Below are 144,179 nucleotides of genomic sequence, written 5' to 3'. Positions count from 1 at the left end.
CATATATGTTAACTTTGCTTGTTGTTTGTCTAGAACGAGATCTCCATACTACCTGTAACAATGACGTGCTCATTTCTAAATACCAACTCCAGGTATGGGCAAGATCTATGTCTTGTCTATAGCATGTCTTCAATCGTGTTTTATTTTAGGCCAATCAAATTGTTCAGTTTCCGAATCTTCCGTACGATAGCTCCAGTTGGCTGCTTCCTTTTTTCCAGTTATATAACATGATCGAACGCAGCTGATTTTTTATGGGGATTTGAGATGTTCAACTTTGGATGATTATCCGACCTTCGCTCCTAGAACTCTCCATTGAATTCCAGTTCGATCCAGTTTGTTTAGGATCTACGTGTGTTTGAATTATAAGCGCCGTGCTGGCTTTATGCGCGGCGATTTCAGATAAAGTATGCATTTACATTTGTGTCATTATTTTTTTGTGTATAGGCGTCAATAAAAGTTCACAACCCGCACGAAGGCGGTAAGATGTGAATAGCTTTCAGCGATATCCGAAACTTATGTATATGACTATACATGTATTTGATATTCTCTGGAAAAGTTCTGTGGTGAACCATGAAAGGTTCTCCCCTGAGCTTCAGCGCCAAGAACCTTAAATGGTTCCTATAATACTTGTAAATCTCGTTGTAGATAGTGGTATGTCATATACATTTTTCGCATCAAATAGAGTAAATATCAGCAATAAACATCACGCAACAGAAACAAAATAGTGATCAAGAATTGCAAGTTACTTTAATACCAACTCCAAAAAAAAAATACAAAAACTACAAATGTTCTACAGGTATTTTTGACTGGGGATGGTCATCATGTAAAAAACTCATAAATATAATAAAGGCTATGTAAACTAGAGACGATCGTGTGCAGTGGTTTGCTTGAGCGTGTAAACTGGCCAAGCAATCCTGAACAGCTGTGTTTTGCTTAAAACGGTATATCACAAACTCGAATCTTTGGTCATATTCAGATGTTACTTCATGAGATGTTTCATGCAGGCCAACAAGCGATTCCTTCTGTTTTGATTTCTGTCCCATAATCTGCTGGTTTTGGTTACTTTTTGGTGCGGCTAAACTGTCGTGTATTTCGAACAAGCCATCTCTTTATAATACAGACAGTTTGGGTCGTAACATTATCAACAGTTTTGGGGAGGAAGGGTTATCAATGGTGTAATGTTATTTGATTGGTGTTTTACGTCGTATACTCAAGAGTATTTCACGTACGCGACATTGGCCAGCAATATAGCTGGAGAAAACCGGGCAGAGCCCGGGGGAAAACTACGAGCATCCGAAGTATACGTACAGCCGGAGAGGAAGCCAGCATGAGCTGGACTTGAACTCACAGCCACAGCACTGGTGAGAGGCTTCGGGGTCATTGCACAGCGCTGGCACGTTAAGCACCTCAGTCACAAAGGCCCTATCAGAATAATGGCCTTTTAAATGTATTACTGTTTGGTGTAGATATACACAAAAAACTAATCTGTTAATTTTGACAGAAAGTCTGCTGTCTGAGTGATGCTAGAATGTCTTCTGGTATTTCAACATATTATTCTGCTAAATATAACACACATATTATATTAATTCAACATAAATGTTCAATTTGATTAACAGCATATTATGTTGACACATTATTTTGTTATAATAATAGAATACATTGTAGCATCACAGAGACAACAGAATTTCAGTTAATTTAACAGATTAATTCTTGGAGTGTACCAGAAGATGCTGTATAACCCGTTTTACAAATACACGCCCCAAAAACGTCTTTTGCCAATGTACTGGCGCTTTCAACACAAACTGCATGAGAAAATCTTATGTGAAAGAGATCTGATTTGTTGTTTATACTTATCCGGTTGAAGATTACCTGGCATAAGTGAGCTCCAAGAACCGCACTGCATGGAATATTAATTTGTAATACTGCACTTTTACAAGTATCCCTAACTAGCGGTATCTCCTCAGCAAAATTCAGTTTCTTCAGAGAAACTTCAACGGTGACACACATCGTCAATATGGTCCGGAAAACCCACTTTAAAATCCAAACATTTAACTACATTTAATTCAGTAAATTTTAAATACAGTTTTTGATAAGTTTTCTAATGTTGCTTATAAAATGTAATATCTACTCTTTTTTTTCAGTTCAACAGTTAAGTATATTTCTTGAGCGTATTGAGTGTGGCGTCCAGCGACAAAATAGTGTGTCAACCGAAGAAAAGAATACAGTGTCAAAATCTCAAAGGTAAGGCTCAGTAATAGGTTTACGATTACACTCTCCCAGTCAGCACTGTTGTTTAAGCTACATTGTAATGTTCACTACCTAAAGTGTTGTTTAAGCAAAATGGTAATGTTCACTACAATGAGCATTGATGCTCATCGGCCTGATACGGCTATCATACCTGTAATCCATTCAGTTTCTTAAACACCTGTATGTTATTTTGAATGTATCTTGGGGTTTTTTTTATGACTTAAGATGTCCATTTTAAGAGTTGGAGATTGAAACACGTATGTCTCCCCAAAAGATCAGTGGTGATTTGTGTGCAAATGTATTTTTAACGACTGATTACACGCAAATACGAATGTGCATAAATCGTCGACATTTTCTTCACAGATGTCCATTTGTTGACCGATGATTGTTGTACATGTACACGTTATGCCCAGTTACCAGTTTACAGCTAGTATGCGAATGCTCTCCTAGCGACTGTGGATTAGCATAACAATGTCCACAGCTGATGACTGATGTACGAGTGCCTATTTAACAGCTGTTGAGTGGTATCGGAATGTATACTTAACAGCTGTTGAGTGGTATTGAAATGTATACTTAAAAGCTGGGGATTAGTATTGGAATGTACACTTAGTAGAATGAATTTGGTCTTTGTGCAAATATAGGACCATATTAGATTAAAATCTTGATGATTATGTATGTCAGATGTACGAGATCTCCCGAAAGGAGAGCACAATTGGTACCCATCGAAATAAATATACACTGTTGGTATGATATCACCTAATTGCACATAGATGTTATTAATGAGAATTAATAGAACTCTTACTTCGTTAAGAGAGTAACTTTGGTGTAAGTTGTGGTGAATAACTACAAGTGGGGTGGTACAGCTTCCAGACCTCGCCATAGATCGAGCTTTGTCTGGGGATTTATGCATTTTTGGAATCTTTGTACAGTTGTGGCATATGTCTGGATATACTCCTCTGTTTGAGAAAGGACCGATATCTTTGTGCAAGAAAAATAACGTATTTTCTTTGAAGCTCATCAAATACCTTTCGCACAGTGAGATCCTTCAGAACATGTTTGGCTGTCCCATGAGCATTGGTATTGGCATGAGGATTGCATACATAACCGTATTCTTTACAAATGTAAGCCAGTTGTAATTGTCTGAGGGTTCTACCTTCTCCCGTTTAGACCAATTTTTTTTGCAAAGATTTCAACCTCCGCAAGGACAATTTGTCATATTATCTATCATATCTGTACGTCACAAGTGGAAATGTTCGTCCGCGGCTTGCCAAATGTCGGTGGTACATCAGGAACGCCGCCTCACTCTATCCATAAAACTGAGCACGATCGTAAGATAGGTAAAATATTCTTTTGTAAACAATAATAAACAAGGATAAATAATTAAACAAATTGTTGTTCCTTTGAGAGATGTGGTTTCAAGTTTCAGACATGCTATACATCATATATAGCTCTATTTCAAAAACATTGAATAAAACAATCAAATCTGTAACTTTTACCGTAAAATGCCAAACGCGACGTGTCTACTAATGTCACTTGTGTGCAGTGAACAAAACACGGAGAACGAGTTTAATCTTGAAAAAGGTTTATTTTCCAGGTTAATGTAATCAACATGACATCGAAAACTGTTACATGGTGGCTCTAGAGAACATTTTAACACAAGAAAGTTTGTTGAAAGTTGATCATCACCTGCATGCAATAAACAAAACACTCCATCTCCTCCGAGTCTTCCAAGCCTTCCGAGTCCACCAGCACCTCCGAGTCCTGCACCACTATCACGTGCACCTTCCTGGTCAGCTCTTGCAGGAACCTGGCGCCCTCCTCTACCAAAGGGACCTACAAACGGGAAACCAGATTGGGAAACAGACATAGTATGAAAGAAGCACTGAGGAATGAGACGCATAAAAATGAACATATTGGTGCGAATTATGTATATGAGCGGCCATCAAAGACTAATCAAGTCATTTACCTGGCAGCTTATTACCTGAAGTCGATGTGCATTCCGAACGAGACGACTGTTCCCTCTGGGAACAGAACTCAAACAGCTGTATCCAAGATTTTCTCCAGATCAGAATATGTTTTAAGAACTGATTTGCTTCGTGATAACATAGTTTAAGTTAAAATAACCTAATGAAACGATGTGTCCGTTTTTGGAAGAGCTGAAGAAGGTTTGCTAGCCTAACACTAACTACCCAAAGCCCTGGAGGCTATACCATGGTGATAAATGTTATCACCTCACTTCAATGGAGCAGTAATAACAAACTGTAGCCATTCCAGGTGATGTAATGTGCATGCTGCGTCTTTTAGCACGAAAATCAGTTGATTTGGTGTTCAGTTTTCAAAAAGGTTGACAACATCTACACCTAAACTGTCTTCTGTCACTGATGTTGGGGCCCAGTCATCGACTCTGCGCTGTTTTATGATGTAATGTGTGCCATAATTGTGGGTTGTAAGCCAATAGAAAGAAAACGACTGAGAAAGTAATCTGTGTGATTGTGTTCTTTGCACAACTGCAGTCAGCTTCTAAATTTAGCTTGCCACTGTTTACATGTGCTAAGTTTAGGGCCTGCTGTCTGCCTCTACCTTAGAATGTTCCAGAATACGTTCAGTTCGGTGCCTGTTTGTTTACATCAAGTGTTCAGGAATTTTCTTATTCTAGACAATTCCGCCAGATCATTCTGTTAAATATGACACATATATTATATTATTTCAACATAAAGGTTGTATTAGATTAACAGGATATTATGTTGTATTATGTTATAATAACACAATACAACAGATTTTCCGTTCAAGTTAACAGATTTATTTTTGAGTACGACGCTTTCAACACAAACCGCATGAGAAAATCTTCTGTGAAAGACATCTGATTTGTAGTTTATACTCAAGCAGTTTAAGATTAACTGGCGTAAGTGGGCTCCAAGAACCATACTGCATGCTTGTAATCCGCAGTAATTTGGAATACTGCACTTTTACATCTATCCCTGGCGATATTTCCTCAGCAATATTCAGTTCGTTCAGAGAAACTTCCACGGTGACACACATTATGGTCCGGAAAACCCACTTCAAAATCCAAACAAATAACTACATTGTATTCAATATATTTTAAATACAGTTTTTCATGGTGTTGCGTATAAAATGTAATATCTGAGCTTTTTGTTTAAATGTGTTGTTGTTCACTACCTAAAGAAGGAACAATGAGCGTTGATGCTCATCGTCCACACTCATCGCCGTATTCCATTCATTTGACACCTGTATGTTATTTTGAATTTATCCTTGGAGTTTTTTATGACTTAAGATGTCCATTTTAACGGTTGGAAATTGAAACACGTATGTCTTCCCAAACGATCAGTGGTGGTTTGTGTGCGAATGTATTGTTAACGTCTGATTACACGCATATACGAATGTGCATAAATCGTTGACATTTTCTTCACAGATGTCCATTTGGTGACCGAGCTTACAGCTGGTATGCGAATGCTCTCCTAGCGACTGTGGATTAGCACAACAATGTCCACAACTATTGACTGAATGCCCATTTAACAGCTGTTGAGTGGTATCGGAATGTATACTTAACAACTGATGATTGGTATTGGAATGTATACTTAACAGCTGGTGATTGGTATTGGAATGTATACTTAACACCTGGTGATTGGTATTGGAATGTACACTTAACAGAATAAATTTGGTCTTTGTACAAATAAAGGACCATATTAGATGTACGAAATCACCCAAAAGGAGAGCACAATTGGTACTCATCGGAATAAATATACACCGTTGATATATATCACCTAATTTCACATAAGTGTTCTTAATGAGAAATTCATTGAACTTTCTGAACAACGAATTACCCTTATGAATGGTGACCCTTGTATATAGTTGAACTGGAGAAAGCTTTGTTGCCTTTCAAGTGACGCAGCGGTGACCGGTTTTATTAAACACCAATACAATTAGTGATAAAATTGTTTCAATTAAATCCGTGTAAGGAATAATATTATAGAGAGTGGAAAAATTCCAAGTAGACATAGGTTGATACGATATATGTATTTGAGCGTCTAGTTCTTCAGTGAGAAGTGTGCAGGTTTTAAGAACGGTTCTGCAGTTGTGTTGGGGATTGATGCATTTTTGGAATTTTTGTACAGTTGTGGCATACGCACAGATATACTCCTCTGTTTGAGAAAGGGCTGATATGTTTGGGCACAAGAAGAATAACGTTATTTGTATGAAAGTCATCCAATACCTTTCGCACAGTAAGCTCCTTCAGAACTTGTTTGACTGTCCCATGACCACTGGTATTGGTAAGAGGAATGCATACACAACTGTATTCTTTACAATTGTAAACCAGTTGTAAGTGTCTGAGGGTTCTACCCTCTCCCGTTCAGACCACTTTTTCCCAAAGTTTTCAAGCTACAAAAGCACAATTTTCTTATTGGTTCTCAAATTATATACCCTATCTATACGTCACAAGTGGGAATGTTCGTCCGTGGCTTACCAAAGGTTTACACCAGAGAACTTCGTCTCACTTTATCCATAAAACTGAGCACGTTCGTAAGACAGGTAAAACATTCTTTCGTAAACAATGAGAAACCAGGAAAAACAATTAAACAAAGTGTTGTTTCTTTGAAAGATGTGGTTTCAAGTTTCAGACTTGCTCTACATCATATATAGCTGTGTTTCAAAAACATTGAATAAATCAATCATACCTGTAGCTTTTTCCGTAACATGCTAAACGTAAAAACGTGCCTACTAAATAAATCATCATCAATAAATCATCACCTGCATGCAGTAAACAAAACAAGGACAATGAATTGGTTCTTGAAACACGTAGTTTATTCCCAGTTTAACATAATCAACATGGCAGCGAAAAACTGCTATATGTCGGTTCATAAGTGTAGTTATGAATCAAAGCGTTGGGCGTGGTAAGATGACCTTGTTAACTTTTATGTCTAGCTACTTTCACAATTTGCATGCACTTTACGGGATTTACGGGAATTACAAACAACACTTTCGATGCATAGACATTATCTACCACTCTTTGAAAGTACGGGAGTAGCCAATAAGTTATACGACAAAGAACATTTACCAATGGGGTGCTGTATAAAAGAGGTGTTTTAATATGATTAAATATGATCAGCATGACTTTGTAAACTGCCAATGGACTGTGTTAAACAACGGATTAAATTTGTTTAATTTCATGAAAATGAATTTGGACGTGAAGGATTTATGTGCTTTAGGACTGTCTTTCTGGGAAGTCAAACAAGAAATATGGTTCAGCGTCTTCCGTAAGGTGCCGGTGTTGCTCGGGAGACTTTTAGATCCGTGAATCTACCCGGTTTAACAAGAGACACGCTAAAGCTACAGAAACCGTTATTCTCACAGCCAATGATGGTTCCTTCACGACCGTTAACACTGAGCTGGTCAAACTGGTCAAGGTAGAGGACGGCGGAGTTGGAGGCCGTGACACAATCACCTTCTGCCTTGGCCGAGTTGACGACTTCTCCGTTCTGGGTCAGATCCACATGGGCCTCCTTGGTGCTGCCTTTCTTGCTTTGTACGTGGTAGTTGATGGAATAGATTCCTGGCACAGGAGCAGTGAAGACGCCATATTCTGTGTTGTACCCGCCATTGATGTTTGTGATGATGTTGTCAAAGCCAACAGGTGCGGGTTTATAGAAGTACTGGTCAGTGGTTCTGACCACAGATGTGGCCACGGCGTCCTGAGGGTTGACGTATACTTCCGGCTGAGGCAGGGGAAGTCGGTCAGAAGGTCTACCTGGTTGGGCACCTCCGACTCCGGCAGCACCTACTCCCATTCCATCACCTCCAGCATCTACAATGCCTCCGGACCCACCAGCACTTCCAATGCCTCCGGGCCCTCCAGCTCCTCCGAATCTTCCAAGGCCTCCGAGTCCGCCAGCACCTCTGACTCTTCCAGCACTTCCGAGTCCTGCACCACCGTCACGTGCACCATCCTGATTAGCTCTTGCAGGACCCTGGCGCCCTCCTCTACCAAAGGGACCTTCAAACGGGTAACCTGATTGGTAAGCAGACATAGTGAGAAACAAACACTGAGAAATGAGACGCATAAAAATTAACATATTGATGCTGAATTATGCACATGAGCGGCTATAAGAGACCACCAAGTCATTTACCTGGCAGCTTGTTACCTACAGTATGTACTCAGTCGCTGTATATTCTAAACGAGAGGACTGTTCCCTCTGGGGCAAGGTAACACATGCAGAGCTCAAATAGCTGTATTGAAGATTTCCTTCAAATCTGAGTATGTTTCAGAACTGATTTGATTAGTGATGAAATAGCTTAAGTTAAAATAACTAAATGAAACGATGTGTCCGTATTTTGAAGACCTGAAGAAGGTTCGCTAGACTAACACTAACTATTCAAAATCCTGGGGCTATACCATGGTGACAAATGTTATCACCTCACTTCAATGGAGGAGTTATAACAAAGTGTGGTTATTCCAAGTTAAAAAGGTATTATATAGCCTAAACATGGTCAAGGGTTTCTGTTGTATATTTCTGTGCTTTCATTTTAACATGGCAGCAAATTAATTCCCACGTAAAGTATCTGTTAAACAGTAAATAGCTGAAACCTGAGTCTAATTTTTACAAAGCACAAAATGTTTTAAAGCTTAAGGAATGAATCTGTATCTTAGATAATTTACATATACGTTCTATCTTACGGTCCGTTATCTAAAGGTGGACCAGATCCATCCGTCTGACCGCTTTCGTTGATTAAAGAGCGTCGATCTCAGGGCATGCAAGCAAGACTGGTTCGCTTGGTGATAAATATAATGTGACTTGGTGGGGTTTGATGTTATGCTGTCTTCCGCATGGTGCTTCAGTGGGGGCAGCACATTGACACTATGGACTCACACTACTACAAGAAGACGCAGTATATATATGCACACGTAATGGCTGTTTATCGTCAAATGATAATAGCAATAAAGTATTGCTAAATACGACGTAAAACCCAAAGCATATATAAACATACCCCCTTTTAAACAACTTTTTAGTTATTGTCTTTGTAATGAAATAATAATCATTGTATAACATTCTCCACGGCATGATATGCCTGACAGGTAAACCTTACCTGGACCATGGTTGTAGTAAGGTGGAGACCAACCACCGAATGCAGGAATGACGAACATACAGACGGCCACCGTGACAAGAGTCAGAGACGTCATGTTTGTAGGCTGATCTGAGGTCTCCCAAGTAGTTCTGTCTCCGAAAAGTCTTGTGTAAAGCTGCTCCCCAAGCGCTGTGTTGTCTCCGGTACACCTGGTCTCTTATATACACGCTGAGTAAGGTGAGAACCACATAAGTTACCTTGAGGAATGTTTTATTTGCAATATGGGCTTCGTTATTAATGAAAAGAAATGAGAAAAGAAACAAGGTTTAGTGTTATATAATATGCAGTTTTTAAATAATGGTTACATTATTGTATCAATCTTATTTTTTCATTTTAGCCGTATGCTACTATATTGATTATACCTGAAAACAGGAGATTACACGTCTTCTGTTTTCATTCTTATATGGAGTGTTTGCTTTTTGATTCTCTTCAAAAAGAAGAATTTCTTGACGTATGAGATGATTTCTTTGTGCAGCCTTCGTATTTCCATATGAGATTTAATAATAATTTCTTATTTGTTGAGTGTGTGTCCCTGTCAGTGTAATTAGGATACATGCTGCTCTTAGCGCCTATTACCATGAAATCAGATGATTTGGTGTTGGGTTTTCAAAACGGTTGACTACATCTGAACCTAACAAGTCTTCTGTCACTGATGTTAGGGCCAAGCCATCGAGTATGAACCGTTTTAGGGTGTAATCTGTGTCATAATTGTGGGTGGTGAGCCAAAACAAATAAACCGACAGAGGAAGTTTACTGTGTGATACGACAAAGACGGACCTTTGAAAGAAGTGCTGATGAAATTAAAATAACCTTATTAACTAATAATAACAAATTCAAGGCATCACCACGCAAATGTAAAAGGTTTCACCAGCTTTCGACCAACATGCCGGGACCATAGTGAAACCCTTTTACATTTACTTGGTAATGCATTGACTTCATTGTTATTACTGAACCCCTTACAATTACGAGCCTTAAGTAATATATGACCTTACACACTCTTTATAAAATCAGACAGTTCATGATCTCAAAGGTTTGTTAACAAAAGGTAGAAAGAAAAATTCCCTCCGTATATAAATTGTGGTAAGAAATTGGTGTCGGAAAATACAAACAAGGTTTTCTTGTAATAGATGTAATGGAGATCAATGTCAGCATCTGTAAAGTATAGTGATCTATAATGTCTGACTCATCACCTGAACTGCTATATTACATTCTGTCAGTCAATGTTTAGTATGAAAAAAACGAGCTCCCGTCTTGCTACTTTTTAACAATTAAGGACTAAATTTTCAAAAATTAAATTAAATGAGAGGAACGCACATAAAGTTAACACCACATCAGGTTTCCCTTATCCTTTTTTACGCTTCTCTCCCTTAAGTTGTTTTTCCTACACTACCGAATGAATTATGAGACCACCAAAAGGAGAGCACAACTGGTACTCATCGGAATAAATGTACACTGTTTATATATGGTATCACCCACTTTTATAGATTAACACCACATCAGGTTTCCCTTATCCTTTTTTACGCTTCTCTCCCTTAAGTTGTTTTTCCTACACTACTGAATGAATTATGAGACCACCAAAAGGAGAGCACAGTTGGTACTCATCGGAATAAATGTACACTGTTTATATATGGTATTACCTAATTTCATAAAGTTAACGTTCGTCTCATTTAATTTAATTTGAAAATTTAGTTCTGATTATTGAAAAGTATCCAAAAGGGAGCTAGTGTTTTTGTACTGAACATTGACTGATACAATATAATACAGCAGTTCAGTTGATGAGCTGCTTAATTCAGATATTATACATCATTATACTTTACAGATGCTGACATTGATCTCCACATTGCTCAACATCTATTACAGGGAAACCTTGTTGTATTTTCCAACAACGATTTCTTACCACAATCTATAAAATCACAGCATATTTCTTTTTACCTTTGCTTAAAAAAACTTTTGAGATCTCGAGCTGTCTGATTTTATAAACAGTTTGTAAGGTCGATGTTTTCTTTTCGTCAACACTTACCCGTCATTGTCGTATCACACAGTATGCTTCCTCAGTCGTTTTATTTCTTTTGGCTTACAACCCACAGTTATAACACAGATTACATCATGAAACATCACAGAGTCGATGACTAGGCTCAGTATCAGTGTAGATATAGTCAACCTTTTTGAAAACTCAACACTAATTCATCTGATATTGTCGTAATATGCGCTAAGAGCAGCATACATGTTAATTACACTGACAGGGACAAACATTCATCAAATAAGAAAGTATTATTAATTCTCATATGGAAGTACGAAGGTTAAACAAAGAAATCATCTCATACGTCCCGAAATTATTATTTATAAAGATCATCAAAAAGCAAACAATCGGTATAATGATGAAACCAGAAGACGTGTAATCTCCTGTTTTTAGGTATAATCAGTATAGTATCATTTAAGCCTCAAGTTAAAAATAAGCACGATCCCATAACGTAATCATTGATTTAAAACTGCATATTAGATAACAGTAAACCTTGCTTCTTTTCTTATCTCTTTTCAATAACATCAAAGCGTATATTGCAAATAAAACATTCCTCAAGGTAACTTATGTGGTCCCCACCCTACTCAGCGTGTATATAAGTGATCAGGTGTACCGGAGACAACACAACGCTTCTGGGACAGTTTTACAGAAGACTTTTTGGAGAATAATTACTTGTGAGTCCTCAGATCAACCTACAAAGATGACGTCTCTGACTCTTGTCACGGTGGCCGTCTGTATGTTCGCCATTCCTGCATTCGGTGGCTGGTCTCCATATTACTACAAGCATGGTCCACGCGGCTCAGGTAAGGTTCAACTGTCTGGCATATCATGGCGTGGAGAATGTTATACAATGATAATTATTTCATTACAAAGATAATAACTGAATAGCTGGTTAAAAGAACGGTATGTATATGTATGCTTGGGTTTTACGTCGTACCTAGCAATACTTTATTGTTATTGTCATTTGACGATGAAGAGTCATTACGTGTGTGTACATATACGGCGTCTTCTGGTGGTAGTGTGAGTCCACGGTGTCAATGTGCTGCCCCCACTGAAGCACTATGTGGAAGACAGCATAACATCAAACCCTACCAAGTCACATATACTAAACACTGCTCCAACCAGTCCTGTTTGCATGCTCTCAAACTGAAGCTCTTTAATCAACGAAGCGGTCAGACTTATGGATGTGGTCCGCCTTTAGATAACAGGCCGTAAGATAGACCATTTATGTAAATTACCTAAGTTACATGCACGTTCCCTCAGTTTAAAACATTTATGTTATGTAATAATTAGATTTAAGTCTAAAATATTTACCGTTTGACAGATACTTTACGTGGGCATTAATCGCACCCAAGGGGTAAGAATTTGCTGCTAAATGAAAATGAAATAATAGAAATATACAACAGAAACCCAAGACCATGTTTAGGCTATATAATACTTTATGACCTGAAATAGCCGCAGTTTGTTATAACTGCTCCACTTTAGTGAGATGATAACATTTATCACCAAGGTATAGACTTCAGGATTTGAGGTAATTAAAGTTAGGCAAGCGAACCTTCTTCAGGTCTTCCAAAAACAGACCCATTGTTTTATTAGGATATTTTAACTTATTTAACTATTTTATCACCAAGCAAATCAGTTCTAAAAGATATTCTATTCAGTTCTGAGGGAAATCTTACGTACAGCTATTTGAGTTCTGCATGTGTTACCTTGCCCCAGAGGGAACAGTCCTCTCGTTAGGAATGCACGTCGACTGAGTACATACTTCAGGTAAGAAGCTGCCAGGTAAATGACTTGATTGGTCTCTTATGGCCGCTCATGTACATAATTCAGCATCAATATGTTAATTTTTATGCGTCTCATTTCCCAGTGTTTGTTTCTCACTATGTCTGCTTCCGAATCAGGTTTCCCATTTGAAGGTCCCTTTGGTAGAGGAGGGCGCCAGGGTCCTGCAAGAGTTGACCAGGATGGTGCACGTGACGGTGGTGCAGGACTCGGAAGTGCTGGAAGAGTCAGAGGTGCTGGCGGACTCGGAGGCCTTGGAAGATTCGGAGGAGCTGGAGTGCCCGGAGGCATTGGAAGTGCTGGTGGGTCCGGAGGCATTGGAGGTGCTGGAGGTAATGGAATGGGAGTAGGTGCTGGCGCAGTTGGAGGTGCCGGACAAGGTAGACCTTCTGACCGACTTCCCCGGAAACTGCCTCAGCCGGAAGTATACATCAACCCTCAGGACGCCGTGGCCACATCTGTGGTCAGAACCACTGACCAGTACTTCTATAAACCCGCACCTGTTGGCTTTGACAACATCATCACAAACATCAATGGCGGGTACAACACAGAATATGGTGTCTTCACTGCTCCTGTGCCAGGAATCTATTCCATCAACTACCACGTACAAAGCAAGAAAGGCAGCACCAAGGAGGCCCATGTGGATCTGACCCAGAACGGAGAAGTCGTCAACTCGGCCAAGGCAGAAGGTGATTGTGTCACGGCCTCCAACTCCGCCGTCCTCTACCTTGACCAGTTTGACCAGCTCAGTGTTAACGGTCGTGAAGGAACCATCATTGGCTGTGAGAATAACGGTTTCTGTAGCTTTAGCGTGTCTCTGGTTAAACCGGGTAGATTCACGGATCTGAAAATCCCCAGAGCTGTACCAATGGACAAATGGTAAATGATCTTTGTCGTATAACTTGTTGATCACTCCCGCAGTTTCAAAGAGATAATGTCTATGCATCGAAAGTGTTGTTTGTAATTTGTATTTCCCGTCAAGTGCAAGAAAATTGTAAAGTTGTTACACACAAAAGTTAAACAAACATCTACCACGCCCAACGCTATGATTCATAGCTACACTTATTTCTCATCAACTTCAACAAACTTTTGTGTGTTAAAATGTTCTCTAGAGCCGTCATGTAACAGTTTTCGATGTCATGTTGACTGTATTAATTTGAAATTAAAATATCCTTTTCAAGACTTAATTCGTTCTCCGTGTTTTGTTTACTGCATGCAGGTGATGATTTACTTATTATTCTGTTAGGTGCGTTACGTGTGTCATTTCACGGTAAAAGCTACAGGTATGATTGATTTATTTAATGTTTTTGAAACAGACTTATATGATGTATAGCATGTCTGAAACTAGAAACCACATCGTTAAAGGAAACAATACTTTGTTTTAATTATTTTTCCTGGTTTTTGTTATTGTTTACTAAAGACTCGTCTACCTATTCTACGACTGCGCTCAATTTTATGCATGAAGTGAAACTGGTGTAAACCCTTTGGCAATTTACTGACGAGCATTCCCACATGTGACATACAGATATGCACAACGTATTGGTGCTAAAGAACTGGTCTTCAATGAACTTTTGACTGCGCAAAACGGCAATACAAGGAACATCCAACGCCAAAGGAATAAAAAAGAGTAAACAATAATTTAAAAAGGTTTCCTGGTGGTGTTTCTTTATGAATGAAAACAAATAAAGCGGCTTTTTTTGGTGTGAATAATTAGAGTGAATCATGAAGATCTCCTAAAACGTTCTAAAGTTGCATCCGATATTCGTATTCCAGTCTACACCCGGTAATGGTAAAATATACCAATCCCACTGATTGTAAAATATACCAGTCCTCACCCACTAATGGTAAAATATACCAATCTTCATCCGATGATGGTAAAATATTCCAGTCCTCATCCGCTGATGGTAAAATATTCCAGTCCTCATCCGCTAATGGTAAAATATTCCAGGTCTCATCGGCTAATGGTAAATAATACCAGTCTACATAGGCCAATGGTAAAATATACCAGTTTTTATCCGTTGATGGTAATATACAGCAGTTTCCGCCAGTTAATGGTAACATATACAAGCTCTCACCCTCTAATGGTAAAATGTACCAGTCCTCAGTGGGTAATGGTGAAAACTAAATCAGTTGTCAAGAATTATAATGGACATTTGTATATATACAAGTTGTCAGCAGTATATTTCTCTGCAGGATGTGACCCGTTGGCAACCTAACATCTAGTCAATAACACGATATTAACACAACACAGCTGTTCAGGAAAGTTGGGAGGAAGTTAAGAAAGTCGATTCACAGCAACATAACTGTGAACTATCCTGTAGGTTTGCCTAAAACAACCATATTGCATACACGCTCCACGCACAGTATTCTATGAACTTCCTCTTAAAATATTGAGTAAAGTGATCACAAAAGTAACGTCCAGTTCTACACTTTCTGTTTCAACATACGAGAGTCCATATAAACATAATTCTTACTAATACACCGAACACATTGCATCCAAGAGATATAATTGCGCGTCTAAGAATACATCTGGGCGATACAGTTGTGACTGTGCATCGTCAGACTTTAGTTTCAATCCCTGGTAACAAAATAATGATGATAGGTAGGAAATATTCAGAGCCGAGAAACATAAATATAAGAGCTAATTAGAAAATTGTCTTAACAAAAAAATTGGTTTAAAGGGGAGAAGGTAGAACCTTCAGACACTGACATTTGGTTCAAGGTTGTAAAGAAAAAGGTTGTGTATCCAATCCTTCATACGAATACTAATGCTCACAGGACAGTCAAACAAGTTCTGAAGGGCTTTACCCCGCGAAACGTACTTGATAACCTTTATACTGATGACTTTCAGATTATTCTCCTTGTGCACAAATCTCCTCTTATTGTTATATTTACTGTAAGAACTATTCCCATCAGGTTCTTGTAGAGGAGCTTAATATCAATACAACAATCGCCACAACATCAACGTATTGTATAACAAACCATACTCTGGAGAAAACATCAGCCCTTTTTCAACCAGAGGGATACATCCGCACATATGCCACAATTCTACAAAAGTAAATCCCAAGACCAAGCTCGATTTACGGCGGAATCTGGAAGCTGTACCACCCAACTTGTAGTTACTCTCTTAACGAAGGTATTGCAAAAGTACAGTCAGAAAAAAACTAGTTCTGTACAACAGTGTTACGACCCAAACTGTCTGTATTATAAAGAGATGGCTTGATCGAAATACACGACAGTTTAGCCGCACAAAAAAGTAACCAAAACAATTTATTTTACAACAATTTGTTAGCTTTAACAAGAACAGATAATAAGACTTATACAAATACTAAAGTACTTAAGTTTAACAAGAAAGGATAGCAGTATCTATATAAATACTAAAGTACTTACGGTATCAAGACGCATATATTCCACAAGATATACCACACAGGCATAAATGCTCAGAGGCAAATTCACAAGAGGGAAAATCCACAGTATAACTGAGTGTATGACGAAATATACACAAAATTCAACGGACAGGGTCCGTGTACTAATAAGCACTGTGTATACAAGAGCACAAATTAAACATACAAGTTCAGACTGAACAAGTGCTCGGTGGAGATAGGATATAACAAAGCCAAAGGCTATAAAGACACCAAAATTCAGCACAAAAGGCCTACTAAAGTAATACACAGCAAAAGTATCCAAACTCTCAATAATTCTCCTTTCTCCTCCCCTTTTGACCTGCTTTCATAGGTCTTATATAGCCTGGTGGAATTGTCTAGAATAAGAAAATTCCTGAATACTTGATGTAAACAAACAGGCACCGAACTGAGCGCATTCTGGAACAGGGCGGGGCCTCCGTGGCTCAGTCGGTTAGCGCGCTAGCACAGCGTAATGACCCAGGAGCCTCTCACCAATGCGGTCGCTGTGAGTTCAAGTCCAGCTGGCTTCCTCTCCGGCCGTAAGTGGGAAGGTCTGCCAGCAACCTGAGGATGGTCGTGGGTTTCCCCCGGGCTCTGCCCGGTTTCCTCCCACCATAATGCTGGTCGCCGTCGTATAAGTGAAATATTCTTGAGTACGGCGTAAAACACCAATCAAAAAAAAAAAAAAAAATCTAAGGCAGAGGCAGAGAGCATGCGCCGAACTCAGCGTATGTAAACAGTGGCAAGCTAAATTTAGAAACTGACGGCAGTCGTGCGCATAACAACAGCAAAAACTTTCTTAAAAACTGCAAACGTCTCATTGAAGAACTAAACAGTCAAATACATATACTGTGTCTTCATATGTCTACTCGGGATTTATCCACTCTTCATACTACAATTCCTTACACAGATTTAAATGACAGAATTCTATCATTAATTGTATCGGCGTTTAAGAAAATCGGTCACCGCTATATCACTTCGAAGACAACACGGCCCTCTTGAGTTCTAACACATCAAGGTCAGTATTCAATAAATCGTTGACATTTTGTTCACAGATGTCCATTTGTTGACAGATGATTGCTATACGTTATTCCGCTGAAGAACAATATCCCACGTGGCTGGTGAGCCTTGATGAATTGGAACTGAAGAGGGCTTTGCTGCCTTCGAAGTGATGTACCGGTTACCGATTTTATTAAACGGCGATACAATTACTGATAGAATTCTGTCATTTAAATCTGTGTAAGGAATTGTAGTACATAGAGTGTAGAAATCCCAAGTAGACATAAGACGATACGGTATATGTATTTGACTGTCTAGTTCTTCAATGAGACGTTTGCAGTTTTTAAGAAAGTTTCTGCTGTTGTACAGAAGTAGTTTTTTCTGACTGTACTTTTGCAACACCTTAGTTAAGAGAGTAAGAGTTAAGAGAGATTTTTTGGGAAAGATTTCAAGCACCGAAAGAACAATTTTCTAATTAGCTCTTATATTTATGTTTCTCGGCGCTAAATGCTTCGGACCAATCATCATTATTTTACAATATTAAGGTTACCAATTTGAGTTGTTTCCAGGCATTGAAGCTGAAGTCTGCCGATGCACAGTCACAACTGTATCGCCCAGATGTATAATTAGAAGTGCAATTATATATCTTGGATGCAATGAATAGGAATTCATTGCAATGCATATTTGGACTCTTGTATGTTGAACAGAAAGTGTATAACTGGACGTTACTTGTGTGATCACTTTACTCAATATTTTAAGAGGAATTGTATACAATACTGTGTTATGTTAATACCGTGTTATTGACTAGATGTTAGGTTGCCAACGAGTGATATTCTGCAGAGAAATTTACTGCTGACAACTTGTATATATACAAATGTCCTTAATAATTCTTGACAACTGATTTAGTTTTTACCATTACCGACTGAGGACTGGTACATTTTACCATTAGAGAACTGCTGTATGTTATCATGCCCTTTTTAGACTGGTATACTTTACCATTAGCGGATGAGGATTGGTATACTTTACCATTAGCGGATGAGGACTGGTATATTTTACCATCAGTGGGTGAGGACTGGTATATTTTACAATCAGTTGGTAAGGATTGGTATATTTTACCATTACCGAGTATAGACTGGAATGTGAATATCGGATGCAACTTTACGACGTTTTAGGAGATCTTCATGATTCACTCTAATTATTCACACCAAAAAATGCCGCTTTATTTGTTGTCATCTTTAAAGAAACTCCAAGAGCAAACCGTTTTAAATTATTGTTTAATTTTTCTAATTCTTTGTTGAAAATAAACGTTGGACCTTGCTTATATTGCCGTTTGCGCTGTCAAACGTTCGTTGAAGACCAGTTGTTTACCACTAATACGTTGTGCATATCTGTATGTCACATGTGGGAATGTTCGTCCGTAACTTGCCAAAGGGTTTACACCAGGAATTTCGTTTCACTTCATGCATAAAATTGAGCGTGGTCGTGGGATAGGTAGACGAGTCTTTAGTATACAATAACAAAAACCAGGAAAAATAATTAAAACAAAGTATTGTTTCCTTTAACGATGTGGTTTCAAGTTTCAGACATGTTATACATCATATAAGTCTGTTTCAAAAACATTAAATAAATCAATCATACCTGTAGCTTTTACCGTGAAATGACACACGTAACGCACCTAACAGAATAATAAGTAAATCATCACCTGCATGCAGTAAACAAAACACGGAGAACGAATTAAGTCTTGAAAAGGATATTTTAATTTCAAATTAATACAGTCAACATGACATCGAAAACTGTTACATGACGGCTCTAGAGAACATTTTAACACACAAAAGTTTGTTGAAGTTGATGAGAAATAAGTGTAGCTATGAATCATAGCGTTGGGCGTGGTAGATGTTTGTTTAACTTTTTCAGACATGTTATACATCATATAAGTCTGTTTGAAAAGCATTGAATAAATCAATCATACCTGTAGCTTTTACCGTGAAATCACAAACGTAACGCACCTAACAGAATAATCAATAAATCATCATCTGCCTGCAATAAACAAAACACGGAGAACGAATTAAGTCTTGAAAAGAATATTTTAATTTCACTTTAATATAGTCAACATGACATCAGAAACTGTTATATGACGGTTCTAGAGTACATTTTAACCGAAAAAAGTTTGTTGAAAGTTGATGAGAAGTAAGTGTAGCTATAAGTTATAGCATTGCGCGATGTAGATCTTTTTTTTTAAATTTTGTGTGTAACTATTTTCACAATTTGCTTGCACTTGACGGGAAATACAAATCACAAACAACACTTCTGATGCAAAGACATTATCTACCATTCTTTGAAAGTACGGGAGTAAGCAATAAGTTATACGACAAAGATCATTTACCATTTGTCCATTGGTACAGTTCTGGGGATTTTCAGATCCGTGAATCTACCCGGTTTAACCAGAGACACGCTAAAGCTACAGAAACCGTTATTCTCACAACCGGTGATGGTTCCTTCACGACCGACAACACTGAGTTCTTCAAAGTGGTCAAGGTAGAAGACGGCGGAGTTGGAGGCCGTGACACAATCACCTTCTGCCTTGGCCGAGTTGACGACTTCTCCGATCTGGGTCAGATCCACATGAGCTTTTTTTGGTGCTGCCTTTCTTTCTTAGTACGTGGTAGTTGATGGAATAGATTGCTGGCAATTTCCAGGGAAGTCGGCCAGACGGTCTACCTGATCTGGCACCTCCGACTCTGCCAGCACCTACTCCCATTCCATCACCTCCAGCACCTCCAACGCCTCCGGGCCCTCCAGCTCCTCCGAGTTTTCCAAGCGCTCCGAGTCCGCCAGCACCTCTGACTCTTCCAGCACTTCCGAGTCCTGCACCACCGTCACGTGCACCATCCTGGTCAGCTCTTGCAGGATCCTGGCGCCCTCCTTTACCAAAGGGACCTTCAAACGGGAAACCTGATTCGGAAAGAGACATAGTGTGAAAGAAACACTGAGAAATGAGACGCATAAAAATTAACATATTGGTGTTGAATTATGTACATGAGCGGCCATAAGAGACCAATCAAGTCATTTACCTGGCAGCTTCTTACCTACAGTATATACTCAGTCGCTGTGTATTCCAAGTGAGACGACTGTTTTCTTTTAGGGCAACGTAACACATGCGAAACTCAAACAGCTGTACGGAAGACTTCCCTCAGAACTGAATATGTTTGAGAACTGATTTACCTGGTGATAAAATAGTTAAATAAGTTAAATTATCCAATGAAAGGATGTGTCTGTTTTTGGAAGACCTGAAGAAGTTTCGCTAGCTTTAATAACCCCAAACCCTGAAGTCTATACCTTAGTGATAAATGTTGTTACCTCAATTCAGTGGAGCAGTCTCTAACTTTTGTTATTCCAGGTTATAAAGGCATTATATAGCCTAAATATGGTCACAGGATTCTGTGCTTTCATTTTCACTTAACGGCAAATTCCTACCCCGTGGGTGCCATTAATTCGCACGAAAAGTCTCTGTCAACGATAAATATTTTAGACCTAAATCTAATTATTAGAAAACATAAATGTTTTAAATCTTAGGGAATGTGCGTGTATTTTAGGTAATTTACACATATGTTCTGTCTTACGGTCCCTTGTCTAATCGCGGACCACATCCCTCTGTCTGACGGTCCGTTATATAAAGGCGGATGACATCTGTCTTACGTTGTTGTTCATTAAAGAGCGTCAGCTTCAGAGCATGCAAACAGGACTAGTTGGACCAGTGTTAGTATAATGTGACGAGGTAGGGTTTAATGTTATGCTGTCTTCGGTATGGTGCTTGAATAGGGACAGCCCATTGACGACATGGACTCACGCTACAACAAGAAGACGCAGTATATTTACACACACGTAAGCATGCGGCTTGTAAAGCTCCAGACATGTACTTAAATACCGATGTATTGATCATAAAATCAACCAATTTACCTAAATAAATATAAGTAAATAAATAAATAAATGAAAAAGAATTATGCATTTCAACACCTTACATGGATTTGAATCGTTATCCACTCGCTAACTGGACATTGGTTTGTTGGATAATAGACGATAAATAAACTATCCCAAACTCAACTGAAGTCGTTCAGCTACTTCTGTACTTTGTGGTTTCTACTTTACATTCCAATGTACAGGAATTTATGCCAAATGTTATTTTTGTCAAGGGTATGACATTATACGGGTAGCACTTACTACACATAATGGATTCATTATTACATTAGATAGTCTTTGTCAAGGGTATGACATTATATGGGTAGCACTTACTACACATAATGGATTCATTATTACATTATAGGTAATCTTTATGGATGGAATTTTGCCCTATATGTAATAACTGTTACACTATGGATAGGCCTGACTCATGCATACATGCCTGAATTGAGTTGGATTTTATTGTCAAATCTGTTTGTTTGCTTTTTTTGCTTTCCTCTGATCTGATAAGGGATAAAGTGTTTAGAAGAAACTTTTCTTTTTATTAAAAACATCTGGCTTTTTCTGTAAAGCTTTGTTTTCATCACCTGATGCTTATAATATAAATGAAAAGCTCTCAAAAATAAATGCTTAACAAAAATAAAGCAGTTCGGACTATGCCATTTATGTTTGAGCAATTTCCAATTTCAAAACCTTATGTACATGTAATAAAAAAACCAGGTATAGGCTACCATATACCTACAGTAAAGTAAATGAATGTTCTATTATCCCTCTGCAAAACATATGGTTAGGGAAACTGTGCAGAGCCCGGACGAAACCATGCCACTTTACTAGTTACGAGGCAAACCAAGCGGACGATGAGTAAAAGCTTGAGCCCTTAAAGGTTAAGAATTTGTGATGCACATCGATATCCAACACCTCAAATGACTGAGCCAGCGAGTGCCCGAGAGAGAATCGCTACACAAATGTCCACTTAATGTATTTATTTATTTGATTGGTGTTTTACGCCGTAGTCAAGAATATTTCACTTATACGACGGCGGCCAGCATTATGGTGGGAGTAAACCGGGTAGTGCCCGGGGGAAACCCACCACCATCCTCAGGTTGCTGGCAGACCTTCCCACTTACGACCGGAGAGGAAGCTAGCATGAGCTAGACTTGACCTTACATCGACCGCATTGGTGAGAGGCTCCTGGGTCATTACGCTGCGCTAGCGCGCTAAAGAACTGAGCCACGGAGGCCCCGTGTCCACTTAAAAACTAATATTAGCATAAGAATTCGTAAAACAGCTGATGATTGGGAGACGAATGTCATTTTAACAGCTGACGACAGGAAAAACCGCTTGTTTATTTTGGTGACTCAACATCATTTCGGTTATACATTTTTAATTACTATAAAAATGTTTGCTTTGAGACAATGATTTAAAATGCAAAAGCTCTGTATCTCTCAGTAGGTGAGATATCGAGGTTCACCTATCTAATCCACTCGTCGAAACAGACATTCGTTCTAGCCGACCACCAAGTTTGACGTTCCAAGTCAATAATGGCAAGGTCAATTCCCAGAACGTCGTTTAACACAAGCTACGAAAGAACTAAAAATGTATATAAAGTATGAAAATAGGACGGAATCAGAGGGAAGCAGCCAGCGGTTTTAAATGATGCCCAAAAGGCGCAAGGCATGTTCTAGGCGAACGAGTGAAATCAGTATTGAAACCGTGTACCTTGCTAGTATATAAGTTATCGATAATAATACATGGACCCCAGTTGCGCTTTGATTGGAACTGTTTATATATCCATTGTGGCGATCTAAATCAACACGATGAAGACACAGCCGGTATCCACAACCCGGGTTAAGCGGAACAATCATGAATCAAAATTTAAAAAAAACCATGTCGTCTTTGGTGGGCTCCGCAATGTTGGATAACTTAATATTCATTAGTTAATACTTGAGTAAATAGTTCATTTTTATTTTGGATGTTTTCGATTATTTCGGATGCAGGCAGTTTCTTGATTTTATCTGATTGGTAGAGATTTAGACTCAAGGAATCTGAAAATACTTATTAAATATCTGATACTCCTCTATCAACAATTATCCCCAGATCTGATGGCGCCCATCTATACACGAGCCTTGTCTGGGTACACGTAGAAAGGCGTGTGATCTCGAATGCCTACTATACTTGTCTCAGGGCGACCGAGCTCTAAGAGCGAGTCTGGTGAGACAGGCCGGCCTCAGACAAGGAGAGTCGATACAAACATCGTGGTATGTCATTTACCTGGCAGCTTGTTACCTACAGTATGTACTCAGTCGCTGTATATTCTAAACGAGAGGACTGTTCCGTCTGGGGCAAGGTAACACATGCAGAACTCAAACAGCTGTATCCAAGATTTCCTTCAGATCTGAATATGTTTCAGAACTGATTTGATTGGTGATAAAATAGCTTAAGTTAAAATAACTAAATGAAACGATGTCTCCGTTTTTTGAAGACCTTAAGAAGGTTCACTCTTCTATCCCACTGTTAGTTGCGGGCCGTGTGCAAATATACATGTTAAACAGAGATTACCTTTTAAACAACATCGAGTGTTTCACGCAACACCCCCGCCGGTACGTTTGCCTCTGGGAGTAATATGATTTCATACTGCTTATGTCTACAAATAAAAGAATTTAAGTTCGTTTACTTGTCAGATTTGCTTTTGTGATTTATATAAAGGTGAACTATCAGAATTTTCCTCAGTGATGAAAGTGTTATTTCGCACACTTTATAGACATCGTTTCTGTTTCTACATCTTTGATAGTTTACACCCAGAAGCCATGACGTGGAAAAAGAAACATTTGTGTCATGACGTTCCAATCTGAGCTGAGCGGCTTATGTCATAATACACGTACAGTGCAATTTTACATCCCTACATCACTCACCAATAATACACCACATACCTACACAGCTTCGAAATATCTAGGTCGGCTGCAATCGAAAAAGCTTGCCCTTTATTGGTCTAAAATGTATGACTTCTGTGGGGGGAGGGAAGTTTTGTATTGTACAGGTATATAAGGACAAATGTTATCAGAGTGTGTCCATGTGAATACCAATTGTGTATTATATATTTATATTAATGTAAAGAATTATTGTATGATTCCATGTTCATAAGAACAAATTGTGGTATCATTTAGGTATTACAAGTATATGTTAAAGTAAAGAATTATTGTATGTTCATATTCGTATCAAGTGGGTATACACATATGAATTAATTGTGTATTTTTATATACCAATATAGTCTTATTTTTAACAATTAAGATGTAGGAGTAAGTGTGTATAATTTTGTCATACTTAATGCGTAAGACTTATTAATATTTATTATTATTAAGTTTGTAGCCCAGCACGAAAATGATAACTATAATTATACCTCTGTGGTATTAGATCTATTGACAAAGACTTCGAGGATGCATGTATTTGTAATTGAACTATATTATATATTTGATTCTGAACGTATTGTATGGAATATATTCTGATTATGTACTTGTAAAGACTCACAAACTGGACTGCCCAATAAAGTGAAGAACTAACAGTCAACACGGTGTTTTCCCTTCAGATTATTACAGGAACACAACAGAAGCCCTTGAAGCTTGTGATGGTGATAAATGTTACCACCGCACTTCAATTTTTGCTTTCATTTTCACTTAGCAGCAAATTCTTACCTCCTGAGTGCGATTAATTCGCACGTAAAGTATCTGTCAAACGGTAAATAATTTAGACCTCAGTCTCACTATTAGAAAGCACAAACGGTTTTAAAGCTTCCATAATGAGCCCGTATCGTTGGTAATTTACATGTACGTTCTATCTTACGGTCCGTTATCTAAAAGCGGACCACATCAATCCTTCTGACCGGTTCGTGGATTAAAGAGCGTCAGCCTTTAAGTCGGGAGATCTGGGATCAAACCCTGATGGGGTCATAGCAAAGACAATAGCAAAAAATGGTATTTGCTTCGGCCTCGCTTGGCGCTCAACACTTAAGGGTTACAGCAAGGAAACAGGAATGGTTGGCCAGGTGATTATTATAATGTGACTTGATGGGGTTTTATGTTATGCTGTCTTCGGCATGGTGCCTCAGTGGGGCAGCAATATGATGTCATGGACTAGCACTACCGTGAGAAGTACACACACGTAAGAGCTCTTTATCGTCAAATGACAATAACAATAAAGTACTATTAGGTACGACGTAAAACCCCAAGCATACATATACATGCCGCCTTAATTAAAATAATTGCCGGAAATACTGATCCTTACTTTCTTCTCTCCAAATTGTTGGCTTGTACCTAAAATTCACGCCTTTGCTGTTGTCTCTAAACATTGTGAGAATCATCTCACATTTCACGTTTGTTCGACACGGGCCATTAAGATATTCACAATATATTATTAATTGAACATCATAGAAAAGACTTATGTTTGTGGGATTCCCCGTCTTATACAAACCAATGTCATACGAGCAGAAAAGTTTGCCTTGAACATCTGTAAACAGAAAGGATCTGGTATGGTAAAGTGGAAAATCTGCCCCAGAGCAAGAAACTGTGGAGCTCTAGTGGTGAAACTGACTATAGCTGTGATGGACAGCTTCTGGCACACTAATAAGGCTACTACTTTCTTCAGTTATGTTTTGCTCGTCCGTTCGTGTTATATGGCAAGTATGCGGCTTATAAAGCTCCAAACATGCACTGAAGCGATGTACAGGTCATAAAATCGAAAAATTGTAGCCGGCTCCAGCCACACGGGAATGTCTTTTTCGCATTACATACTGTAGAGTTATGATTTATTTATTTATTTGATTGGTCTTTACGCCGTTTTCAAGAGCATTTCACTTATACGACGACCGTCAACATTATGCCCGGAAGAAACACACGACCAAACATACACATGTGTGCAAACATACACATTAAACAGCGATGACCTTTCCAACAACATCGTGTAAAAATGAAAAATCATGAAATATCATCAACATTAAATATCCTTTTTTTACCACATTCTCTTCCTTTTGGAGGTAGAATAGACTTTAACACCTTCGTTTTTGTTTTAGTTGTCTAACCCGATACCGTTGAACATTGTTACCTACCTCGTCAAATCCTCGGCGGTCAAAATGTTTCATACTTGGTATAAAACAAGGTTCAGCGGTATCAGTTAACACAACAAACACTGCTACGGCGGTGTTAAATGCTTAAACAATCGCTACGCAAATGTCCACTGGAAAACTAATTGTTAGTATAAGAATTCGTAAAACAGTTGATGATTGGGAGACGAATGTCAGTTTAACAGCTGACGACAGGAATAATCACTTGTATGTTTCTGTCAAGTCTTAGGTCACTCAACATCATTTTGGTCATACATTTTAATTACTATAAAAATGTTTGCTTTGAGACAATGACTTAAAATGCAAAACCTCTGTATTTCTCAGTAGGGGGGATATCGAGGTTCGCCCATCGAATGCATGAGTCGAAACAGACATTCGTATACCAGCCGACAACCAAGTTTGACGTTCCAAGTCAATAACTGCAATTCCCAGAACAAAGAACTAAAAATGTATATAAAATACGAAAATAGGACGGAATTAAAGAGAAGCAGGCAGCAGTTTTCAATGATGCCCGTAAGGCGCAAGGCATGTTCTAGGCGAACGAGTGAAATCAGTATTGAAACCGTGTACCTTGCTAGTATATAAGTTATCGATAATAATACATGGACCCCAGTTGCGCTTTGATTGGAACTGTTTATATATCCATTGTGGCGATCTAAATCAACACGATGGAGACACAGCCCGTATCCTCAGGTTAAGCGGAATTAGACACCATGATGAACCAAAGCGTCAGAGATACTGAACACTGTGTCCATATTTCCATACACGAGAATTATGCCCCAAAAAAAATGACAGTGGAGGTGTTTGGTGGAATAATCTTGACACGCTAATTTTTGCAATAATAACTTGTGGCATTGGTAAAAATAGTCACACAATACACAGGATTTAACAAGTGCTTTAAGGTGAGATATGTGCACGGCATATATGCAGGACCCTTCGGTATAATATTCATAAGTTCATACGTGAGTAAATGTTTCATTTTTGTTTTAGATGTTTTCGATTAATTCATGTACAGGCAGTTGCTTAATTTTTATACCATTTAGACTCAAGGAATTTGAAAATACTTATTAAATATATGATACTCCTTTGTCAACAATTATCTCCAAATTTGGGGGAAAGTCACTCACCTGATGGCGCCCATCTATACAAGAGCCTTGTCTCGGTACCGTAGGATTACGTAGAAAAGCGTGTGATCTCGAATGCAGCCAGAGTTGTCTTCGGGCGACCAACTTCGAAGACGGAGGCTGATGCGACAGGCCGACACCAGGAAAGGAGAGTCGATACAAAATAGTGGAACACGCACTTTTATTATAATCTATTTATCATATGCCTTTTGCGTGCTAAGTGATCAACATGCAAACGGTTTTTCATTAATCAGCAGACCAACTTGATACAACTAAAGTACCTGCGCTGACAAAATGTAGTTCATCTATAAATGAGCACAATTTCTTCAGCTCAAGTATTATTATGTTCTTTAAATTTTCATTGCACTGACACCCGGGCAACAGTGCTTTTTCCTTGCTCTAAACTCTCAGTGCTGAGCGCCAAGTACCCTTTTTAAAGTCTTTGGGATGACGCGACCCGTTTGAATCTGACCAAACAATAAGTAATTCTAAATCAATAAATCGCTCAGTCGGTTAGCGCGCTATCGCCTGGAGCCTCTCACGAATGAGGTCGCTATCATTCTGGCGTTCTTTCCGGCCCATTGACGACAGGGAATCACGCTACCACAAGAAGACGCGGTATATGTACACACACGTAAGAACTCTTCATCGTTAAATGATAATAACAATAAAGTATTGCTAGGTACGACTTAAAACTCCAAGCATACATATACATACCCCAATTTTAACCAGTTATTCAGTTATTATCTTTGTAATGGAATAATTATCATTGTATAACATTCTCCACGGCATGATATGCCAGACAGATAAACCTTACCTGAGCCGTGTGGACTACGCTTGTAGTAATATGGAGACCAACCACCGAATGCAGGAATGACGAACATACAGACGGCCACCGTGACAAGAGTCAGAGACGCCATGTTTGTAGGTTGATCTGAGGACCCACAAGTCCTTCTTTTTCAAAAAGAGTTGTGTAAAACTGTTCCAGAAGCATTGTGTTGTCTCCGGTACACCTGGTCACTTATATTCACGCTGAGTAGGGTGGGGACTACATAATTTACCTTGAGGAATATTTTATTTGCAATATGGGCTTCGTTATTAGTGAAAAGAAATGAGGAAAGAAACACGGTTTAGTGTTATATAATATGCAGTTTCAATTCAATGGTTACGTTATAGGATCGATCTTATTTTTCATTTTAGCCCAAGTCGAATGCTACTATATTGATTATACCTGAAAACAGGAGATTACACGTCTTCTGTTTTCATTCTTATAACGAGTGTTTGCTCTTTGATGCTCTTCATAGAGAAGAATTTCGAAACATATGAGATGGTTTTTTTTGTTCAACCTTCATAGTTTTATATCAGATTTAATGATAATTTCTTATTTGATGAGTGTTCCTGTCAGTGTAATTAACATGCATACTGCTCCCAGCGTCTTTTAGCACGAAATCAGATGATTTGGTGTTCAGTTTTTAAAAAGGCTGACTACATCTAAACCTAAACAGTCTTTTGTTACTGATGTTAGGGCCAAGTCATCGACTATGACACGTTTTATGATGTAATCTGTGTCATAATTGTGGGTGGTGAGCCAAAACAAATAAAATGACCGAGGAAATTTACTGTGATTTTTTCAGATGGTGACTGATTTATAAATGTCTATTTTACAGCTGATGGATGATGTACGAGTGTCCTTTCAACAGCTTGTGATAGATGTACGAATACCCACTTCGCAGCTGGTGATTAATGTACGAGTTCCCACTTCACAGCGAGTGATCGGTGTATGAGAGTAATTGGTATTTGAGTGTCTACTTAACAACTGTGTCTGATCTATAAATGTCCACTTTACTGGAGATTGCTCCATGAATGTAAACTTAACAGTTGGTGATTGATCTAGGGTATTCTCTTAACAAAGGAAATTTTGGTCTTTTGGTCTTACAAATATAGAACCATATTAAATGTATGAGATCACCCAAAAGGAGAGCACAACTGGTACTCATCGGAATAAATATACACTGGTGATATATGATTTCACCTAATTTCACACAGATGTTATTATAGAGAAATTCATGCAACTCGACGAACAAGGAAACATCCCATAAATGGTGACCCTTGTATGTAGTGGAACTGAAGAGGGCTTTGCTGCCTTCGAAGTGATGTACCGGTGACCGGTTTTATTAAACGCCGATACAATTAGTGATAAATCTCTACCAGTTAAATCTGTGTAAGAAATAGTATTATAGAGAGTTCGAAAAATCCCAAGTAGACATAGGCTGATGCCGTATATGTATTTGAGTGTCTAGTTCTTCAGTGAGAGCTGTGCAAGTTTTAAGAAAGTTTTCGCAGTTATACAAAAGCACTTTTTCTGAATATACTTAGTTAAGAGAATAACTACAAGTGTGGCGGTACAGCTTCCAGACCTCGCCATAGATCGAGCTTTGTCTGGGGATTTATGCTGTTTTGAATCTTTGTAGAGTTGTGGCATATGTACGGATATACCTTCTGGTTGAGAAAGGGCTGGTGTTTTCTCCAGAGTATGGGTTGTTATAGAATACGTTGATGTTGGGGCGATTGTTGTAGTTATATTAGGCTCCTCTACAAGAACCTGATAGTAATAATTCTTCCCAGAAATATAATATTAATCATCATTATTTACAATATTAAGGTTGTTAGTCATAAGCAGTTTCCAGGGATTGAAGCTAAAGTTTGACAATGAGCAGTCACAACTGTAGTGCCCACATGTATGTGATGTGTTCAGTAGGAATCAGTAGGAATTACGCATGTTGGAGACTCTCATATGTTGAAACAGAAAGTGTAGAACTGTACGTTACTTGTGTGATCACTTTACTCAATATTTTAAGAGGAATAATGTGTGTAGAGCGTGTATGTTATATGGATGTTTTAGACAAACCTACAAGATAGTACACAGTTACGTCTTCCTTAACTTCCTCCCACCATGGCACTTGAACAGCTGTGTTATGTTAATATCGTGTCATTGACCAGATGTTAGGTTGCCAACGATTCACATTCTGCAGAGAAATATACTGCTGACAACTTGTAAATATATACAAATGTCCTTTATAGTTCTTGACAACTGACTTAGTTTTAACCATTACCCACTGAGGACTGGTACATTTTACCATTAGAGGGTGAGGGGTGGTATATTTTATCAATAACGGGTGAGAACTAGTATATTTTGCCATGAGCAGGTGAAGACTGGTATATTTCACCATTAGCTTTTTTGGACTGGTATATTTTACTATTAGGGAGTGAGGATTGGTATATTTTATCATTAGCGGATGAGGTCTGGTATATTTCACCATTAGAAGGTGAGGACTGGTATATTTCACCATTAACGGATGAGGACTGGTATATTTTATAATCAGCGGATGAGGACTGGTAAATTTTACAATTAATGGGCGCAGACTAAAATACGAATGTCGGATTCAACTTCACAAGGTTTTAGGAGATCTTCATGATTCACTCTAATTATTCACATCAAAAATGCCGCGTTATTAGCTTCCAATCCTAAAGAAATACCACAGGAAACCTGTTTAAATTATCGCTTACTCTTTCTGATTTTTTTTTGACAGTACACGGTGGTCGTTTCTTGTATTGCTGTTTTGCGCCGTCAAAACGTTCGTTGAAGACCACTTGTTTACCACCAATGCGTTCTCCATATCTGAACGTCACATGAGGGAATGTTCGTCCGTAACTTGCCAAACGGCGGTCGTTTACACCGGGAACTTCGTTTCACTTCATGCATAAAATTGAGCGCGGTCGTAGGATAGGTAGGCTAGTCTTCATTAAACAATAACAAAATCAGGAAAAATAATTAAAAGTATTGTTTCCTTGAGAGATGTGGTTTCAAGTTTCAAACATGTTATACCTCATATAGGTCTGTTTAAAAAGCATTGTTTAAATCAATCATACATGTTGCTTTTACCGTGAAATGACAAACGTAACGCACCTAACAAAATAATCAATAAATCATCACCTGCATGCAGTAAACAAAACACGGAGAACGAATTTAATCTTGAAAAGGATATTGTAATTTCACTATAATAAAGTCAACATGACATCGAAAACTGTTATAAGACGATTGTAGAGAACATTTTAACAGCAGAGAGTTGATTGAAAGTTAATAAGGAATAAGTGTACCTATGAATCATAGCGTTGGGCGTGGTAGCGCGTTGTGTGTAACTACCTTCACAATTTGCATGCACTTTACGGAAAATACAAATTACAAACAACACTTCAAATGCGTAGACATTATCTACTATTCTTTGAAAGAACGGGGGTAAGCAATAAGTTATACGACAAAGATCATTTACCATTTGTCGATTGGTACAGCTCTGGGGATTTTCAGATCTGTGAATCTACCCGGTTTAACCAGAGACACGCTAAAGCTACAGAAACCGTTATTCTCACAGCCAATGATGGTTCCTTCACGACCGTTAACACTGAGCTGGTCAAACTGGTCAAGGTAGAGGACGGCGGAGTTGGAGGCCGTGACACAATCACCTTCTGCCTTGGCCGAGTTGACGACTTCTCCGTTCTGGATCAGATCCACATGGGCCTCTTTGGTGCTGCCTTTCTTGCTTTGTACGTGATAGTTGATGGAATAGATTCCTGGCACAGGAGCAGTGAAGACACCATATTCTGTGTTATACCCGCCATTGATGTTTGTGATGATGTTGTCAAAGTCAACAGGTGCGGGTTTATAGAAGTACTGGTCAGTGGTTCTGACCACAGATGTGGCCACGGCGTCCTGAGGGTTGACGAATACTTCCGGCTGAGGCAGTTTCGGGGGAATTCGGTCAAAAGGTCTACCTGGTTGGGCACCTCCGACACCGCCAGCACCAACACCCACTCTATCACCTCCAGCGCCTCCGCGCCCTCCAGCACTTCCAATTCCTCCGGCCCCCCAGCTCCTCCGAGTCTTCCAAGCCCTCCGAGTCCACCAGCACCTCCGAGTCCTGCACCACTATCACGTGCACCATCCTGATTAGCTCTTGCAGGACCCTGGCGCCCTCCTCTACCAAAGGGACTTTCAAGCGGGTAAGCTGATTGGTAAGCAGATATAGTGAGAAACAAACACTGAGAAATTAGACGCATAAAAATGAACATAGTAGTGCTGAATTATGTACATGAGCGGCCATCAGAGACCAATCAAGTCAGTGACCTGGCCGCTTGTTACCTACAGTGTATACTCAGTCCGCTGCATATTCTAAACGGAACGACTGTTCCCCCAGGAAGAAGATAACACAAGCAGAACACCTGTATCGAAGATTTCCTTCAGATCTGAATATGTTTCAGAACTGATTTGATTGGTTATGAAATAACTTAAGTTAAAATAACTAAATAAAACGATGTGTCCGTATTTTGAAGACCTGAGGAAGGTTCGCTAGACTAACACTAACTATTCAAAGCCCCGGGGCTATACCATGGTGACAAATGTTATCACCTCACTTCAGTGAAGCAGTTATAACAAACGGCGGCTATTTTAGGTCATAAAGGTATTATATAGCTTAAACATGGTCATAAATTTCTGTTGTATACTTCTGTGCTTTCATTTTAACATAGCAGCAAATTAATTTTCACGTAAAGTATATGTCAAACAGTAAATAGCTGTGACCTGAGTCTAATTATTACAAAGCACAAAATGTTTTAAAGCATAGGGAATGAATTTGTATCTTAGATAATTTTACATATACGTTCTATCTTACGGTCCGTTATCTAAAGGTGAACCACATCCATCCGTCTGACCGCTTCTTTGATAAAAGAGCGTTGGTCTCAGGGCATGCAAGCAGGACTGGTTCGCCCGGTGATTAATATAATGTGACTTGGTGGGGTTTGATGTTATGCTGTCTTCCGCATGGTGCTTCAGTGGGGGCAGCCCATTGACACCATGCTACCACAAGAAGACGCAGTATATATATACACACGTAATGGCTGTTCATCGTCAAATGATAATAGCAATAAAGTATTGCTAAATACGACGTAAAACCCAAAGCATAAATAAACATACCCCCTTTTAAACAACTATTTAGTTATTGTCTTTGTAATGAAATAATAATCATTGTATAACATTCTCCACGGCATGATATGCCTGACAGGTAAACCTTACCTGGACCATGGTTGTAGTAAGGTGGAGACCAACCACCGAATGCAGGAATGACGAACATACAGACGGCCACCGTGACAAGAGTCAGAGACGCCATGTTTGTAGGTTGATCTGAGGACTCCCAAGTAGTTCTGTCTCCGAAAAGTCTGGTGTAAAGCTGCTCCTCAAGCGCTGTGTTGTCTCCGGTACACCTGATCACTTATATACACGCTGAGTAGGGTGGGAACCACATAAGTTACCTTGAGGAATGTTTTATTTGCAATATGGGCTTCGTTATTAATGAAAAGAAATGAGAAAAGAAACAAGGTTTAGTGTTATATAATATGCAGTTTTTAAATAATGGTTACATTATTGCTTCAATCTTATCTTTTCATTTTATCCGTATGCTACTATATTGATTATACCTGAAAACAGGAGATTACACGTCTTCTGTTTTCACTCTTATATCGAATGTTTGCTTTTTGATTGTCTTCATAAAGAAGAATTTCGGGACGTATGAGATGATTTCTTTGTGCAACCTTCGTATTTCCATATGAGATTAAATGATAATTTCTTATTTGTTGAGTGTTTGTCCCTGTCAGTGTAACTAGGATACATGCTGCTCTTAGCGCCTATTACCATAAAATCAGATGATTTGATGTTGAGTTTTCAAAAAGGTTTACATCTAAACCTAACCAGTCTTCTGTCACTGATGTTAGGGCCAAGTCATCGACTATGAACTGTTTTAGGATGTAATCTGTGTCATAATTGTGGGTGGTGAGCCAAAACAAATAAAACGACCGAGGGAGTTTACTGTGTGATACGATAAAGACGGACCTTTAAAGACAAAGAAGTGCTGATGAAAGGAAAATAACCTTATTAACTTATAATAATGAAGTCAAGGCATCACCACGCAAAAGTAAACGGTTTCATTAGCTTTCGACCAACATGCCGGGATCGTAGTGAAACCCTTTTATATTTACTTGGTAAGGCATTAACTTCATTATTTTTACTGAACCCCGTACAATTACGAGCCTTTAAAAGTATATGACCTAACACACTCTTTATAAAATCAGACAGTTCATAATATCAAAGGTTTGTTAACGAAAGGTAGAAAGAAAGATGCCCTCCTTATATAAATTGTGGTAAGAAATTGGTGTCTCAAAATACAAACAAGGCTTTCCTGTGATAAATGTTGAGCAATGTGGAGATCAATGCCAGCATCTGTAAAGTATAGTGATCTTTAATATCTGACTCATAACCTGAACTGCTATATTACATTCTGTCAGTCAATGTTTAGTACGAAAAAAACGAGCTCACGTCTTAACACTTTTTAACAATTTAGGACTAAATTTTCAAAAATTAAATTAAATGAGAGGAACGCACATAAAGTTAACACCACATCAGGTTTCCCTTATCCTTTCTTACGCTTTTCTCCCTTAAGTTGTTTTTCCTACACTACTGAATGAATAATGAAACCACTAAAAGGAGAGCACAACTGGTACTCATCGGAATAAATGTACACTGTTTATATATGATATCACCCAATTTTATAAAGTTAACACCACATCAGGTTTCCCTTATCCTTTCTTACGCTTCTCTCCCTTAAGTTGTTTTTCCTACACTACTGAATGAATTATGAGACCACCAAAAGGAGAGCACAACTGATACTCATTGGAATAAATGTACACTGTTTATATATAGTATCACCCAATTTTATAAAGTTAACACCTCATCAGGTTTCCCTTATTTTTTTTTACGTGTCTCTCTCTTAAGTTGTTTTTCCTACACTTCTGAATGAATTATGAGATCACCAAAAGGAGAGCACAGTTGGTTCTCATCGGAATAAATGTACACTGTTTATATATGATATCACCCAATTTTATAAAGTTAACACCACATCAGGTTTCTCTGATAATTTTTTACGCTTCTCTCCCTTAAGTTGTTTTTCCTACACTACTGAATGAATTATCAGACCACCAAAAGGAGAGCACAATTGGTACTCATCGGAATAAATATACACTGTTTATATATGGTATCACCCAATTTTATAAAGTTAACACCACATCAGGTTTCCCTTATCCTTTTTTACGCTTCTCTCCCTTAAGCTGTTTTTCCTACACTACTGAATGAATTATGAGATCACCAAAAGGAGAGCACAATTGGTACTCATCGGAATAAATGTACACTGTTTATCTATGGTATCACCCAATTTTATAAAGTTAACACCACATCAGGTTTCAATTATCCCTTTTCACGCTTCTCTCCCTTAAGTTGTTTTTCCTACACTACTGAATGAATTATGAGACCACCAAAAGGAGAGCACAACTGGTACTCATCGGAATAAATGTACACTGTTTATCTATGATATCACCCAATTTTATAAAGTTAACACCACATCAGGTTTCCCTAATCCCTTTTCACGCTTCTCTCCCTTAAGTTGCTTTTCCTACTCTACTGAATGAATTATGAGACCACCAAAAGGAGAGCACAATTGGTACTCATCGGAATAAATGTACACTGTTTATATATAGTATCACCCAATTTTATAAAGTTAACACCACATCAGGTTTCCCTTATCCTTTTTCATGCTTCTCTCCCTTAAGTTGTTTTTCCTACACTACTGAATGAATTATCAGACCACCAAAAGGAGAGCACAATTGGTACTTATCGGAATAAATGCACACTGTTTATATACAGTATCACCCAATTTTATAAAGTTAACACCACATCATGTTTCCCTTATCCTTTTTTACGCTTCTCTCCCTTTAGCTGTTTTTCCTACACTACTGAATGAATTATGAGAGCACAATTGGTACGCATCGGAATAAATGTACACTGTTTATATATGGTATTACCCAATTTTATAAAGTTAACGTTCGTCTCATTTAATTTAATTTGAAAATTTAGTTCTGATTATTGAAACGTATCCAAAAGGAAGCTAGTTTTTTCACACTGAACATACTGATACTGATACAATATAATACAGCAGTTCAGTTGATGAGCTGCTAAATTCATATATTATACACCATTATACTTTACAGATGCTGGCATTAATCTCCACATTGCTCAACATCTATTACAGGGAAACCTTTTTGTATTTTCCAACAACGATTTCTTACCACAGTCTATAAAATCACAGCATGTTTCTTTTTACCTTTGCTTAAAAAACTTTTGAGATCTCGAGCTGTCTAATTTCACAAAAAGTTGGTTAAGGCGATGTTTTTTTTCGTCAACACTTACCCGTCATTGTCGTATCACACAGTATACTTCCTCAGTCGTTTTATTTCTTTTGGCTTACAACCCACAGTTATAACACAGATTACATCCTAAAACAGCACAGAGTCGATGACTAGGCTCAATATCAGTGTAGATATAGTCAACCTTTTTGAAAACTCAACACTGATAAATCTGATTTTGTCGTAATATACGCTAAGAGCAGCATGCATGTTAATTACACTGACAGCGGCAAACAATCATCAAATAAAAAATTATCATTAAATCTCATATGAAAATGCGAAGGTTAAACAAACAGTCATCTCATACGTCCCGAAATTATTATTTATAAAGAGCATCAAAAAGCAAACATTCGGTATAATGATGAAACCAGAAGACGTGTAATCTCCTGTTTTTAGGTATAATCAGTATAGTATCATTTAAGCCTAAAGTTAAAAATAAGCTCGATCCCATAACCATTGATTTGAAATTGCATATTAGATAACAGTAAACCTTGCTTCTTTTCTTATTTCTTTTCAATAACATCAAAGCGTATATTGCAAATAAAACATTCCTCAAGGTAACTTATTTGGTCCCCACCCTACTCAGCGTGTATATAAGTGATTAGGTGTACCGGAGACAACGCAACGCTTCTGGGACAGTTTTACAGAAGATTTTTGGAGAAGAATTACTTGTGAGTCCTCAGATCAACCTACAAACATGGCGTCTCTGACTCTTGTCACGGTGGCCGTCTGTATGTTCGTCATTCCTGCATTCGGTGGTTGGTCTCCACCTTACTACAACCATGGTCCAGGTAAGATATACCTGTCAGGCATATCATGCCGTGGAGAATGTTATAAAATGATAATTATTTCATTACAAAGACAATAATTAAATAGTTGGTTAAAAGGGGGTATGTATATGCATTCTTGGGGTTTCACGTCATATTTAGCAATACTTTATTGCTATTATCATTTGACGATGAAGAGTCATTACGTGTGTATACATATAAGGCGTCTTCTTGTGGTGGCGTGAGTCCATGGTGTCAATGGGCTGCCCCCACTGAAGCACTATGTGGAAGACAGCATAACATCAAACCCTACCAAGTCACATATACTAAACACAGCTCCAACCAGTCCTGTTTGCATGCTCTAAGACTGACGCTCTTTAATAAGGGTCAGACGTATGGATATACTCCGCCTTTAGATAACAGATCGTAAGATAGACCATTTATGTAAATTACCTAAGATACATGGACATTCCCTCAGTTTAAAACATTTATGTTCTGTAATAATTAGATTTAAGTCTAAAATATTTACCGTTTGACAGATACTTTACGTGGGAATTAATCGCACCCAAGGGGTAAGAATTTGCTGCTAAATGAAAATGAAAGAACAGAAATATACAACAGAAACCCTTGACCATGTTTAGTCTATATAATACCTTTATGACCTGAAATAGCCACAGTTTGTTATAACTGCTCCACTAAAGTGAGGTGATAACATTTATTACCAATGTATATACTTCAGGGTTTGGGGTAATTAAAGTTAGGCTAGCAAACCTTCTTCAGATCTTCCAAAAACAGACCCATCGTTTTATTAGGATATTTTAACTTATTTAACTATTTTATCACCAAGCAAATCAGGTCTGAAACATATTCAGGTTTGAAGGAAATCTTCAATTCAGCTATTTGAGTTCCGCATATGTTACCTTGCCCCAGAGGGAACAGTCCTCTCGTTTAGAATATATAGCGACCGAGTACATACTGTAGGTAAGAAGCTGCCAGGTAAATGACTTGATTGGTCTCTGATGGCCGCTCATGTACATAATTATGCACCAATATGTTAATTTTTATGCGTCTCATTTCTCAGTGTTTCTTTCACACTATATCTCTTTCCTAATCAGGTTTCCCGTTTGAAGGTCCCTTTGGTAGAGGAGGGCGCCAGGGTCCTGCAAGAGCTAATCAGGATGGTGCACGTGACAGTGGTGCAGGACTCGGAAGTGCTGGAAGAGTCCGAGGTGCTGGACGGTCCGGAGGCATTGGAGGTGCTGGAGGGCCCGGAGGCATTGGAAGATTCGGAGGAGCTGGAGTGCCCGGAGGCATTGGAGGTGCCGGTGGGCCCGGAGGCATTGGAGGTGCTGGAGGTAATGGAATGGGAGTAGGTGCCGGCGGAGTCGGAGGTGCCCAACCAGGTAGACCTTCTGACCGATTTCCCCGGAAACTGCCTCAGCCGGAAGTATACGTCAACCCTCAGGACGCCGTGGCCACATCTGTGGTCAGAATCACTGACCAGTACTTCTATAAACCCGCACCTGTTGACTTTGACAACATCATCACAAACATCAATGGCGGGTACAACACAGAATACGGCGTCTTCACTGCTCCTGTCCCAGGGATCTATTCCATCAACTATCACGTACAAAGCAAAAAAGGCAGCACCAAGGAGGCCCATGTGGATCTGACCCAGAACGGAGAAGTCGTCAACTCGGCCAAGGCAGAAGGTGATTGTGTCACGGCCTCCAACTCCGCCGTCCTATACCTTGACCAGTTTGACCAGCTCAGTGTTAACGGTCGTGAAGGAACCATCATTGGCTGTGAGAATAACGGTTTCTGTAGCTTTAGCGTGTCTCTGGTTAAACCGGGTAGATTCACAGATCTGAAAATCCCTAGAGCTGTACCAATGGACAAATGGTAAATGATCTTTGTCGTATAACTTATTGGCTACTCCCGCAGTTTCAAAGAGATAATGTCTATGCATCTGAAGTGTTGTTTGTAATTTGTATCTCAAGTCAAGTGCAAGCAAATTGTTAAAATAGTTACACACAAAAGTTAAACAAACATCTACCACGCCCAACGTCATCATTCATAGCTACACTTATTCCTAATCAACTTTTAACAAACTTTCCTCTGTTAAAATGTTCTCTAGAGCCATCATGTAACAGTTTTCGATGTCATGTTGACTATATTAAGGTGGAATTAAAATATCCTCTTCAAGACTTAATTCGTTCTCCGTGTTTTGTTTACTGCATGCAGGTGATGATTTACTGATTATTCTGTTAGGTGCGTTACGTTTGTCATTTTCAAGGTAAAAGCTACAGGTATGATTTGTTCAATATTTTCGAAAAAGACCTATATGATGTATAACATGTCTAAAACTTGAAACCACATCGTTAAAGGAAATAATACTTTGATTTAAATATTTTTACTGGTTTTGTTATGGTTTACTAAAGACTCGTCTACCTATCCCACGACCGCGCTCAGGTTGATGCATGAAGTGAAACGGAATTCCTGGTGTAAACTTTTTGGCAAGTTACGGACGAACATTCCCACATGTGACGTACAGATATGCACAACGTATTGGTGGTAAACAACTGGTCTTCAACGAACGTTTGACAGCGCAAAACGGAGAGACAAAGAACATCCACCGCCCAAAGATTCAGAAAGAGTATACAATAATTTAAAATGGTTTGCTGGTGGTGTTTCTTTAAGAATGAAAACAATTAAAGCGGCATTTTTTGGTGTGAATAATTAGAGTGGATCATGAAGATCTCCTAAAACGTTCTAAAGATGCATCCGAAATTCGTATTCCAGTCTACACTCGGTAATGGTAAAATATACCAATCCTCACCCACTGATTGTAAAATATACCAATCCTCATCCGCTAATGGTAAAATATACCAGTCTACAAAGGCCAACGGTAAAATATACCAGTTCTCACCCGCTGATGGCAATATAAAGCAATTCAAACCCGTTAGTATTAAAATATACCAGCCCTCACCCTCTAATGGTAAAATGTACCAGTCCTGAGTCGGTAACGGTTAAAACTAAACCAGTTGTCAAGAATTATAAAGGACATTTGTATATATACAAGTTGCCAGCAGTATATTTCTCTGCAGAATGTGACCCGTTGGCAACCTAACATCTAGTCAATAACACGACATTAACACAACACAGCTGTTCGAGTGCCATGGTGTGAGGAAGTTAAGGAAGTCGGTTCAGAGCAATATGACTGTGAACTATCCTGTAGGTTTGTCTAAAACAACCATATTGCATACACGCTCTACGCACATTATTCTATGCACTTTCTCTTAAAATATTGAGCAACATCCAGTTCTACACTTTCTGTTTCAACATACGAGAGTCCAAATATACATAATTCCCACTAATACACCGAACACATCGCATCCAAGAGATATAATTGCGCGTCTAAGTATACATCTGGGCGATACATTTGTGACTGTGCATCGTCAGACTTTAGTTTCAATCCCTGGAAACATCTCATGACTAGTAACCTTAATGTTGTAAATAATGGTGATTGGTCCGAAGTATTCACAGCCGGGAAACATAAATATAAGAGCTAACTGGAAAATTGTCCTTTCGGAGCTTGAATTCTTAACAAAAAATTAGTCTAAAGGGGAGAAGGTAGAACCTTCAGGCATTGACATTTGGTCCAAGGTTGTAAAGAAAAAATTCGTGTATCCAATCCTTTATACGAATACCGATGCTCACAAGACAGTCAAACAAGTTCTGAAGGGCTTTACAGCGCGAAAGGCACTTGATAACCTTCATATTGATGGCTTTCAAATTATTCTTCTTGTGCACAAATCTCCTAATAATGTTATATTTACTGGAAGAACTATTCCATCAGGTTCTTGTAGAGGAGCTGAATATCAGTACATCAATCGCCACAACATCAACGTATTGTATAACAAACCATGCTCTGGAGAAAACATCAGCCCTGTCTCAACCAGAGGGATACATCCGTACATATGCCACAATTGTACAAAAATAAATCCCAAGACCAAGCTCGATTTACGGCGGAATCTGGAAGCTGTACCACCAAACTTATAGTTGCTCTCTTAACGAAGGTATTACAAAAGTTGGTCCGAAGTCTTCAGAGACGAAAAACATAAATATAAGAGCTAATTAGAAAATTGTCCTCTCGGAGCTCGAAACCCTTACAAAAAATCTCTCTTAACTCCTACTCTCTTAACGAAGGTACAACAGCAAATACTTTCTTAAAAACTGCAAACGTCTCATTGAAGAACTAGACAGTCAAATACATATACCGTGTCGTCATATGTCTACTCGGGATTTATCCACTCTTCATACTACAATTCCTTACACAGATTTAATTGACAGAATTTTATCACTAATTGTATCGGCGTTTAATAAAATCGGTCACTGCTGCATCACGTCGAAGGCAACACAGCCCTCTTCAGTTTAACTACATACAAGGGTCACCAGCCACGTGGGATATTTCGTTCTTCAGCGGTATAACGTAAAGCAATCATCGGTCACCAAATGGACACCTGTGAACAAAATGTCAACTATTTATACATATTCCTATATGTCTGTAATTAGTCCTTAAAAATACATTCACTTTCAAGTCATCACTGTTCTTTTGGGGAGACATGCGTGTATAAATCTCCAACCGTTAAAATGGGCATCTTATGTCATAAAAAAACCTGTAAGGATAAATTCAAATTAACATACGATTGTAAACTGAATGGAAAACGGCGATGGTACCTTAGCAATATGACTATGCATCAACGCTCATTGTTCCATCTTTAGGTTGTGAACATCACCAGGTAGCTTAAACAACACTTTAGGTAGTGAGCGTTACCATGTAGCTTCAACAACACTTTAGGTAGTGAACGTTACCATGTAGCTTAAACAACGCTGCTAACTGGGAGAGTGTGATCGTAAACCTACTCTGTTGAAAACTACAAATGTTGTATCCGTATTTAAGATTGTCATCATATAGTAAACTAATAATTGTAATAAAGCCGGTGTAAACTAGAGATGGTAGTGATCAGTGGGTTGTTTGAGCGTGTAAACTCTCCAAGCAATCCTGAGCACCTGGCTTTGGCTCAAAACGGTATATCACAGACTCGAGCCTTTGGTCATATTTAGATGTTACTTCTAACATGTTTGATGTAGGCCGACAAACGATTCCTTCTGTTTTGATTTCCGTCCCATATGACTGACAAAGTGACAGTTTTGTGGACTTGGTAGAACCTGTATATCGAATGTCATTTAAATCTGTGTAAGGAATTGTAGTACAAAGAGTGGAGAAATTCCAAGTAGACATATGACGATACGTTAGATGTATTTGACTGTCTAGTTCTTCAGTGAGACATTAGCAGTTTTCAAGAGAGTTTTTGTGTTGTTTTTGCTGAAGTGCTTTTTCTGACTGTACTTTTTGCAATACCTTCGTTAAGAGAGCAACTACAAGTTTGGTGGTACAGCTTCCAGATTACGCCGTAAATCGAGCTTGAACTTGGGACTGATGCCTTTTCGGAATCTTTGTAGAGTTGTGGCATACGTACAGATATATCCCTCTGGTTGAGAAAGGGCTGATGTTTTCTCCAGAGTATGGGTTGTTATAGAATACTTTGATGTTGTGGCGATTGTTGTAGTGATATTAAGTTCCTCTACAAGAACCTAATGGGAACAGTTCTTCCAGTAAATATAACAATAATAGGAGATTTGTGCACAAGTAAAGCTGCAGACATGTACTGAAATACAGATGTATTGATCATAAAATCAACCAATTTACCTAATATACAAATAAATAAATCCACTCGCTAAATGGACATTGGTTTGTTGGATAATAGACGATAAATAAACTATCCCAAACTCAACTGAAGTCGTTCAGCTACTTCTGTACTTTGTGCTTTCTACTTTACATTCCAATGTACAGGAATTTATGCCAAATGTTATTTTTGTCAAGGGTATGACATTATACGGGTAGCACTTACTACACATAATGGATTCATTATTACATTATAGGTAATCTTTATGGATGGAATTTTGCCCTATACGTAATAACTGTTACACTATGGATAGGCCTGACTCATGCATACATGCCTGAACTGAGTTGGATTTTATTGTCAAATCTGTTTGTTTGTTTTTTTTGCTTTCCTCTGATCTGATAAGGGATAAAGTGTTTAGAAGAAACTTTTCTTTTTTATTAAAAACATCTGGCTTTTTCTGTAAAGCTTTATTTTCATCACCTGATGCTTATAATATAAATGAAAAGTTCTCAAAAATAAATGCTTAACAAAAATAAAGCAGTTCGGACTATGCCATTTATGTTTGAGCAATTTCCAATTTCAAGACCTTATGTACATGTAGTAAATAATCTTGGGACAGGCTACCATATACCTACAGTAAAGTAAATGAATGTTCTATTATCCCTCTGCAAAACATATGGTTAGGGAAACTGTGCAGAACCCGGAGGAAACCATAGCACTTTACTAGTTACGAGGCAAACCAAGCGGACGATGAGTAAAAGCTTGAGCCCTTAAAGGTTAAGAATTTGTGATCCACATCGATATCCAACACCTCAAATGACTGAGCCAGCGAGTGCCCGAGCGAGAATCGCTACACAAATGTCCACTTAATGTATTTATTTAATTGATTGGTGTTTTACGCCGTAATCAAGAATATTTCACTTATACGACGGCGGCCAGCATTATGGTGGGAGTAAACCGGGTAGTGCCCGGGGGAAACCCACCACCATCCACAGGTTGCTGACAGACCTTCCCACTTACGGCCGGAGAGGAAGCTAGCATGAGCTGGACTTGACCTCACAGCGACCGCATTGGTGAGAGGCTCCTGGGTCATTACGCTGCGCTAGCGCGCTAAAGAACTGAGCCCGCGGAGGTCCCGTGTCCACTTAAAAACTAATATTAGCATAAGAATTCGTAAAACAGCTGATGATTGGGAGGCGAATGTCATTTTAACAGCTGACGACAGGAAAAATCGCTTGTTTGTTTTGGTGACTCAACATCATTTCGGTTATACATTTTTAATTACTATAAAAATGTTTGCTTTGAGACAATGACTTAAAATGCAAAACCTCTGTATCTCTCAGTAGGTGAGATATCGAGGTTCACCTATCTAATCCACTCGTCGAAACAGACATTCGTTCTAGCCGACCACCAAGTTTGACGTTCCAGGTCAATAATGGCAAGGTCAATTCCCAGAATGTCGTTTAACACAAACTACGAAAGAACTAAAAATGTATATAAAGTACGAAAATAGGACGGAATCAGAGGGATGCAGCCAGCGGTTTTCAATGATGCCCGAAAGGCGCAAGGCATGTTCTAGGCGAACGAGTGAAATCAGTATTGAAACCGTGTACCTTGCTAGTATATAAGTTATCGATAATAATACATGGACCCCAGTTGCGCTTTGATTGGAACTGTTTATATATCCATTGTGGCGATCTAAATCAACACGATGAAGACACAGCCCGTATCCACAACCCGGGTTAAGCGGAACAATCATGAATCAAAATTTAAAAAAAAACATGTCGTCTTTGGTGGGCGCCGCAATGTTGGATAACTTAATATTCATTAGTTAATACTTGAGTAAAAAGTTCATTTTTATTTTGGATGTTTTCGATTATTTCGGATGCAGGCAGTTTCTTGATTTTATCTAATTGGTAGAGATTTAGACTCAAGGAATCTGAAAATACTTATTAAATATCTGATACGCCTCTATCAACAATTATCCCCAGATCTAGGGGGGAATAACTGCGCTGATGGCGCCCATCTATACACGAGTCTTGTCTGGGTACACGTAGAAAGGCGTGTGATCTCGAATGCAGCTATACTTGTCTCAGGGCGACCTAGCTCCAAGAGCGAGTCTGGTGAGACAGGCCGGCCTCAGACAAGGAGAGTCGATACAAACATAGTGGTATCCATGTCATTTACCTGTCAGCTTGTTACGTACAGTATGAACTCAGTCGCTGTATATTCTAAACGAGAGGACTGTTCCCTCTGGGGCAAGTTAACACATGCAGAACTCAAACAGCTGTATCCAAGATTTCCTTCAGATCTGAATATGTTTCAGAACTGATTTGATTGGCGATAAAATGGCTTAAGTTAAAATAACTAAATGAAACGATGCGTCCATTTTTTGAAGAACTTAAGAAGGCTCACTCTTCTATCCCGCTGTTAGTTGCAGGCCGTGTGCAAATATACATGTTAAACAGAGATTACCTTTTAAACAACATCGAGTGTTTCACGCAACACCACCGCCGGTACGTTTGCCTCTGGGAGTAATATGATTTCATACTGCTTATGTCTACAAATAAAAGAATTTGAGTTCGTTTACTTGTCAGATTTGCTTTTGTGATTTATATAAAGGTGAACTATCGGAATTTTCCTCAGTGATGAAAGTGTTATTTCGCACACTTTATAGACATCGTTTCTGTTTCTACATCTTTGATAGTTTACACCCAGATGCCATGACGTGGAAAAAGAAACATTTGTGTCATGACGTTCCAATCTGAGCTGAGCGGCTTATGTCATAATACACGTACAGTGCAATTTTACATCCCTATATCACTCATGTTATGTGGACGACTGCCGTCAGTTTCTAAATTTAGCTTGCCACTGTTTACATACGCTGAGTTCAGCGCCTGCTGTCTGCCTCTACCTTAGAATATTCCAGAATGCGCTCAGTTCGGTGCCTGTTTGTTTACATCAAGTGTTCAGGAATTTTCTTATTCTAGACAATTCCACCAGGCTATATACCTATGAAAGCAGGTCAAGAGGAGAGAACAGAGAACGGAGAGAAAGGAGAATTATTGAGAGCTTGGATACTTTTGCTGTGTATTACTTTAGTAGGCCATTTGTGCTGAATTTTGGTGTCTTTATAGCCTCTGGCTTTGTTATATCCTATCTCCACCGAGCACTTGTTCAGTCTGAACTTGTATGTTTAATTTGTGCTCTTGTATACACAGTGCTTATTAGTACACGGACCCTGTCTGTGGAATTTTATGTATATTTCGTCATACACTCAGTTATACTGTGGATTTTCCCTCTTGTGAATTTGCCTCTGAGCATTTATGCCTGTGTGGTATATATTGTGGAATATATGCGTCCGTTTGGACTTGACATCGTAAGTACCTTAGTATTTGTATAGATACTGCTATCCTTTCTTATTAAACTTAAGTACTTTAGTATTTGTATAAGTCTTATTATCTGTTCTTGTTAAGCTAATAAATAGTTGTAAAATAAAATCTGCTGGTTTTGGTTACTTTTTTGTGCGGCTAAACTGTCGTGTATTTCGACCAAGCCATCTCTTTATAATACAGGCAGTTTGGGTCGTAACAAATTGGGGGCTTGTCCGGGAAGTGAATTTGAATTGGAATTGAAAGGATTTTGAGTAAGTTGTGTCATTTTTCTAGTCTTTGACTTTGTAGTAAATTTTGCCAGCAGATTTTATTCATCATGTCGGATTTTAAGCCCGACGAATTTATGGAAGCGCCAGATCAGGATATTTTTGATGTGTTAAATAAGAATGATTTGTATGCTTTAAGCAAGTACCTGAATCTTAATATCAAAAGATCCTTACGTAAGAAAGATATGCATTTTAGTATTGCTAAGTGTTTGGTAGAATTACAGGAGTTTGATGAAAGTGCATTAGATGCGTACAGGCCTGAGGGCGATGATTCCACTGTAATAAGACTGAAAGAGTTAGGGAAAATGAAAGATTGTTTAAAGAAAAAGAAGATGAAAGATTGTTTAAAGAGAAAGAAAAGGAAAATGAAAAAGAAAGATTGTTTAAAGAAAGTGAAAATGAAAAAGAAAGATTGTTTAAGGAAAGTGAAAATGAAAAAGAAAGGTTGTTTAGAGAAAGGGAAAATGAAAGAGTGTTCGAATTGGAGAAATTGAGACTTCAGAGCGAAATTGAAGCAAGGAAACTAGAAGGAGATAGGTCTGGCTTAAGTGTTTCTGATATGCCTCCAAAATTTGACGTCGCTAGAAACATAAGATTGGTGCCACAATTTCGTGAAACTGATGTAGATAAATATTTTCTACAGTTTGAGAAGATTGCTCAGAATTTAGAGTGGCCTAAAAAGTTTTGGACTACCCTTTTACAGAGTGTGTTAACTGGCAAAGCTATGGACATATACACAGAGATATCAACAGAACAGACTGCAGATTATGATTTTGTGAAAGATGCTATCTTAAAAAGATATGAGCTTGTGCCAGAGGCCTATCGGCAGAAATTTAGAAATTTTGAGAAAAGAGATCAGACTTACATTGAATTTGCTAGGCAGAAGGAACAATTGTTTGAGCGGTGGTGTTATGCTAAAAGCGTAGATAATGATTATGAAAAGTTGAAACAGATCATTCTGATTGAAGACTTTAAAAGGTGTATTAATGATGATGTCAAAACTTTCATTGAGGACAAAGAGGCTGATACATTAGAAGCAGCAGCCACTATGGCCGATACATACACGGTTACACATAAGGTCTCATTACAGAAAAAGCCGTCTACATTTAGAAAGCCTCAACCCTTTTCCAGCGGTTCATTTGACTCAAATTCAGGCCCACCGAAACAGGCTCAAAATTTTGACAAATCAGGTGATCAAAGAAGACCTGTTAATTCGAACACTACTCAACGAAGGTCTGACCATACATTTACTGATAGACAGTTTAGCAGGGCTACATGTAATTTTTGTAGGAAGCCAGGCCATGTCATATGAAATTGTTATGCTTTAAAGAGAAGGCAAGAACAGGAGGGTGGCTCCAAGCCTACTGGTTTGTGTGTTACTGCTAAAAAGTCTGATATAGTGAACAATGTTGATGCATTTGATTATGTTAAGACTCCACCAGTAGATTGTACACAGAATTCACAGGATAATGTTATGAAGGTTTTTGAGCCATTTATTTGTGACGGTAAAGTCTCACTTAAAAGTGACATGTCTTGTGATACAAAGATCAGGGTATTAAGAGATACTGGAGCTTCTCAGTCTTTATTGTTACAAGATGTTTTGCCATTTTCTGATGAGTCATATTCTGGATCAAATGTATTAATTAGAGGTGTAAGCTCTGCTGAATTTGAATCTGTGCCTCTTCACAAAGCTTACTTGTCATCATATATTATTTCGGGTCCTGTTACTGTCGGCATTAGGCCTACTTTGCCTTTTAAAGGAATTCATCTACTACTTGGTAATGATCTTACTGGTGACAAAGTAATGGTTAATCCTATTGTGACTGATAAACCTTGTTTAAATCAAACTGTTGATCCTGTTGAGAAAGAAATTCCAGATTTGTATCCCTCTTGTGCTGTAACGAGGTCTATGTCAAACAAACTTTCTGATAACGGCAAAAACACAGTAACGGACTTACAAGATACATTTCTTACACAAATGTTTACTCAAGGCGACTGCATTGATAATGATGAATCAGACCATTGTACACCTAGTGACATATCGAATGTTTCTAAACATCAGCTTGTAACTGAACAGCATAAAGACCCGGAAATTTCATGTTTGTTTGACAGAGCTCTCGATGATTGTGTTATTTCATCTGAAACTGTGTGTTATTATGTCAAGTCTGATATACTTATGCGTAAATGGAGACCACCTGATGTATCTGTTGATGATGACTGGGCTGTTAAACATCAGATTGTTGTACCTAACGCATAGCGAACTGAAATTTTACGCATGGCACATGAAATGCCATTAGCTGGTCACTTGGGTGTTAACAAGACCTACTACAGGATACTGAACCACTTCCTTTGGTCAGGATTAAAGGGAGATGTAACCCAGTTTTGTAAATCATGTCATACATGCCAGGTACTGGGCAAGCCTAATCAGACTATTCCTAAGGCACCATTAGAGCCTGTACCAGCTTTTCAAGAGCCATTCAGCAGAATATTGATTGATTGTGTAGGCCCTCTACCTAAGACGAAGCCTGGGAATCAGTATGTGTTAACTATTATGTGTAGAGCAACCAGATTTCCCGAAGCTGTTCCTTTAAGGAATATAAACACCAAGTCTGTTCTAAAAGCTTTAACAAAGTTTTTTACTCTGTTTGGTTTACCCAAATCCATACAGTCTAATCAAGGTTCAAACTTTATGTCTGGTATTTTTCAGCAAGTTATGTACCAGTTAGGCATTAAACAATACAAGTCGCCTGCCTACCACCCAGAAAGTCAAGGTGCAATTGAAAGATTTCACCAAACATTAAAGAACATGATTAAGACTTATTGTTATGATACAGAGAAAGACTGGGATGAAGGTATTCCATTTCTTATGTTTGCTGTTCGAGAGTCAGTACAATAATCATTGGGTTTCAGTCCATTTGATTTAGTATTTGGACATACTGTTAGAGGACCTTTGTTAATTTACAAGGAATAGTTTCTCAATGATGACACAAGTAATGTAAATATTTTGGATTATGTATCTGATTTTCGTGCTAAGCTTGTCAGAGCATGTGAATTGGCTAAAGCCAATCTTGAATGTACTCAGAAGAATATGAAACGTAGATATGATGAGAAATCTATTGTTCGGTCATTTCAACCTGGTCAGAAAGTTTTAGTATTGTTACCTGTACCTGGTAAATGCTTTGATGTCAGATATTTTGGTCCATATGTTGTTGACAAAAAGCTGAGTGAGCTTAACTATGTTGTTAAAACACCTGATCGGCGCAAATCAAGTCAGTTATGTCATATTAACATGCTGAAACCCGATGTATACAGAAGTGACACTGACAACACTGCTGTACATACTGTTAATGTTGTTGCTGCTGACATTGACCAGAGTTGCTGTAACACAGATGATATTGGCGAACAGTTGGTTGATTCTAAGCTCAATTCTTCAAAGCTTCAGAATTCAGATGTCTTAAAACAACTTGATTCTAAACTGCAACATCTGGAACCCATTCAGCAACAGCAACTGTCTGAACTTGTTTTTGAGTTTTCACATTTGTTTCCGGATGTACCATCAAGAACTGATGTCATTTTTCACGATGTTGCTATAGGTGCTGTTTTGCTTCTGGAAGACAATCTTGGTGTTGATCATCCAATTTGTTTCTTTTCCCGTAAACTTAACAAGTTTCAGAGAAATTATTCAACTGTTGAAAAAGAATGTTTGTCTGTTATTTTAGCTCTGCAACATTTTGAAGTTTATGTAACAGCTTCGAGACAACCTGTGATTGTAAATACTGATCACAATCCACTTGTGTTCATACAGAAAGTTAAGGGAAAGAATCAGAGATTGTTACGGTGGAGTTTATTGTTGTAGGAATACAATCTTGTAATCAAACATGTAAAGGGAAAAGATTATGTTATTGCAGATTGCTTGTCTCGTGTATAAGTTGTGTATAAATGTTTAATTACATGTGGTTTTACAATGTTGTATATAATATTGTTTAACCTATATTGTAAGTAAAAAAAAGTTAGGAAAACTTTTTCTTGAAGGGTGGGTGTGTTATGTGCACGACTGCCGTCAGTTTCTAAAGTTAGCTTGCCACTGTTTACATATGCTGAGTTGAGCGCCTGCTGTCTGCCTCTACCTTAGAATATTCCAGAATGCGCTCAGTTCGGTGCCTGTTTGTTTACATCAAGTGTTCAGGAATTTTCTTATTCTAGACAATTCCACCAGGCTATATAAGACCTATGACAGCAGGTCAAGAGGAGAGAACAGAGAACGGAGAGAAAGGAGAATTATTGAGAGCTTGGATGCTTTTGCTGTGTATTACTTTAGTAGGCCAATTGTGCTGAATTTTGGTGTCTTTATAGCCTCTGGCTTTGTTATATCCTATCTCCACCGAGCACTTGTTCAGTCTGAACTTGTATGTTTAATTTGTGCTCTTGTATACACAGTGCTTATTAGTACACGGACCCTGTCTGTGGAATTTTATGTATATTTCGTCATACACTCAGTTATACTGTGGATTTTCCCTCTTGTGAATTTGCCTCTGAGCATTTATGCCTGTGTGATATATATTGTGGAATATATGCGTCCGTTTGGACTTGACATCGTAAGTACCTTAGTATTTGTATAGATACTGCTATCCTTTCTTATTAAACTTAAGTACTTTAGTATTTGTATAAGTCTTATTATCTGTTCTTGTTAAGCTAATAAATAGTTGTAAAATAAAATCTGCTGGTTTTGGTTACTTTTTTGTGCGGCTAAACTGTCGTGTATTTCGAACAAGCCATCTCTTTATAATACAGGCAGTTTGGGTCGTAACACTCACCAAGAATACACCACATACCTACACAGCTTCGAAATATCTAGGTCGGCTGCAATCGAAAAAGCTTGCCCTTTATTGGTCTAAAATGTATGACCTCTGTGGGGGGGAGGGAAGTTTTGTATTGTACAGGTATATAAAGGACAATTGTTATCAGAGTGTGTCCATGTGAATACCAATTATGTATTATATATTTATATTAATGTAAAGAATTATTGTATGATTCTACGTTCATAAGAACAAATTGTGGTATCATTTAGGTATTACATGTATATATTAAAGTAAAGAATTATTGTATGTTCATATTCGTATCAATTGGGTATACACACATGAATTAATTGTGTATTTTTATATACCAATATGGTCTTATTTTTAACAATTAAGATGTAGGAGTAAGTGTGTATAATTTTGTCATACTTAATGCGTAAGACTTATTAATATTTATTATTATTAGGTACGTTGTTGAAATCTGGGTTTGTTTAATAATCAGTAGTCCTGTGGTTACCATGTCCAATCAGACGGTGATTAGAGATTAGGTTATCATAGGGAACACAAGACAAGCGTAACCTGAAGGGACACGTCGTTGTTGACAACTGTTCTCTGTGTCTTTATAAGGACAGCCAGCCGTGAACACTTTACTCGCAAACTGGACTGTCCAATAAAGAGAAGAACTAACGGTCAACACGGTGTTTTCCTTCAGGTAAGTTTGTAGCCCAGCACAAAAATGATAACTATAATTATACCTCTGTGGTATTAGATCTATTGACAAAGACTTCGAGGATGCATGTATTTGTAATTGAACTATATTACTTATTTGATTCTGAACGTATTGTATGTAATATATTCTGATTATGTACTTGTTAAGACTCACAAACTGGACTGCCCAATGAAGAGAAGAACTAAAAGTCAACACGGTGTTTTCCCTTCAGATTATTACAGGAACACAACAGAAGCCCTTGAAGCTTGTGATGATGATAAATATTATCACCTCACTTCAATGGACCAGTTATAACAAACTGTAGTCATTCAAGGTGATAAACGTATTATATAGCCCAAACATGATCATAGGTTTCTGGTCTATATTTCTGTGCTTTCATTTTCACTTAGCAGCAAATTCTTACCTCCTGGGTGCGATTAATTCCCACGTAAAGTATCTGTCAAACGGTAAATAATTTAGACCTCAGTCTCACTATTAGAAAGCAGAAACGGTTTTAATGCCCGTATTGTTGGTAATTTACATGTACGTTCTATCTTACGGTCCGTGATCTAAAAGCGGACCACATCAATCCTTCTGACCGGTTTGTGGATTAAAGAGCGTCAGCCTTTAAGTCGGGAGATCTGAGATCAAACCCTGATGGGGTCATAGCAAAGACGATAGCAAAAAATGGTATTTGCTTCTGCCTCGCTTGGCGCTCAACACTTAAGGGTTACAGCAAGGAAACAGGAATGGTTGGCCCGGTGATTATTATAATGTGACTTGGTGAGGTTTTATGTTATGCTGTCTTCCGCATGGTGCCTCAATGGGGCACCAATATGACGCCATGGACTAGCACTACCATGAGAAGTACACACACGTAAGAACTCTTCATCGTCAAATGACAATAACAATAAAGTACTGTTAGGTACGACGTAAAACCCCAAGCATGCATATACATGCCGCCTTTTAAAGGGCTATTCAGTTATTATCTTTGTAATGAAATAATTATCACTGGATAACGTTCTCCGCGGCATGATATGCCAGACAGGCGAACATTACCTGAGCCGTGTGGTCCATGCTGGTTGAAAAAGAGATACCTGACACCGAAAGTAGGAAATGACCAACATACAGACGGCCATCATGAAAAGAGTCAGAGACGTCATGTTTGTAGGTTGATCTGAGAACTCACAAGTAATTCTGTCTCCCAAAATCCTTCTGTAAAGCAGCTCCCCAAGCGCTGTGCTGTCTCCGCTACACCTGGTCTCTTTTATACACGCTAAGTAGGGTGGGGACCACATCAGTTACCTTGAGGAATGTTTCATTTGCAATGTACGCATTGATATTAATGAAAGGAGATGTGAAAAGAAACAAGGTTTAGCTTTATCTAATATGCAGTTTTTAAATAAGTGATTACATTTTTGGATCAATCTTATTTTTTATTCTATGCCTACTTAAATGATACTATACTGATTATACCTAAAAACAGGAGATTACACGTCTTCTGGTTTCATCTTCATACCGAATGTTTGCTTTTTCATGCTCTTCATATATAGGAATTTGAGATGACTTCCTTGTATTTTCATGTGAGATTTAATGATAATTTCTTATTTGTTGATTGTTTGCCCCTGTTAGTGTAATTAGGATGCATGCTGCTATTAACGCCTATAGTCATAAAATCAGATGATTTGGTGTTCAGTTTTCAAAAAGGCTGACTATATCTACACCGAAAGAGTTTTCTGTCACTGATGTTCGGGCCCAGTCATCGACTCTGAACTGTTTTATGATGTAATGTGCATGCTGCGTCTTTTAGCACGAAAATCAGATCATTTGGTGTTCAGTTTTCAAAAAGGTTGACAACATCTACACCTAAACTGTCTTCTGTCACTGATGTTGGGGCCCAGTCATCGACTCTGCGCTGTTTTATGATGTAATGTGTGCCATAATTGTGGGTTGTAAGCCAATAGAAAGAAAACGACTGAGAAAGTATTCTGTGCGATTGTTTTCTGTGCACAACTGCCGTCAGCTTCTAAATTTAGCTTGCCACTGTTTACATGTGCTAAGTTTAGGGCCTGCTGTCTGCCTCTACCTTAGAATGTTCCAGAATACGCTCAGTTCGGTGCTTGTTTGTTTCCATCAAGTGTTCAGGAATTTTCTTATTCTAGACAATTCCACCAGGCTATATAAGACCCTATGACAGCAGGTCAAAGGGAGAGAAAGGAGAATTTTTGAGAGTTTTGGATGCTTTCGCTGTGTATTACTTTAAGTAGGCCTTTTTGTGCTCAATTTTGGTGTCTTTATAGCCTCTGGCTTTGTTATATCTCCACCGAGCACTTGTTCAGTTTGATTTGTGCTCTTGTGTACACAGTGCTTATTAGTACACTGACCCTGTCTGTGGAATTTTGTGTATATTTCGTCATACACTCAGTTATACTGTGGATTTTCCCTCTTGTGAATTTGCCTCTGAGCAATTATGCCTGTGTGGTATATCTTGTGGAATATATGCGTCCGTTTGGACTTGACACCGTTGTACATGTAAGTACTTTAGGATTTGTATAGATATTGCTATCCTTTCTTGTTAAACTTCAGTACTTTAGTATTTGTAAAAGTCTTGTTATCTGTTCTTGTTAAAGCTAATAAATAGTTGTAAAATAAAATCTGCTGGTTTTGGTTACTTTTTTTTTAAACTGTCGTTTAAAACCAGGTTTTCCTGTAATAGATGTTGAGCAATGTGGAGATCTATGTCAGCATCTATAAGGTATAATGATGTATAATATCTGACTCATCAACTGAACTGCTATATTACATTCTATCAGTCAATGTTTAGTAAGAAAAAACTAGCTCCTGTCTTGATACTTTTCAACAATCAGTACTGAATTTTCAGCAGTTAAATTAAATGAAACGATGGTACATAAAGTTAACACCACATTAGGTTTCCTTTATTCTTTTTCTCGCTTCTCTTTCTTAAGTTGTTTTTCCTACACTGCTGAATGATTTTTGAGATCATCAAAAGGAGAGCACAGTTGGTACTCATCGGAATGAATGTACACTGTTTATATGCGGTATCACCTAATTTCATATACGTGTATATAACAATGACACATCTCATGAACTGTGACCCTTATCTGTAGTAGAGCTGAAGAAGGCTTTATTAAACACCGATGCAACAAATGATTAAATTCTATCAATAAAATCTGTGTAAGGATCTGTATAGTATTAGTATTGTACAGATCTGAGAAATGCCAAGTAGACGTAGGCTGATACGGTATATGTATAACCGTGTAAAATAACTGGTACATCATATTCTATCAGTCAGTGTTTAGTATGAAAAAACTCCCGTCTGGATACTTTTCAATAATCAGGACCAAATTTTCAAAACTTAAATTAAATGAGACGAACGTACATAACGTTAATATCACATGAGGTTTCGTTTATCCTCTTTCACGCTTCTCTCCCTTAAGGTGTTTTTCCTCCATTACCGAAAACTACAAATGTTGCACAGGTATTTAATACTGGGGATCGTCATCATGTAGAAAACTCATAAATATAATAAAGGCCATGTAAACTAGAGACGATCGTGTGCAGTGGTTTGCTTGAGCGTGTAAACTGGCCAAGCAATCTGTTCAAGAAGAGCTGTGTTTCGCTTAATACAGTATATCACAGACTCGAATCTTTGGTTATATTTAGACGTTACTTCATGAGACGTTTGATGCAGGCCAACAAACGATTCCTTCTGCTTTGATTTCCGTCTGACATATGACTGACAAATTTACAGTTTTATGGAATTGGTAGAACCTGTCTAAAATGTTTTGGATCTTACCTAAGTGTCAGCAAAGTGTAATTATCAACAGTTATGGAGATCAAGGGTTATCAGTGATGTAATGATTTATTTGTGTTATTTATTTGATTGGTGTTTTACTTGGTATACTCAAGAGTATTCCACTTACCGCAGCGGCCAGCATTATAGATGGAGGAAACCGGGCAGAGCCAGGGAGAAAACCACGATCATCCGCAGGTTACTAGCAGACCTTCCCACGTACGGCTGGAGAGGAAGCCAGCATGAGCTGTACTTTAACTCACAGCGACAATGTTAGTGAGAGACTTCTGGGTCATTGCGCAGCGCTGGCACGTTGAGCACCTCGGCCACGAAGTCCCCAGCAGAATAATGGCCTTTTGAATGTATTACAGTTTGGTGAAGATACAAACTAAAAACTAATCTGTTAATTTTAACAGAAAGTCTGCTGTTTGAGTGATGCTAGAATGCCTTCGGGTATTTCAACAGATCATTCTGTTCAATATGACACATATATTATTTCAACATAAAGGTTGTATTAGATTAACAGGATATTATATTGTATTGTGTTATAATACCATATAGAACCATACTGCATGCTTGTAATCCGCAGTAATTTGGAATACTGCACTTTTACATGTATCCCTGGCGGTATCTCCTCAGCAAAATTCAGTTCGTTCAGAGAAACTTCCACGGTGACACACATTATGGTCCGGAAAACCCACTTCAAAATCCAAACAAATAACTACATTGAATTCAAAAAATTTTAAATACAGTTTTTCTTAAGTTTTCTGGTGTTGCGTATAAAATGTAATATCTGAGCTTTTTGCTTAAATGTGTTGTTGTTCACTACCTAAAGAAGGAACAATGAGCGTTGATGCTCATCGTCAACAATCATCGCCGTATTCCATTCATTTTACACCTGTATGTTATTTTGAATTTATCCTTGGAGTTTTTTTATGACTTAAGATGTCCATTATAACGGTTGGAAATTAAAACACGTATGTCTTCCTAAACGATCAGTGGTGGTTTGTGTGCGAATGTATTTTTAATGTCTGATTACACGCATATACGAATGTGCATAAATCGTTGACATTTTCTTCACAGATGTCCATTTGGTGACCGATGATTGCTATACATGTACGTTATGCCCAGTTACCAGCTTACAGCTGGTATGCGAATGCTTTCCTAGCGACTGTGGATAAGCATAACAATGTCCACAACTAATGACTGAATGCCCATTTAACAGCTGTTGAGTGGTATCGGAATGTATACTTAACAACTAATGATTGGTATTGGAATGTATATTTAACAGCTGGTGATTGGTATTGGAATGTACACTTAACAGAATAAATTTGGTCTTTGTACGAAATCACCCAAAAGGAGAGCACAGTTGGTACTCATCGGAATAAATGTACACCGTTGATATATATCACCTAATTTCACATAAGTGTTATTAATGAGAAATTCATTGAACTTTCTGAACAACGAATTACCCTTATGAATGGTGACCCTTGTATATAGTTGAACTGGAGAAAGCTTTGTTGCCTTTCAAGTGACACAGCGGTGACCGGTTTTATTAAACACGGATACAATTAGTGATAAAATTGTTTCAATTAAATCCGTGTAAGGAATAATATTAAAGAGAGTGGAAAAATTCCAAGTAGACATAGGTTGATACGATATATGTATTTGGGCGTCTAGTTCTTCAGTGAGAAGTGTGCAGGGTTTAAGAACGGTTCTGCAGTTGTGTTGGGGATTGATGCATTTTTGGAATTTTTGTACAGTTGTGGCATACGCACAGATATACTCCTCTGTTTGAGAAAGGGCTGATATGTTTGGGCACAAGAAGAATAACGTTATTTCTATGAAAGTCATCCAATACCTTTCGCACAGTAAGCTCCTCCAGAACTTGTTTGACTGTCCCATGAGCGCTGGTATTGGTAAGAGGAATGCATACACAACTGTATTCTTTACAAATGTAAACCAGTTGTAAGTGTCTGAGGGTTCTACCCTCTCCCGTTCAGACCAATTTTTCCCAAAGTTTTCAAGCTACAAAAGTTTACACAAGAGAACTTCGTCTCACTTTATTCATAAAACTGAGCACCAGGGTAAAACATTCTTTCGTAAACAATGAGAAACCAGGAAAAACAATTAAACAAAGTGTTGTTTCTTTGAAAGATGTGGTTTCAAGTTTCAGACTTGCTCTACATCATATATAGCTGTGTTTCAAAAACATTGAATAAATCAATCATACCTGTAGCTTTTTCCGTAAAATGCTAAACGTAAAAATGTGCCTACTAAATAAATCATCATCAATAAATCATCACCTGCATGCAGTAAACAAAACAAGGACAATGAATTGGTTCTTGAAACACGTAGTTTATTCCCAGTTTAATATAATCAACATGGCAGCGAAAAACTGTTATATGTCGGTTCATAAGTGTAGTTATGAATCAAAGAGTTGGGCGTGGTAAGATGACTTTGTTAACTTTTATGTCTAGGTACTTTCACAATTTGCATGCACTTTACGGGAATACAAATTACAAACAACACTTTCGATGCATAGACATTATCTACCATTCTTTGAAAGTACGGGAGTAGCCAATAAGTTATACGACAAAGAACATTTACCAATGGGGTGCTGTATAAAAGAGGTGTTTTAATATGATTAAATATGATCAGCATGACTTTGTAAACTGTCAATGGGCCGTGTTAAACAACGGATTAAATTTGTTTAATTTCATGAAAATGAATTTGGACGTAAAGGATTTATGTGCTTTAGGACTGTCTTTCTGGGAAGTCAAACAAGAAATATGGTTCAGCGTCCTTCGTAAGGTGCCGGTGTAGCTCGGGAGACTTTTAGATCAGTGAATCTACCCGGTTTAACCAGAGACACGCTGAAGCTACAGAAACCGTTATTCTCACAGCCAATGATGGTTCCTTCACGACCGTTAACACTAAGCCGGTCAAACTGGTCAAGGTAGAGGACGGCGGAGTTGGAGGCCGTGACACAATCACCTTCTGCCTTGGCCGAGTTGACGACTTCTCCGTTCTGGGTCAGATCCACATGGGCCTCTTTGGTACTGCCTTTCTTGCTTTGTACGTGATAGTTGATGGAATAGATTCCTGGCACAGGAGCAGTGAAGACGCCGTATTCTGTGTTGTACCCGCCATTGATGTTTGTGATGATGTTGTCGAAGTCAACCGGTGCGGGTTTGTAGAAGTACTGGTCAGTGGTTCTGACCACAGATGTGGCCACGGCATCCTGAGTGTTGACGTATACTTCCGGCTGAGGCAGTTTCCTGGGAAGTTGTCGGCTAGAAGGTCTACCTTGTCCAACAGCACCTCCTCGTCTCCCAACACCTCCGAGTCGTCCAGCTCCTGCCTGATTGGTTCCTGCAAAATACGAATAACCTTATTCGAAAGCAGACGTAGTGTGTCCTAAAAGTTGAAGAATGAGATATTTCGTTATCGACAACTGATATTCTGGTATGGTGCACGATTTGAATTTAACTCTGAGTATGAGAATTAAAGGCCTTATGTCTTTCCAACATCACTGAAAACTGTTGACGTCTTCTCTTTTCATGATTCCGTCATGTTTTTGTAATTTGTATACTATGTTAGTTTTTGGGTGTTTTGTGTGATATGTCGTTTTGGGGAATTGGCCTTGCGAATATTGACCTGGAACGTCCTTGTTTGTTGATGGCTTGTATACGAATGTCAAGAAAACAGTTGAGTGCAAAAAACCAAATGAAACAAAGTGTCCGTTTTTGGAAGACCTGAAGAAGGTTCGCTAGCCTAACACAAACTACTCAAAGCCCTGGAGGCTATACCATGGTGATAAATGTTATCACCTCACTTCCATGGAGCAGTAATAACAAACTGTAGCCATTCCAGGTTACAAAGGTATTATGTAGCCTAAACATGATGATAAGTTTCTGGTCTATATTTCTGTGCTTTCATTTTTACTCAGCAGAAAATTCTTATCCCTTGTGTGCGATTAATTCCCACATAAAGTATCTGTTAAACGGTAATTAATTTAGACCTAAATCTCATTAGGCTTGTTATCTAAAACCGGACCACATCCATCCGTCTGACCGCTTCGTGGATTAAAGTCGGGAGACCTGGGATCAAACCCTGGTCGGGTCATGCAAAAGGCTCTAAATGGTATTTGCTGCTGTATGGCCTGGCGCTCATCACCTAAAGACTGGAGCAAGGGAACACTACTGGTTGACCCACTGTTTAGTATAATGTGACGAGGTAGGGTTTCATGTTATTGACGACATGGACTCACGCTACCACAAGAAGACGCGGTATATGCATACACATGTAATGACTCTTCATAGTCAAATGACAACAACAATAAAGTATTGCTAGGTACGACGTAAAACCCAAGCATACATATACATACCCTTCTTTTAACCAGCTATTCAGTTATTATCTTTGTAATGAAATAATTATCATTGTATAACATTCTCCACGGCATGATATGCCAGACAGTTGAACCTTACCTGAGCCGTGTGGACCATGCTCGTAGTAATATGGAGACCAGCCACCGAATGCAGGAATGACGAACATACAGACGGCCACCGTGACAAGAGTCAGAGACGTCATCTTTGTAGGTTGATCTGAGGACTCACAAGTAATTCTATCTCCGAAAAGTCTTTGTGTTGTTTCGGTAAACCTGGTCACTTATATACACGCTGAGTAGGGTGGGGACCACATAAGTTACCTTGAGGCGACTTTTTACTTGCAGCGGAAAGTCTATTGGCTTTGTTATGTTTTTGAACAGAAACATTATCCATGAAGACTTCAAAAGAAACAAGGTCTGGAGTTTAATAAGATACAGAATCACGTTATTACATATTTCGCTTTTTCAGGTATACACGAATACCCATTTACTATATATCATTTTTTTCGTACCTTATCAGATACATTGTTATTTACTCTTGTACTAAGTTGCAAGCTGAACGATAACAAATTTGAAAAGAACATTGGGGATGTAGAGCTACACTTTTTGTGTCTTAATTTTATGCCTCTGACATTTAATTGAAGCTGATCATAGTATAGGTATTTCTGGACGTCCTAGATGATTTCTTTGTTCAACCATTGCACTGTCATGTAAGATTTAATGACATTTACTGATCTGATGATTGTTTTCATAATTAAACAATATGTTTTTATTGAATATAGTTAGGTTTATTCGTAAAGGTTATTTGATGAAATTGTGTCATCTGATTGTTTCAGATATATTTATAACTAAATTTGTGCTTAACAAATTACAGTTTTTAAATTCAGGATGAATTTTATGACACCATTTTGTGTTTTTTGGCAATTCATAATTTATCTGTTAACAATGACGTAATCTGAGTACACGCACTGATAAACGGTTAAACTCTTGATATATGTTTTACCCGCTTGCGCGTGGTGTTAAACAAAGGAAGGTTATTTCATCTACATCATGTAGTGCGTAAGGAGACACTGTTTATGTTTTTAACATAACTGTTTTCGCCTGTAATGGATACACTCTTATCGGAATGCTTGCCCAAAAAATATTAGCATTTTTTATACAATAGACTTTTTATCACTACCTAGTGGAAATTTCATTTATGCTACTATTTATGGCTTTTTGTATCACTGTACTTGCAGAAACAGTAGCTCATCAGATATTTTACATATAATACAAAAGGATGTTTTTAAATCAAAGTTAATGGTATGTTTTGTTTTTAGGCCTTATCTGGTTCACTGAAAATTAATTTCTTTCCCTCAAACTGTTGGCTTGTATTTCAGAGGAATGCATACCTGTGCTGTGTTTATTTATGTGTCGCGTGTTAACCTTGTCAGAATAATCCTACATTTGACTGATGTTAGACTTGGACGTATAGGACATTCGTAATAAGGCTGGTGGTTAGCGTGTTAGCGCAACACAATTACTCATTCTAACTCCTACGTCTTTCAACATTCGGAGGATGCTCATGGGTCTTTGTCCCACCAGAACGCTGACCGCCGTCGTATTAGTAAATTATTCTTCAATACGGTGTAGACACCAGTTAAATAAACATATTAATATTCGTAATGAGTGAGTGAGTGAGTGCTTGGGTTTTAACGTCGTACTTATATTCTCAATGATGTATCATATAATGACGACTTTCGATAGAAATTCATTTTAGCCCCTTACACGAACGTCGTTATACTGCTTTAATATATATCCTCTTGTAATGTGTAATTCAAAGAACGCGAAATGCGACTGATGTGTTGAGCACGTGCGTCTTAACATGACGTACTTGCACGTGCGTTGAAACCGCGCAGTTGGCTGCAAATATATCAATAGTTCTCTTTCATGTACTGCTGAGGAAAACGAGTCTCTATGGAGGTGTCCTTGGGTTTTTATTTTAAACGACTTGTGTCTCCTGTTAGTGATGACGACTAAACGTTTGATATGTTTATATTTAGAATATTATATGTAATATGTCACACCGAAACTGATAAAATAGCCACAGATACTATCAGCCGTTGTGTAATTAGGAAGGGAGTATTGTGAAAGAATCAAACGATGACGATGTGGGACATGTTTTTCCATATGCCGTCTTATCATATCATGACATCAAGATTAACGTTCTGATATTTTCATACTCAGGAGGTAATATGTAAATTTAATTAAAATATCTCGCATGCATTATGTAGTAACAAATTACAATGTAGCATGTCTTGCCACCTTTCGACAAATAATCTTTTATTTATAAGTATTTCAAGAGTAATTCAAATGGGGCAGAAAGAGCAATGTTTTTGTACGTGATTACTGTTCTACAGATCTCCATTTGGTGTGCACGCACTGAATTTCTTTTCCAACACAAACAAATCTTCCGGCTGTGCAAGTAATGATGCGAGCCAGAAACCCGTTCTACAAAGCTGTCGCTTGGCACCTAAAACCTTCCTTGCGTCTTTCTGGTATCGATCAAAAATGGGGGCAATAAATCTGTCCTGATTTCTTACTTTATATACTGTTCTATTTCATTACACAGAGCCTTAAAGCCAGAACGACGGTGTTATAATTGGCAAAAGGTCACACGTAACCGGAAGTAATAATATTTTTCCTAGCATGTAACAGCTGACGATCTATTTTTTTTTCTTTTTTTTTTTGTTCCTTTTTATGGCTGCTCTTTTTTAATTGATAAAGGAATGTTCTTTAAACGGATGACGGTTTATACATGGATTGTCTTGCATGCAACACCTTAAGCCTGGTATACCAATATCGCTTTTATGGTTGATGATGAGTATGCATATGTTCTTTGAGATTTTCTCGTGATTATTGAAATATTTATTTCTTTGATTGGTGTTTTACGCTGTACTCAAGAATATTTCTTTATTTGATTGGTGTTTTACGCTGTACTCAAGAATATTTCACTTATGCGACGGCACCCAGCAGATTATTGAAATACAGTTCACCTCCAGTAGCTGAAATGATGTATTTATTTGAATGCTGTTTGAGCCTATAGATAAGTATTTGCACCTGGCATGGAATGCCGATTGAATACTGAATAAAGGAAACCGGAATGCCCAAGGTGAACAATCGACCTTTGGCAAGTTACTAAAGAGCATTCTCAGAAATTTGCACACCATATGAATGGAGAAAAGGGCATTATCTTCAACAAACAAAACTATACGTAAATGGTTCTATGAGTTCCATCGATTAATTCCAAAGTCTTTGCAATTGTCGACGACTGCTATAATTTTAGCATTAGCGATTACCAATGCCGGATTTCGTTGTCTGGGTGTCTGGGTGACTGACACCTGGGAGCTTTGTGCAGCTCTGGATGAATGGCTCTTCTGAAGTCGCTCTACACGACGATTGTGGGTTTATTTGTTTTTATGCTAACAGAAAGACCACAGCAGACGTTTCTTATTTCCTAGCATTAGTTTCTGTATTTGGAACATACTTTATGAACATTATAATAGACTATGTTTTAGGGTTTAAGTCTAGAGCAATAGTTGAGCAACAATGTTATAGTTGGCAGAAAGTCACATGTAACCGTTGAAAGCCAGACTCCAGAGAGCTTACCTTTGTCAGAGTTTCATTCTAACTGTTCATACGACAGGTCTGTATCAATGCAATGTTAAGGTACAATAATTATAGCCTATCCTGCAGAATGTTAACAAGCAACAAGAAATTAATATGAAAACAATATAAGCAAAAATAATAAACAAAATGCAGAGAATTGGTTCATGACATAGACATTTTAATTTCACTGAAATGTGATCAGAATGACACTGAAAACTGTTGTGGGGAAGTTATAAAGAAAATTGTGACATGGAATTTCGTTGATTTTGCTGAGAAATAAGTGTACATATTTAAATTATTGGACTCAGCGTGTTAAAATCACTCTGTAAATGTGTATCTACAGTCAAAATGTGTTTTACAGAGAATATACATAATATACTGCACTGTGCTTCATGCAAACAAGCCCGAGAGTAGACTTAGGAGAGAACTGAATAAATTGTTAAGATCATGGAAGATCCTACAAGATCGTTTACTGGCTCGTTTATTTATTCAAACTGGCCAAGGTAGAGGACGGCGGAGTTGGAGGCCGTGACACAATCACCCTCTGCCTTGGCCGAGTTGACGACTTCTCCGTTCTGGGTCAGATCCACATGGGCTTCTTTGTTGCTGCCTTTCTTGGTACGTCCGTGGTAGTTGATGGAATAGATTCCTGGTACAGGAGCAGTGAAGACGCCATATTCTGTGTTGTACCCGCCATTGATGTTTGTGATGATGTGGCCAAGGCCAACATGTCTGGGTGGATCTTGGGTTTCCCCCGGGCTAGGCCGGTTTCCTCCTACCATAATTCTGGCCGTCGTCGTATAAGTGAAATATTCTTGAGTGCGGCGTAAAACAAAAATCAAATAAATAAATAACAGGTGTGGGTGTGTAGAAGTACCGGTCAGTGGTTCTGACCACAGATGTGGCCACGGCGTCCTGAGTATTGTCGTATAGTTCTGGCTGAGGCAGTTCCCGGAAATGTTGTCGGCCAGAAGGTCCACCTTGTACGGCACCCCCGGGTCCAGTACCGCCGAGTGCTCCAAGCTCTCCGACTCCACCAGCACCTCAGTGTATTGCGGTACCTCCGCGTCTCCCAAGCATTTCGAGTCCATAATAAGGCCCAAGGTAATCTGACTGGGGAGCAGACGTAGTGTGTAAGAAACACTGAGGAAAGACACATAAGAATTTACACATTTTTATGTATATTATGTACATGAGCGTGTGGAATAAGAACTCCTTGTTGAAATAGGTCAGAGTGTTGTGAATTGTTGGAAAAACTAAAGAATATCATACTGAGTATGTACTACGTAACCCTCTGTTGTCTACACCATTGTGACGAATTGTTATAGCCTCGCTTACATGGAGCAGATGTAGCTAAACAAACCGTGGCCATTCCAGGTTGTACTTGGGATATGTTGGAGGTAATTTCCGCGTGGTGGTGAGACATGGTTGAGTTAAAGTTGACAACAGTTTTCATAAATGACAGCAAAATGTATGCGGAGTTAAAAAAAAGGACTGGAGTTTTTAGGTGTATCAGAGAGCTTAAACATGGTCATAGGTACCTTTCGGTGTTTCTACGTTTACATTTCCCCTCAGCAGCCAATCCTTACCGTCTCATTATTATCAAGCTCAATGGCTTCGAGGTTGACTGTGTGCCAAATTCAATTGGTTTAACTTTTATTTCAGGATTACCTTAAAATTCATTCAGGTTAATGCATATCTTTCAGTGAGATTCGGCTCGCACAGGTAATTTTTTGTATGTCTTGTCAGATACACTAATAATTTATTACTTTTGTACCCAAGATGCAAGTTGGACGCTAATAAGTTTGCTAGGACGTAGACTCACATCACTCGTGTCTTTATCTTTGTATTGAATCTTTGCCTTTCTCACTCAGTTGCTGCTCACCGTTAATAAGATGAGCCTAGAAGTCCGAGGGGATTTCTTTGACCAGCTTTGGTACTTTTATGTCAGATAACTCGGTGTAGTTTGCTCAGTGACTTCCGTCAGGTCTGTCAATGAGAGCTTCTCATTCTCATTCACATTTTCATAAACTTCTGTTATCTGGCGTATATTTTTGGTTTATTCAAATAAAGAACAGAATACCAGACGTTGGAACAATAATAAATTTATTTAGTTATGTTTTGAATTGTAATATTTGTATGATGTCTCATTTCTATCAGTGGCATTATGAGTGTTTACATTATGATTAAAATGTGCTGTTATTTATTGCATCCCAGACCGCTTACCTTGGGCAAAAATTGTATTTGTTCTGTAGCTTTTTGTATCACATTAGTTACTAACATGGAGACGTAAAAAGAAACAAGATTATTGTTTAAATGAAATGCAGTTTTTAATTCAAGGATAACTTTTATTGCACAATTTTAGTGTTTTAATATGATCCAATATGGCGGACAGAGTTGTTGACTGGTGAAAAAGGTTTGGCTTATCTGAGGCCGTGTGCAGGGATTTTACGCACTTAATAGGCCCTAAAAGTAGGTGAGAGATGCCCCCAAAAGACAAACCAACAAGCAGAAAAACTCAGGCGAGTACCAGAAGAATGGGTAAATCAAATAATGAAGCTGGAGACGAAGGAGAATCGAGGACATTATTTGCTTCAACAACAACCTCACCCAAGCCTGAGGAAACAACCACTGCCAGTGAGAATCCAAGCTCTGTCCAAGTAACACTTGCTGATTTACATGCAACTATCCTGACTATGAACACAGCCTTAAATCAGAAACTTGTTTCAATTCAGTCAGATGTGAAAAACATTAAACAGGATGTGAAACAGATAAACGAGAGGGTAAGCAAACTGGAAGGAAAATTCTCGAATGTGGAGGACAGTGTTAGTATGTTAAGTGACAAAGTAGAGGAAATCGAAAATTCCATCACATCCACAGAACAAAAACTAATGAATTACGTCGCAGAATTGGAGAAAAAATTACTTCGCCTGGAGATACATAATAGAAAAAACAACCTTTTCTTCTATGGCGTTCCTAAAACGAGTGAAACCGAAAATACCCATCAGTTTATCAGGACATTTTTATCAACCGAAATGGGGCTAGATGCAGAATGGGCACAAAAACTGCAAATCGGCAATGTTCATCGATTACCAAAATCAAGTCATCCAAGTAATACCAACCCACATCAGCCCATCATAATGCGATTGGTGCACACAAGTGACAGGGACAAGATTTTACAGGCGACGTCCGTTTTGCGAGGAAAGAAAATGTCAGTTAGAACTGATCTTCCACCAGAACTGAAAAGAGAACGAGGAAGATTGGCTAACGTTGCCTACAAAATTAGGTCAACTGAAAATAAACAGACACGAATTAGAGTGGTTGATACTGATGTTATCCTGGAAACTAGGCCTATGAACGGCATAGGTCCATGGAAAATAATGAGAGACTGAACCATCTGAAAACTGCATCCCTCAATCTGCTGCTGTGCATTGTTAGGTCATCTGTCAGGTGCCAGGGACAAAGTGAGTTCAGTTGACAAACAAATCAGATCATTTTGCTCCTTATACATGTGGTAATTGAACACATCCTTTCACCCACTACTGAACAGTGTCACGCAGACGTTTATCTCAGTTCCACATTTATGTACTTAATAATGATGATACTTAACTCATATCATTTACATGGCGTGTATTGCATTTCCTTGTTGCACTACATTTATCTCCCTTTGACCACCTGTGAGCGACAACTATTACAATTAATTAGATAAATATCATATATTAAAAGCCACTGCCTTTATGTATTTGCATGTACACCCTGCTTGACCATGACGTACAGATCTTGCATTTCAATATCTTGGTACTTGACCAACATTGAGAAAACCTGTTCTGATAGTATTCATCTGAATTACTCTTATTAATACCATGTGATACGTTAATCTCCCTTTGATCAGAGTGTCAGTTTGTGTGTAACACAAGTACTGTAAATTGGATCTCAAACTTCTAAATATGTAAGATTTGAATGTCTCATCTGCCATACTGTAGTAATTCTGTCTTTTATGTCTTAGAAAATCTAAACTCCAGTAATCAATTATTATATTTTGTTTTGTTTACTTATTCCTGTTTCATGCCTTTTTTATTCCTCTTTAAATCTTATCCCTGCACATAGCCTACAGGAGTCATCGATCAGCGAGGATGTACAGTAAGCGCTTTGATCACTGTGTATATGTTTGCACCTTTTTATTTCACTACTGTTGTTATATTATTGTGTATATTCAAATTGGGACCTTAAAGTATGTATGCCTCTCATCAGCCGTATCATTGAAATCTGTCTTGCAATATTATGGCTGATAATAACAACGATGAGGGCACATCGACTCTTGAACAGTTACCTTTTTATGATTGCATAGATTTTACTGACTCCACTGTGCATAACAATCCTGTAAACCCAGTGATAAAATCGACCTCTGCAGTTTTAGACCTTGACAATCTTTGTTTTAACCCAATACATATAAATGTAATCGATGGCACCCAGTATATAACTGACGATTCCTCCGAGGAACAAGATTACTGGAGAGAGATCCACGATCACCAGGCTAATTATTTTCTTGAAGAGTCTTTTAAGACTTTGTCAAGACCTTTCTTAGATAGCAAAAAACAACCATTTTCTGTGTTACACTTAAATGCAAGAAGTTTAAAAAAACACTACTCTGAGATTTTGCCCTACATCATAAGTCTAGATTATCATTTTTCAATCATAGGAATGTCTGAGAGCTGGCTCAATCCAGGAACAGAACACCTTTATGATATCCTTAATTATAAATCGTTCTTCTCATCTCGCTCTAAAAGAAAAGGGGGAGGCCTAGTTCTTTTTGTCCATACCAGCCTGGGTGAATGTTTTATTAGAGAAGATCTCAGTCTTGTTGATGATGATGGCAAATATGAGAGTTTGTTCATAGAAACTGCTCAAAAACAAAATAAACAAATCATAGGTATCTTTTATAGGCCACCGGGTAAAAGTGTTGATTGTTTCAACGATCAACTGTCCTCAATTTTGGAGACCATCAGGCCTGAAAACAAACTCTGTACAATATTTGGTGATTTCAACATTGATTTATTCAAAGCAGACACACACCTACCGTCAAAGTATTTCTTAGAAAACCTTAAATCGTTCCATTTTTCCCCCAAAATTACAAAGCCCACAAGAATAACCGATAGGACTGCAACTTTGATCGACAACATATTTACGAATCATCACCAAAGTGCATTGAGTTCCGGCATTCTCTTGACTGATATAACCGATCATTTTCCCATTTTTCATTTTAGCAGTCAGCCATTATATGATATGAACGAAAGCAAACCTATCCCAATCTATAAACGTCTGAAAATAATAAGCTTAACTTTAAAGCATGTTTGAATAATTATAAATGGAATCACGTGTTTAATGAAAGCGATACCAATGTCGCATATGACTCTTTTCTAGAGCAATTTAAATCCATTTATGATCAGTGCTTTCCACTTCGTAAATTTAAACATAGCAATAAAAAACAAAACCTTGTATAAGCTCAGCCATTTTAAATTAATGCAAAGAAAAGAATAAATTGTATAAACTACACCTGAAGCATAATGACAGCACGATAAGTAAGCAATACAGAACATATAGAAATAAATTAAATCACACACTTCGTATTTCCAGAAAATCTTATTATGACAATCAATTTAATCTGGTCAACAATAACATAAAGGGCACATGGAAAATAATAAATGAACTTATACAGACGAAACGTAATAATGTACTACCTAAATCTTTTTATATAAATGATATTGAAGACAGTGATCCTCAGAGCATAGCAGACAATTTTAATTGTTACTTTAACACAGCCCCAAGTGTTATTGCTGTTGAGATACCGCATATGGGGCAAAATTTTGAAACTTTTCTCAAAACACCATCAGTACCAAATTTCAGTCTCGATCCCTGTACCTCAGCAGAAGTTGTAGATGTTATCATGGGACTGAAGAATAGCTCTCCTGGCCTAGATGAGATTCGTGTTTCAGTTGTAAAGTATTGTACCACAGCAATAGCGAAACCGCTGACCCCATATAATAAACTTATCGTTTCAAACTGGAATATTCCCTGATAAAATGAAAAGTGCTAAACTCACACCAGTGTATAAATCGGGTGAAATGAAGGAGTTTAAAAATTACCGACCAATATCTGTCTTACCGTGTTTCAGCAAAATCATCGAAAAACTGGTGGTTAATTGTCTGACGACGTTCCTCGAAATGAACGATATTATATACAGTCAACAGTTCGGTTTCAGATCGCATCACTCTACTACACATGCAATAATTGCTCTATATGATAAACTAGTAACTGCTAAAGAAACAAATAAGTACAGCATCACTCTTTTTCTAGACCTTGCAAAGGCTTTTGATACTGTAGACCACAATATATTGTTGAAAAAACTCGACCATTATGGTGTCAAAGGTCTTAGTAATATATGGTTTAATGATTATCTGAAAAACAGATCACATTGCCTTTTATACAACGATTGCCGATCAACTACTAAATACATGAATATTGGTGTTCCTCAGGGCTCAATCCTAGGACCCCTTCTCTTTTTAATATACATTAATGACATTAAAGATGTTTCATCTCTACTTGATATCATATTGTTTGCTGATGATACTAGTGCTGTCCTTTGCAATGATGATCCAGCACACCTCCTGGAAACTTTTAATCGTGAAAGTGAAAAAATTTACGATTGGCTATGTTGTAATAAACTCTCTCTTAATATTAAGAAAACCAAATTTATGTACATCGCTCCCAATCGCAGAATAAATAATCATGCTACTCCTTTCCTGGCTATAGCAGACGTAAATATCGAAAAAATCAAGACCTTCAATTTCTTAGGTATAACTTTCAATGAAAGATTAACGTGGACAAACCACATAAATAATATCTGCAAAAAATATGCTGTAATTTAGGGGTGATAAATCATATTAAATATGCCCTAAAGAAAAATACTCTGTTCATCCTGTACTATGCACTCATTAACCCATATATTACGTACTGCAATGCTGTGTGGGGAAATACGTATGAAACACATCTTCTTCCCCTGATCCGTCTTCAAAAACGAGCATTACGCATTATTACCTCCTCTCATAAATACGAACACACCGCGCCTATTTTTACTGAGTATAATATCTTACCTGTTACCGCGGTTAACACCTTTCAGACACTCCAGTTAGTTCACAAATACTTCTACAATCCTAGCATTACTCCATTATACACCCGTACTTACTTTACAAAACAGTCTGATATTCACTGCTATCCAACTAGAACATCATATTTTAACTTACACCGACCATTTCATAGAAGCAATCTATCCCTACTCACTTGTAAAATAAAAGGACCGATCGAATGGAATAAACTGCCCTCCAATTTAAAAGAAATCACCTCTTTATCATTATTTAAATCGTCTTTGAAAACTTTACTCCTGAGAAAAATATACAGCTGATGAAGCATATAGCTATAATCATTACTACACCAAGTCATCCACAATTGTACATACGTTTTGAATTAACTCAGTTGCGACACGTAGTTGCTTGCTTAACGTTTTCTCTTGATAGTATATTGTTGTCGCCTTGATTGATATGAATATTAATACATAAGTGCACATGTGTGCGTGTGCATATTTGTACACATATTTACGAATGTAAATTCTCTTTACTGTCTGTATATCCTTACATTTAGGAGTGGGTGCTACAGTAGTAACTACTATGTGTATGCATAATTAGGTACACGTGTACGTATGTGCAAGTGCTTCATTCCAACATATGAGTATTAACCAGTTAGCATCTCTTGTCAATTAAATTTAAACATGTTATGGGATACAATAAGCCCTTTGGGGTTTCTGCTCCCGCCAGAGTGCTATAAGTTGTATTATGTTGACAAACTGATGTACCCGTACATATGTAATTATGTGTGTGTGTATATACCTGTTTGTATTAACCTTGATTAAGAAAAACCATTATTATATAGGCCTACTTATACTGTGCACATTACGATAATATTTAAGATGTATTTGTATGAATATACGTACATGTACATACATATGCGTGTGCCTGTGTGTTTGCGAGTGTGTATGTATATGTATGTATATGTATGTGTGTGTATATATATTTATATATAACCATGCGGATACAAGAGGTTTAGGTACAGAGAGGTATTGAGGTGTTCTTCCTTTTCTACTTTCTTTCTGGTGAATAAATCAAATCAAATCAAATCAACGCTGTTGTACGCCAGCATTTTGGTCATGGTCGTACAATGATTTTCTACTGACGTTTCATTCTGATCAGAATCAGGGATAAACACTGAATAATGTGAAGTATGTTTTAGACGCATGTTAACAAATCTTTATGAGATGGCCTGTTCTTATATAGTGACAGTGCCTTTTTATTCGCGTGGTACTCACATTCGCGGATTTCGCGGCAAACACATTTCCGCGAAAATAAGTTCCATCGAATATAAAATCCATGTAAGTAATTTATTAATGCAGCATACGTTACAGTTATAATTTCGTTGACAAGCACTACACTTCAAATACCTTTTCACACACGCTAATTAGAAATACCTAATTAGAATGTATTCCGGCTTTCACAAATCGATCTTAGCTGATCGTCTGTTAATCTTGCTTTTATAATATGTTCTTATATAGATACTGCTCATACTTAGTGTATTTGCTTGTTTATTTGATTTATTTATGTGAATTTTGTTTTACGCCGAACTGAAAAATATTATAATTGCTTGTAGACCATATAATTAAATGGTCCCCCCACCATACTGTTGGCTTGATATTAATATCGAGCAATGTTGATATCTACGTCAGCATCTGTATAGTATAATGATGTATAATATCTGACTTTCGCAGCTCATCAGTTGAACAGTCGTATTACATTCTATCAGTCAAAGTTTAGAGCGGTATAATCTAGCTCCCGTTTGGATACTTTTCATTAATCAGAACTACATTTTCTCAGCGTAAAACGTAACGAAACAAAATTTAAATTAAATCAGATGAACGTACTTTAAAGTTAACACCATATCAGGTATCCTTTATCCTTTTCCACGCTTTTATGCCTTCAGGCGCTTTTCCTTCACTACTGAAAACTACAAATTGTGCACAAGTATTTAAGACTGGGGATAGTCATCATGTAAAAAACTCATGAATATAATAAAGATCATTTAAACCAGAGAGGGTCGTGTGCAGTGGTTTGCTTGAGCGTGACTCGAATCTTTGATCACATTTAGATGCTACTTCTAACATTGATGTAGGCCGACAAGCGATTCCTTCTGTTTTGATTACTGTCCCATATGACTAAACAAAGTTACAGTTTTATGGAATTGGTAGGACCTGTCTAAAATGTTTTGGATCTTTCGTAAGTGTCAGCGAAGTGTAATTATCAACACTGTTACGACCCAAACTGTCTGTATTATAAAGAGATGGCTTGTTCGAAATACTCGACAGTTTAGCCGCACCAAAAAGTAACCAAAACCAGCAGATTTTATTTTACAACAATTTATTAGCTTTAACAAGAACAGATAACAAGACTTTTACAAATACTAAAGTGCTTAAGTTTAACAAGGAAGGATAGCAGTATCTATACAAATACTAAAGTACTTACATGTACAACGGTGTCAAGTCCAAACGGACGTATATATTCCACAATGCGGAAAACCATACAGGCATAAATGCACAAATAAAAGGGAAAATCCACAGTATAACTGAGTGTATGACGAAATATACACAAAATTCCACAGACAAGGTCCCTGTACTAATAAGCACTGTGTACACAAGAGCACAAATTAAATACACAAGTTCAGACTGAAGAAGTACTCGGTGGAGATATGATATAACAAAGCCAGAGACTATGAAGACATCAAAATTCAGCACAAAAGGCCTACTAAAGTAACACACAGCGAAAGCATCCAAAACTCTCAATAATTCTCCGTTCTCTCTGTTTGACCTGCTTTCATAGGTTTTATATAGACTGGTGGAACTTTCTAGAATAAGAAAACTCTTGAACACTTGATGTAAACAAACTGAGCGTATTCTGGAACATTCTAAGGTAGAGGCAGACAGCAGGCCCTGAACTCAGCATATGTAAACAGTGGCAAGCTAAATTTAGAAGCTGACGTCAGTTCACATAACAACAGTTTTGGAGATCAAGGGTTATCAGTGGTGTAATGATTTATTTAAGTTATTTATTTGATTGGTGTTTTACATGGTATACTCAAGAGTATTTCACTTACACGACAGAATATGTTTTAAGAACTGATTTGCTTCGTGATAACATAGTTTAAGTTTAAGTAAATAACCTAATGAAACGATGTGTCTATTTTTGGAAGAGCTGAAGAAGGTTTGCTAGCCTGTCACTAACTACCCAAAGCCCTGGAGGCTATATCATGGTGATAAATGTTATCACCTCACTTCAATGGAGCAATTATAACAAACTGTGATTTTTCCAGGTTATAAAGGTATTATATAGCCTAAACATGGTCATAGGTTTCTGGTCTATATTTCTGCGCTTCCATTTTCATTTAGCAACAAATTCTTACCACTTGGTTGGCATTAATTTCCACGTAGAGCATGTCAAGCTTAGACCTAAGTTTCATTATCACACAGCACAAAATGTTTTAATAATAGTGAATGAGTCAGTATCTAAGATAATTTACATATACATTCTTTCTTACGGTCAGTTATCTAACAGTGGACCACATCCATCTGTCTGACCGCTTCGTGGGGTAAAGAGCGTCAGTCTCAGAGCATGCAAGCAGGGCCGGTTGGACGAGTGTTATTATAAAGTGACTTGGTGGGGTTTCATGTTGCGTTGTCTTCGCCATGGTGCTTCAGTGGGGGCAGCACATTGATGCCATAGGCTCACGCTACCACAAGAAGACGGAGTATATGTATACACACATAATCATCGTCAAATGACATAAACAAAAAAGTATTGCTGAGTACGACTTAAAACCCCAAGGATACACATACATGCTCCCCTTTTAACCAGCTATTCAGTTATTATTTTTGTAATAAAATAATTATCATTGTATAACATTCTCCACGGCATGATATGCCTGACAGGTAAACATACGATGGCCACCATGACAAGAGTCAGGGACATCATCTTTGTAGGTTGATCTGAGGACTCACAAGTAATTCTTTTTCAAAAAGAGTTGTGTAAAACTGTTCCAGAAGCATTGTGTTGTCTCCGGTACACCTGGTCACTTATATTCACGCTGAGTAGGGTGGGGACTACATAATTTACCTTGAGGAATATTTTATTTGCAATATGGGCTTCGTTATTAGTGAAAAGAAATAAGGAAAGAAACAAGGTTTAGTGTTATATAATATGCAGTTTCAATTCAATGGTTACGTTATAGGATCGATCTTATTTTTTCATTTTAGCCCTAGTCAAATGCTACTATATTGATTATACCTGAAAACAGGAGATTACACGAGTGTTTGCTCTTTGATGCTCTTCATAGAGAAGAATTTCGAAACATATGAGATGGTTTTTTTGTTCAACCTTCATAGTTTTATATCAGATTTAATGATAATTTCTTATTTGATGAGTGTTCCTGTCAGTGTAATTAACATGCATACTGCTCTCAGCGTCTTTTAGCACGAAATCAGATGATTTGGTGTTCAGTTTTTAAAAAGGCTGACTACATCTAAACCTAAACAGTCTTTTGTTACTGATGTTAGGGCCAAGTCATCGACTATGAAACGTTTTATGATGTAATCTGTGTCATAATTGTTGGTGGTGAGCCAAAACAAATAAAATGACCGAGGAAATTTACTGTGATTTTTTCAGATGGTGACTGATTTATAAATGTCTATTTTACAGCTGATGGATGATGTACGAGTGTCCTTTCAACAGCTTGTGATAGATGTACGAATACCCACTTCGCAGCTGGTGATTAATGTACGAGTTCCCACTTCACAGCGAGTGATCGGTGTATGAGAGTAATTGGTATTTGAGTGTCTACTTAACAACTGTGTCTGATCTATAAATGTCCACTTTACTGGAGATTGCTCCATGAATGTAAACTTAACAGTTGGTGATTGATCTAGGGTATTCTCTTAACAAAGGAAATTTTGGTCTTTTGGTCTTACAAATATAGAACCATATTAAATGTATGAGATCACCCAAAAGGAGAGCACAACTGGTACTCATCGGAATAAATATACACTGGTGATATATGATTTCACCTAATTTCACACAGATGTTATTATAGAGAAATTCATGCAACTCGACGAACAAGGAAACATCCCATAAATGGTGACCCTTGTATGTAGTGGAACTGAAGAGGGCTTTGCTGCCTTCGAAGTGATGTACCGGTCACCGGTTTTATTAAACGCCGATACAATTAGTGATAAATCTCTACCAGTTAAATCTGTGTAAGAAATAGTATTATAGAGAGTTCGAAAAATCCCAAGTAGACATAGGCTGATGCCGTATATGTATTTGAGTGTCTAGTTCTTCAGTGAGAGGTGTGCAAGTTTTAAGAAAGTTTTCGCAGTTATACAAAAGCACTTTTTCTGAATATACTTAGTTAAGAGAATAACTACAAGTGTGGCGGTACAGCTTCCAGACCTCGCCATAGATCGAGCTTTGTCTGGGGATTTATGCTGTTTTGAATCTTTGTAGAGTTGTGGCATATGTACGGATATACCTTCTGGTTGAGAAAGGGCTGGTGTTTTCTCCAGAGTATGGGTTGTTATAGAATACGTTGATGTTGGGGCGATTGTTGTAGTTATATTAGGCTCCTCTACAAGAACCTGATAGTAATAATTCTTCCCAGAAATATAATATTAATCATCATTATTTGCAATATTAAGGTTGTTAGTCATGAGCAGTTTCCAGGGATTGAAGCTAAAGTTTGACAATGAGCAGTCACAACTGTAGTGCCCACATGTATGTGATGTGTTCAGTAGGAATCAGTAGGAATTACGCATGTTGGAGACTCTCATATGTTGAAACAGAAAGTGTAGAACTGTACGTTACTTGTGTGATCACTTTACTCAATATTTTAAGAGGAATAATGTGTGTAGAGCGTGTATGTTATATGGTTGTTTTAGACAAACCTACAAGATAGTACACAGTTACGTCTTCTTTAACTTCCTCCCACCATGGCACTTGAACAGCTGTGTTATGTTAATATCGTGTCATTGACCAGATGTTAGGTTGCCAACGATTCACATTCTGCAGAGAAATATACTGCTGACAACTTGTAAATATATACAAATGTCCTTTATAGTTCTTGACATCTGACTTAGTTTTAACCATTACCCACTGAGGACTGGTACATTTTACCATTAGAGGGTGAGGGGTGGTATATTTTATCATTAACGGGTGAGAACTAGTATATTTTGCCATGAGCAGGTGAAGACTGGTATATTTCACCATTAGCTTTTTTGGACTGGTATATTTTACTATTAGGGAGTGAGGATTGGTATATTTTGTCATTAGCGGATGAGGTCTGGTATATTTCACCATTAGAAAGTGAGGACTGGTATATTTCACCATTAACGGATGAGGACTGGTATATTTTATAATCAGCGGATGAGGACTGGTAAATTTTACAATTAATGGGCGCAGACTAAAATACGAATGTCGGATTCAACTTCACAAGGTTTTAGGAGATCTTCATGATTCACTCTAATTATTCACATCAAAAATGCCGCGTTATTAGTTTCCAATCCTAAAGAAATGCCACAGGAAACCTGTTTAAATTATCGCTTACTCTTTCTGATTTTTTTTTGACAGTACACGTGGTCGTTTCTTGTATTGCTGTTATGCGCCGTCAAACGTTCGTTGAAAACCACTTGTTTACCACCAATGCGTTCTCCATATCTGAACGTCACATGTGGGAATGTTCGTCCGGAACTTTGTTTCACTTCATGCATAAAATTGAGCGCGGTCGTAGGATAGGTAGGCTAGTCTTCATTAAACAATAACAAAATCAGGAAAAATAATTAAAAGTATTGTTTCCTTGAGAGATGTGCTTTCAAGTTTCAAACATGTTATACCTCATATAGGTCTGTTTAAAAAGCATTGTTTAAATCAATCATACATGTAGCTTTTACCGTGAAATGACAAACATAACACACCTAACAAAATAATCAATAAATCATCACCTGCATGCAGTAAACAAAACACGGAGAACGAATTTAATCTTGAAAAGGATATTGTAATTTCACTATAATAAAGTCAACATGACATCGAAAACTGTTATATGACGATTGTAGAGAACATTTTAACAGCAGAGAGTTGATTGAAAGTTAATAAGGAATAAGTGTACCAATGAATCATAGCGTTGGGCGTGGTAGCGCGTTGTGTGTAACTACCTTCACAATTTGCATGCACTTTACGGAAAATACAAATTACAAACAACACTTCAAATGCGTAGACATTATCTACTATTCTTTGAAAGTACGGGAGTAAGCAATAAGTTATACGACAAAGATCATTTACCATTTGTCCATTGGTACAGCTCTGGGGATTTTCAGATCCGTGAATCTACCCGGTTTAACCAGAGACACGCTAAAGCTACAGAAACCGTTATTCTCACAGCCAATGATGGTTCCTTCACGACCGTTAACACTGAGCTGGTCAAACTGGTCAAGGTAGAGGACGGCGGAGTTGGAGGCCGTGACACAATCACCTTCTGCCTTGGCCGAGTTGACGACTTCTCCGTTCTGGATCAGATCCACATGGGCCTCTTTGGTGCTGCCTTTCTTGCTTTGTACGTGATAGTTGATGGAATAGATTCCTGGCACAGGAGCAGTGAAGACACCATATTCTGTGTTGTACCCGCCATTGATGTTTGTGATGATGTTGTCAAAGTCAACAGGTGCGGGTTTATAGAAGTACTGGTCAGTGGTTCTGACCACAGATGTGGCCACGGCGTCCTGAGGGTTGACGAATACTTCCGGCTGAGGCAGTTTCGGGGGAATTCGGTCAAAAGGTCTACCTGGTTGGGCACCTCCGACACCGCCAGCACCAACACCCACTCTATCACCTCCAGCGCCTCCGCGCCCTCCAGCACTTCCAATTCCTCCGGGCCCCCCAGCTCCTCCGAGTCTTCCAAGCCCTCCGAGTCCACCAGCACCTCCGAGTCCTGCACCACTATCACGTGCACCATCCTGATTAGCTCTTGCAGGACCCTGGCGCCCTCCTCTACCAAAGGGACTTTCAAGCGGGTAAGCTGATTGGTAAGCAGATATAGTGAGAAACAAACACTGAGAAATGAGACGCATAAAAATGAACATAGTAGTGCTGAATTATGTACATGAGCGGCCATCAGAGACCAATCAAGTCAGTGACCTGGCAGCTTCTTACCTACAGTGTATACTCAGTCGCTGCATATTCTAAACGGAACGACTGTTCCCCCAGGAAGAAGATAACACAAGCAGAACACCTGTATCGAAGATTTCCTTCAGATCTGAATATGTTTTAGAACTGATTTGATTGGTTATGAAATAACTTAAGTTAAAATAACTAAATAAAACGATATGTCCGTATTTTGAAGACCTGAAGAAGGTTCGCTAGACTAACACTAACTATTCAAAGCCCTGGGGCTATACCATGGTGACAAATGTTATCACCTCACTTCAGTGAAGCAGTTATAACAAACGGCGGCTATTTTAGGTCATAAAGGTATTATATAGCCTAAACATGGTCATAAATTTCTGTTGTATATTTCTGTGCTTTCATTTTAACATAGCAGCAAATTAATTCTCACATAAAGTATATGTCAAACAGTAAATAGCTGTGACCTGAGTCTAATTATTACAAAGCACAAAATGTTTTAAAGCATACGGAATGAATTTGTATCTTAGATAATTTACATATACGTTCTATCTTACGATCCGTTATCTAAAGGTGAACCACATCCATCCGTCTGACCGCTTCTTTGATAAAAGAGCGTTGGTCTCAGGGCATGCAAGCAGGACTGGTTCGCCCGGTGATTAATATAGTGTGACTTGGTGGGGTTTGATGTTATGCTGTCTTCCGCATGGTGCTTCAGTGGGGGCAGCCCATTGACACCATGCTACCACAAGAAGACGCAGTATATATATACACACGTAATGGCTGTTCATCGTCAAATGATAATAGCAATAAAGTATTGCTAAATACGACGTAAAACCCAAAGCATAAATAAACATACCCCCTTTTAAACAACTATTTAGTTATTGTCTTTGTAATGAAATAATAATCATTGTATAACATTCTCCACGGCATGATATGCCTGACAGGTAAACCTTACCTGGACCATGGTTGTAGTAAGGTGGAGACCAACCACCGAATGCAGGAATGACGAACATACAGACGGCCACCGTGACAAGAGTCAGAGACGCCATGTTTGTAGGTTGATCTGAGGACTCCCAAGTAGTTCTGTCTCCGAAAAGTCTGGTGTAAAGCTGCTCCTCAAGCACTGTGTTGTCTCCGGTACACCTGATCACTTATATACACGCTGAGTAGGGTGGGAACCACATAAGTTACCTTGAGGAATGTTTTATTTGCAATATGGGCTTCGTTATTAATGAAAAGAAATGAGAAAAGAAACAAGGTTTAGTGTTATATAATATGCAGTTTTTAAATAATGGTTACATTATTGCTTCAATCTTATCTTTTCATTTTAGCCGTATGCTACTATATTGATTATACCTGAAAACAGGAGATTACACGTCTTCTGTTTTCACTCTTATATCGAATGTTTGCTTTTTGATTGTCTTCATAAAGAAGAATTTCGGGACGTATGAGATGATTTCTTTGTGCAACCTTCGTATTTCCATATGAGATTAAATGATAATTTCTTATTTGTTGAGTCTTTGTCCCTGTCAGTGTAACTAGGATACATGCTGCTCTTAGCGCCTATTACCATAAAATCAGATGATTTGATGTTGAGTTTTCAAAAAGGTTTACATCTAAACCTAACCAGTCTTCTGTCACTGATGTTAGGGCCAAGTCATCGACTATGAACTGTTTTAGGATGTAATCTGTGTCATAATTGTGGGTGGTGAGCCAAAACAAATAAAACGACCGAGGGAGTTTACTGTGTGATACGACAAAGACGGACCTTTAAAGACAAAGAAGTGCTGATGAAAGGAAAATAACCTTATTAACTTATAATAATGAAGTCAAGGCATCACCACGCAAAAGTAAACGGTTTCATTAGCTTTCGACCAACATGCCGGGATCGTAGTGAAACCCTTTTATATTTAATTGGTAATGCATTAACTTCATTATTTTTACTGAACCCTGTACAATTACGAGCCTTTAAAAGTATATGACCTAACACACTCTTTATAAAATCAGACAGTTCATGATATCAAAGGTTTGTTAACGAAAGGTAGAAAGAAAAATGCCCTCCTTATATAAATTGTGGTAAGAAATTGGTGTCTCAAAATACAAACAAGGCTTTCCTGTGATAAATGTTGAGCAATGTGGAGATCAATGCCAGCATCTGTAAAGTATAGTGATCTATAATGTCTGACTCATCACCTGAACTGCTATATTACATTCTGTCAGTCAATGTTTAGTATGAAAAAAACGAGCTCACGTCTTAATACTTTTTAACAATTTAGGACTAAATTTTCAAAAATTAAATTAAATGAGAGGAACGCACATAAAGTTAACACCACATCAGGTTTCCCTTATCCTTTCTTACGCTTTTCTCCCTTAAGTTGTTTTTCCTACACTACTGAATGAATAATGAAACCACCAAAAGGAGAGCACAACTGGTACTCATCGGAATAAATGTACACTGTTTATATATGATATCACCCAATTTTATAAAGTTAACACCACATCAGGTTTCCCTTATCCTTTCTTACGCTTCTCTCCCTTAAGTTGTTTTTCCTACACTACTGAATGAATTATGAAACCACCAAAAGGAGAGCACAACTGGTACTCATTGGAATAAATGTACACTGTTTATATATAGTATCACCCAATTTTATAAAGTTAACACCTCATCAGGTTTCCCTTATCCTTTTTCACGTGTCTCTCTCTTAAGTTGTTTTTCCTACACTTCTGAATGAATTTTGAGATCACCAAAAGGAGTGCACAGTTGGTTCTCATCGGAATAAATGTACACTGTTTATATATGATATCACCCAATTTTATAAAGTTAACACCACATCAGGTTTCTCTGATAATTTTTTACGCTTCTCTCCCTTAAGTTGTTTTTCCTACACTACTGAATGAATTATGAGACCACCAAAAGGAGAGCACAATTGGTACTCATCGGAATAAATATACACTGTTTATATATGGTATCACCCAATTTATAAAGTTAACACCACATCATGTTTCCCTTATCCTTTTTTACGCTTCTCTCCCTTAAGCTGTTTTTCCTACACTACTGAATGAATTATGAGATCACCAAAAGGAGAGCACAATTGGTACTCGTCGGAATAAATGTACACTGTTTATCTATGGTATCACCCAATTTTATAAAGTTAACACCACATCAGGTTTCAATTATCCCTTTTCACGCTTCTCTCCCTTAAGTTGCTTTTCCTACACTACTGAATGAATTATGAGACCACCAAAAGGAGAGCACAATTGGTACTCATCGGAATAAATGTACACTGTTTATATATAGTATCACCCAATTTTATAAAGTTAACACCACATCAGGTTTCCCTTATCCTTTTTCATGCTTCTCTCCCTTAAGTTGTTTTTCCTACACTACTGAATGAATTATGAGACCACCAAAAGGAGAGCACAATTGGTACTTATCGGAATAAATGCACACTGTTTATATACAGTATCACCCAATTTTATAAAGTTAACACCACATCATGTTTCCCTTATCCTTTTTTACGCTTCTCTCCCTTTAGCTGTTTTTCCTACACTACTGAATGAATTATGAGAGCATAATTGGTACGCATCGGAATAAATGTACACTGTTTATATATGGTATTACCCAATTTTATAAAGTTAACGTTCGTCTCATTTAATTTAATTTGAAAATTTAGTTCTGATTACTGAAACGTATCCAAAAGGAAGCTAGTTTTTTCACACTAAACATACTGATACTGATACAATATAATACAGCAGTTCAGTTCATGAGCTGCTAAATTCATATATTATACACCATTATACTTTACAGATGCTGGCATTGATCTCCACATTGCTCAACATCTATTACAGGGAAACCTTTTTGTATTTTCCAACAACGATTTCTTACCACAATCTATAAAATCACAGCATGTTTCTTTTTACCTTTGATTAAAAAACTTTTGAGATCTCGAGCTGTCTAATTTCACAAAAAGTTGGTTAAGGCGATGTTTTTTTTTCGTCAACACTTACCCGTCATTGTCGTATCACACAGTATACTTCCTCAGTCGTTTTATTTCTTTTGGCTTACAACCCACAGTTATAACACAGATTACATCCTAAAACAGCACAGAGTCGATGACTAGGCTCAATATCAGTGTAGATATAGTCAACCTTTTTGAAAACTCAACACTGATAAATCTGATTTTGTCGTAATATACGCTAAGAGCAGCATGCATGTTAATTACACTGACAGCGGCAAACAATCATCAAATAAAAAATTATCATTAAATCTCATATGAAAATGCGAAGGTTAAACAAACAGTCATCTCATACGTCCCGAAATTATTATTTATAAAGAGCATCAAAAAGCAAACATTCGGTATAATGATGAAACCAGAAGACGTGTAATCTCCTGTTTTTAGGTATAATCAGTATAGTATCATTTAAGCCTAAAGTTAAAAATAAGCTCGATCCCATAACCATTGATTTGAAATTGCATATTAGATAACAGTAAACCTTGCTTCTTTTCTTATTTCTTTTCAATAACATCAAAGCGTATATTGCAAATAAAACATTCCTCAAGGTAACTTATTTGGTCCCCACCCTACTCAGCGTGTATATAAGTGATTAGGTGTACCGGAGACAACACAACGCTTCTGGGACAGTTTTACAGAAGATTTTTGGAGAAGAATTACTTGTGAGTCCTCAGATCAACCTACAAACATGGCGTCTCTGACTCTTGTCACGGTGGCCGTCTGTATGTTCGTCATTCCTGCATTCGGTGGTTGGTCTCCACCTTACTACAACCATGGTCCAGGTAAGATATACCTGTCAGGCATATCATGCCGTGGAGAATGTTATAAAATGATAATTATTTCATTACAAAGACAATAATTAAATAGTTGGTTAAAAGGGGGTATGTATATGCATTCTTGGGGTTTCACGTCATATTTAGCAATACTTTATTGCTATTATCATTTGACGATGAAGAGTCATTACGTGTGTGTACATATAAGGCGTCTTCTTGTGGTGGCGTGAGTCCATGGTGTCAATGGGCTGCCCCCACTGAAGCACTATGTGAAAGACAGCATAACATCAAACCCTACCAAGTCACATATACTAAACACAGCTCCAACCAGTCCTGTTTGCATGCTCTAAGACTGACGCTCTTTAATAAGCGGTCAGACGTATGGATATACTCCGCCTTTAGATAACAGATCGTAAGATAGACCATATATGTAAATTACCTAAGATACATGGACATTCCCTCAGTTTAAAACATTTATGTTCTGTAATAATTAGATTTAAGTCTAAAATATTTACCGTTTGACAGATACTTTACGTGGGAATTAATCGCACCCAAGGGGTAAGAATTTGCCGCTAAATGAAAATGAAATAATAGAAATATACAACAGAAACCCTTGACCATGTTTAGTCTATATAATACCTTTATGACCTGAAATAGCCGCAGTTTGTTATAACTGCTCCACTAAAGTGAGGTGATAACATTTATTACCAATGTATATACTTCAGGGTTTGGGGTAATTAAAGTTAGGCTAGCAAACCTTCTTCAGATCTTCCAAAAACAGACCCATCGTTTTATTAGGATATTTTAACTTATTTAACTATTTTATCACCAAGCAAATCAGATCTGAAACATATTCAGGTTTGAAGGAAATCTTCGATTCAGCTATTTGAGTTCCGCATATGTTACCTTGCCCCAGAGGGGACAGTCCTCTCGTTTAGAATATATAGCGACCGAGTACATACTGTAGGTAACAAGCTGCCAGGTAAATGACTTGATTGGTCTCTGATGGCCACTCATGTACATAATTCAGCACCAATATGTTAATTTTTATGCGTCTCATTTCTCAGTGTTTCTTTCACACTATATCTCTTTCCTAATCAGGTTTCCCGTTTGAAGGTCCCTTTGGTAGAGGAGGGCGCCAGGGTCCTGCAAGAGCTAATCAGGATGGTGCACGTGACAGTGGTGCAGGACTCGGAAGTGCTGGAAGAGTCCGAGGTGCTGGAGGGTCCAGAGGCATTGGAGGTGCTGGAGGGCCCGGAGGCATTGGAAGATTCGGAGGAGCTGGAGTGCCCGGAGGCATTGGAGGTGCCGGTGGGCCCGGAGGCATTGGAGGTGCTGGAGGTAATGGAATGGGAGTAGGTGCCCAACCAGGTAGACCTTCTGACCGATTTCCCCGGAAACTGCCTCAGCCGGAAGTATACGTCAACCCTCAGGACGCCGTGGCCACATCTGTGGTCAGAATCACTGACCAGTACTTCTATAAACCCGCACCTGTTGACTTTGACAACATCATCACAAACATCAATGGCGGGTACAACACAGAATACGGCGTCTTTACTGCTCCTGTGCCAGGGATCTATTCCATCAACTATCACGTACAAAGCAAAAAAGGTAGCACCAAGGAGGCCCATGTGGATCTGACCCAGAACGGAGAAGTCGTCAACTCGGCCAAGGCAGAAGGTGATTGTGTCACGGCCTCCAACTCCGCCGTCCTATACCTTGACCAGTTTGACCAGCTCAGTGTTAACGGTCGTGAAGGAACCATCATTGGCTGTGAGAATAACGGTTTCTGTAGCTTTAGCGTGTCTCTGGTTAAACCGGGTAGATTCACAGATCTGAAAATCCCCAGAGCTGTACCAATGGACAAATGGTAAATGATCTTTGTCGTATAACTTATTGGCTACTCCCGCAGTTTCAAAGAGATAATGTCTATGCATCTGAAGTGTTGTTTGTAATTTGTATCTCAAGTCAAGTGCAAGCAAATTGTTAAAATAGTTACACACAAAGGTAAACAAACATCTACCACGCCCAACGTCATCATTCATAGCTACACTTATTCCTAATCAACTTTTAACAAACTTTCCTCTGTTAAAATGTTCTCTAGAGCCATCATGTAACAGTTTTCGATGTCATGTTGACTATATTAAGGTGGAATTAAAATATCCTTTTCAAGACTTAATTCGTTCTCCGTGTTTTGTTTACTGTATGCATGTGATGATTTACTGATTATTCTGTTAGGTGCGTTACGTTTGTCATTTTCAAGGTAAAAGCTACAGGTATGATTTGTTCAATATTTTCGAAAAAGACCTATATGATGTATAACATGTCTAAAACTTGAAACCACATCGTTAAAGGAAATAATACTTTGATTTAAATATTTTTACTGGTTTTGTTATTGTTTACTAAAGACTCGTCTACCTATCCGACGACCGCGCTCAGGTTTATGCATGAAGTGAAACGGAATTCCTGGTGTAAACCCTTTGGCAAGTTACGGACGAACATTCCCACATGTGACGTACAGATATGCACAACGTATTGGTGGTAAACAACTGGTCTTCAACGAACGTTTGACAGCGCAAAACGGAGAGACAAAGAACATCCACCGCCCAAAGAATCAGAAAGAGTATACAATAATTTAAAATGGTTTGCTGGTGGTGTTTCTTTAAGAATGAAAACAATTAAAGCGGCATTTTTTGGTGTGAATAATTACAGTGGATCATGAAGATCTCCTAAAACGTTCTAAAGATGCATCCGAAATTCGTATTCCAGTCTACACTCGGTCATGGTAAAATATACCAATCCTCACCTACTGATTGTAAAATATACCAATCCTCATCCGCTAATGGTAAAATATACCAGTCTACAAAGGCCAACGGTAAAATATACCAGTTCTCACCCGCTGATGGCAATATAAAGCAATTCAAACCCGTTAGTATTAAAATATACCAGCCCTCACCCTCTAATGGTAAAATGTACCAGTCCTCAGTCGGTAACGGTTAAAACTAAACCAGTTGTCAAGAATTATAAAGGACATTTGTATATATACAAGTTGTCAGCAGTATATTTCTCTGCAGAATGTGACCCGTTGGCAACCTAACATCTAGTCAATAACACGACATTAACACAACACAGCCGTTCGAGTGCCATGGTGTGAGGAAGTTAAGGAAGTCGGTTCAGAGCAATATGACTGTGAACTATCCTGTAGGTTTGTCTAAAACAACCATATTGCATACACGCTCTACGCACATTATTCTATGCACTTTGTCTTAAAATATTGAGCAACGTCCAGTTCTACACTTTCTGTTTCAACATACGAGTCCAAATATGCATAATTCCCACTAATACACCGAACACATCGCATCCAAGAGATATAATTGCGCGTCTAAGTATACATTTGGGCGATACATTTGTGACTGTGCATCGTCAGACTTTAGTTTCAATCCCTGGAAACATCTCATGACTAGTAACCTTAATGTTGTAAATTATGGCCATTGGTCCGAAGTATTCACAGCAGGGAAACATAAATATAAGAGCTAACTGGAAAATTGTCCTTTCGGAGCTTGAATTCTTAAGAAAAAATTAATCTAAAGGGGAGAAGGTAGAACCTTCAGACATTGACATTTGGTCCAAGGTTGTAAAGAAAAAATTCGTGTATCCAATCCTTTATACGAATACCGATGCTCACAAGACAGTCAAACAAGTTCTGAAGGGCTTTACAGCGCGAAAGGTGCTTGATAACCTTCATATTGATGGCTTTCAAATTATTCTTCTTGTGCACAAATCTCCTAATAATGTTATATTTACTGGAAGAACTATTCCCATCAGGTTCTTGTAGAGGAGCTGAATATCAGTACATCAATCGCCACAACATCAACGTATTGTATAACAAACCATACTCTGGAGAAAACATCAGCCTTGTCTCAACCAGAGGGATACATCCGTACATATGCCACAATTGTACAAAAATAAATCCCAAGACCAAGCTCGATTTACGGCGGAATCTGGAAGCTGTACCACCAAACTTATACATGTAGTTGCTCTCTTAACGAAGGTATTGCAAAAGTTGGTCCGAAGTCTTCAGAGCCGAAAAACATAAATATAAGAGCTAATTAGAAAATTGTCCTCTCGGAGCTCGAAACCTTTACAAAAAAATCTCTTTTAACTCTTACTCTCTTAACGAAGGTATTGCAAAAGTACAGTCAGAGAAAACTACTTCTGTACAACAGCAAATACTTTCTTAAAAACTGCAAACGTCTCATTGAAGAACTAGACAGTCAAATACATATACCGTGTCGTCATATGTCTACTCGGGATTTCTCCACTCTTCATACTACAATTCCTTACACAGATTTAATTGACAGAATTTTATCACTAATGGTATGGACGTTTAATAAAATCGGTCACTGCTGCATCACGTCGAAGGCAACACAGCCCTCTTCAGTTTAACTACATACAAGGGTCACCAGCCACGTGGGATATTTCGTTCTTCAGCGGTATAACGTAAAGCAATAATCGGGCACCAAATGGACATCTGTGAACAAAATGTCAACTATTTATACATATTCCTATATGTCTGTAATTAGTCCTTAAAAATACATTCACTTTCAAGTCATCACTGATCTTTTGGGGAGACATACGTATATAAATCTCCAACCGTTAAAATGGGCATCTTATGTCATAAAAAAAAACTGTAAGGATAAATTCAAATTAACATACGAGTGTAAACTGAATGGAAAATGGCGATGGTACCTTAGCCTTGTCAGGACTATGAGCATCAACGCTCATTGTTCCATCTTTAGGTTGTGAACATCACCAGGTAGCTTAAACAACACTTTAGGTAGTGAACGTTACCATGTAGCTTCAACAACACTTTAGGTAGTGAACGTTACCATGTAGCTTAGACAACGCTGCTAACTGGGAGATTGTGATCGTACACCTACAAATGTTGTACCCGTATTTAAGATTGTCATCATATAGTAAACTAATATATGTAATAAAGCTGGTGTAAACTAGAGATGGTAGTGATCAGTGGTTTGTTTGAGCGTGTAAACTCTCCAAGCAATCCTGAGCACCTGGCTTTGGCTCAAAACAGTATATCACAGACTCGAGCCTTTGGTCATATTTAGATGTTACTTCTAACATGTTTGATGTAGGTCGACAAACGATTCCTTCTGTTTTGATTTCCGTCCCGTATGACTGACAAAGTGACAGTTTTATGGACTTGGTAGAACCTGTATATCGAATGTCATTTAAATCTGTGTAAGGAATTGTAGTACAAAGAGTGGAGAAATCCCAAGTAGACATATGACGATACGTTATATGTATTTGACTGTCTAGTTCTTCAGTGAGACGTTAGCAGTTTTCAAGAGAGTTTTTGTGTTGTTTTTGCTGAAGTACTTTTTCTGACTGTACTTTTTGTAATACCTTCGTTAAGAGAGCAACTACAAGTTTGGTGGTACAGCTTCCAGATTCCGCCGTAAATCGAGCTTGAACTTGGGACTGATGCCTTTTTGGAATCTTTGTAGAGTTGTGGCATACGTACAGATATATCCCTCTGGTTCAGAAAGGGCTGATGTTTTCTCCAGAGTATGGGTTGTTATAGAATACTTTGATGTTGTGTCGATTGTTGTAGTGATATTAAGTTCCTCTACAAGAACCTAATGGGAACAGTTCTTCCAGTAAATATAACAATAATAGGAGATTTGTGCACAAGTAAAGCTGCAGACATGTACTGAAATACCGATGTATTGATCATAAAATCAACCAATTTACCTAATATACAAATAAATAAATAAGTAAATGAATAAATAAATGAAAAAGAATTATGCATTTCAACACCTTACATCGATATGAATCGTTATCCAGTGGCTAAATGGACATTGGTTTGTTGGATAATAGACGATAAATAAACTATCCCAAACTCAACTGAAGTCGTTCAGCTACTTCTGTACTTTGTGCTTTCTACTTTACATTCCAGTGTACAGGAATTTATGCCAAATGTTATTTTTGTCAAGGGTATGACATTATACGGGTAGCACTTACTACACATAATGGATTCATTATTACATTATAGGTAATCTTTATGGATGGAATTTTGCCCTATATGTAATAACTGTTACACTATGGATAGGCCTGACTCATGCATACATGCCTGAATTGAGTTGGATTTTATTGTCAAATCTGTTTGTTTGCTTTTTTTGCTTTCCTCTGATCTGATAAGGGATAAAGTGTTTAGAAGAAACTTTTCTTTTTTATTAAAAACTTCTGGCTTTTTCTGTAAAGCTTTGTTTTCATCACCTGATGCTTATAATATAAATGAAAAGTTCTCAAAAATAAATGCTTAACAAAAATAAAGCAGTTCGGACTATGCCATTTATGTTTGAGCAATTTCCAATTTCAAGACCTTATGTACATGTAGTAAATAATCTTGGGACAGGCTACCATATACCTACAGTAAAGTAAATGAATGTTCTATTATCCCTCTGGAAAACATATGGTTAGGGAAATTGTGCAGAGCCCGGAGGAAACCATAGCACTTTACTAGTTACGAGGCAAACCAAGCGGACGATAAGTAAAAGCTTGAGCCCTTAAAGGTTAAGAATTTGTGATCCACATCGATATCCAACACCTCAAATGACTGAGCCAGCGAGTGCCCGAGCGAGAATCGCTACACAAATGTCCACTTAATGTATTTATTTAATTGATTGGTGTTTTACGCCGTACTCAAGAATATTTCACTTATACGACGACGGCCAGCATTATGGTGGGAGTAAACCGGGTAGTGCCCACCACCATCCACAGGTTGCTGACAAACCTTCCCACTTACGACCGGAGAGGAAGCTAGCATGAGCTGGACTTGACCTCACAGCGACCGCATTGGTGAGAGGCTCCTGGGTCATTACGCTGCGCTAGCGCGCTAAAGAACTGAGCCCGCGGAGGTCCCGTGTCCACTTAAAAACTAATATTAGCATAAGAATTCGTAAAACAGCTGATGATTGGGAGACGAATGTCATTTTAACAGCTGACGACAGGAAAAATCGCTTGTTTGTTTTGGTGACTCAACATCATTTCGGCTATACATTTTTAATTACTATAAAAATGTTTGCTTTGAGACAATGACTTAAAATGCAAAACCTCTCTCAGTAGGTGAGATATCGAGGTTCACCTATCTAATCCACTCGTCGAAACAGACATTCGTTCTAGCCGACCACCAAGTTTGACGTTCCAGGTCAATAATGGCAAGGTCAATTCCCAGAATGTCGTTTAACACAAACTAAGAAAGAACTAAAAATATATATAAAGTACGAAAATAGGACGGAATCAGAGGGAAGCAGCCAGCGGTTTTCAATGATGCCCGAAAGGCGCAAGGCATGTTCTAGGCGAACGAGTGAAATCAGTATTGAAACCGTGTACCTTGCTAGTATATAAGTTATCGATAATAATACATGGACCCCAGTTGCGCTTTGATTGGAACTGTTTATATATCCATTGTGGCGATCTAAATCAACACGATGAAGACACAGCCCGTATCCACAACCCGGGTTAAGCGGAACAATCATGAATCAAAATTAAAAAAAAACCATGTCGTCTTTGGTGGGCGCCGCAATGTTGGATAACTTAATATTCATTAGTTAATACTTGAGTAAATAGTTCATTTTTATTTTGGATGTTTTCGATTATTTCGGATGCAGGCAGTTTCTTGATTTTATCTAATTGGTAGAGATTTAGACTCAAGGAATCTGAAAATACTTATTAAATATCTGATACTCCTCTATCAACAATTATCCCCAGATCTAGGGTCGAATAACTGCGCTGATGGCGCCCATCTATACACGAGTCTTGTCTGGGTACACGTAGAAAGGCGTGTGATCTCGAATGCAGCTATACTTGTCTCAGGGCGACCGAGCTCTAAGAGCGAGTCTGGTGAGACAGGCCGGCCTCAGACAAGGAGAGTCGATACAAACATAGTGGTATCCATGTCATTTACCTGTCAGCTTGTTACCTACAGTATGAACTCAGTCGCTGTATATTCTAAACGAGAGGACTGTTCCCTCTGGGGCAAGGTAACACATGCAGAACTCAAACAGCTGTATCCAAGATTTCCTTCAGATCTGAATATGTTTCAGAACTGATTTGATTGGTGATAAAATGGCTTAAGTTAAAATAACTAAATGAAACGATGTGTCCGTTTTTTGAAGACCTTAAGAAGGTTCACTCTTCTATCCCGCTGTTAGTTGCGGGCCGTGTGCAAATATACATGTTAAACAGAGATTACCTTTTAAACAACATCGAGTGTTTCACGCAACACCACCGCCGGTACGTTTGCCTCTGGGAGTAATATGATTTCATACTGCTTATGTCTACAAATAAAAGAATTTGAGTTCGTTTACTTGTCAGATTTGCTTTTGTGATTTATATAAAGGTGAACTATCGGAATTTTCCTCAGTGATGAAAGTGTTATTTCGCACACTTTATAGACATCGTTTCTGTTTCTACATCTTTGATAGTTTACACCCAGATGCCATGACGTGAAAAAAGAAACATTTGTGTCATGACGTTCCAATCTGAGCTCAGCGGCTTATGTCATAATACACGTACAGTGCAATTTTACATCCCTATATCACTCATGTTATGTGGACGACTGCCGTCAGTTTCTAAATTTAGCTTGCCACTGTTTACATACACTGAGTTCAGCGCCTGCTGCCTGCCTCTACCTTAGAATATTCCAGAATGCGCTCAGTTCGGTGCCTGTTTGTTTACATCAAGTGTTCAGGAATTTTCTTATTCTAGACAATTCCACCAGGCTATATAAGACCTGTGAAAGCAGGTGAAGAGGAGAGAACAGAGAACGGAGAGAAAGGAGAATTATTGAGAGCTTGGATGCTTTTGCTGTGTATTACCTTAGTAGGCCATTTGTGCTGAATTTTGGTGTCTTTATAGCCTCTGGCTTTGTTATATCCTATCTCCACCGAGCACTTGTTCAGTCTGAACTTGTATGTTTAATTTGTGCTCTTGTATACACAGTGCTTATTAGTACACGGACCCTGTCTGTGGAATTTTATGTATATTTCGTCATACACTCAGTTATACTGTGGAATTTCCCTCTTGTGAATTTGCCTCTGAGCATTTATGCCTTTGTGGTATATATTGTGGAATATATGCGTCCGTTTGGACTTGACACCGTAAGTACCTTAGTATTTGTATAGATACTGCTATCCTTTCTTGTTAAACTTAAGTACTTTAGTATTTGTATAAGTCTTATTATCTGTTCTTGTTAAGCTAATAAATTGTTGTAAAATAAAATCTGCTGGTTTTGGTTACTTTTTTGTGCGGCTAAACTGTCGTGTATTTCGAACAAGCCATCTCTTTATAATACAGACAGTTTGGGTCGTAACAATTGGCAAAAAAGTGCTGATGAAAGGAAAAATGTAAAAAAAGGCTGCACAAGTTTTCGATCCACATTTACGTGGTGATGCCTTGACTTCATAATTATTACTGAACCCACGTACAACTATGAGTCTTTAGCAGTATATGATCTTACAATCTGTTTATCAAATCAGACAGGTCGGAACCTCAAAGGTTTGTTAAAGAAAGATGAAAACAAAAATGCCCTCATTTTATAAATTGTGGTAAGAAATTGGTGCTGGAAAATACAAACAAGGTTTCCCTGTAATAGATGTTGAGCAATGTGGAGATCTATGTCAGCATCTATAAGGTATAGTGATGTATAATATCTGACTCATCACCTGAACTGCTATATTACATTCTATCAGTCAATGTTTAGTAAGAAAAAACTAGCTCCCGTCTTGATACTTTTCAACAATCAGTACTGAATTTTCAGCAGTTAAATTAAATGAAATGATGGTACATAAAGTTAACACCACATTAGGTTTCCTTTATTCTTTTTCTCGCTTGTCTTTCTTAAGTTGTTTTTCCTACACTGCTGAATGATTTTTGAGATCATCAAAAGGAGAGCACAGTTGGTACTCATCGGAATGAATGTACACTGTTTATATGTGGTGTATATAACAATGACACATCTCATGAACTGTGAACCTTATCTGTAGTAGAGCTGAAGAAGGCTTTATTAAACACCGATGCAACAAATGATTAAATTCTATCAATTAAATCTGTGTAAGGATCTGTATAGTATTAGTATTATACAGATCTGAGAAATGCCAAGTAGACGTAGGCTGATACGGTATATGTATAACCGTGTAAAATAACTGGTACATCATATTCTATCAGTCAGTGTTTAGTATGCAAAAAACTCCCGCCTGGATACTTTTCAATAATCAGGACCAAATTTTCAAAACTTAAATTAAATGAGACGAACGTACATAACGTTAAGATCACATCAGGTTTCGTTTATCCTCTTTCACGCTTCTCTCCCTTAAGGTGTTTTTCCTCCATTACCGAAAACTACAAATGTTGCACAGGTATTATATACTGGGGATCGTCATCATGTAAAAAACTCATAAATATAATAAAGGCCATGTAAACTAGAGATGATCGTGTGCAGTGGTTTGCTTGGGCGTGTAAACCGGCCAAGCAGTCCTGAACAGCTGTGTTTCGCTTAATACGGTATATCACAGACTCGAATCTTTGGTCATATTTAGACGTTACTTCATGAGACGTTTGATGCAGGCCAACAAATGATTCCTTCTGTTTTGATTTCCGTCCCATATGACTGACAAACTTACAGTTTTATGGAATTGGTAGAACCTGTCTAAAATGTTTTGGATCTTACCTAAGTGTCAGCAAAGTTTAATTGTCAACAGTTATGGAGATCAAGGGTTATCAGTGATGTAATGATTTATTTGTGTTATTTATTGGATTGGTGTTTTACTTGGTAAACTCAAGAGTATTCCACTTACCGCAGCGGCCAGCATTATAGATGGAGGAAAGCGGGCAGAGCCAGGGAGAAAACCACGATCATCCGCAGGTTACTAGCAGACCTTCCCATGTACGGCTGGAGAGGAAGCCAGCATGAGCTGTACCTTAACTCACAGCGACAACATTAGTGAGAGACTTCTGGGTCATTGCGCAGCGCTGGCACGTTGAGCACCTCGGCCACGAAGTCCCCAGCAGAATAATGGCCTTTTGAATGTCTTACAGTTTGGTGAAGATACAAACTAAAAACTAATCTGTTAATTTTAACAGAAAGTCTGCTGTTTGAGTGATGCTAGAATGCCTTTGGTATTTCAACAGATCATTCTGTTCAATATGACACATATATTATTTCAACATAAAGGTTGTATTAGATTAACAGGATATTATGTTGTATTGTGTTATAATAACACAATACAACAGATTTTCCGTTCAAGTTAACAGATTTATTTTTGAATACGACGCTTTCAACACAAATCGCATGAGAAAATCTTCTGTGAAAGACATCCGATTTGTAGTTTATACTCAAGCAGTTTAAGATTAATTTGCATAAGTGGGCTCCAAGAACCATACTGCATGCTTGTAATCCGCAGTAATTTGGAATACTGCACTTTTACATGTATCCCTGGCGGTATCTCCTCAGCAAAATTCAGTTCGTTCAGAGAAACTTCCACGGTGACACACATTATGGTCAGGAGAAACCCACTTCAAAATCCAAACAAATAACTATATTGAATTCAAAAAATTTTAAATACAGTTTTTCTTAAGTTTTCTGGTGTTGCGTATAAAATGTAATATCTGAGCTTTTTGCTTAAATGTGTTGTTGTTCACTACCTAAAGAAGGAACAATGAGCGTTGATGCTCATCGTCAACAATCATCGCCGTATTCCATTCATTTTACACCTGTATGTTATTTTGAATTTATCCTTGGAGTTTTTTTTATGACTTAAGATGTCCATTTTAACGGTTGAAAATTAAAACACGTATGTCTTCCCAAACGATCAGTGGTGGTTTGTGTGCGAATGTATTTTTAACGTCTGATTACACGCATATACGAATGTGCATAAATCGTTGACATTTTCTTCACAGATGTCCATTTGGTAACCGATGATTGCTATACATGTACGTTATGCCCAGTTACCAGCTTACAGCTGGTATGCGAATGCTTTCCTAGCGACTGTGGATAAGCATAACAATGTCCACAACTAATGACTGAATGCCCATTTAACAGCTGTTGAGTGGTATCGGAATGTATACTTAACAACTAATGATTGGTATTGGAATGTATACTTAACAGCTGGTGATTGGTATTGGAATGTACACTTAACAGAATAAATTTGGTCTTTGTACAAATAAAGGACCATATTAGATGTACGAAATCACCCAAAAGGAGAGCACAATTGGTACTCATCGGAATAAATATACACCGTTGATATATATCCCCTAATTTCACATAAGTGTTATTAATGAGAAATTCATTGAACTTTCTGAACAACGAATTACCCTTATGAATGGTGACCCTTGTATATAGTTGAACTGGAGAAAGCTTTGTTGCCTTTCAAGTGACACAGCGGTGACCGGTTTTATTAAACACCGTTACAATTAGTGATAAAATTGTTTCAATTAAATCCGTGTAAGGAATAATATTATAGAGAGTGGAAAAATTCCAAGTAGACATAGGTTGATACGATATATGTATTTGGGCGTCTAGTTCTTCAGTGAGAAGTGTGCAGGGTTTAAGAACGGTTCTGCAGTTGTGTTGGGGATTGATGCATTTTTGGAATTTTTGTACAGTTGTGGCATACGCACAGATATACTCCTCTGTTTGAGAAAGGGCTGATATGTTTGGGCACAAGAAGAATAACGTTATTTCTATGAAAGTCATCCAATACTTTTCGCACAGTAAGCTCCTCCAGAACTTGTTTGACTGTCCCATGACCACTGGTATTGGTAAGACGAATGCATGCACAACTGTATTCTTTACAATTGTAAACCAGTTGTAAGTGTCTGAGGGTTCTACCCTCTCCCGTTCAGACCAATTTTTCCCAAAGTTTTCAAGCTACAAAAGCACAATTTTCTTATTGGTTCTCAAATTATATACCCTATCTGTACGTCACAAGTGGGAATGTTCGTCCGTGGCTTGCCAAAGGTTTACACCAGAGAACTTCGTCTCACTTTATCCATAAAACTGAGCACGTTCGTAAGACAGGTAAAACATTCTTTCGTAAACAATGAGAAACCAGGATAAACAATTAAACAAAGTGTTGTTTCTTTGAAAGATGTGGTTTCAAGTTTCAGACTTGCTCTACATCATATATAGCTGTGTTTCAAAAACATTGAATAAATCAATCATACCTGTAGCTCTTTCCGTAAAATGGTAAACGTAAAAACGTGCCTACTAAATAAATCATCATCAATAAATCATCACCTGCATGCAGTAAACAAAACAAGGACAATGAACTGGTTCTTGAAACACGTAGTTTATTCCCAGTTTAATATAATCAACATGGCAGCGAAAAACTGTTATATGTCGGTTCATAAGTGTAGTTATGAATCAAAGCGTTGGGCGTGGTAAGATGACTTTGTTAACTTTTATGTCTAGCTACTTTCACAATTTGCATGCACTTTACGGGAATACAAATTACAAACAACACTTTCGATGCATAGACATTATCTACTATTCTTTGAAAGTACGGGAGTAGCCAATAAGTTATACGACAAAGAACATTTACCAATGGGGTGCTGTATAAAACAGGTGTTTTAATATGATTAAATATGATCAGCATGACTTTGTAAACTGTCAATGGACCGTGTTAAACAAAGGAATGAAATTTGTTTAATTTCATGAAAATGAATTTGGACGTAAAGGATTTATGTGCTTTAGGACTGTCTTTCTGGGAAGTCAAACAAGAAATATGGTTCAGCGTCTTCCGTAAGGTGCCGGTGTAGCTCGGGAGACTTTTAGATCCGTGAATCTACCTGGTTTAACCAGAGACACGCTGAAGCTACAGAAACCGTTATTCTCACAGCCAATGATGGTTCCTTCACGACCGTTAACACTGAGCCGGTCAAACTGGTCAAGGTAGAGGACGGCGGAGTTGGAGGCCGTGACACAATCCCCTTCTGCCTTGGCCGAGTTGACGACTTCTCCGTTCTGGGTCAGATCCACATGGGCCTCCTTGGTGCTGCCTTTCTTGCTTTGTACGTGGTAGTTGATGGAATAGATTCCTGGCACAGGAGCAGTGAAGACGGCATATTCTGTGTTGTACCCGCCATTGATGTTTGTGATGATGTGGTCAAAGCCAACAGGTGCGGGTTTGTAGAAGTACTGGTCAGTGGTTCTGACCACAGATGTAGCCACGGCGTCCTGAGGGTTGACGTATACTTCCGGCTGAGGCAGTTTCCTGGGAAGTTGTCGGCTAGAAGGTCTACCTTGTCCAACAGCACCTCCTCGTCTCCCAACACCTCCGAGTCGTCCAGCTCCTGCCTGATTGGTTCCTGCAAAATACGAATAACCTTATTCGAAAGCAGACGTAGTGTGTCCTAAAAGTTGAAGAATGAGATATTTCGTTATCGACAACTGATATTCTGGTATGGTGCACGATTTGAATTTAACTCTGAGTATGAGAATTAAAGACCTTATGTCTTTCCAACATCACTGAAAACTGTTGACGTCTTCTCTTTTCATGATTCCGTCATGTTTTTGTAATTTGTATACTATGTTAGTTTTTGGGTGTTTTGTGTGATATGTCGTTTTGGGGAATTGGCCTTGCGAATATTGACCTGGAACGTCCTTGTTTGTTGATGGCTTGTATACGAATGTCAAGAAAACAGTTGAGTGCAAAAAACCAAATGAAACAAAGTGTCCGTTTTTGGAAGACCTGAAGAAGGTTCGCTAGCCTAACACAAACTACTCAAAGCCCTAAGGCTATACCATGGTGATAGATGTTATCACCTCACTTCCATGGAGCAGTAATAACAAACTGTTCCAGGTTACAAAGGTATTATGTAGCCTAAACATGATGATAAGTTTCTGGTCTATATTTCTGTGCTTTCATTTCTACTCAGCAGAAAATTCTTATCCCTTGTGTGCGATTAATTCCCACATAAAGTATCTGTTAAACGGTAATTAATTTAGACCTAAATCTCATTAGGCTTGTTATCTAAAACCGGACCACATCCATCCGTCTGACCGCTTCGTGGATTAAAGTCGGGAGACCTGGGATCAAACCCTGGTCGGGTCATGCAAAAGGCTCTAAATGGTATTTGCTGCTGTATGGCCTGGCGCTCATCACCTAAAGACTGGAGCAAGGGAACACTACTGGTTGACCCACTGTTTAGTATAATGTGACGAGGTAGGGTTTCATGTTATGCTGTCTTCGGCATGGAGCTTGAATAGGGACAGCCCATTGACGACATGGACTCACGCTACCACAAGAAGACGCGGTATATGCATACACATGTAATGACTCTTCATAGTCAAATGACAATAACAATAAAGTATTGCTAGGTACGACGTAAAACCCAAGCATACATATACATACCCTTCTTTTAACCAGCTATACAGTTATTATCTTTGTAATGAAATAATTCTCATTGTATAACATTCTCCACGGCATGATATGCCAGACAGTTGAACCTTACCTGAGCCGTGTGGACCATGCTCGTAGTAATATGGAGACCAGCCACCGAATGCAGGAATGACGAACATACAGACGGCCACCGTGACAAGAGTCAGAGACGTCATCTTTGTAGGTTGATCTGAGGACTCACAAATAATTCTATCTCCAAAAAGTCTTCTGTAAAACTGTTCCAGAGGCGTTTGTGTTGTTTCGGTAAACCTGGTCACTTATATACACGCTGAGTAGGGTGGGGACCACATAAGTTACCTTGAGGCGACTTTTTACTTGCAGCGGAAAGTCTATTGGCTTTGTTATGTTTTTGAACACAAACATTATGCATGGAGACTTCAAAAGAAACAAGGTCTGGAGTTTAATAAGATACAGAATCACGTTATTACATATTTCGCTTTTTCAGGTATACACGAATACCCATTTACTATATATCATTGTTTTCGTACCTTATCAGATACATTGTTATCTACTTTTGTACTAAGTTGCCAGCTGAACGATAACAAATTTGAAAAGAGCATTGGGGATGTAGAGCTACACTTCTTGTGTCTTAATTTTATGCCTCTGACATTTAATTGAAGCTGATCATAGTATAGGTATTTCTGGACGTCCTAGATGATTTCTTTGTTCATCCATTTCACTGTCATGTAAGATTTAATGACATTTACTGATCTGATGATTGTTTTCATAATTAAACAATATTTTTTTTATTGAATATAGTTAGGTTTATTTGTAAAGGTTATTTGATGAAATTGTGTCATCTGATTGTTTCAGATATATTTATAACTAAATTTGTGCTTAACAAATTACAGTTTTTAAATTCAGGATGAATTTTATAACACCATTTCGTGTTTTTTGGCAATTCATAATTTATCTGTTAAGGATGACGTAATCTGAGTACACGCACTGATAAACGGTTAAACTCTTGATATATGTTTTACCCGCTTGCGCGTGGTGTTAAACAAAGGAAGGTTATTTCATCCACATCATGTAGTGCGTATGGAGACACTGTTTATGTTTTAACATAACTGTTTTCGCCTGTATTGGATACACTAATATCGGAATGCTTGCCTAAAAAATATTAGTATTCTTTATACAATAGACTTTTTATCACTACCTTGTGGAAATTTCATTTATGCTACTATTTATGGCTTTTTGTATCACTGTACTTGCAGAAACAGTAGCTTTTACATATAATACAAAAGGATGTTTTTAAATCAAAGTTAATGGTATGTTTTGTTTTTAGGCCTTGTCTGGTTCACTGAAAATTAATTTTTTTCCCTCAAACTGTTGGCTTGTATTTCAGAGGAATGCATACCTGTGCTGTGTTTATCTATGTGTCGCGTGTTAACCTTGTCAGAATAATCCTACATTTGACTGATGTTAGACTTGGACGTATAGGACATTCGTAATAAGGCTGGTGGTTAGCGTGTTAGCGCAACACAATTACTCATTCTAACTCCTACGTCTTTCAGCATTCGGAGGATGCTCATGGGTCTTTGTCCCACCAGAATGCTGACCGCCGTCGTATTAGTAAATTATTCTTCAATACGGTGTAGACACCAGTTAAATAAACATATTAATATTCGTAATGAGTGAGTGTGTGAGTGCTTGGGTTTTAACGTCGTACTTATATTCTCAATGATGTATCATATAATGACGATTTTCGATAGAAATTCATTTTAGCCCCTTACACGAACGTCGTTATACTGCTTTAATGTGTAATTCAAAGAACGCGAAACGCGACTAATGTGTTGAGCACGTGCGTCTTAACATGACGTACTTGCACGTGCGTTGAAGCCGCGCAGTTGGCTGCAAATATATCAATAGTTCTCTTTCATGTACTGCTGAGGAAAACGAGTCTCTATGGAGGTGTCCTTGGGTTTTTATTTTAAACGACTTGTGTCTCCTGTCAGTGATGACGACTAAACGTTTGATGTGTTTATATTTAGAATATTATATGTAATATGTCACACCGAAACTGATAAAATAGCCACAGATACAATCAGCTTTGTAATTAGGAAGGGAGTATTGTGAAAGAATCAAACGATGACGATGTGGGACATGTTTTTCCATATGCCGTCTTATCATATTATGACATCAAGATTAACGTTCTGATATCTTCATACTCAGGAGGTAATATGTAAATTTAATTAAAATATCTCGCATGCATTAGGTAGTAACAAATTACAATGTAGCCGTTACGCCTTGTGCTCACCAGGGTAATAAACCTTTGATAACCTTCAAATCATATGATGACCGCGTCAGTGTATATTCTATATTTCCCTTTTCACATTTGCCTAAATATTTCATATATGCCTAAATATATGCCTTTATAATTCTGTGACTTTGTGGCATTGGTGTATACCAATATTGTATTTGTTTATTAATTTGTGTGTTGTTTTACGCCGTACTCAAGAATATTTCACTTAATGATGATGATGCACAATAATATCTGTCCCCATACTTCAAGTTCAAAGTGCCGGTAGAAGAGAAAGGCCAGAGGAGAGAAAAGGAGAGGATGCGTACAGGATAGAGAGATGGATAAGTTGAACTTGAGAGAAGGAAGTATTGAACAGACAGAAGGAAAGATAACATGCACTTAAGACTGAAACTGTCGAGTAAGCCCCAAAGTAAGCAGTAAGTAGAGCAACTAGCTCAGTCGCGACTTCTGGTGACAGCGATCGTGTTCCTCTGAGTTAATCTGAATGCCTGACGTTAATTCCGTCTAATACTTACTTATAATTGAAAAATATTCGTAAACAAACAATAAGGCAAGGCTATCTCATAATCTATCAGTGGGATCTAGAACTTCATCAGACACGCCCTAGGCTCCGCCCAGTCCTGGAAGTTCAGACGATCGGGAAATTCCGTTGTCAAGACACATCGACGGTGGGCCATGAAGGATGTAAACGAACGCTTTCTGATTGCGTTACACATTAATATTGTTGAAAAGACCAGTCGAAAACATCCAAATAAACGTTTCAAAACAACGCAGGGTATATAATATTTTTCCCAGTTTATCCGACTACCTGCGTGAAGGATTATTGCTGATTAGCATACGACTATCAGTTTAACGGTTGGCGATTGGCATGCCAATGTCCGGTAATGTATAACGGGTAATGTTTGATACCTTTGAACTTGTTCTCAATTACAGCACAAACTACAAATATCATTTAGCATAGTATAGGTAAATTATACAATCAGTTTGTATGTACATATATATTATAACAAATAAGTTAAATTGTCTGCCACAGGTGCGCAAAAACTGCTCTTACACCAGAGTCTTTGGAAAATTTTCCTGTTTAGCCGAAAAAAAAGCATCAACATGAACCCAGGGACCCTTTGTATGAAGCAGCCTCAAGCTGCGCCTGGCGCAATTTCCACGACAATACATCTTGAGGAGGTAAATGCGCCTGGGGAAGGAGTGAAAAAAAGAACACTCGGGCGCCATGTGTCAGAAGTGTATGAAATATTCGTATACAGATCATCAGCTGTTACATGATGGGAAAAATATTATTACTTCCGGTACGTGTGACCCTTTGCCAATTATAACACCGTCGTTCTGGCTTTAAGGCTCTGTGTAATGAAATAGAGCAGTATATAAAGTAAGAAATCAGGACAGATTCATTGCCCCCATTTTTGAATGATACCAGAAAGACGCAAGGAAGGTTTTAGGTGCAAAGCGACAGCTTTGTAGAAAGGGTTTCTGGCTCGCATCATTACTTGCACAGCCGGAAGATTTGTTTGTGTTGGAAAAGAAATTCAGTGCGTGCACACCAAATGGAGATCTGTAGAACAGTAATCACGTACAAAAACATTGCTCTTTCATTTGAATTACTCTTGAAATACTTATAAATAAAAGATTATTTGTCGAAAGGTGGCAAGAAATTATCATATAACATGAAAAGCCATGAAAGTCATGAAATACATCTACTACCACCTTTACTCTCACACCGTATATGTACATGTAACAGTTGATGATAGATGTAACTCCATATCCATTTAGAACGAAAACTTTAGTTTGTCGAGGAGATTCCATCAAACTCCTTCGCTCAAAATGTCCTTGATTGTACGATGAGTAGTCCGATAGTTCTGCTCTAAGTGAATATAGAAGGAGTGTCCAGAATGTAGCTATGATTAATGTCTGTATATGAATGAATTATTGATGATGAGCGTTGTGCTCAAGAATTTCTCACTTCTTTGATGGAAGTCAAGTTTACCGGTTGACGAAATCGTAGCGTCCGGAATGGACCACTGATTTTCGCCAGATATATGACAAACCACTTCACTTAAATCCTAAACAACGAGAGTTGGATTCGAACACTGGTCGTGGCCTCGATGGTTGCAGCGAGCTAGCGCGATAACCACAGGAGTCAACGAGGCTGTTGTCCGTAATAAGCATCGCCTGTAATAAAATTGTAATAAAAGTCCATAATATAAACAGCTGAAATCAAAGGGTATCTCAGATACATTTTTGTCTTTCTGGTATCATTCAAAAATGGGGGCAATGAATCTGTCCTGATTTCTTACTTTATATACTGCTCTATTTCATTACACAGAGCCTTAAAGCCAGAACGACCGTGTTATAATTGGCAAAAGGTCACACGTAACCGGAAGTAATAATATTTTTCCTAGCATGTAACAGCTGACGATCTATTTTTTTTGCTCTTTTTTTTGTTCCTTTTTATGGCTGCTCTTTTTTAATTGATAAAGGAATGTTCTTTAAACGGATGACGGTTGATACATGGATTGTCTTGCATGCAACACCTTAAGCCTGGTATACCAATATCGCTTTTATGGTTGATGATGAGTATGCATATGTTCTTTGAGATTTTCTCGTGATTATTGAAATATTTATTTATTTGATTGGAGTTTTACGCTGTACTCAAGAATATTTCTTTATTTGATTGGTGTTTTACGCTGTACTCAAGAATATTTCATTTATGCGACGGCGCCCAGCAGATTATTGAAATACAGTTCACCTCCAGTAGCTGAAATGATGTATTTATTTGATTGCTGTTTGAGCTTATAGATAAGTATTTGCACCTGGCATGGAATGCCGATTGAATACTGAATAAAGGAAACCGGAATGCCCAAGGTGAACAATCGACCTTTGGCAAGTTACTAAAGAGCATTCTCAGAAATTTGCACACCATATGAATGGAGAAAAGGGCATTATCTTCAACAAACAAAACTATACGTAAATGGTTCTATGAGTTCCATCGATTAATTCCAAAGTCTCACGAACTACGAAAGTGGAGAAATCTAGATATTTTTTGTCCAAGACCGGGACAGAAATGTCTTTGCAATTGTCGACGACTGCTATAATTTTAGCATTAGCGATTACCAATGCCGGATTTCGGTGTCTGGGTGTCTGGGTGACTGACACCTGGGAGCTTTGTGCAGCTCTGGATGAATGGCTCTTCTGAAGTCGCTCTACACGACGATTGTGGGTTTATTTGTTTTTATGCTAACAGAAAGACCACAGCAGACGTTTCTTATTTCCTAGCATTAGTTTCTGAGTTTCGAACATACTTTATGAACATTATAATAGACTATAGTTTAGGGTGTAAGTCTAGAGCAATAGTTGAGCAACAATGTTATAGTTGGCAGAAAGTCACATGTAACCGTTGAAAGCCAGACCCCAGAGAGCTTACCTTTGTCAGGGTTTCATTCTAACTGTTCATACCACAGGTCTGTATCAATGCAATGTTAAGGAACAATAATTATAGCCTATCCTGCAGAATGTTAACAAACAACAAGAAATTAATATGAAAACAATATAAGCAAAAATAATAAACAAAATGCAGAGAATTGTTTCATGACATAGACATTTTAATTTCACTGAAATGTGATCAGAATGACACTGAAAACTGTAGTGGGGAAGTTATAAAGAAAATTGTGACATGGAATTTCGTTGATTTTGCTGAGAAATAAGTGTACATATTTATATTATTGGACTCAGCGTGTTAAAATCACTCTGTAAACTTTATTATGTGTATCTACAGTCAAAATGTGTTTTACAGAGAATATACATAATATACTGCACTGTGCTTCATGCAAACAAGCCCGAGAGTAAACTTAGGAGAGAACTCAATGAATTGTAAACTGGCTCGTTTATTTATTCAAACTGGCCAAGGTAGAGGACGGCGGAGTTGAAGGCCTTGACACAATCACCTTCTGCCTTGGCCGAGTTGACGACTTCTCCGTCCTGGGTCAGATCCACCTGGGCTTCTTTGTTGCTGCCTTTCTTGGTTCGTCCGTGGTAGTTGATGGAATAGATCCCTGGCACGAGAGCAGTGAAAACGCCATATTCTGTGTTGTACCCGTCATTGATGTTTGTGATGATGTGGTCAAGGCCAACAGGTCTGGGTGGTCGTGGGTTTCCCCCCGGCTCTGTCCGGTTTCCTCCTACCATAATTCTGGCCGTCGTCGTACAAGTGAAATATTCTTGAGTGCGGCGTAAAACAAAAATCAAATAAATAAATAACAGGTGTGGGTTTGTAGAAGTACCGGTCAGTGGTTCTGACCACAGATGTGGCCACAGCGTCCTGAGTATTGTCGGTTGAGGCAGTTCCCGGAAATGTTGTCTGCCAGAAGGTCCACCTTGTACCGCCAAGTGCTCCAAGCTCTCTGACTCTACCAGCACCTCAGTGTATTGCTGTACCTCCGCGTCTCCCAAGCATTTCGAGTCCTCCGGGGTCGTCCAGCAACGTTACGTGCACCATCCTGATCAGTTCCTGCAAGATCCTGGAGCCCTCCTCTACCGTCCATAATAAGGCCCAAGGTAATCTGACTGGGAAGCAGACGTAGTGTGTAAGAAACACTGGGGAAAGACACATAAGAATTTACACATTGTTATGTATATTATGTACATGAGCGTGTGGAATAAGAACTCCCTGTTGAAATAGGTCAGAGTGTTGTGAATTTTTGGAAGAACTAAAGAATATCATACTGAGTATGTACTACGTAACCCTCTGTTGTCTACACCATTGTGACGAATTGTTATAGCCTCGCTTACATGGAGCAGATGTAGCTAAACAAACCGTGGCCATTCCAGGTTGTACTTGGGATATGTTGGAGATAACAAGGTAATTTCCGCGTGATGGTGAGACATGGTTGAGTTAAAGTTGACAACAGTTTTCATAAATGACATCAAAATGTATGCGGAGTTAAAAAAAAGGATTGGAGTTTTTAGGCTTATCAGAGAGCTTAAACATGGTGATAGGTAACTTTCGGTGTTTCTACGTTTACATTTCCCCTCAGCAGCGAATCCTTACCGTCTCATTATTATCAAGCTCAGTGGCTTCGGGGTTGACTGTGTGCCAAAGTTAATTGGTTTAACTTTTATTTCAGGATTACCTTAAAATTCATTCAGGTTAATGCATATCTTTCAGTGAGATTCGGCTCGTACAGGTAATTTTTTGTATGTCTTGTCAGATACACTAATAATTTATTACTTTTGTACCCAAGATGCAAGTTGGACGCTAATAAGTTTGCTAGGACGTAGACTCACATCACTCGTGTCTTTATCTTTGTATTGAATCTTTGCCTTTCTCACTCAGTTGCTGCTCACCGTTAATAAGATGAGCCTAGAAGTCCGAGGGGATTTCTTTGACCAGCTTTGGTACTTTTATGTCAGATAACTCGGTGTAGTTTGCTCAGTGACTTCCGTCAGGTCTGTCAATGAGAGCTTCTCATTCTCATTCACATTTTCATAAACTTCTGTTATCTGGCGTATATTTTTGGTTTATTCAAATAAAGAACAGAATACCAGACGTTGGAACAATAATAAATTTATTTAGTTATGTTTTGAATTGTAATATTTGTATGATGTCTCATTTCTATCAGTGGCATTATGAGTGTTTACATTATGATTAAAATGTGCTGTTATTTATTGCATCCCAGACCGCTTACCTTGGGCAAAAATTGTATTTGTTCTGTAGCTTTTTGTATCACATTAGTTACTAACATGGAGACGTAAAAAGAAACAAGATTATTGTTTAAATGAAATGCAGTTTTTAATTCAAGGATAACTTTTATTGCACAATTTTAGTGTTTTAATATGATCCAATATGGCGGACAGAGTTGTTGACTGGTGAAAAAGGTTTGGCTTATCTGAGGCCGTGTGCAGGGATTTTACGCACTTAATAGGCCCTAAAAGTAGGTGAGAGATGCCCCCAAAAGACAAACCAACAAGCAGAAAAACTCAGGCGAGTACCAGAAGAATGGGTAAATCAAATAATGAAGCTGGAGACGAAGGAGAATCGAGGACATTATTTGCTTCAACAACAACCTCACCCAAGCCTGAGGAAACAACCACTGCCAGTGAGAATCCAAGCTCTGTCCAAGTAACACTTGCTGATTTACATGCAACTATCCTGACTATGAACACAGCCTTAAATCAGAAACTTGTTTCAATTCAGTCAGATGTGAAAAACATTAAACAGGATGTGAAACAGATAAACGAGAGGGTAAGCAAACTGGAAGGAAAATTCTCGAATGTGGAGGACAGTGTTAGTATGTTAAGTGACAAAGTAGAGGAAATCGAAAATTCCATCACATCCACAGAACAAAAACTAATGAATTACGTCGCAGAATTGGAGAAAAAATTACTTCGCCTGGAGATACATAATAGAAAAAACAACCTTTTCTTCTATGGCGTTCCTAAAACGAGTGAAACCGAAAATACCCATCAGTTTATCAGGACATTTTTATCAACCGAAATGGGGCTAGATGCAGAATGGGCACAAAAACTGCAAATCGGCAATGTTCATCGATTACCAAAATCAAGTCATCCAAGTAATACCAACCCACATCAGCCCATCATAATGCGATTGGTGCACACAAGTGACAGGGACAAGATTTTACAGGCGACGTCCGTTTTGCGAGGAAAGAAAATGTCAGTTAGAACTGATCTTCCACCAGAACTGAAAAGAGAACGAGGAAGATTGGCCTACAAAATTAGGTCCACTGAAAATAAACAGACACGAATTAGAGTGGTTGATACTGATGTTATCCTGGAAACTAGGCCTATGAACGGCATAGGTCCATGGAAAATAATGAGAGACTGAACCATCTGAAAACTGCATCCCTCAATCTGCTGCTGTGCATTGTTAGGTCATCTGTCAGGTGCCAGGGACAAAGTGAGTTCAGTTGACAAACAAATCAGATCATTTTGCTCCTTATACATGTGGTAATTGAACACATCCTTTCACCCACTACTGAACAGTGTCACGCAGACGTTTATCTCAGTTCCACATTTATGTACTTAATAATGATGATACTTAACTCATATCATTTACATGGCGTGTATTGCATTTCCTTGTTGCACTACATTTATCTCCCTTTGACCACCTGTGAGCGACAACTATTACAATTAATTAGATAAATATCATGTATTAAAAGCCACTGCCTTTATGTATTTGCATGTACACCCTGCTTGACCATGACGTACAGATCTTGCATTTCAATATCTTGGTACTTGACCAACATTGAGAAAACCTGTTCTGATAGTATTCATCTGAATTACTCTTATTAATACCATGTGATACGTTAATCTCCCTTTGATCAGAGTGTCAGTTTGTGTGTAACACAAGTACTGTAAATTGGATCTCAAACTTCTAAATATGTAAGATTTGAATGTCTCATCTGCCATACTGTAGTAATTCTGTCTTTTATGTCTTAGAAAATCTAAACTCCAGTAATCAATTATTATATTTTGTTTTGTTTACTTATTCCTGTTTCATGCCTTTTTTATTCCTCTTTAAATCTTATCCCTGCACATAGCCTACAGGAGTCATCGATCAGCGAGGATGTACAGTAAGCGCTTTGATCACTGTGTATATGTTTGCACCTTTTTATTTCACTACTGTTGTTATATTATTGTGTATATTCAAATTGGGACCTTAAAGTATGTATGCCTCTCATCAGCCGTATCATTGAAATCTGTCTTGCAATATTATGGCTGATAATAACAACGATGAGGGCACATCGACTCTTGAACAGTTACCTTTTTATGATTGCATAGATTTTACTGACTCCACTGTGCATAACAATCCTGTAAACCCAGTGATAAAATCGACCTCTGCAGTTTTAGACCTTGACAATCTTTGTTTTAACCCAATACATATAAATGTAATCGATGGCACCCAGTATATAACTGACGATTCCTCCGAGGAACAAGATTACTGGAGAGAGATCCACGATCACCAGGCTAATTATTTTCTTGAAGAGTCTTTTAAGACTTTGTCAAGACCTTTCTTAGATAGCAAAAAACAACCATTTTCTGTGTTACACTTAAATGCAAGAAGTTTAAAAAAACACTACTCTGAGATTTTGCCCTACATCATAAGTCTAGATTATCATTTTTCAATCATAGGAATGTCTGAGAGCTGGCTCAATCCAGGAACAGAACACCTTTATGATATCCTTAATTATAAATCGTTCTTCTCATCTCGCTCTAAAAGAAAAGGGGGAGGCCTAGTTCTTTTTGTCCATACCAGCCTGGGTGAATGTTTTATTAGAGAAGATCTCAGTCTTGTTGATGATGATGGCAAATATGAGAGTTTGTTCATAGAAACTGCTCAAAAACAAAATAAACAAATCATAGGTATCTTTTATAGGCCACCGGGTAAAAGTGTTGATTGTTTCAACGATCAACTGTCCTCAATTTTGGAGACCATCAGGCCTGAAAACAAACTCTGTACAATATTTGGTGATTTCAACATTGATTTATTCAAAGCAGACACACACCTACCGTCAAAGTATTTCTTAGAAAACCTTAAATCGTTCCATTTTTCCCCCAAAATTACAAAGCCCACAAGAATAACCGATAGGACTGCAACTTTGATCGACAACATATTTACGAATCATCACCAAAGTGCATTGAGTTCCGGCATTCTCTTGACTGATTCTTTTTCCCATTCTCTTTTCCCATTTTTCATTTTAGCAGTCAGCCATTATATGATATGAACGAAAGCAAACCTATCCCAATCTATAAACGTCTGAAAATAATAAGCTTAACTTTAAAGCATGTTTGAATAATTATAAATGGAATCACGTGTTTAATGAAAGCGGTACCAATGTCGCATATGACTCTTTTCTAGAGCAATTTAAATCCATTTATGATCAGTGCTTTCCACTTCGTAAATTTAAACATAGCAATAAAAAACAAAACCTTGGATAAGCTCAGCCATTTTAAATTAATGCAAAGAAAAGAATAAATTGTATAAACTACACCTGAAGCATAATGACAGCACGATAAGTAAGCAATACAGAACATATAGAAATAAATTAAATCACACACTTCGTATTTCCAGAAAATCTTATTATGACAATCAATTTAATCTGGTCAACAATAACATAAAGGGCACATGGAAAATAATAAATGAACTTATACAGACGAAACGTAATAATGTACTACCTAAATCTTTTTATATAAATGATATTGAAGACAGTGATCGTCAGAGCATAGCAGACAATTTTAATTGTTACTTTAACACAGCCCCAAGTGTTATTGCTGTTGAGATACCGCAGATGGGGCAAAATTTTGAAACTTTTCTCAAAACACCATCAGTACCAAATTTCAGTCTCGATCCCTGTACCTCAGCAGAAGTTGTAGATGTTATCATGGGACTGAAGAATAGCTCTCCTGGCCTAGATGAGATTCGTGTTTCAGTTGTAAAGTATTGTGCCACAGCAATAGCGAAACCGCTGACCCCATATAATAAACTTATCGTTTCAAACTGGAATATTCCCTGATAAAATGAAAAGTGCTAAACTCACACCAGTGTATAAATCGGGTGAAATGAAAATTACCGACCAATATCTGTCTTACCGTGTTTCAGCAAAATCATCGAAAAACTGGTGGTTAATTGTCTGACGACGTTCCTCGAAATGAACGATATTATATACAGTCAACAGTTCGGTTTCAGATCGCATCACTCTACTACACATGCAATAATTGCTCTATATGATAAACTAGTAACTGCTAAAGAAACAAATAAGTACAGCATCACTCTTTTTCTAGACCTTGCAAAGGCTTTTGATACTGTAGACCACAATATATTGTTGAAAAAACTCGACCATTATGGTGTCAAAGGTCTTAGTAATATATGGTTTAATGATTATCTGAAAAACAGATCACATTGCCTTTTATACAACGATTGCCGATCAACTACTAAATACATGAATATTGGTGTTCCTCAGGGCTCAATCCTAGGACCCCTTCTCTTTTTAATATACATTAATGACATTAAAGATGTTTCATCTCTACTTGATATCATATTGTTTGCTGATGATACTAGTGCTGTCCTTTGCAATGATGATCCAGCACACCTCCTGGAAACTTTTAATCGTGAAAGTGAAAAAATTTACGATTGGCTATGTTGTAATAAACTCTCTCTTAATATTAAGAAAACCAAATTTATGTACATCGCTCCCAATCGCAGAATAAATAATCATGCTACTCCTTTCCTGGCTATAGCAGGCGTAAATATCGAAAAAATCAAGACCTTCAATTTCTTAGGTATAACTTTCAATGAAAGATTAACGTGGACAAACCACATAAATAATATCTGTAAAAAATATGCTGTAATTTAGGGGTGATAAATAATATTAAATATGCCCTAAAGAAAAATACTCTGTTCATCCTGTACTATGCACTCATTAACCCATATATTACGTACTGCAATGCTGTGTGGGGAAATACGTATGAAACACATCTTCTTCCCCTGATCCGTCTTCAAAAACGAGCATTACGCATTATTACCTCCTCTCATAAATACGAACACACCGCGCCTATTTTTACTGAGTATAATATCTTACCTGTTACCGCGGTTAACACCTTTCAGACACTCCAGTTAGTTCACAAATACTTCTACAATCCTAGCATTACTCCATTATACACCCGTACTTACTTTACAAAACAGTCTGATATTCACTGCTATCCAACTAGAACATCATATTTTAACTTACACCGACCATTTCATAGAAGCAATCTATCCCTACTCACTTGTAAAATAAAAGGACCGATCGAATGGAATAAACTGCCCTCCAATTTAAAAGAAATCACCTCTTTATCATTATTTAAATCGTCTTTGAAAACTTTACTCCTGAGAAAAATATACAGCTGATGAAGCATATAGCTATAATCATTACTACACCAAGTCATCCACAATTGTACATACGTTTTGAATTAACTCAGTTGCGACACGTAGTTGCTTGCTTAACGTTTTCTCTTGATAGTATATTGTTGTCGCCTTGATTGATATGAATATTAATACATAAGTGCACATGTGTGCGTGTGCATATTTGTACACATATTTACGAATGTAAATTCTCTTTACTGTCTGTATATCCTTACATTTAGGAGTGGGTGCTACAGTAGTAACTACTATGTGTATGCATAATTAGGTACACGTGTACGTATGTGCAAGTGCTTCATTCCAACATATGAGTATTAACCAGTTAGCATCTCTTGTCAATTAAATTTAAACATGTTATGGGATACAATAAGCCCTTTGGGGTTTCTGCTCCCGCCAGAGTGCTATAAGTTGTATTATGTTGACAAACTGATGTACCCGTACATATGTAATTATGTGTGTGTGTATATACCTGTTTGTATTAACCTTGATTAAGAAAAACCATTATTATATAGGCCTACTTATACTGTGCACATTACGATAATATTTAAGATGTATTTGTATGAATATACGTACATGTACATACATATGCGTGTGCCTGTGTGTTTGCGAGTGTGTATGTATATGTATGTATATGTATGTGTGTGTATATATATTTATATATAACCATGCGGATACAAGAGGTTTAGGTACAGAGAGGTATTGAGGTGTTCTTCCTTTTCTACTTTCTTTCTGGTGAATAAATCAAATCAAATCAAATCAACGCTGTTGTACGCCAGCATTTTGGTCATGGTCGTACAATGATTTTCTACTGACGTTTCATTCTGATCAGAATCAGGGATAAACACTGAATAATGTGAAGTATGTTTTAGACGCATGTTAACAAATCTTTATGAGATGGCCTGTTCTTATATAGTGACAGTGCCTTTTTATTCGCGTGGTACTCACATTCGCGGATTTCGCGGCAAACACATTTCCGCGAAAATAAGTTCCATCGAATATAAAATCCATGTAAGTAATTTATTAATGCAGCATACGTTACAGTTATAATTTCGTTGACAAGCACTACACTTCAAATACCTTTTCACACACGCTAATTAGAAATACCTAATTAGAATGTATTCCGGCTTTCACAAATCGAGCTTAACTGATCGTCTGTTAATCTTGCTTTTATAATATGTTCTTATATAGATACTGCTCATACTTAGTGTATTTGCTTGTTTATTTGATTTATTTATGTGAATTTTGTTTTACGCCGAACTGAAAAATATTATAATTGCTTGTAGACCATATAATTAGATGGTCCCCCTACCATACTGTTGGCTTGATATTAATATCGAGCGATGTTGATATCTACGCCAGCATCTGTATAGTATAATGATGTATAATATCTGACTTTCGCAGCTCATCAGTTGAACAGTCGTATTACATTCTATCAGTCAAAGTTTAGAGCGGTATAATCTAGCTCCCGTTTGGATACTTTTCATTAATCAGAACTGCATTTTCTCAGCGTAAAACGAAACGAAACAAAAATTAAATTAAATCAGATGAACGTACTTTAAAGTTAACACCATATCGGGTTTCCTTTATCCTTTTCCACGCTTTTATGTCTTCTGGCGTTTTTCCTTCACTACTGAAAACTACAAATTTTTGAGACTGGGGAGAGTCATCATGCAAAAAACTCATAAATATAATACAGGTCATTTAAACCAGAGAGGATCGTGTGCAGTGGTTTGCTTGAGCGTGACTCGAATCTTTGGTCATATTGAGATGCTACTTCTAACATTGATGTAGGCCGACAAGCGATTCCTTCTGTTTTGAATACTGTCCCATATGACTAAACAAAGTTACAGTTTTATGGAATTGGTAGGACCTGTCTAAAATGTTTTGGATCTTTCGTAAGTGTCAGCGAAGTGTAATTATCAACACTGTTACGATCCAAACTGTCTGTATTATAAAGAGATGGCTTGTTCGAAATACTCGACAGTTTAGCCGCACCTAAAAGTAACCAAAACCAGCAGATTTTATTTTACAACAATTTATTAGGTTTAACAAGAACAGATAACAAGACTTTTACAAATACTAAAGTGCTTAAGTTTAACAAGAAAGGATAGCAGTATCTATACAAATACTAAAGTACTTACATGTACAACGGTGTCAAGTCCAAACGGACGCATATATTCCACAATGCGGAAAACCATACAGGCATAAATGCACAAATAAAAGAGAAAATCCACAGTATAACTGAGTGTATGACGAAATATACACAAAATTCCACAGACAGGGTCCGTGTACTAATAAGCACTGTGTACACAAGAGCACAAATTAAATATACAAGTTCAGACTGAACAAGTACTCGGTGGAGATATGATATAACAAAGCCAGAGACTATGAAGACATCAAAATTCAGCACAAAAGGCCTACTAAAGTAACACACAGCGAAAGCATCCAAAACTCTCAATAATTCTCCGTTCTCTCCCTTTGACCTGCTTTCATATGTTTTATATACACTGGTGGAACTTTCTAGAATAAAAAAATTCTTGAACACTTGATGTAAACAAACAGGCCCCGAACTGAGCGTATTCTGGAACATTCTAAGGTAGAGGCAGACAGCAGGCCCTGAACTCAGCATATGTAAACAGTGGCAAGCTAAATTTAGAAGCTGACGGCAATTCACATAACAACAGTTTTGGAGATCAACGGTTATCAGTGGTGTAATGATTTATTTAAGTTATTTATTTGATTGGTGTTTTACATGGTATACTCAAGAGTATTTCACTTACACGACAGAATATGTTTTAAGAACTAATTTGCTTCGTGATAACATAGTTTAAGTTTAAGTAAATAACCTAATGAAACGATGTGTCTGTTTTTGGAAGAGCTGAAGAAGGTTTGCTAGCCTAACACTAACTACCCAAAGCCCTGGAGGCTATATCATGGTGATAAATGTTATCACCTCACTTCAATGGAGCAATTATAACAAACTGTGATTTTTCCAGGTTATGAAGGTATTATATAGCCTAAACATGGTCATAGGTTTCTGGTCTATATTTCTGTGCTTCCATTTTCATTTAGCAGCAAATTCTTACCACTTGGGTGGCATTAATTTCCACGCAAAGCATATGTCAAGCTTAGACCTAAGTTTCATTATCACACAGCACAAAATGTTTTAAAGCTTAGGGAATGAGTCAGTATCTAAGATAATTTACATATACATTCTTTCTTACGGTCAGGTATCTAACAGTGGACCACATCCATCTGTCTGACCGCTTCGTGGGGTAAAGAGCGTCAGTCTCAGAGCATGCAAACAGGGCCGCTTGGACGAGTGTTAGTATAAAGTGACTTGGTGGGGTTTCATGTTGCGTTGTCTTCGCCATGGTGCTTCAGTGGGGGCAGCACATTGACGCCATAGGCTCACGCTACCACAAGAAGACGGAGTATATGTATACACACATAATCATCGTCAAATAACATAAACAAAAAAGTATTGCTAAGTACGACTTAAAACCCCAAGGATACATATACATGCTCCCCTTTTAACCAGCTATTCAGTTATTATTTTTGTAATAAAATAATTATCATTGTATAACATTCTCCACGGCATGATATGCCTGACAGGTAAACATACGATGGCCACCATGACAAGAGTCAGGGACGTCATGTTTGTAGGTTGAGCTTAGGACTCACAAGTAATTCTTTTTCTAAAAGAGTTGTGTAAAACTGTTCCAGCAGCGTTGTGTTGTCTCCGGTACACCTGGTCACTTATATTCACGCTGAGTAGGGTGGGGACCACATAATTTACCTTGAGGAATGTTTTATTTGCAATATGGGCTTCGTTATTAATGAAAAGAAATGAGGAAAGAAACACGGTTTAGTGTTATATAAAATGCAGTTTCAATAGGATCGATCTTATTTTTCATTTTAGCCCTAGTCAAATGCTACTATATTGATTATACCTGAAAACAGGAGATTACACGTCTTCTGTTTTCATTCTTATAACGAATGTTTGCTTTTTGATGCTCTTCATAGAGAAGAATTTCGAAACATATGAGATGGTTTTCTTGTTCACCCTTTAGTAGTTTTATATCAGATTGAATGATAATTTCTTATTTGATGAGTGCCCCTGTCAGTGTAATTAACATGCATACTGCTCTCAGCGTCTTTTAGCACGAAATCAGATGATTTGGTGTTCAGTTTTTAAAAAGGCTGACTACATCTAAACCTAAGTAGTCTTCTGTTACTGAATACATCGACTATGAAACGTTTTATGATGTAATCTGTGTCATAATTGTGGGTTGTGAGCCAAAACAAATAAAACGACCGAGGAAATTTACTGTGATTTTTTCAGATGGTGACTGATTTATAAATGTCTATTTTAGAGCTGATGATTGATGTACGAGTGTCCTTTCAACAGCTTGTGATAGATGTACGAATACCCACTTTGCAGCTGGTGATTAATGTACAAGTTCCCACTTCACAGCGAATGATCGGTGTATGAGAGTAATTGGTATTTGAGTGTCTACTTAACAACTGTGTCTGATCTATAAATGTCCATTTTACTGGAGATTGGTCCATAAATGTCCACTTACCAGCTGGTGATTGATCTAGGGTATTCTCTTAACAGAGGACATTTTGGTCTTTGTACAAATATAGAACCATATTAAATGTATGAGATCACCCAAAAGGAGAGCACAACTGGTACTCATCGGAATAAATATACACTGGTGATATATGATTTCACCTAATTTCACACAGATGTTATTAAAGAGAAATTCATGCAACTCGACGAACAAGGAAACATCCCATAAATGGTGACCCTTGTATGTAGTGGAACTGAAGAGGGCTTTGCTGCCTTCGAAGTGATGTACCGGTGACCGGTTTTATTAAACGCTGATACAATTAGTGATAAATCTCTATCAGTTAAATCTGTGTAAGAGATAGTATTATAGTGAGTTCGAAAAATCCCAAGTAGACATAGGCTGATACCGTATATGTATTTGAGTGTCTAGTTCTTCAGTGAGAGGTGTGCAAGTTTTAAGAAAGTTTTCGCAGTTGTACAAAAGCACTTTTTCTGAATATACTTAGTTAAGAGAATAACTACAAGTGTGGTGGTACAGCTTCCAGACCTCGCCATAGATCGAGCTTTGTCTGGGGATTTATGCTGTTTTGAATCTTTGTAGAGTTGTGGCATATGTACGGATATACCTTCTGGTTGTGAAAAGGCTGGTGTTTTCTCCAGAGTATGGGTTGTTATAGAATACGTTGATGTTTTGGCGATTGTTGCAGTTATATTAGGCTCCTCTACAAGAACCTGATAGTAATAATTCTTCCCAGAAATATAATATTAATCATCATTATTTACAGATAGTACACAGTTACGTCTTCCTTAACTTCCTCCCACCATGGCACTTCAACAGCTGTGTTATGTTAATATCTTGTTATTGACTAGATGTTAGGTTGCCAACGATTCACATTCTGCAGAGAAATATACTGCTGACAACTTGTAAATATATACAAATGTCCTTTATAGTTCTTGACAACTGACTTAGTTTTAACCATTACCCACTGAGGACTGGTACATTTTACCATTAGAGGGTGAGGGGTGGTATGTTTTACCATTAACGGGTGAGAACTAGTATATTTTGCCATGAGCAGGTGAAGACTGGTATATTTCACCATTAGCTTTTTTGGACTGGTATATTTTTACTATTAGGGAGTGAGGATTGGTATATTTTATCATTAGCGGATGAGGTCTGGTATATTTCACCATTAGAAGGTGAGGACTGGTATATTTCACCATTAACGTTTGTAAACTGGTATTTTTTACCATTAGCGGATGAGGATTGGTATATTTACCATTAGCCGATGAGGACTGGTATATTTTACCACTAGCGGATTAGAACAGGTATATTTTACCATTAGCGGATGAGGACTGGTATATTTTACCGTTGGCGGATGAGGACTGGTATATTTTACCATTAACGGGTGAGGACTGGTATATTTTACCATTAACGGGTGAGGACTGGTATATTTTATAATCAGCGGATGAGGACTGGTAAATTTTACAATTAATGAGCGCAGACTGAAATACGAATGTCGGATTCAACTTCACAAGGTTTTAGGAGATCTTCATGATTCACTCCAATTATTCACATCAAAAATGCCGCGTTATTAGTTTCCAATCCTAAAGAAATACCACAGGAAACCTGTTTAAATTATCGCTTACTCTTTCTGATTTTTTTTTGACAGTACACGGTGGTCGTTTCTTGTATTGCTGTTTTGCGCCGTCAAACGTTCGTTGAAGACCAGTTGTTTACCACCAATGCGTTCTCCATATCTGAACGTCACATGTGGGAATGTTCGTCCGTAACTTGCCAAAGGGCGGTGGTTTACACCGGGAACTTCGTTTCACTTCATGCATAAAATTGAGCGCGGTCGTAGGATAGGTAGGCTAGTCTTCATTAAACAATAACAAAATCAGGAAAAATAATTAAAAGTATTGTTTCCTTGAGAGATGTGGTTTCAAGTTTCAGACATGTTATACCTCATATAGGTCTGTTTAAAAAGCATTGTTTAAATCAATCATACATGTTGCTTTTACCGTGAAATGACAAAATAATCAATAAATCATCACCTGCATGCAGTAAACAAAACACGGAGAACGAATTTAATCTTGAAAAGGATATTGTAATTTCACTATAATAAAGTCAACATGACATCGAAAACTGTTATATGACGATTCTAGAGAACATTTTAACAGCAGACAGTTGATTGAAAGTTGATAAGGAATAAGTGTAGCTATGAATCATAGCGTTGGGCGTGGTAGCGCGTTGTGTGTAACTACCTTCACAATTTGCATGCACTTTACGGAAAATACAAATTACAAACAACACTTCAAATGCGTAGACATTATCTACTATTCTTTGAAAGTACGGGAGTAAGCAATAAGTTATACGACAAAGATCATTTACCATTTGTCCATTGGTACAGCTCTGGGGATTTTCAGATCCGTGAATCTACCCGGTTTAACCAGAGACACGCTGAAGCTACAGAAACCGTTATTCTCACAGCCAATGATGGTTCCTTCACGACCGACAACACTGAGCTGGTCAAACTGGTCAAGGTAGAGGGCGGCGGAGTTGGAGGCCGTGACACAATCACCTTCTGCCTTGGCCGAGTTGACGACTTCTCCGTTCTGGGTCAGATCCACATGGGCCTCCTTGGTGCTGCCTTTCTTGCTTTGTACGTGATAGTTGATGGAATAGATTCCTGGCACAGGAGCAGTGAAGACACCATATTCTGTGTTGTACCCGCCATTGATGTTTGTGATGATGTTGTCAAAGGCAACAGGTGCGGGTTTATAGAAGTACTGGTCAGTGGTTCTGACCACAGATGTGGCCACGGCGTCCTGAGGGTTGACGTATACTTCCGGCTGAGGCAGTTCCCGGGGAAGTCGGTCAAAAGGTCTACCTGGTTGGGCACCTCCGACACCGCCAGCACCAACACCCACTCTATCACCTCCGGCAACTCCAGCGCCTCCGCGCCCTCCAGCACTTCCAATTCCTCCGGGCCCCCCAGCACCTCCAACGCCTCCAGCTCCTCCGAGTCTTCCAAGCCCTCCGAGTCCACCAGCACCTCCGAGTCCTGCACCACTATCACGTGCACCACCCTGATTAGCTCTTGCAGGACCCTGGCGCCCTCCTCTACCAAAGGGACCTTCAAACGGGTAACCTGATTGGTAAGCAGATATAGTGAGAAACAAACACTGAGAAATGAGACGCATAAAAATGAACATCAGAGACCAATCAGAGACCAATCAAGTCAGTGACCTGGCCGCTTGTTACCTACAGTGTATACTCAGTCGCTGCATATTCTATACGGAACGACTGCAGAACTGAAACACCTGTATCGAAGATTTCCTTCAGATCTGAATATGTTTCAGAACTGATTTGATTGGTTATGAAATAACTTAAGTTAAAATAACTAAATAAAACGATGTGTCCGTATTTTGAAGACCTGAAGAAGGTTCGCTAGACTAACACTAACTATTCAAAGCCCTGGGGCTATACCATGGTGACAAATGTTATCACCTCACTTCAGTGAAGCAGTTATAACAAACGGCGGCTATTTTAGGTCATAAAGGTATTATATAGCCTAAACATGGTCATAAATTTCTGTTGTATATTTCTGTGCTTTCATTTTAACATAGCAGTAAATTAATTCTCACGTAAAGTATATGTCAAACAGTAAATAGCTGAGACCTGAGTCTAATTATTACAAAGCACAAAATGTTTTAAAGCACAAAATGTTTTAAAGGGAATGAATCTGTATCTTAGATAATTTACATATACGTTCTATCTTACGGTCCGTTATCTAAAGGTGAACCACATCCATCCGTCTGACCGCTTCGTTGATTAAAGAGCATCGGTCTCAGGGCATGCAAGCAGGACTGGTTCGCCCGGTGATTAATATAATGTGACTTGGTGGGGTTTGATGTTATGCTGTCTTCAGCTTGGTGCTTCAGTGGGGGCAGCCCATTGACACCATGGACTCACGCTACCACAAGAAGACGCAGTATATATATACACACGTAATGGCTGTTCATCGTCAAATGATAATAGCAATAAAGTATTGCTAAATACGACGTAAAACCCAAAGCATAAATAAACATACCCCCTTTTAAACAACTATTTAGTTATTGTCTTTGTAATGAAATAATAATCATTGTATAACATTCTCCACGGCATGATATGCCTGACAGGTAAACCTTACCTGGACCATGGCTGTAGTAAGGTGGAGACCAACCACCGAATGCAGGAATGACGAACATACAGACGGCCACCATGACAAGAGTCAGAGAAGCCATGTTTGTAGGTTGATCTGAGGACTCCCAAGTAGTTCTGTCTCCGAAAAGTCTTGTGTAAAGCTGCTCCTCAAGCGCTGTGTATTCTCCGGTACACCTGATCACTTATATACACGCTGAGTAGGGTGGGAACCACATAAGTTACCTTGAGGAATGTTTTATTTGCAATATGGGCTTCGTTATTAATGAAAAGAAATGAGAAAAGAAACAAGGTTTAGTGTTATATAATATGCAGTTTTTAAATAATGGTTACATTATTGCATCATCCTTATTTTTCATTTTAGCCGTATAAATGCTACTATATTGATTATACCTAAAAACAGGAGATTACACGTCTTCTGTTTTCATTCTTATATCGAGTGTTTGCTTTTTGATTGTCTTCATAAAGAAGAATTTCGGGACGTATGAGATGATTTCTTTGTGCAACCTTCGTATTTCCATATGAGATTAAATGATAATTTCTTATTTGTTGAGTCTTTGTCCCTGTCAGTGTAACTAGGATACATGCTGCTCTTAGCGCCTATTACCATAAAATCAGATGATTTGATGTTGAGTTTTCAAAAAGGTTTACATCTAAACCTAACCAGTCTTCTGTCACTGATGTTAGGGCCAAGTCATCGACTATGAACTGTTTTAGGATGTAATCTGTGTCATAATTGTGGGTGGTGAGCCAAAACAAATAAAACGACCGAGGGAGTTTACTGTGTGATACGACAAAGACGGACCTTTAAAGACAAAGAAGTGCTGATGAAAGGAAAATAACCTTATTAACTTATAATAATGAAGTCAAGGCATCACCACGCAAAAGTAAACGGTTTCATTAGCTTTCGACCAACATGCCGGGATCGTAGTGAAACCCTTTTATATTTACTTGGTAATGCATTGACTTCATTATTATTACTGAACCCCGCACAATTACGAGCCTTTAAAAGTATATGACCTTACACACTCTTTATAAAATCAGACAGTTCATGATATCAAAGGTTTGTTAACGAAAGGTAGAAAGAAAAATGCCCTCCTTATATAAATTGCGGTAAGAAATTGGTGTCTCAAAATACAAACAAGGCTTTCCTGTAGTAGATGTTGAGCAATGTGGAGATCTATGTCAGCATCTATAAGGTATAGTGATGTATAATATCTGACTCATCACCTGAACTGCTATAATACATTCTGTCAGTCAATGTTTAGTATGAAAAAAACGAGCTCACGTCTTAATACTTTTTAACAATTTAGGACTAAATTTTCAAAAATTAAATTAAATGAGAGGAACGCACATAAAGTTAACACCACATCAGGTTTCCCTTATCCTTTCTTACGCTTTTCTCCCTTAAGTTGTTTTTCCTACACTACTGAATGAATAATGAAACCACCAAAAGGAGAGCACAACTGGTACTCATCGAAATAAAAATATACTGTTTATATATGATATCACCCAATTTTATAAAGTTAACACCACATCAGGTTTCCCTTATCCTTTCTTACGCTTCTCTCCCATAAGCTGTTTTTCCTACACTACTGAATGAATTATGAGACCACCAAAATGAGAGCACAACTGGTACTCATCGGAATAAATGTACAATGTTTATATATGGCATCACCCAATTTTATAAAGTTAACACCTCATCAGGTTTCCCTTATCCTTTCTTACGCTTCTCTCCCTTAAGTTGTTTTTCCTACACTACTGAATGAATTATGAGACCACCAAAAGGAGAGCACAACTGGTACTCATTGGAATAAATGTACACTGTTTATATATAGTATCACCCAATTTTATAAAGTTAACACCTCATCAGGTTTCCCTTATCCTTTTTTACGTGTCTCTCTCTTAAGTTGTTTTTCCTACACTTCTGAATGAATTTTGAGATCACCAAAAGGAGAGCACAGTTGGTTCTCATCGGAATAAATGTACACTGTTTATATATGATATCACCCAATTTTATAAAGTTAACACCACATCAGGTTTCTCTGATAATTTTTTACGCTTCTCTCCCTTAAGCTGTTTTTCCTACACTACTGAATGAATTATGAGACCACCAAAAGGAGAGCACAATTGGTACTCATCGGAATAAATATACACTGTTTATATATGGTATCATCCAATTTTATAAAGTTAACACCACATCATGTTTCCCTTATCCTTTTTTACGCTTCTCTCCCTTAAGCTGTTTTTCCTACACTACTGAATGAATTATGAGATCACCAAAAGGAGAGCACAATTGGTACTCATCGGAATAAATGTACACTGTTTATATATAGTATCACCCAATTTTATAAAGTTAACACCTCATCAGGTTTCCCTTATCCTTTTTTACGTGTCTCTCTCTTAAGTTGTTTTTCCTACACTTCTGAATGAATTTTGAGATCACCAAAAGGAGAGCACAGTTGGTTCTCATCGGAATAAATGTACACTGTTTATATATGATATCACCCAATTTTATAAAGTTAACACCACATCAGGTTTCTCTGATAATTTTTTACGCTTCTCTCCCTTAAGTTGTTTTTCCTACACTACTGAATGAATTATGAGACCACCAAAAGGAGAGCACAATTGGTACTCATCGGAATAAATATACACTGTTTATATATGGTATCACCCAATTTTATAAAGTTAACACCACATCAGGTTTCCCTTATCCTTTTTTACGCTTCTCTCCCTTAAGCTGTTTTTCCTACACTACTGAATGAATTATGAGATCACCAAAAGGAGAGCACAATTGGTACTCATCGGAATAAATGTACACTGTTTATCTATGGTATCACCCAATTTTATAAAGTTAACACCACATCATGTTTCCCTTATCCTTTTTTACGCTTCTCTCCCTTTAGCTGTTTTTCCTACACTACTGAATGAATTATGAGAGCACAATTGGTACTCATCGGAATAAATGTACACTGTTTATATATGGTATTACCCAATTTTATAAAGTTAACGTTCGTCTCATTTAATTTAATTTGAAAATTTAGTTCTGATTATTGAAACGTATCCAAAAGGAAGCTAGTTTTTTCACACTAAACATACTGATACTGATACAATATAATACAGCAGTTCAGTTCATGAGCTGCTAAATTCATATATTATACACCATTATACTTTACAGATGCTGGCATTGATCTCCACATTGCTCAACATCTATTACAGGGAAACCTTTTTGTATTTTCCAACAACGATTTCTTACCACAATCTATAAAATCACAGCATGTTTCGTTTTACCTTTGCTTAAAAAACTTTTGAGATCTCGAGCTGTCTAATTTCACAAAAAGTTGGTTAAGGCGATGTTTTTTTTTCGTCAACACTTACCCGTCATTGTCGTATCACACAGTATACTTCCTCAGTCGTTTTATTTCTTTTGGCTTACAACCCACAGTTATAACACAGATTACATCCTAAAACAGCACAGAGTCGATGACTAGGCTCAATATCAGTGTAGATATAGTCAACCTTTTTGAAAACTCAACACTGATAAATCTGATTTTGTCGTAATATACGCTAAGAGCAGCATGCATGTTAATTACACTGACAGCGGCAAACAATCATCAAATAAAAAATTATCATTAAATCTCATATGCAAATGCGAAGGTTAAACAAACAGTCATCTCATACGTCCCGAAATTATTATTTATAAAGAGCATCAAAAAGCAAACATTCGGTATAATGATGAAACCAGAAGACGTGTAATCTCCTGTTTTTAGGTATAATCAGTATAGTATCATTTAAGCCTCAAGTTAAAAATAAGCTCGATCCCATAACCATTGATTTGAAATTGCATATTAGATAACAGTAAACCTTGCTTCTTTTCTTATTTCTTTTCAATAACATCAAAGCGTATATTGCAAATAAAACATTCCTCAAGGTAACTTATTTGGTCCCCACCCTACTCAACGTGTATATAAGTGATTAGGTGTACCGGAGACAACACAACGCTTCTGGGACAGTTTTACAGAAGATTTTTGGAGAAGAATTACTTGTGAGTCCTCAGATCAGCCTACAAACATGGCGTCTCTGACTCTTGTCACGGTCGCCGTCTGTATGTTCGTCATTCCTGCATTCGGTGGTTGGTCTCCACCTTACTACAACCATGGTCCAGGTAAGATATACCTTTCAGGCATATCATGCCGTGGAGAATGTTATAAAATGATAATTATTTCATTACAAAGACAATAATTAAATAGTTGGTTAAAAGGGGGTATGTATATGCATTCTTGGGGTTTCATGTCATATTTAGCAATACTTTATTGCTATTATCATTTGACGATGAAGAGTCATTACGTGTGTGTACATATAAGGCGTCTTCTTGTGGTGGCGTGAGTCCATGGTGTCAATGGGCTGCCCCCACTGAAGCACTATGTGGAAGACAGCATAACATCAAACCCTACCAAGTCACATATACTAAACACAGCTCCAACCAGTCCTGTTTGCATGCTCTAAGACTGACGCTCTTTAATAAGCGGTCAGACGTATGGATATACTCCGCCTTTAGATAACAGATCGTAAGATAGACCATATATGTAAATTTCCTAAGATACATGGACATTCCCTCAGTTTAAAACATTTATGTTCTGTAATAATTAGATTTAAGTCTAAAATATTTACCGTTTGACAGATACTTTACGTGGGCATTAATCGCACCCAAGGGGTAAGAATTTGCCGCTAAATGAAAATGAAAGAACAGAAATATACAACAGAAACCCTTGACCATGTTTAGTCTATATAATACCTTTATGACCTGAAATAGCCGCAGTTTGTTATAACTGCTCCACTAAAGTGAGGTGATAACATTTATTACCAATGTATATACTTCAGGGTTTGGGGTAATTAAAGTTAGGCTAGCAAACCTTCTTCAGATCTTCCAAAAACAGACCCATCGTTTTATTAGGATATTTTAACTTATTTAACTATTTTATCACCAAGCAAATCAGGTCTGAAACATATTCAGGTTTGAAGGAAATCTTCGATTCAGCTATTTGAGTTCCGCATATGTTACCTTGCCCCAGTGGGAACAGTCCTCTCGTTTAGAATATATAGCGACCGAGTACATACTGTAGGTAAGAAGCTGCCAGGTAAATGACTTGATTGGTCTCTGATGGCCGCTCATGTACATAATTCAGCACCAATATGTTGATCTTTATGCGTCTCATTTCTCAGTGTTTCTTTCACACTATATCTCTTTCCTAATCAGGTTTCCCGTTTGAAGGTCCCTTTGGTAGAGGAGGGCGCCAGGGTCCTGCAAGAGCTAATCAGGATGGTGCACGTGACAGTGGTGCAGGACTCGGAAGTGCTGGAAGAGTCCGAGGTGCTGGAGGGTCCGGAGGCATTGGAGGTGCTGGAGGGCCCGGAGGCATTGGAAGATTCGGAGGAGCTGGAGTGCCCGGAGGCATTGGAGGTGACGGTGGGCCCGGAGGCATTGGAGGTGCTGGAGGTAATGGAATGGGAGTAGGTGCCGGCGGAGTCGGAGGTGCCCAACCAGGTAGACCTTCTGACCGATTTCCCTGGAAACTGCCTCAGCCGGAAGTATACGTCAACCCTCAGGACGCCGTGGCCACATCTGTGGTCAGAACCACTGACCAGTACTTCTATAAACCCGCACCTGTTGACTTTGACAACATCATCACAAACATCAATGGCGGGTACAACACAGAATACGGCGTCTTCACTGCTCCTGTGCCAGGGATCTATTCCATCAACTATCACGTACAAAGCAAAAAAGGCAGCACCAAGGAGGCCCATGTGGATCTGACCCAGAACGGAGAAGTCGTCAACTCGGCCAAGGCAGAAGGTGATGGTGTCACGGCCTCCAACTCCGCCGTCCTATACCTTGACCAGTTTGACCAGCTCAGTGTTAACGGTCGTGAAGGAACCATCATTGGCTGTGAGAATAACGGTTTCTGTAGCTTTAGCGTGTCTCTGGTTAAACCGGGTAGATTCACAGATCTGAAAATCCCCAGAGCTGTACCAATGGACAAATGGTAAATGATCTTTGTCGTATAACTTATTGGCTACTCCCGCAGTTTCAAAGAGATAATGTCTATGCATCTGAAGTGTTGTTTGTAATTTGTATCTCAAGTCAAGTGCAAGCAAATTGTTAAAATAGTTACACACAAAAGTTAAACAAACATCTACCACGCCCAACGTCATCATTCATAGCTACACTTATTCCTAATCAACTTTCAACAAACTTTCCTCTGTTAAAATGTTCTCTAGAGCCATCATGTAACAGTTTTCGATGTCATGTTGACTATATTAAGGTGGAATTAAAATATCCTTTTCAAGACTTAATTCGTTCTCCGTGTTTTGTTTACTGCATGCAGGTGATGATTTACTGATTATTCTGTTAGGTGCGTTACGTTTGTCATTTTCAAGGTAAAAGCTACAGGTATGATTTATTCAATATTTTCGAAAAAGGCCTATATGATGTATAACATGTCTAAAACTTGAAACCACATCGTTAAAGGAAATAATACTTTGATTTAAATATTTTTACTGGTTTTGTTATTGTTTACTAAAGACTCGTCTACCTATCCCACGACCGCGCTCAGGTTTATGCATGAAGTGAAACGGAATTCCTGGTGTAAACCCTTTGGCAAGTTACGGACGAACATTCCCACATGTGACGTACAGATATGCACAACGTATTGGTGGTAAACAACTGGTCTTCAACGAACGTTTGACAGCGCAAAACGGAGAGACAAAGAACATCCACCGCCCAAAGAATCAGAAAGAGTATACAATAATTTAAAATGGTTTGCTGGTGGTGTTTCTTTAAGAATGAAAACAATTAAAGCGGCATTTTTTGGTGTGAATAATTAGAGTGGATCATGAAGATCTCCTAAAACGTTCTAAAGATGCATCCGAAATTCGTATTCCAGTCTACACTCGGTAATGGTAAAATATACCAATCCTCACCCACTGATTGTAAAATATACCAATCCTCATCCGCTAATGGTAAAATATACCAGTCTACAAAGGCCAACGGTAAAATATACCAGTTCTCACCCGCTGATAGCAATATAAAGCAATTCAAACCCGTTAGTATTAAAATATACCAGCCCTCACCCTCTAATGGTAAAATGTACCAGTCCTCAGTCGGTAACGGTTAAAACTAAACCAGTTGTCAAGAATTATAAAGGACATTTGTATATATACAAGTTGTCAGCAGTATATTTCTCTGCAGAATGTGACCCGTTGGCAACCTAACATCTAGTCAATAACACGACATTAACACAACACAGCTGTTCGAGTGCCATGGTGTGAGGAAGTTAAGGAACTCGGTTCAGAGCAATATGACTGTGAACTATCCTGTAGGTTTGTCTAAAACAACCATATTGCATACACGCTCTACGCACATTATTCTATGCACTTTCTCTTAAAATATTGAGCAACGTCCAGTTCTACACTTTCTGTTTCAACATACGAGAGTCCAAATATGCATAATTCCCACTAATACACCGAACACATCGCATCCAAGAGATATAATTCCGCGTCTAAGTATACATCTGGGCGATACATTTGTGACTGTGCATCGTCAGACTTTAGTTTCAATCCCTGGAAACATCTCATGACTAGTAACCTTAATGTTGTAAATAATGGTGATTGGTCCGAAGTATTCACAGCCGGGAAACATAAATATAAGAGCTAACTGGAAAATTTTCCTTTCGGAGCTTGAATTCTTAAGAAAAAATTAGTCTAAAGGGGAGAAGGTAGAACCTTCAGGCATTGACATTTGGTCCAAGGTTGTAAAGAAAAAATTCGTGTATCCAATCCTTTATACGAATACCGATGCTCAGAAGACAGTCAAACTGAGTTCTGAAGAGCTTTACTGCGCGAAAGGCACTTGATAACCTTCATATTGATGGTTTTCAAATTACTCTTCTTGTGCACAAATCTCCTAATAATGTTATATTTACTGGAAGAACTATTCCCATCAGGTTCTTGTAGAGAAGCTGAATATCAGTACATCAATCGCCACAACATCAACGTATTGTATAACAAACCATACTCTGGAGAAAACATCAGCCCTTTCTCAACCAGAGGGATACATCCGTACATATGCCACAATTGTACAAAAATAAATCCCAAGACCAAGCTCGATTTACGGCGGAATCTGGAAGCTGTACCACCAAACTTATAGTTGCTCTCTTAACGAAGGTATTACAAAAGTTGGTCCGAAGTCTTCAGAGCCGAAAAACATAAATATAAGAGCTAATTAGAAAATTGTCCTCTCCGATCTCGAAACCTTTACAAAAAATCTCTCTTAACTCTTACTCTCTTAACGAAGGTATTGCAAAAGTACAGTCAGACAAAACTACTTCTGTACAACAGCAAATACTTTCTTAAAAACTGCAAACGTCTCACTGAAGAACTAGACAGTCAAATACATATACCGTGTCGTCATATGTCTACCTTTAGACGTTCTATCTTTAGTTATAAAAAAAACTGTAAGGATAAATTCAAATTAACATACGATTGTAAACTGAATGGAAAACGGCGATGGTACCTTAGCCTTGTCAGGACTATGAGCATTAACGCTCATTGTTCCATCTTTAGGTAGTGAATATCACCATGTAGCTTAAACAACACTTTAGGTAGTGAACGTTACCATGTAGCTTCAACAACACTTTAGGTAGTGAACGTTACCATGTAGCTTAAACAACGCTGCTAATTGGGAGAGTGTGATCGTAAACCTACTCTGTTGAAAACTACAAATGTTGCACCCGTATTTAAGATTGTCATCATATAGTAAACTAATAATTGTAATAAAGCTGGTGTAAACTAGAGATGGTAGTGATCAGTGGTTTGTTTGAGCGTGTAAACTCTCCAAGCAATCCTGAGCACCTGGCTTTGGCTCAAAACGGTATATCACAGACTCGAGCCTTTGGTCATATTTAGATGTTACTTCTAACATGTTTGATGTAGGCCGAAAAACGATTCCTTCTGTTTTGATTTCCGTCCCATATGACTGACAAAGTGACAGTTTTATGGACTTGGTAGAACCTGTATATCGAATGTCATTTAAATCTGTGTAAGGAATTGTAGTACAAAGAGTGGAGAAATCCCAAGTAGACATATGACGATACGTTATATGTATTTGACTGTCTAGTTCTTCAGTGAGACGTTAGCAGTTTTCAAGAGAGTTTTTGTGTTGATTTTGCTGAAGTACTTTTTCTGACTGTACTTTTTGCAATAACTTCGTTAAGAGAGCAACTACAAGTTTGGTGGTACAGCTTCCAGATTCCGCCGTAAATCGAGCTTGAACTTGGGACTGATGCCTTTTTGGAATCTTTGTAGAGTTGTGGCATACGTACAGATATATCCCGCTGGTTGAGAAAGGGCTGACGTTTTCTCCAGAGTATGGGTTGTTATAGAATACTTTGATGTTGTGGCGATTGTTGTAGTGATATTAAGTTCCTCTACAAGAACCTAATGGGAACAGTTCTTTCAGTAAATATAACAATAATAGGAGATTTGTGCACAAGTAAAGCTGCAGACATGTACTGAAATACCGATGTATTGATCATAAAATCAACCAATTTACCTAATATACAAATAAATCAATAAGTAAATGAATAAATAAATGAAAAAGAATTATGCATTTCAACACCTTACATCGATATGAATCGTTATCCACTCGCTAAATGGACATTGGTTTGTTGGATAATAGACGATAAATAAACTATCCCAAACTCAACTGAAGTCGTTCAGCTACTTCTGTACTTTGTGCTTTCTACTTTACATTCCAGTGTACAGGAATTTATGTCAAATGTTATTTTTGTCAAGGGTATGACATTATACGGGTAGCACTTACTACACATAATGGATTCATTATTACATTATAGGTAATCTTTATGGATGGAATTTTGCCCTATATGTAATAACTGTTACACTATGGATAGGCCTGACTCATGCATACATGCCTGAATTGAGTTGGATTTTATTGTCAAATCTGTTTGTTTGTTTTTTTTTGCTTTCCTCTGATCTGATAAGGGATAAAGTGTTTAGAAGAAACTTTTCTTTTTTATTAAAAAATCTGGCTTTTTCTGTAAAGCTTTGTTTTCATCACCTGATGCTTATAATATAAATGAAAAGTTCTCAAAAATAAATGCTTAACAAAAATAAAGCAGTTCGGACTATGCCATTTATGTTTGAGCAATTTCCAATTTCAAGACCTTATGTACATGTAGTAAATAATCTTCGGACAGGCTACCATATACCTACAGTAAAGTAAATGAATGTTCTATTATCCCTCTGCAAAACATATGGTTAGGGAAACTGTGCAGAGCCCGGAGGAAACCATAGCACTTTACTAGTTACGAGGCAAACCAAGCGGACGATGAGTAAAAGCTTGAGCCCTTAAAGGTTAAGAATTTGTGATCCACATCGATATCCAACACCTCAAATGACTGAGCCAGCGAGTGCCCGAGCGAGAATCGCTACACAAATGTCCACTTGATGTATTTATTTATTTTACTGGTGTTTTACGCCGTACTCAAGAATATTTCACTTATACGACGGCGGCCAGCATTATGGTGGGAGTAAGCCGGGTAGTGCCCGGGGGAAACCCACCACCATCCACAGGTTGCTGACAGATCTACCCACTTACGGCCGGAGAGGAAGCTAGCATGAGCTGGACTTGACCTCACAGCGACCGCATTGGTGAGAGGCTCCTGGGTCATTACGCTGCGCTAGCGCGCTAAAGAACTGAGCCCGCGGAGGTCCCGTGTCCACTTAAAAACTAATATTAGCATAAGAATTCGTAAAACAGCTGATGTTTGTTAGGCGAATGTCGTTTTAACAGCTGACGACAGGAAAAATCGCTTGTTTGTTTTGGTCACTCAACATCATTTCGGTTATACATTTTTAATTACTATAAAAATGTTTGCTTTGAGACAATGACTTAAAATGCAAAACCTCTGTATCTCTCAGTAGGTGAGATATCGAGGTTCACCTATCTAATCCACTCGTCGAAACAGACATTCGTTCTAGCCGACTACCAAGTTTGACGTTCCAGATCAGTAATGGCAAGGTCAATTCCCAGAAGGTCGTTTAACACAAACTATATAAAGTACGAAAATAGGACGGAATCAGAGGGAAGCAGCCAGCGGTTTTCAATGATGCCCGAAAAGCGCAAGGCATGTTCTAGGCGAACGAGTGAAATCAGTATTGAAACCGTGTACCTTGCTAGTATATAAGTTATCGATAATAATACATGGACCCCAGTTGTGCTTTGATTGGAACTGTTTATATATCCATTGTGGCGATCTAAATCAACACGATGAAGACACAGCCCGTATCCACAACCCGGGGTTAAGCGGAACAATTATGAATCAAAATTTAAAAAAACCATGTCGTCTTTGGTGGGCGCCGCAATGTTGGATAACTTAATATTCATTAGTTAATACTTGAGTAAATAGTTCATTTTTTGGATGTTTTCGATTATTTCGGATGCAGGCAGTTTCTTGATTTTATCTAATTGGTAGAGATTTAGACTCAAGGAATCTGAAAATACTTATTAAATATCTGATACTTCTCTATCAACAATTATCCCCAGATATAGGGGGGAATAACTGCGCTGATGGCGCCCATCTATACACGAGTCTTGTCTGGGTACACGTAGAAAGGCGTGTGATCTCGAATGCAGCTATTCTTGTCTCAGGGCGACCGAGCTCTAAGAGCGAGTCTGGTGAGACAGGCCGGCCTCAGACAAGGAGAGTCGATACAAACATAGTGGTATCCATGTCATTTACCTGTCAACTTGTTACCTACAGTATGAACTCAGTCGCTGTATATTCTAAACGAGAGGACTGTTCCCTCTAGGGCAAGTTAACACATGCAGAACTCAAACAGCTGTATCCAAGATTTCCTTCAGATCTGAATATGTTTCAGAACTGATTTAATTGGTGATAAAATGGCTTAAGTTAAAATAACTAAATGAAACGATGTGTCCGTTTTTTGAAGACCTTAAGAAGGTTCACTCTTCTATCCCGCTGTTAGTTGCGGGCCGCGTGCAAATATACATGTTAAACAGAGATTACCTTTTAAACAACATCGAGTGTTTCACGCAACACCACCGCCGGTACGTTTGCCTCTGAGAGTAATATGATTTCATACTGCTTATGTCTACAAATAAAAGAATTTAAATTCGTTTACTTGTCAGATTTGCTTTTGTGATTTATATAAAGGTGAACTATCGGAATTTTCCTCAGTGATGAAAGTGTTATTTCGCACACTTTAAAGACATCGTTTCTGTTTCTACATCTTTGATAGTTTACACCCAGATGCCATGACGTGGAAAAAGAAACATTTGTGTCATGACGTTCCAATCTGAGCTCAGCAGCTTATGTCATAATACACGTACAGTGCAATTTTACATCCCTATATCACTCATGTTATGTGCACGACTGCCGTCAGTTTCTAAATTAGAAAGCTTCAACCCTTTTCCAGCGGTTCATTTGACTCAAATTCAGGCCCACCGAAACAGGCTCAAAATTTTGACAAATCAGGTGATCAAAGAAGTTTCGAACACTACTCAACGAAGGTCTGACCATACATTTACTGATAGACAGTTTAGCAGGGTTACATGTAATTTTTGTAGGAAGCCAGGCCATGTCATATCAAATTGTTATGCTTTAAAGAGAAGGCAAGAACAGGAGGATGGCTCCAAGCCTACTGGTTTGTGTGTTACTGCTAAAAAGTCTGATATAGTGAACAATGTTGATGCATTTGATTATGTTAAGACTCCACCAGTAGATTGTACACAGAATTCACAGGATAATGTTATGAAGGTTTATGAGCCATTTATTTGTGACGGTAAAGTCTCACTTAAAAGTGACATGTCTTGTGATACAAAGATCAGGGTATTAAGAGATACTGGAGCTTCTCAGTCTTTATTGTTACAAGATGTTTTGCCATTTTCTGATGAGTCATATTCTGGATTAAATGCATTAATTAGAGGTGTAAGCTCTGCTGAATTTGAATCTGCGCCTCTTCACAAAGCTTACTTGTCATCAGATATTATTTCGGGTCCTGTTACTGTCGGCATTAGGCCTACTTTGCCTTTTAAAGGAATTCATCTACTACTTGGTAATGATCTTGCTGGTGACAAAGTAATGGTTAATCCTATTGTGACTGATAAACCTTGTTTAAATCAAACTGTTGATCCTGTTGAGAAAGAAATTCCAGATTTGTATCCCCCTTGTGCTGTAACGAGGTCTATGTCAAACAAACTTTCTAATAACGGCCAAAACACAGTAACGGACTTACAAGATACATTTCTTACACAAATGTTTACTCAAGGCGACTGCATTGATAATGATGAATCAGACCATTGTACACCTAGTGACATATCACATGTTTCTAAACATCAGCTTGTAAATGAACAGCATAAAGACCTGGAAATTTCATGTTTGATGATGACTGGGCTGTTAAACATCAGATTGTTGTACCTAAGGCATACCGAACTGAAATTTTACGTATGGCACATGAAATGCCATTAGCTGGTCACTTGGGTGTTAACAAGACCTACTACAGGATACTGAACCACTTCTTTTGGCCAGGATTAAAGGGAGATGTAACCCAGTTTTGTAAATCATGTCATACATGCCAAGTAGTGGGTAAGTCTAATCAGACTATTCCTAGAGCCTGCACCATTAGAGCCTGTACCAGCTTTTCAAGAGCCATTCAGCAAAATATTGACTGATTGTGTAGGCCCTCTACCTAAGACGACGTCTGGGAATCAGTATGTGTTAACTATTATGTGTACAGCAACCAGATTTCCCGAAGCTGTTCCTTTAAGGAATATAAACACCAAGTCTGTTGTAAAAGCTTTAACAAAGTTTTTTACTCTGTTTGGTTTACCCAAATCCATACAGTCTGATCAAGGTTCAAACTTTATGTCTGGTATTTTTCAGCAAGTTATGTACCAGTTAGGCATTAAACACTACAAGTCGTCTGCCTACCACCCAGAAAGTCAAGGTACAATTGAAAGATTTCACCAAGCATTAAAGAACATGATTAAGACTTATTGTTATGATACAGAGAAAGACTGGGATGAAGGTATTCCATTTCTTATGTTTGCTGTTCGAGAGTCAGTACAAGAATCATTGGGTTTCAGTCCATTTGATTTAGTATTTGGACATACTGCTAGAGGACCTTTGTTAATTTACAAGGAACAGTTTCTCAATGATGACACAAGTAATATAAATATTTTGGATTATGTATCTGATTTTCGTGCTAAGCTTGTCAGAGCATGTGAATTGGCTAAAGCAGAAGAATATGAAACGTAGATATGATGAGAAATCTGTTGTTCGGTCATTTCAACCTGGTCAGAAAGTTTTAGTATTGTTACCTGTACCTGGTAAATGCTTTGATGTCAGATATTTTGGTCCATATCTTGTTGACAAACAGCTGAGTTAGCTTAACTATGTTGTTAAAACACCTGATCGGCGCAAATCAAGTCAGTTATGTCATATTAACATGCTGAAACCCTATGTAAACAGAAGGGACACTGACAACACTGCTGTACATTCTGTTAATGTTGTTGCTGCTGACATTGACCAGAGTTGCTGTAATACAGATGATATTGGCGAACAGTTGGTTGATTCTAAGCTCAATTCTTCAAAGCTTCAGAATTCAGATGTCTTAAAACAACTTGATTCTAAACTGCAACATCTGGAACCCATTCAGCAACAGCAACTGTCTGAACTTGTTTTTGAGTTTTCACATTTGTTTCCGGATGTACCATCAAGAACTGATGTCATTTTTTCACGATGTTGCTATGGGTGCTGTTTTGCTTCTGGAAGACAATCTTGGTGTTGATCATCCAGTTTGTTTCTTTTCATGTAAACTTCACAAGTTTCAGAGAAATTATTCAACTGTTGAAAAAGAATGTTTGTCTGTTATTTTAGCTCTGCAACATTTTGAAGTTTATGTAACAGCTTCGAGACAACCTGTGATTGTAAATACTGATCATAATCCACTTGTGTTTCTACAGAAAGTTAAGGGAAAGAATCAGAGATTGTTACGGTGGAGTTTATTGTTGCAGGGACACAATCTTGTAATCAAACATGTAAAGGGAAAAGATAATGTTATTGCAGATTGCTTGTCTCGTGTATAAGTTGTGTATAAATGTTTAATTACATGTGGTTTTACAATGTTGTATATAATGTTGCTTAACATATATTGTAAGTAAAAAAAAGTTAGGGAAACTTAACTTAAAATTTAGCTTGCCACTGTTTACATACGCTCAGCGCATGCTGTCTGCCTCTACCTTAGAATATTCCAGAATGCGCTCAGTTCGGTGCCTGTTTGTTTACATCAAGTGTTCAGGAATTTTCTTATTCTAGACAATTCCACCAGGCTATATAAGACCTATGAAAGTAGGTCAAGAGGAGAGAACAGAGAACGGAGAGAAAGGAAAATTAATGAGAGCTTGGATGCTTTTGCTGTTCATTACTTTAGTAGGCCATTTGTGCTGAATTTTGGTGTCTTTATAGCCTCTGGCTTTGTTATATCCTATCTCCACCGAGCACTTGTTCAGTCTGAACTTGTATGTTTAATTTGTGCTCTTATATACACAGTGCTTATTAGTACACGGACCCTGTCTGTGGAATTTTATGTATATTTCGTCATACACTCAGTTATACTGTGGATTTTCCCTCTTGTGAATTTGCCTCTGAGCATTTATGCCTGTGTGGTATATATTGTGGAATATATGCGTCCGTTTGGACTTGACACCGTAAGTACCTTAGTATTTGTATAGATACTGCTATCCTTTCTTGTTAAACTTAAGTACTTTAGTATTTGTAGAAGTCTTATTATCTGTTCTTGTTAAGCTAATAAATTGTTGTAAAATAAAATCTGCTGGTTTTGGTTACTTTTTTGTGCGGCTAAACTGTCGTGTATTTCGACCAAGCCATCTCTTTATAATACAGACAGTTTGGGTCGTAACAATTGGCAAAAATGTGGTGATGAAAGGAAAAATGTAAAAAAAGGCTGCACAAGTTTTCGATCCACATTTACGTGGTGATGCCTTGACTTCATAATTATTACTGAACCCAAGTACAACTATGAGTCTTTAGCAGTGTATGATCTTACAATCTGTTTATCAAATCAGACAGGTCGGAACCTCAAGGGTTTGTTAAAGAAAGATGAATACAAAAATGCCCTCATTCTATAAATTGTGGTAAGAAATTGGTGCTGGAAAATACAAACAAGGCTTTCCTGTAATAGATGTTGAGCAATGTGGAAATCAATGCCAGCATCTGTAAAGTATAGTGATCTATAATATCTGACTCAGCAACTGAACTGCTATATTACATTCTGTCAGTCAGTGTTTAGTACGAAAAAAACGAGCTCCCGCCTTGATACTTTTCAACAATCAGTACTGAATTTTCAGCATTTAAATTAAATGAAACGATGGTACATAAAGTTAACACCACATTAGGTTTACTTTATTCTTTTTCTCGCTTCTCTTTATTAAGTTGTTTTTCCTACACTGCTGAATGATTTTTGAGATCACCAAAAGGAGAGCACAACTGGTACTCATCGGAATGAATGTACACTGTTTATATATGGTATCACCTAATTTCATATACGTGTATATAACAATGACACATCTCATGAACTGTGACCCTTATCTGTAGTAGAGCTGAAGAAGGCTTTATTAAACACCGATGCAACAAATGATTGAATTCTATCATTAAATATATGTAAGGATCTGTATACTATTAGTATTATACAGATCTGAGAAATGCCAAGTCGACGTAGGCTGATACGGTATATGTATAACCGTGTAAAATAACTGGTACATCATATTCTATCAGTCAGTGTTTAGTATGAAAAAAAACTCCCGTCTGGATACTTTTCAATAATCAGGACCAAATTTTCAAAAATTAAATTAAATGAGACGAACGTACATAACGTTAAGATCACATCAGGTTTCGTTTATCCTCTTTCACGCTTCTCTCCCTTAAGGTGTTTTTTCTCCATTACCGAAAACTACAAATGTTGCACAGGTATTTAATACTGGGGATCGTCATCATGTAAAAAAACTCATAAATATAATAAAGGCCATGTAAACTAGAGACGATCGTGTGCAGTGGTTTGCTTGAGCGTGTAAACTGGCCAAGCAATCCTGAACAGCTGTGTTTCGCTTAATACGGTATATCACAGACTCGAATCTTTGGTCATATTTAGATGTTACTTCTTGAGACGTTTGATGCAGGCCAACAAATGATTCCTTCTGTTTTGATTTCCGTCCCATATGACTGACAAATTTACAGTTTTATGGAATTGGTAGAACCTGTCTAAAATGTTTTGGATCTTACCTAAGTGTCAGCAAAGTTTAATTATCAACAGTTATGGAGATCAAGGGTTATCAGTGATGTAATGATTTATTTGTGTTATTTATTTGATTGGTGTTTTACTTGGTATACTCAAGAGTATTCCACTTACCGCAGCGGCCAGCATTATAGATGGAGGAAACCGGGCAGAGCCAGGGAGAAAACCACGATCATCCGCAGGTTACTAGCAGACCTTCCCATGTACGGCTGGAGAGGAAGCCAGCATGAGCTGTACTTTAACTCTCAGCGACAACATTAGTGAGAGACTTCTGGGTCATTGCGCATCGCTGGCACGTTGAGCACCTCGACCGCGAAGAGTCCCCAGCAGAATAATGGCCTTTTGAATGTATTACAGTTTGATGAAGATACAAACTAAAAACTAATCTGTTAATTTTAACAGAAAGTCTGCTGTTTGAGCGATGCTAGAATGCCTTCTGGTATTTCAACAGATCATTCTGTTAAATATGACACATATATTATATTATTTCAACATAAAGGTTGTATTAGATTAACAGGATATTATGTTGTATTGTGTTATAATAACACAATACAACAGATTTTCCGTTCAAGTTAACAGATTTATTTTTGAATACGACGCTTTCAACACAAACCGGATGAGAAAATCTTCTGTGAAAGACATCTGATTTGTAGTTTATACTCAAGCAGTTTAAGATTAATTTGCATAAGTGGGCTCCAAGAACCATACTGCATGCTTGTAATCCGCAGTACTTTGGAATACTGCACTTTTACATGTATCCCTGGCGGTATCTCCTCAGCAATATCCAGTTCGTTCAGAGAAACTTCCACGGTGACACACATTATGGTCCGGAAAACCCACTTCAAAATCCAAACAAATAACTACATTGAATTTAATATATTTTAAATACAGTTTTTCATGGTGTTGCGTATAAAATGTAATATCTGAGCTTTTTGCTTAAATGTGTTGTTGTTCACAACCTAAAGAAGGAACAATGAGCCTTGATGCTCAACGTCAACAATCATCGCCGTATCCCATTCATTTTACACCTGTATGTTATTTTGAATTTATCCTTGGAGTTTTTTATGACTTAAGATGTCCATTTTAACGGTTGGAAATTGAAACACGTATGTCTCCCCAAACGATCAGTGGTGGTTTGTGTGCGAATGTATTTTTAACGTCTGATTACACGCATATACGAATGTGCATAAATCGCTGACATTTTCTTCACAGATGTCCATTTGGTGACCGAGCTTACAGCTGGTATGCGAATGCTCTCCTAGCGAATGTGGATTAGCATAACAATGTCCACAACTAATGACTGATTTCCCATTTAACAGCTGTTGAGTGGTATCGGAATGTATACTTAACAACTGATGATTGGTATTGGAATGTATACTTAACAGCTGGTGATTGGTATTGGAATGTATACTTAACAGCTGGTGATTGGTATTGGAATGTACACTTAACAGCAGGTGATTGGTATTGGAATGTACACTTAACACCTGGTGATTGGTATTGGAATGTACACTTAACAGAATAAATTTGGTCTTTGTACAAATAAAGGACCATATTAGATGTACGAAATCACCCAAAAGGAGAGCACAATTGGTACTCATCGGAATAAATATACACCGTTGATATATATCACCTAATTTCACATAAGTGTTGTTAATGAAAAATTCATTGAACTTTCTGAACAACGAATTACAACAACGAAATGTTCGTCCGTGGCTTGCCAAAGGTTTACACCAGAGAACTTCGTCTCACTTTATCCATAAAACTGAGCACGTTCGTAAGACAGGTAAAACATTCTTTCGTAAACAATGAGAAACCAGCATAAACAATTAAACAAAGTGTTGTTTCTTTGAAAGATGTGGTTTCAAGTTTCAGACTTGCTCTACATCATATATAGCTGTGTTTCAAAAACATTGAATAAATCAATCATACCTGTAGCTTTTTCCGTAAAATGCTAAACGTAAAAACGTGCCTACTAAATAAATCATCATCAATAAATCATCACCTGCATGCAGTAAACAAAACAAGGACAATGAATTGGTTCTTGAAACACGTAGTTTATTCCCAGTTTAATATAATCAACATGGCAGCGAAAAACTGTTATATGTCGGTTCATAAGTGTAGTTATGAATCAAAGAGTTGGGCGTGGTAAGATGACTTTGTTAACTTTTATGTCTAGCTACTTTCACAATTTGCATGCACTTTACGGGAATACAAATTACAAACATCACTTTCGATGCATAGACATTATCTACTATTCTTTGAAAGTACGGGAGTAGCCAATAAGTTATACGACAAAGAACATTTACCAATGGGGTGGTGTATAAAACAGGTGTTTTAATATGATTAAATATGATCAGCATGACTTTGTAAACTGTCAATGGACCGTGTTAAACAAAGGAATGAAATTTGTTTAATTTCATGAAAATGAATTTGGACGTAAAGGATTTATGTGCTTTAGGACTGTCTTTCTGGGAAGTCAAACAAGAAATATGGTTCAGCGTCTTCCGTAAGGTGCCGGTGTAGCTCGGGAGACTTTTAGATCCGTGAATCTACCCGGTTTAACCAGAGACACGCTGAAGCTACAGAAACCGTTATTCTCACAGCCAATGATGGTTCCTTCACGACCGTTAACACTGAGCCGGTCAAACTGGTCAAGGTAGAGGACGGCGGAGTTGGAGGCCGTGACACAATCCCCTTCTGCCTTGGCCGAGTTGACGACTTCTCCGTTCTGGGTCAGATCCACATGGGCCTCCTTGGTGCTGCCTTTCTTGCTTTGTACGTGGTAGTTGATGGAATAGATTCCTGGCACAGGAGCAGTGAAGACGGCATATTCTGTGTTGTACCCGCCATTGATGTTTGTGATGATGTGGTCAAAGCCAACAGGTGCGGGTTTATAGAAGTACTGGTCAGTGGTTCTGACCACAGATGTGGCCACGGCGTCCTGAGGGTTGACGTATACTTCCGGCTGAGGCAGTTTCCTGGGAAGTTGTCGGCTAGAAGGTCTACCTTGTCCAACAGCACCTCCTCGTCTCCCAACACCTCCGAGTCGTCCAGCTCCTGCCTGATTGGTTCCTGCAAAATACGAATAACCTTATTCGAAAGCAGACGTAGTGTGTCCTAAAAGTTGAAGAATGAGATATTTCGTTATCGACAACTGATATTCTGGTATGGTGCACGATTTGAATTTAACTCTGAGTATGAGAATTAAAGACCTTATGTCTTTCCAACATCACTGAAAACTGTTGACGTCTTCTCTTTTCATGATTCCGTCATGTTTTTGTAATTTGTATACTATGTTAGTTTTTGGGTGTTTTGTGTGATATGTCGTTTTGGGGAATTGGCCTTGCGAATATTGACCTGGAACGTCCTTGTTTGTTGATGGCTTGTATACGAATGTCAAGAAAACAGTTGAGTGCAAAAAACCAAATGAAACAAAGTGTCCGTTTTTGGAAGACCTGAAGAAGGTTCGCTAGCCTAACACAAACTACTCAAAGCCCTAAGGCTATACCATGGTGATAAATGTTATCACCTCACTTCCATGGAGCAGTAATAACAAACTGTGATTATTCCAGGTTACAAAGGTATTATGTAGCCTAAACATGATGATAAGTTTCTGGTCTATATTTCTGTGCTTTCATTTTTACTCAGCAGAAAATTCTTATCCCTTGTGTGCGATTAATTCCCACATAAAGTATCTGTTAAACGGTAATTAATTTAGATCTAAATCTCATTAGGCTTGTTATCTAAAACCGGACCACATCCATCCGTCTGACCGCTTCGTGGATTAAAGTCGGGAGACCTGGGATCAAACCCTGGTCGGGTCATGCAAAAGGCTCTAAATTGTATTTGCTGCTGTATGGCCTGGCGCTCATCACCTAAAGACTGGAGCAAGGGAACACTACTGGTTGACCCACTGTTCAGTATAATGTGACGAGGTAGGGTTTCATGTTATGCTGTCTTCGGCATGGAGCTTGAATAGGGACAGCCCATTGACGACATGGACTCACGCTACCACAAGAAGACGCGGTATATGCATACACATGTAATGACTCTTCATAGTCAAATGACAATAACAATAAAGTATTGCTAGGTACGACGTAAAACCCAAGCATACATATACATACCCTTCTTTTAACCAGCTATTCAGTTATTATCTTTGTAATGAAATAATTATCATTGTATAACATTCTCCACGGCAAGATATGCCAGACAGTTGAACCTTACCTGAGCCGTGTGGACCATGCTCGTAGTAATATGGAGACCAGCCACCGAATGCAGGAATGACGAACATACAGACGGCCACCGTGACAAGAGTCAGAGACGTCATCTTTGTAGGTTGATCTGAGGACTCACAAGTAATTCTATCTCCAAAAAGTCTTCTGTAAAACTGTTCCAGAGGCGTTTGTGTTGTTTCGGTAAACCTGGTCACTTATATACACGCTGAGTAGGGTGGGGACCACATAAGTTACCTTGAGGCGACTTTTTACTTGCAGCGGAAAGTCTATTGGCTTTGTTATGTTTTTGAACACAAACATTATGCATG

At 38.0% G+C, this 144,179-nt stretch overlaps 10 protein-coding genes across 10 annotated transcripts; 4 read left to right on the top strand and 6 right to left on the bottom strand.

Annotated features, from left to right (window-relative positions):
* Positions 1-7,508: 7,508 nt before the first annotated feature.
* On the bottom strand, positions 7,509-9,442 carry LOC135475592 (complement C1q-like protein 4). Its single transcript, XM_064755518.1, has 2 exons — positions 9,349-9,442; positions 7,509-8,272 (listed from the first exon to the last, which is right to left on the bottom strand). The coding sequence occupies exons 1-2, from the start codon at positions 9,440-9,442 to the stop codon at positions 7,509-7,511; spliced, it is 858 nt and encodes a 285-aa protein (XP_064611588.1).
* Positions 9,443-12,107: 2,665 nt separating this feature from the next.
* On the top strand, positions 12,108-14,075 carry LOC135475591 (complement C1q-like protein 4). The gene is made up of 2 exons (XM_064755517.1): positions 12,108-12,210; positions 13,312-14,075. The coding sequence occupies exons 1-2, from the start codon at positions 12,108-12,110 to the stop codon at positions 14,073-14,075; spliced, it is 867 nt and encodes a 288-aa protein (XP_064611587.1).
* A 23,753-nt stretch (positions 14,076-37,828) lies between these two features.
* On the top strand, positions 37,829-39,804 carry LOC135475590 (complement C1q-like protein 4). Its single transcript, XM_064755516.1, has 2 exons — positions 37,829-37,922; positions 39,014-39,804. The coding sequence occupies exons 1-2, from the start codon at positions 37,829-37,831 to the stop codon at positions 39,802-39,804; spliced, it is 885 nt and encodes a 294-aa protein (XP_064611586.1).
* A 19,621-nt stretch (positions 39,805-59,425) lies between these two features.
* LOC135475589 (complement C1q-like protein 4) lies at positions 59,426-61,221 on the bottom strand. The gene is made up of 2 exons (XM_064755515.1): positions 61,119-61,221; positions 59,426-60,003 (listed from the first exon to the last, which is right to left on the bottom strand). The coding sequence occupies exons 1-2, from the start codon at positions 61,219-61,221 to the stop codon at positions 59,426-59,428; spliced, it is 681 nt and encodes a 226-aa protein (XP_064611585.1).
* A 17,921-nt stretch (positions 61,222-79,142) lies between these two features.
* On the bottom strand, positions 79,143-81,035 carry LOC135475588 (complement C1q-like protein 4). The gene is made up of 2 exons (XM_064755514.1): positions 80,942-81,035; positions 79,143-79,879 (listed from the first exon to the last, which is right to left on the bottom strand). The coding sequence occupies exons 1-2, from the start codon at positions 81,033-81,035 to the stop codon at positions 79,143-79,145; spliced, it is 831 nt and encodes a 276-aa protein (XP_064611584.1).
* Positions 81,036-84,687: 3,652 nt separating this feature from the next.
* On the top strand, positions 84,688-86,646 carry LOC135475587 (complement C1q-like protein 4). Its single transcript, XM_064755513.1, has 2 exons — positions 84,688-84,781; positions 85,874-86,646. The coding sequence occupies exons 1-2, from the start codon at positions 84,688-84,690 to the stop codon at positions 86,644-86,646; spliced, it is 867 nt and encodes a 288-aa protein (XP_064611583.1).
* Positions 86,647-98,582: 11,936 nt separating this feature from the next.
* Positions 98,583-100,409, bottom strand: LOC135475586 (complement C1q-like protein 4). Its single transcript, XM_064755512.1, has 2 exons — positions 100,307-100,409; positions 98,583-99,160 (listed from the first exon to the last, which is right to left on the bottom strand). Exons 1-2 carry the CDS (start codon positions 100,407-100,409, stop codon positions 98,583-98,585), a joined length of 681 nt encoding a protein of 226 aa, XP_064611582.1.
* A 19,999-nt stretch (positions 100,410-120,408) lies between these two features.
* LOC135475585 (complement C1q-like protein 4) lies at positions 120,409-122,307 on the bottom strand. Its single transcript, XM_064755510.1, has 2 exons — positions 122,214-122,307; positions 120,409-121,172 (listed from the first exon to the last, which is right to left on the bottom strand). Exons 1-2 carry the CDS (start codon positions 122,305-122,307, stop codon positions 120,409-120,411), a joined length of 858 nt encoding a protein of 285 aa, XP_064611580.1.
* A 3,988-nt stretch (positions 122,308-126,295) lies between these two features.
* LOC135475584 (complement C1q-like protein 4) lies at positions 126,296-128,272 on the top strand. Its single transcript, XM_064755509.1, has 2 exons — positions 126,296-126,389; positions 127,482-128,272. Exons 1-2 carry the CDS (start codon positions 126,296-126,298, stop codon positions 128,270-128,272), a joined length of 885 nt encoding a protein of 294 aa, XP_064611579.1.
* Positions 128,273-142,130: 13,858 nt separating this feature from the next.
* Positions 142,131-143,963, bottom strand: LOC135475583 (complement C1q-like protein 4). Its single transcript, XM_064755508.1, has 2 exons — positions 143,861-143,963; positions 142,131-142,708 (listed from the first exon to the last, which is right to left on the bottom strand). The coding sequence occupies exons 1-2, from the start codon at positions 143,961-143,963 to the stop codon at positions 142,131-142,133; spliced, it is 681 nt and encodes a 226-aa protein (XP_064611578.1).
* Between the last annotated feature and the right edge of the window lie 216 nt (positions 143,964-144,179).

The sequence above is a fragment of the Liolophura sinensis genome, chromosome 9, assembly GCF_032854445.1.
Source record: "Liolophura sinensis isolate JHLJ2023 chromosome 9, CUHK_Ljap_v2, whole genome shotgun sequence".
Classification (NCBI taxonomy): domain Eukaryota; kingdom Metazoa; phylum Mollusca; class Polyplacophora; order Chitonida; family Chitonidae; genus Liolophura; species Liolophura sinensis.
This window is presented reverse-complemented; position numbering and strand designations above follow the sequence as displayed.

What these genes read in the sequence shown, in the direction of transcription:
- LOC135475592 (XM_064755518.1), bottom strand. Translation starts at nt 9,442, where the DNA reads ATGACGTCTCTGACTCTTGTCACGGTGGCCGTCTGTATGTTCGTCATT. An exon ending in TTACTACAACCATGGTCCAG is followed by an intron (nt 8,273 to 9,348) that starts GTAAGGTTTACC and finishes CTTACCAATCAG; the next exon opens with GTTACCCGTTTGAAGGTCCC.
- LOC135475591 (XM_064755517.1), top strand. Translation starts at nt 12,108, where the DNA reads ATGACGTCTCTGACTCTTGTCACGGTGGCCGTCTGTATGTTCGCCATT. An exon ending in GCATGGTCCACGCGGCTCAG is followed by an intron (nt 12,211 to 13,311) that starts GTAAGGTTCAAC and finishes CTTCCGAATCAG; the next exon opens with GTTTCCCATTTGAAGGTCCC.
- LOC135475590 (XM_064755516.1), top strand. Translation starts at nt 37,829, where the DNA reads ATGGCGTCTCTGACTCTTGTCACGGTGGCCGTCTGTATGTTCGTCATT. An exon ending in TTACTACAACCATGGTCCAG is followed by an intron (nt 37,923 to 39,013) that starts GTAAGATATACC and finishes TTTCCTAATCAG; the next exon opens with GTTTCCCGTTTGAAGGTCCC.
- LOC135475589 (XM_064755515.1), bottom strand. Translation starts at nt 61,221, where the DNA reads ATGACGTCTCTGACTCTTGTCACGGTGGCCGTCTGTATGTTCGTCATT. An exon ending in GCATGGTCCACACGGCTCAG is followed by an intron (nt 60,004 to 61,118) that starts GTAAGGTTCAAC and finishes CGTATTTTGCAG; the next exon opens with GAACCAATCAGGCAGGAGCT.
- LOC135475588 (XM_064755514.1), bottom strand. Translation starts at nt 81,035, where the DNA reads ATGGCGTCTCTGACTCTTGTCACGGTGGCCGTCTGTATGTTCGTCATT. An exon ending in TTACTACAACCATGGTCCAG is followed by an intron (nt 79,880 to 80,941) that starts GTAAGGTTTACC and finishes CTTACCAATCAG; the next exon opens with CTTACCCGCTTGAAAGTCCC.
- LOC135475587 (XM_064755513.1), top strand. Translation starts at nt 84,688, where the DNA reads ATGGCGTCTCTGACTCTTGTCACGGTGGCCGTCTGTATGTTCGTCATT. An exon ending in TTACTACAACCATGGTCCAG is followed by an intron (nt 84,782 to 85,873) that starts GTAAGATATACC and finishes TTTCCTAATCAG; the next exon opens with GTTTCCCGTTTGAAGGTCCC.
- LOC135475586 (XM_064755512.1), bottom strand. Translation starts at nt 100,409, where the DNA reads ATGACGTCTCTGACTCTTGTCACGGTGGCCGTCTGTATGTTCGTCATT. An exon ending in GCATGGTCCACACGGCTCAG is followed by an intron (nt 99,161 to 100,306) that starts GTAAGGTTCAAC and finishes CGTATTTTGCAG; the next exon opens with GAACCAATCAGGCAGGAGCT.
- LOC135475585 (XM_064755510.1), bottom strand. Translation starts at nt 122,307, where the DNA reads ATGGCTTCTCTGACTCTTGTCATGGTGGCCGTCTGTATGTTCGTCATT. An exon ending in TTACTACAGCCATGGTCCAG is followed by an intron (nt 121,173 to 122,213) that starts GTAAGGTTTACC and finishes CTTACCAATCAG; the next exon opens with GTTACCCGTTTGAAGGTCCC.
- LOC135475584 (XM_064755509.1), top strand. Translation starts at nt 126,296, where the DNA reads ATGGCGTCTCTGACTCTTGTCACGGTCGCCGTCTGTATGTTCGTCATT. An exon ending in TTACTACAACCATGGTCCAG is followed by an intron (nt 126,390 to 127,481) that starts GTAAGATATACC and finishes TTTCCTAATCAG; the next exon opens with GTTTCCCGTTTGAAGGTCCC.
- LOC135475583 (XM_064755508.1), bottom strand. Translation starts at nt 143,963, where the DNA reads ATGACGTCTCTGACTCTTGTCACGGTGGCCGTCTGTATGTTCGTCATT. An exon ending in GCATGGTCCACACGGCTCAG is followed by an intron (nt 142,709 to 143,860) that starts GTAAGGTTCAAC and finishes CGTATTTTGCAG; the next exon opens with GAACCAATCAGGCAGGAGCT.